This window comes from Manis javanica, chromosome 13, assembly GCF_040802235.1.
Source record: "Manis javanica isolate MJ-LG chromosome 13, MJ_LKY, whole genome shotgun sequence".
Classification (NCBI taxonomy): Eukaryota; Metazoa; Chordata; class Mammalia; order Pholidota; family Manidae; genus Manis; species Manis javanica.
In genome coordinates this window covers 39,071,831-39,212,251 of record NC_133168.1, presented here as the reverse complement: position 1 = coordinate 39,212,251, position 140,421 = coordinate 39,071,831, and the positions used below count along the sequence as shown (strand labels likewise).

Here is a 140,421-nt window from a genome sequence, read left to right as displayed (position 1 = left end):
TGGAGAAAAAGGAGGTCAGCTGCACCTGAAGAATCATGTGCGATCCTGTAGAACCAATGTGTAGGGCTAGAGAAGATGGCATAATAAGAGAGCAGCCATTTCTTGAGCTCCTACCTTGTATTAGACACTATGGATTTAACACTTTTAACCCTTCAAAAATAACTCAGATGAAGAACCTGAAAACACAATCACACAACTAGTAAGGATTAAAACCTGTGATCTGCCCATTATGCTACAAAGGGCCTGTAATGCTTAGTATGAAATTCAACTTGACCCTCTAGAATTTGGGGCAGGTAATAAATAGCATGATTAGACTTTTTTTTATAGTTAGATCACCATATTGGCTGCAATTTGTTCAGAAGAGATGGGGACCTGACTAACAGCGAGACCAGTTCAAGACTTATTGAATTGGTTCAGATGAGGACTGAACCAAAACAGTGCTAATGGGAATGCAGATGAGAGACTAGAGTGAAAACAGAATTGGTGGGAATTGGTGAGAAATATGTGGAACATGAATGAAAATGAAGCATTGGCAAAAGATAAAGTGTGATTTCAGATATGTTGAAATCAAAATTAAAGTTTCTCTGGAATAATTAACAGGCAGTTAAGGATATGGAAGCAAGCAACAAGCAATGGGATTGTTGATAGAACTTTGGAGGACAGGACACCAACATTTAAGGGGCAGGCAGGGCATATATAAAAAACAGAGTTACAGATCTAAAGAAGCATGATCTTATGGAAGAATTTCATAGAACAGCCAAGCAACCATGTCAGGTGCTGTAGAGATCAGGAAGGGGAAATAATGTAAGTGTCCATTGTCTTTGATAACTCGAAAGTGATCTTAGCAAAAACAGGTTCAGGGTAATAGTGGCAGCAAAAGCATATAAATGGTTAGTTAACATTGTGATTGAAGAAAAAAGTTTTAGCAAAACATTTATTTTGATAGAAAAGCAGCATCAAATCCTAGAATCTTAGGATTAGGAAAGACCTTAAAATCCACCTCTTCTAATCTCCCACAGGTGCTTGAATCTCCTGTGTAACATTCCTGACTGTTTAATATTTCAGTGATAGGAAACTTGCTGACTCTGAGGCTCCCTAGTACTGGTTTTATCACCAAAAAGTATCTTAACCTCAGTGACTCCATCTCCAGGGCTGTGTAATAAAACATTCTAACCTACTTTCCTGTAAAGATAATATGCAATAGTTTGTGAAAGGTATAAATTATTTAGGATAATATAAATTAAAGTGAGTAAATAGTTATCTTGAAAGGTAAAAAGCAAATTTGTAAAGAATTGTAAAAGGATTTTCAGCCAAGGACTGAGGTCAGAGTCTACATATTTTACTGAAACCCATCAGCATGACTGTACTTATTGGCCATCTTCAGCTGCTTGGATACAGATTTATAAAAATGGATAGTTTTACATAACCAGGATTAGGATGTTGTTAGATAAGTACAAAAGGAGGAGGACAGAGGATCAAAAGTGTTTGTAGAGAAATGGTAATGATAGAAATGCTATTTTTAAACACCCCTTTGTTTAAAAAAAAAAGCTAGGATTTTAGAAGCAAAACCATAGTGGACAAATACTATCAACTGCCTTACTAATGAGTCTGATCACCAATTTCTAAAGTGCATCGGGTGGTAGAAGAAAGGGGTCCCCACACATCTAAATAACTCCAACAATTCAACTCAATTTTGACTCTATCCTCTTGGAGGTAGCATCAGATCCCACAAGTTAAGGGCTCAGACCTACAAGACTGCCTTCCACTTCAGATGCCTATTATAAGCCCACTTTGTTACTTACGCTTCTGCCCCACTAGCTGTAAATGAGAGGTTCCCATGACCCCCTCCTTGGGCTTGATTTATTTCCTAGAGCAGCTAACAGAACTCAGGAAACCAAATAATTCACTAGGTAGTCAGTTTAAAACTGTGATTCCCACTCATCTGACATGAAATGCAAGGTGTATTTGATCCCTACATATATGTATAACAATAACAATATCATATCCACCTGTAATAGTATAACTTCATTCGGGTTCCCGGACCAGATTCCAATGTGTGTGAGTATGCAGAAGGGGATCTTCCCACACATACTTCCACCAAGCAATTCTTGAACACCGGGAGGGTGTTGGGGAACTCGATTCTGATGCTATCTGCCTGGAGACAGCACCAGGTTCCCAGGTTAAGGGCTCCATCCTACAAGACTGTCCTCCACCCCCAACTCCAGACTCCAGTCACAAGCCCCAGGCAGTTTACCTGTGCTTCTGACCTACTAGCCGGCTACAGATTGAAGGTTCCCACAACTATCTTAGGTTCGATTAATTTGCTAGAGCGGCTCACAGAACTCAGGAAACAGATTTACCAGTTTAGTAAAGGATACAAGTTAACAGCCAGATGAAGAGAGACACCGGGCAAAGTCCTGAATAAAGGAACTTCTAGCCTTGTGGAGCTTGGGACCTGGCTCAGTAGCACATGGAAGCATTCTGGTTCCCCAAGCATAGAAGCTCTCTCCAACAAAGAAGCAGGATCCAAATGAGCAGAGCAGAGAGAGCAAAAAGCTCATCATGGGATTTTGTGAGGGCTTCACTGCATAGCCCTAATTGACTAAATTATTGGCCATTGGGTGATTTGGCCTCCAGCCCCGCCCTTGGATGGGCATCCAAAAGTCTCTCATTGACATAGTAAAACACCTGTTCCACCTTTAAGACTGCAGTGTTCTCAGGAACTGTGGATGAAGACCAAATAAACCTGGGAAATATGTATTTGGTCATTAATATGACCAAATACATATTGCTTATGACTCATTTTATCACAATTACAGAGGATATCAAAGTATACAAATCAATAGCCAGATGAGAAGATTCATGGGTGAGGTACCAAACAAAGGAGCCTTGCAGCTCAGAGAGTTTGGGACCTGGAATGGTGGACAGAGGTGTTCTGGTTCCTCAACCCAGAGATTCTCTGAATCCAACCGTTTTAGGTTTTTATGCAGACCTCATTACATGGAACTGATTCATTAAATTCATTGGCCGTTGGTGACTGAAAATCTCCTGCCCCTCCCCCTTCCCTGGAGGCCTAGGCAATCCAATATTCTAATCACAGGGTGGAGCTCTTTGGCAACCAGCCCCCATCCTTAGGTGGGGTTCAAAAATCACCTCATTAACATAACAAAACCATATTTTCCCCTCTCATCACTTAGGGAATCCCAATAGTTTTAGGAGCTCTGTGCCAGAAATGGGGGATAAAGATCAAATACATATTTATTATAAATCATAATATCACTCTTACCTTAGAAGATGTAAAACTGATTTTTACATAGAGGTAAAGATGCTTAGTTACTTCTTTCTGTTACCACCTTCATAACCAAAGATAGGTAGTTGACTAAACTCTCTTGTTTTTGTTCTTCACACTGTATCTTAAAATATTTACTTAAGACTTTTCATCATTATTAAACAGTGTTTCTAAACTTGTAGCTTTTCACCAAAAACTTTGATTTTAAATCTGCAGTGAAGAGATAAGTCCTAAAGGGAGAATCATAAGGAGTATTTTCTTTGCTATATGACACTGTACTAGAACTAGAGCAGAAAAAGTGCTTCTTAAACAGCTGAACCATGATTGGTGTGTTTGCTGTGTCATCATGTAGAGTATTAATGTGGCTTAGGGGGTAGAGAAGGAAACATACATAACATGGTTGGAAATGCTTCATTCGTGCCCATAAAAACCATATATGCAAAAGTTTGTCAAAAAGCAATACTAATTAGAGGACTCTGGGAAGATAGCAGAATAGGAAGTCACTGTATTAACTTCTTCCCATGTTCACACTGAGGCAGCAACTACATATGACAACTAATTCTAAAAATGACCTGAGGACCAGTAGAACACACCTACATCTAACAAAAAAACTGGAGGCCAAATTGAGAAGATTAAAAAAGCAGAGCCACAATTGATGGGGATCCAAGCTCTTCTCCACCCAAGCAGTAAGCAGGATGTAGTGAGGAAGAAACATAAGGGGGAAAAGAAACACCTTTGGAACCCAGCACACCTGGCCCTGAGGATCTGCTCTGGGAAGATGAGTCCTCATAGTGTTGGTCTTTGAAAATCAATAGGGCTAAGTGCCAGGGACAGATAGAAGGCTGTGGGTGATCGAGACACTGCTCATGGAGTAGTGACGTGCTGTGTCTATTGGTCTTAGGCCCAATACAGAAGCAGCAGTTTGAAAGGAGGTGTGCCAAGTGGAGGGGCCTGAGGGAGCTCTGTCCAGGCTGGAAAGGGCTGGCAGACATCACTTTTCTATCCCTCCTTCAGCCTATCTGATCAGATGCAGGACTCAGGGATGAAACTATATAACCCACTTGTTCTGCCCCAGCATTCTCCTACAGACTTGTGCCACACAGCACATCCAGCCCAGTGGTGGTCTCCTAGGCTACTTATGACACCCAGGTTGAGTGCTGGCCATGTAGAGTGTGCCTGCCCATAGGGCATAGGCAGTGGAGAAGCCTGGTCTTTAAGCTGCATGGCATACCAGCAACACTATGGCCCAGGCTTTGAGTTTCACTGCCCAGTCACACACAACAAAGCAGTAGCCACTGGTCATTGCTGACAGCCAGGCTGTGCTGACCCCACCCTATGGCACACCAGCAAAGGAGCTACATCATCTTTAAATTGCTCCAGCCAGTTGCACACTAAGGCCAAAGAGCCATTGCTAGCAGCCAGGCTGGGGGCTGGCCTAACCCACAGCCCACCCAGAGCACTTGTGGCTCAGCCCATACATGGAACACTGGAGCACTGAGCTCTGGTGAGCAGGGGCTTTATACTGCTGCCACCACAGGATACCTACTTCATAAAGCCACGGCTCTCAAGATCAGAAGACATGGTAGATTTAGCTAATCATAGAAATAAACAGAACCAGAAAAAATGAGACAGAGGAATATGTTCCAAATAGACAAAAAAAAAGTGCTTAATGAAATGGAGATAAACAATCTACTCAATAAAGAATTCAAAGTAATAGTCATGAAAATGCTCACTGGGCTTGAAAGAAAAAAACTCAGGGAGGACTTCAACAAAGAGGTAGAAATATTTTTTAAAAAGAATAACAGAGGGGGAGGGGCGGAGCCAAGATGGCGGCGTGAGTAGAGCAGTGGAAATCTCCTCCCAAAAACACATAGAGCTATGAAAATATAACAAAGAAAAATCTTCCTAAAATAGAGACCACAGGACACAGGACAACATCCAGACCACATCCACACCTGCAAGAACCCAGCGCCTTGTGAAGGGGGGCTCCACCATTTTGGAGGAACAGCCCCAGCCAGGCCAAGCCCACAGCAACAGCGGAGATAAACCCCAAAGCAACTGGGCAGGAAGCAGAAGCCCTGTCTGCGCACAGCTGCCCAGCACAAGCCACTAGAGGTCGCTATTCTCCCAGGAAAAGGCTACAAACCAACAAGAAGGGAAGCTCTTCCAGCGGTCACTTGTACCAGCTCTGCAAACTATCTCTATCACCATGAAAAGGCAAAACTACAGGCAGACAAAGATCACAGAGACAACACCTGAGAAGGAGACAGACCTAACTAGTCCTCCTGAAAAAGAATTCAAAATAAAAATCATGAACATGCTGACAGAGATGCAGAAAAAAATGCAAGAGCAATGGGATGAGATGCAGAGAAAAATGCAAGAGCAGTGGGATGAAGTCCGGAAGGAGATCACAGATGTCAGGAAAGAGATCACAGAAGTGAAACAATCCCTGGAAGGATTTATAAGCAGAATGGATAAGATGCAAGAGGCCATTGAAGGAATAGAAGCCAGAGAACAGGAACGTATAGAAGCTGACATAGAGAGAGATAAAAGGATCTCCAGGAATGAAACAACACTAAGAGAAATATGTGACCAATACAAAAGGAAAAACATTCGTATTATAGGGATACCAGAAGAGGAAGAAAGAGTAAAAGGGATAGAAAGTGTCTTTGAAGAAATAATTGCTGAAAACTTCCCCAAACTGGGGGAGGAAATAATCGAACAGACCATGGAATTATACAGAACCCCCAACAGAAAGGATCCAAGGAGGACAACACCAAGACACATAATAATTAAAATGGCAAGGATCAAGGACAAGGAAAGAGTTTTAAAGGCAGCTAGAGAGAAAAAGGTCACCTATAAAGGAAAACCAATCAGGCTAACATCAGACTTCTCAACAGAAACCCTACAGGCCAGAAGAGAATGGCATGATATACTTAATGCAATGAAACAGAAGGGCCTTGAACCAAGGATACTGTATCCAGCACGACTATCATTTAAATATGATGGTGGGATCAAACAATTCCCAGACAAGCAAAAGCTGAGGGAATTTGCTTCCCACAAACCACCTCTACAGGGCATCCTACAGGGACAGCTCAAGATGGGAGCACCCCTAAAAAGAGCACAGAACAAAACACACAACATATGAAGAATGGAGGAGGAGGAATAAGAAGGGAGAGAAGAAAAGACTCTCCAGACAGTGTATATAACAGCTCAATAAGCGAGCTAAGTTAGGCAGTAAGATACTAAAGAAGCTAACCTTGAACCTTTGGTAACCACGAATCTAAAGCCTGCAATGGCAATAAGTACATATCTTTCAATAGTCACCCTAAATGTAAATGGACTTAATGCACCAATCAAAAGACATAGAGTAATAGAATGGATAAAAAAGCAAGACCCATCTATATGCTGCTTACAAGAAACTCACCTTAAACCCAAAGATAAGCATAGACTAAAAGTCAAGGGATGGAAAAACATATTTCAGGCAAACAACAGTGAGAAGAAAGCAGGGGTTGCAGTACTAATATCAGACAAAATAGACTTCAAAACAAAGAAAGTAACAAGAGATAAAGAAGGCCACTACATAATGATAAAGGGCTTAGTCCAACAAGAGGATATAACCATTCTAAATATATATGCACACAATACAGGAGCACCAGCATATGTGAAGCAAATACTAACAGAACTAAAGAGGTAAATAGACTGCAATGCATTCATTGTAGGAGACTTCAACACACCACTCACCCCAAAGGATAGATCCACCGGGCAGAAAATAAGTAAAGACACACAGGCACTGAACAACACACTAGAACAGATGGACCTAATAGACATCTATAGAACTTTACATCCAAAAGCAACAGGATATACATTCTTCTCAAGTGCACATGGAACATTCTCCAGAATAGACCACATACTAGCTCACAAAAAGAGCCTCAGTAAATTCCACAATATTGAAATTCTACCAACCAATTTTTCAGACCACAAAGGTATGAAAGTAGAAATAAATTCTACAAAGAAAACAAAAAGGCTCACAAACACATGGAGGCTTAACAACATGCTACTAAATAATCAATGGATCAATGAACAAATCAAAATAGAGATCAAGGAATATATAGAAACAAATGACAACAACAACACTAAGCCCCAACTTCTGTGGGATGCAGCGAAAGCAGTCTTAAGAGGAAAGTATATAGCAATCCAGGCACACTTGAAGAAGGAAGAACAATCCCAAATGAATAGTCTAACATCACAATTATTAAAACTGGAAAAAGAAGAACAAATGAGGCCTAAAGTCAGCAGAAGGAGGGACATAATAAAGATCAGAGAAGAAATAAACAAAATTGAGAAGAATAAAACAATAGCAAAAATCAACGAAACCAAGAGCTGGTTCTTTGAGAAAATAAACAAAATAGATAAGCCTCTAGCCCAACTTATTAAGAGAAAAAGAGAGTCAACACAAATCAACATAATCAGAAATGAGAATGGAAAAATCACGACAGACTCCACAGAAATACAAAGAATTATTAAAGACTACTATGAAAACCTATATGCCAACAAGCTGGAAAACCTAGAAGAAATGGAAAACTTCCTAGAAAAATACAACCTCCCAAGACTGACCAAGGAAGAAACACAAAAGTTAAACAAACCAATTACAAGCAAAGAAATTGAAACAGTAATCAAAAAACTACCCAAGAACAAAACCCCGGGGCCAGACGGATTTACCTCGGAATTTTATCAGACACACAGAGAAGACATAATACCCATTGTCCTTAAAGTGTTCCACAAAATAGAAGAAGAGGGAATACTCCCAAACTCATTCTATGAAGCCAACATCACCCTAATACCAAAACCAGGAAAAGACCCCACCAAAAAAGAAAATTACAGACCAATATCCCTGATGAATGTAGATGCAAAAATACTCAATAAAATATTAGCAAACAGAATTCAACAGTATATCAAAAGGATCATACACCATGACCAAGTGGGGTTCATCCCAGGGATGCAAGGATGGTACAACATTCGAAAATCCATCAACATCATCCACCACATCAACAAAAAGAAAGACAAAAACCACATGATCATCTCCATAGATGCTGAAAAAGCATTTGACAAAATTCAACATCCATTCATGATAAAAACTCTCAGCAAAATGGGAATAGAGGGCAAGTACCTCAACATAATAAAGGCCATATATGATAAACCCACAGCCAGCATTATACTGAACAGCGAGAAGCTGAAAGCATTTCCACTGAGATCGGGAACCAGACAGGGATGCCCACTCTCCCCACTGTTATTTAACATAGTACTGGAGGTCCTAGCCACGGCAATCAGACAAAACAAAGAAATACAAGGAATCCAGATTGGTAAAGAAGAAGTTAAACTGTCACTATTTGCAGATGATATGATACTGTACATAAAAAACCCTAAAGACTCCACTCCAAAACTACTAGAACTGATATCGGAATACAGCAAAGTTGCAGGATACAAAATCAACACACAGAAATCTGTAGCTTTCCTATACACTAACAACGAATCAATAGAAAGAGAAATCAGGAAAACAATTCCATTCACCATTGCATCAAAAAGAATAAAATACCTAGGAATAAACCTAACCAAGGAAGTGAAAGACTTATACTCTGAAAACTACAAGTCACTCTTAAGAGAAATTAAAGGGGACACTAATAAATGGAAACTCATCCCATGCTCATGGCTAGGAAGAATTAATATCATCAAAATGGCCATCCTGCCGAAAGCAATATACAAATTTGATGCAATCCCTCTCAAATTACCAGCAACATTCTTCAATGAATTGGAACAAATAATTCAAAAATTCATATGGAAACACCAAAGACCCCGAATAGCCAAAGCAATCCTGAAAAAGAAGAATAAAGTAGGGGGGATCTCACTCCCCAACTTCAGGCTCTACTACAAAGCCATAGTAATCAAGACAATTTGGTTCTGGCACAAGAACAGAGCCACAGACCAGTGGAACAGATTAGAGACCCCAGAAATTAACCCAAACATATATGGTCAATTAATATTTGATAAAGGAGCCATGGACATACAATGGCAAAATGACAGTCTCTTCAACAGATGGTGCTGGCAAAACTGGACAGCTACATGTAGGAGAATGAAACTGGACCATTGTCTAACCCCATATACAAAGGTAAACTCAAAATGGATCAAAGACCTGAATGTAAGTCACGAAACCATTAAACTCTTAGAAAAAAACATAGGCAAAAACCTCTTAGACATAAACATGAGTGATCTCTTCTTGAACATATCTCCCCAGGCAAGGAAAACAACAGCAAAAATGAGCAAGTGGGACTACATTAAGCTGAAAAGCTTCTGTACAGCGAAAGACACCATCAATAGAACAAAAAGGAACCCTACAGTATGGGAGAATATATTTGAAAATGACAGATCTGATAAAGGCTTGACGTCCAGAATATATAAAGAGCTCACACGCCTCAACAAACAAAAAACAAATAACCCAATTAAAAAATGGGCAGAGGAACTGAACAGACAGTTCTCCAAAAAAGAAATACAGATGGCCAAGAGACACATGAAAAGATGCTCCACATCGCTAATTATCAGAGAAATGCAAATTAAAACTACAATGAGGTATCACCTCACACCAGTAAGGATAGCTGCCATCCAAAAGACAAACAACAACAAATGTTGGCGAGGCTGTGGAGAAAGGGGAACCCTCCTACACTGCTGGTGGGAATGTAAATTAGTTCAACCATTGTGGAAAGCAGTATGGAGGTGCATCAAAATGCTCAAAACAGACCTACCATTTGACCCAGGAATTCCACTCCTAGGAATTTACCCTAAGAACGCAGCAATCAAGTTTGAGAAAGACAGATGCACTCCTATGTTTATCGCAGCACTATTTACAATAGCCAAGAATTGGAAGCAACCTAAATGTCCATCTGTAGATGAATGGATAAAGAAGATGTGGTACATATACACAATGGAATACTACTCAGCCATAAGAAGTGGAAAAATCCAACCATTTGCAGCAACATGGATGGAGCTGGAGAGTATTATGCTCAGTGAAATAAGCCAAGTGGAGAAAGAGAAATACCAAATGATTTCACTCATCTGAGGAGTATAGGAACAAAGGAAAAACTGAAGGAACAAAACAGCAGCAGAATTACAGAACCCAAAAATGGACTAACAGGTACCAAAGGGAAAGGAACTGGGGAGGATGGGTGGGCAGGGAGGGATAAGGGGGGGGAAGAAGAAGGGGGGTATTAAGATTAGCATGCATGGGGGGGAGGGAGAAAGGGGAGGGTGGGCTGCACAACACAGAGAGGACAAGTAGTGACTCTACCACATTTTGCTAAGCTGATGGAAAGTAACCGTAATGTGGTTGTTAGGGGGGACCTGATATAGGGGAGAGCATAGTAAACATAGTATTCTTCAGGTAAGTGTAGATTAAAAATTTAAAAAAAAAAAAGAAAGAAAGAAAGAAAAGGGGGATTACTCCTTAACAGGATAAAACTATTGGTAAATCAAAGATCAACGCATGCTTTAAATATCCTTAATGTTGATCACTTAAAGGGTGTCAGATGATCAGCTATGGAGGTACTCTTTTCTGATAATATTCCTTTCTCTTAATTAAAAAAAAAAAAAAAAAAAAGCAGTTACTGTGTGCTGACCTCCAATGAGTTCTGCACAGTGGTATAGAGGGCATGTCAAAGTGTGGGCAAAGGGTCTGTTTGTTTCTACGCAGAAGATCAAGGCCTAGCTTGGATACCCAGAAAATGAACTAAGATACGATATGAGGAGGAGCTTCCGGCATCAGCACTCTCTGGAGGACTCGTGCCGGGGGATGATCATCAAAAAGCCTCCACAGGGATCCGGACGATGCTGCGGTTGTGGCTGCATCCAGCCCACCGTCTCCTGGACTTGCCATAAGAAGGAGGAGGGAGATGTCTAGGCTGGCATGTGCATACAGTGAGACAACGAATTTGACTGGATCTGTACTGTTGGAACTCAACCAGGAGTTGGGAGGGGTGCAAGTTGTAGCACCCCAAAATCTCATGACTATAGACTATCTATGGTTAAAAGAACATATGGGATGTGAACAGATCCCAGAAATGGGCTGCTTTAATTTGTCTGATGGTTCAAGTACAGTTGGAAAATATCCATCATATCATAGATAAATTTTCACAAATGCCTAGGGTGCCTAAATGGTTTTCTTGGCTTCACTGGAGATGGCTGGTAATTATAGATTTGCTTTGTTTATGTCACCGTATTCCTATTATGTTAATATGTGTGTGCAAATTAGTTAGTAGTTTAAAACCTATACATACTTAAGGTACTATACAAGAAGATATGTCAAAGAAATAATCAATCCTCCCAAGTTTCCTTCATATGCTACATCTATAGCTTTTCTTCTTCCTTCCTAATTACAAGCCTTAAATAGAATTCGTGCCTCATATAGAATTTACCGAGTATCATAATTCCTCCAGGTGGTAAAGATACCTCGAGACAAATGCTGGGCATAGAAGCCACAGGGCATAAATCTGCAAAGAAGTAAAAAGCTAACCTTTGCAAACAATATGGCTTCTCTCTCACTTACCAACTTTACATTTCCCTGTATGGCCCCGGAAGATGACTGGTTAGCCAGAGACGGGTAAGATTCCTCAAGGGAGGAACAACCTAAGACAGGCACAGTTGCAGGGGGGCCATCAGGTGAGAATTTGGGGATCAACAGAGGTGAGGCTCAGAACCTCACCCCCCCTGCTTTGAGAGAAATCTTCTGCATCCGTGGATATCTTGCTGCCCTTGTCTAGCCTGGATTAATACTTAGTCCATAGGCACACACCTGATCATCTGATCATATACATTTGCCTTCTTACAGCACTAAACTATGTTTTCTACCTTTATCTTGCATCTACCTACCACTTCAACATTTTATTAAAAATAAAAATAATAATAATAATAGGAGAAATGTGGGATCAACATATAAATCAAGTACAAAAATCAAATGAATATTCATATTTGACCTGATGGTTTATAGGTCATATTGCATGATCAAAACCGAAAGTTTCTGTGATGAATGCCCTTGTACTGTTCACCATGTAAGAATTTATTCACTCTGTAAGAATTCGTTCACCATGTAAGAACTTGTTCGTTATGCTTCAGAAGATTGGAGACTGACGAGAATTAGGCTTGAGATGGATTAATGATTGTACATTGAGCATTGACCCCCCTATACTGAATTTTATTGTTGTTAACAACCATTTGATCAATAAATATGAGAGATGCCCTCTCAAAAAAAAAAAAAAAAAAAAACTGTTAGTAAAGTTCAAGTGAAGATCAATCTTTAGAATACAGATGATCATCTCCAGTGAAAAATTTTGTTTAATTCAAGACATTTTGCCTGTTATATAATGCCTCACCCAAGGTGCGGGCAGGAGCGTGTAGAGGGAACTCATATTTATTAAGATTCTACTACATGTGGTAAATGTTATGTATCTTACTTTAATACTCACAAGAACTCCATGAGATTCATTCATTCCTTCAATCAATTTAGTGAGCAGCCTATGTATATCAATAACTGCTAGGCATGTAGCATACAATGGTGTATGAAAACAAGTGCTTATTGTGTTTACAGCCTAGTGGGGGAGACAGACTTAATTAAATAAACACTCATTTATAAGTGTAAAAAAAAAAAAAAAAAAAAAAAGAATAACAGAGGGGGGCAGAGCCAAGATGGCGGTGTGAGTAGAGCAGCAGAAATCTCCCAAAACCATATATATTTTTGAGAATACAACTATCCCTAAAAGAGAGACCAGAAGATACAGGACAACAGCCAGGCTACATCTACACCCGCCAGAACCCAGCGCCTCGCAAAGGGGTAAGATACAAGCCACAGCCTGGCGGGACCCGAGCGCCCCTTACCCCAGCTCCCGGTGGGAGGAGAGGAGTCAGAGTGGGGAGGGAGAGGGAGCCCAGGACTGCTAAACACCCAGCCCTAGCCATCCACACCAGAGCACAGACACAATGCGTGGGGTGCTGGATACTAGGGAAACAGGACAATAAAACCGCAAGTGGGTCCCCGCAGCCGGCGCCCCTAGGACAAAGAAAAGCAAGTGCTTTTTGAAAGACTTAAAAGGACAGGGACCCCACAGATGGACGGAAATGTCACGGGACACTTAGCCCAGCAGCTGGGAATTCCGGGGAACTCCAGGTGTCCTAACCCCCCGGGGGGGCAGTGCACCTCAGAGGCCCTTCATGGAGATAAACAGCCTCCCTCCTGTTTCCCCTCTGATGCCACTCCTCCATAGTGGAGCAGCAGCCTGAGGCCAGCCATGCCCACAGCAACCGTGGAGCCTAACTCCACAGCGGCCGGGCAAGAATCAGAGACCCTGTCTGTGTGCATCTGCCCAGCACAAGCCACTAGGGGTCACCGTTGTCCCAGGAGAGGAAGGCTACAAACCAGCAAGAAGGGACATTCTCCCAGGCAACACACGTGCCAGCTCCCCACAACTACCTTTATCACCATGAAAAGGCAGAAGAATTTGATATAGACCAGACTAATCCAGACATCCTCCCCTGAGAAGGAATCTGGGAAGATAGACCTAACCAATCTCCCTGAAAAAGAATTCAAAATAAAGGTCATAAACATGCTGATGGAGCTGCAGAGAAATATGCAAGTTAGGGATGAAGTCCAGAAGGAGATTACAGAAATGAAACAATCTCTGGAAGGATTTATAAGCAGAGTGGATAAGATGCAAGAGGACATTCATGGAATAGAAACCAGAGAACAGGAATGCATAGAAGCTGACGCAGAGAGATAAAAGGATTCCAGGAATGAAGCAATATTAAGAGAACTGTGTGACCAATCCAAAAGGAACAATATCCGCATTATAGGGGTACCAGAAAAAGAGGAGAGAGAAAAAGGGATAGAAAGTGTCTTTGAAGAAATAACTGCTGAAAACTTCCCTAAACTGGAGGAGGAAATAATCGTTCAGACCACGGAAGTACACAGAACTCCCAACACATGGGACCCAAGAAGGACAGCACCAAGAAACATAATAATTAAAATGGCAAAGATCAAGGACAAGGACAGAGTTTTAAAGGCAGCTAGAGACAGGAAAAAGGTCACCTACAAAGGAAAACCCATCAGGCTATCATCAGACTTCTCAACAGAAACCTTACAGGCCAGAAGAGAATGAATGGCATGATATATTTAATGGAATGAAACAGAAGGGCCTTGAACCAAGAATACTGTATCCAGCACGACTATCATTTAAATATGAAGGAGGGATTAAACAATTCCCAGACAAGCAAAAGTTGAGGGAATTTGCCTCACACAAACCACCTCTACAGGGTATTTTAGAGGGACTGCACTAGTTGGGAGCACTCCTAAGGCTAAACAGATGTCACCAAAGAAAATAAAATCACAGCAAAGAAAGCAGACCAACCAAATACTACCTAAAGGCAAAAAATAAAATCAAGTACCCACAAGCAGTTAAAGGAAACACAAAAGAGCACAAGAATAAAAGACCCAACATATAAAGAATGGAGGAAGAGGAATAAGAAGGGAGAGAAATAAAGAATCACCAGACAGTGTCTATAATAGCTCAATAAGTGAGTTGTTAGGCAGTAAGATACCAAAGAAATTAATGTTGAACCTTTGGTAACCACAAATCTAAAGCCTACAAATCACAATTAGTACATATCTTTCAATAATCACCCAAATGTAAATGGACTGAATGCACCAATCAAAAGACACACAGTAATAGAATGGATAAAAAAGCAAGACCCATCTATATGCTGCTTACAAGAATCACCTCAAACCCAAAGACATACACAGACTAAAAGCCAAGGGATGGAAAAAGATATTCCATGCAAACAACAGGGAGAAAAAAGGAGGTGTTGCAGTACTAGTATCAGACAAAATAGACTTCAAAACAAAGAAAGTAACAAGAGATAAAGTAGGACATTACAAAATGATAAACAGCTCAGTCCAACAAGAGGATATAACCATTATAAATATATATGCACCCAACACAGGAGCACCTACATATGTGAAACAAATACAGAACTAAATGAGGAAATAGAAGTAAATGCATTCATTTTACGAGACTTCAACACACCACTCACTCCAAAGGATAGATCCACCAGACAGAAAATAAGTAAGGACACAGAGGCACTGAACAACACACTAGAACAGATGGACCTAATAGACATCTACAGAACTCTACCTCCAAAAGCAACAGGATACACATTCTTCTCAAGTGCACATGAAACATTCTCCAGAATAGACCATATACAAGGCCACAAAAAAAAGCCTCAGTAAATTCAAAAAGATTGAAATTCTACCAACCAACTTTTCAGACCACAAAGGAATAAATCTACAACTGAATTGTACGAAGAAAGCAAAAAGGCCCACAAACACAGGGAGGCTTAACAACATGCTCCTAAATAAACAATGGATCAATGACCAAATTAAAATAGAGATCAAGCAATATCTGGAAACAAATGATAACAACACAAAGCCCCAACTTCTGTGGGATGCAGCAAAAGCAGTCTTAAGAGGAAAGTATATAGCAATCCAGGCATATTAAAAGAAGAAAGAACAATCCCAAATGAATAGTCTAATGTCACTATTATCGAAATTGGGAAAAGAAGAACAAATGAGGCCTAAAGCAGAAGGAGGGACATAATAAAGTTCAGAGAAGTAGTAAATAAAATTGAGAAGAATAAAACAATAGAAAAAAATCAATGAAACCAAGAGCTGGTTCTTTGAGAAAATAAACAAAATAGATAAGCCTCTAGCCAGACTTATTAAGAGAAAAAGAGAATCAACACACATCAACAGAATCAGAAATGAGAAAGGAAAAATCATGACGGACCCCATAGAAATACAAATAATTATTAGAGAATACTGTGAAAACCTATATGCTAACAAGCTGGAACACCTAGAAGAAATGGACAACTTCTTAGAAAAATACAACCTTCCAAGACTGACCAAGGAAGAAACACAGAATCTAAACAAACCAATTACCAACAAACAAATTGATGTGGTAATCAAAAATCTACCCAGGAATAAAACCTCTGGGCCACATGGATTTACCTCAGAATTTTATCAGACATACAGAGAAGACATAATACCCATTCTCCTTAAAGTTTTCCAAAAAAATAGAAGAGGAGGAAGTACTCCCAAACTCATTCTATGAAGCCAACATTTCCCTAATACCAAAATTTGGCAAAGACCCCACCAAAAAAGAAAATTACATACCAATATCCCTAATGAATGTAGATGCAAAAATACTCAGCAAAATATTAGCAAACCGAATTCAAAAATACATCAAAAGAATCATACACCATGACCAAGTGGGATTCATCCCAGAGATGCAAGGATGGCACAACATTCGAAAATCCATCACATCATCTACCACATAAACAAAAAGAAAGACAAAAACCACATGATCATCTCCATAGATGCTGAAAAAACATTCGACAAAATTCAATGTCCATTCATGATAAAAACTCTCAGCAAAATAGGTATAGAGGGCAAGTACCTCAACATAATAAAGGCCATATATGACAAGCCCACAGCCAACAGCCGCAAAAAACTCAAAATAGACTTACCATTTGAGCCAGGAATTCCACTTCTAGGAATTTGCCCTAAGAATGCAGCAGCCCAGTTTGAAAAAGACGGATGCACCCCTATGTTTATCACAGCACTATTTACAATAGCCAAAAAATGGAAGCAACCTAAGTGTCCATCAGTAGATAAGTGGATAAAGAAGATGTGGTACATATATACAATGGAATACTATTCAGCAATAAGAAGAACACAGATCCTACCATTTGCAACAACATGGATGGATCTAGAGGGTATTATGCTCAGTGAAATAAGCCAGGCAGAGAAAGACAAGTATCAAGTGATTTCACTCATATGTGGAGTATAAGGACAAAGAAAAAGTGAAGGAACAAAACAACAGCAGAATCACAGAACCCAAGAATGGACTAACAGTTACCAAAGGGAAAGGGACTGGGGAGGATGGGTGGGAAGGGAGGGATAAGGGCGGGGAAAAAGAAAGGGGGCATTACTATTAGCATGTATAGTATGGGGGGGCATGGGGAGCGCTGTGCAACACAGTGAAGACAAGTAGTGATTCTACATCATCTTACTATGCTGATGAACAGTGTCTATAATGGGGTTTGTTGGGGGTACTTGGTGAAGCAGGGAGCCTAGTAAACATAATATTCTTCATGTAATTGTAGATTAATGATAACAAAAAGAAGAATAACAGAGCCAAAGAATACAGTAACTGAAATGAAAATTACAATTTGGGATTCAATAGCACGCAGAGAATACAGAAGAACAGATCAGTGAGCTGGAAGACAGGGTAGTGGAAAGTAAACTGAACAACAGAATTTTAAAAATGAAAAGATACTGTGAGAGCTCTGCAACAACTTCAAATGAAACAACATTCACTTACTAGGCATCCTAGAAGAGAGAGAGAGAGAAAAGGGGCCGGAAGCCTATTTGAAGAAATAGTAGTTGAAGACATCCCCAACCTGGAGAAGGAAACACATCCAGCTCCTGAAAGCACAGAAAGCCCCTAACAAGGAAATCAAAAGTTCCACACAAAGACACATAGTAATTAAAATATTAAAGATTGAGTGAATTTTCTAAGCAGCAAGAGAAAGGCAGACAGTTACCTACGAGAGAAACCCCATAAGGCTAGCATTAGATTTTTCAGCAGAAACTTTACAGGCACCAAGGGAATGGTATGACATATTCAAAGTGCTGAAAGGGGAAAAAAAAAAAAAAAAAAAAAAAAAAACCCACAACCAAGAATACTCTATCCAGCATGGTTATCATTCAAAGTTGAAGGAGACGTAATTTTCCAGGTAAACAAATGTTAAAGGCACTCATCACCACTAAACTGGCCCTACAAAATATGTTAAAGGGACTTCTTCAAATGAAAAAAATAATGTTTTTTCATGACTGGAAACAAACCTACAGTAAAGGTAGCAGATCAATCAATCACAAAGTGAGTATGAATCTCAAAAGACAAAAGTAGTAAAATGGATTCTACACAAAAATCAAGGAACACACAAAATAAAAATATGTAAATTAAAAATATCCATAAAATGGGGAGGGGGAACTAATAATAAGAAAGCAATGCTTTTAAAATCTGTTCAAATAAGTGTCTGTCAACCAATAATAGACTGTTGTATAATGAAATGTGTTCTTTCATATACAACAGCAATAATACTATCATACACAGCAGTAATAGTAATATAACTCCGTTTGGGTTCCCAGCCCCAATTCCAACGTGTGGGAGGGGGTCTTCCCATGCATAACACCAAGCAATTCTCAAAACACTAGCAGGCTGTCTGAGAACTCAGTTCTGACCCTGTCTGCCCAGAGACAGTTCCAAAGTCCCCGACTAAGGACTCCGTCATGCAAGACTGCCCTCCACCGACCCCACCCCACTCCAAACACTGGTCACAAGCCCCAGGCTGTTACCTGTGCTTCTGGCCTGCCAACTAGAGTGGAGATTCCAGTGACCTCCCCCTTAGTTTTGATTTGCTAGAGCAGCTCACAGAACTCAGGAAAACACATTACCAGTTCAATAAAAGATACAAGCCAGCAGACAGGTGAAGAGGTACATAGGGCAAGGGTACCATATAAAGGAGCTAATATCCTCTTGGAGCCTGGGGCCTGGTTCAGTGGCACATGGAGGCATTCTGGTTCCCCAAGCATAGAAGCTCTCTCCAATGGAGAATCAGGGTCCAAGAAAGCAATAAGCTGTTCTCAGGGGATTTGTGATGGTTTCATTGCATAGTCATGATTGACTAAATTATTGGCCTCTGGCTGATTCAACCTCCAGCCTCTGCTCTTGGGTGGGGTCCAAAAGTCTCATTTACATGACAAAAAAACCATTTCACCTTTAAGATTCTGCAGTGCTTTCAGGAACTATGGATGAAGTCCTAATATACCTTATGACTCCTTATATCACATATATATAGGATGCTACATACAAACTTAATGGTAGCCACAAACCAAAAGCCTATAATGGATACACAAAAAATAAAGAGAAAGGAATCCAAGCATAACGGTAAAAGTTATCAAATCACACAGGGGAAAGAGCAAGAGAAGAAGAGAACAGAGAAGAACAACAACCAGAAAGCAAGAACAAAGTGACAGTAAGTACATGCCTATCAATAATTACTTTAAACATAAATGGACTAAATAGTCAAAAACATAGGGTGACTAAATTGATAAATAAACAAGACCATCTATAAAACTACAAGAGATTCAATTCAGACCTAAAGACTTATGTAGACTGAAAGTGAAAAGGGATGGAAAAGATATTCCATTCAAATACAAGTGAGAAAAAAGCAGTGGTAGCAATAATTGTATCAGACAAAATAGACTTCAAAATGAAGTAAGAAAAGATAAAGGCATTGCATAATGATTAAGGATTAGTCCAACAAGAGGATTTGACAGTTGTAAATATCTATACTCCCAACATAGGAGCATCTTAATATATTAAGCAAATACTATTAAACATAAAGGGAGAAATTGACAGTGACACAATAGTACAAGCCTTTAATACCACACTTAATCAACAGATAGATCTCCATCAGATGATCAATAAGGCAACAGTGGCATTGAATGACATATTACACAAGATGTATGTAACAGTTATATATACAACATCCCATCCAAAGTCAGAATATCTATTCTTCTCAAGTGCATATAGAATGTTCTCCAGGATAGAACACATATTAGTAACAAAACAAGTCTCAATAAATTTAAGAAAATTTAAAACAAATCTAGTATCATTTCCTAACACAACACTATGAAACTAGAAATTACAAGGAAAAAATGGGCATAAATACAAAATATGTGGAGGTAAAAATATCCTACTAAATGACCATAGATAAATGAAAAGAACAAAGCAGAAATAAAAAATTACAAGGAGGCAAATGAAAACAGAAACACAATGATTCAAAATCTTGGGAGGCAGGAAAAGTGGTTCTAAGGGAGAAGTACAAAGTGACACATGCCCACCTCAAGAAAAAAGAAAAACTCAATCCAACCTCACATTGAAAGGAATAGAAAAAGAAGAACAAAGCAAGCCCAAAGTTAGTAGGAGGGGCATGATAAAGATCGGAGTAGAAATAAGTGAAATAAAGACTAAGAAAATCTGACTAAAAAATAAATGAAATAGGACTTAAAAACAGGGGAAAAACTTAGTGAAACTAAGAGCTGTTTCTTTGAAAAGATATAATTCTCAAACCTTTATCCATACTTACAAGGAAAAAAAAGAGGACTCAAACAAAATCACAAATGCAAGAGAAGTTACAACTGACAGCAAAGAAATTCAAAGGATTATAAGACAATTCTATGGAAAAAATTAAATGCCAATAAATTGGACAATCTAGAAGAAATAAATTCCTAGAAACATACAGTCTTCTAAGACAGATCCTGGAAAAAAAAAAAAAGAAAATCTGAACAAACTAATTACTAGTAACAAAATTGAAATGGTAATCAAAAAACTTGCAACAAACAAAAGTCCACTACCAAATGGCTCCATGGGTGTATTCTACCAAACATTTAAAAAAGAGTTAATACCTATCCTTAAAGTATTCCAAAAATACAAGAAGGAACACTTCCAAACTCATTCTTTCAAACAACATTACCCTAATACAAAAGCCAAAGACACTACAAAAAAAAGAACATTACAGACTAATATCTCTAATGAGCAAGATGCAAAATTCTAAACAAAATATTAGCAAGCCAAATTAAAAACTACATCAAAAGGATCATTCACCAAGACTAAATGGGATTTATTCCAGGGATGCAAGGATGGTTCAATACCCACAAATCAATCAATGGGATACACATTAACACGAAGGAAAAAACATGATCCTCTCACTAGATGCAGAAAAAGAATTTGACAAAATTCAATATCCATTCATGATATAAACTGTGAATAGAGTGGGTATAAAGGGAACATATCTCAACATAGTAAAGGTTATATGTGACAGACCCCAGCTAACATCATAATCAATGGTGAAAAGCTGAAAGCCTTTCCTCTAAGATCAGCAAAAAGGCAAAGATGCTCACAGTTACTACTTTTATTCAACATAGTACTGAAGTCGTAGCCATAGCAATCAGACAAAACAAAAAATGGCATCCATTTGGCAGGGAAGAAGTAAAACTCACTATTTCCAGATGACATGATACTATATGTAGAAAACCCTAAAGACTCCATGAAAAAAAAAATAGAATAAAATAATTCAGTAAAGTCACAGGATATAAATCCAATATACAGAAGTCTGTTGCATTTCTATATACTATTAACCAAAGCAGAAAAAGAAATCAAGAAAATCCACTAAGATCAAGAACAGGGCAAGGCTGCCTCCTCTCATCACTACTTTTCAACATTATACTGGATGTCCTAGCTAATGCAGTAAGAAAGGGAAGTAAAAATCATACAGTTTGGGAAGGGAAAAAAACTGTCTTTACTTGCAGATGACACAATCATCTATGTAGAAAATCTGAAAGAATGTACAAAAAACTTCTAGAACTAATAAGTGATGCAGGATACAAAGTTAATATATAAAGTCAAATTGCTTTCTTATATACCAGCAATGAACAAGTGGAATTGAAATTAAAAACACATTACCTTTTACATAGCACTCCACCCCAAAAGGAATAATCTAACAAAATATATACAAGACTCATATGCAGAAAACTATAAAATTCTGATAAAAGATATAAAAGAGATAGAGATATAGATATTGCATGTTCATTGACAGACTCAATATTGTCAAAATGTCAGTTCTTCCCAATTTGATCTACAGATTCATCCCATCCAAATCAAAATTCCAATGAGCTATTTTGTGTATGTTGACAAAAGGATTGTAGAATTTATAAGGAGAAGCAAAAGACCCAGAATAGCTAACTCAATATGAAAGAACAAGGTTGGAGGAGTGACACTACCTGACTTCAAAACCCACTATAAAGCTACACTAATCCAGACAGTGTGATATTTGTAAAATAACAGACAAATAGATCAAAAGAACAAAATATAGAACCAGCAAATCAATCCACATAAATATAGTCATCTCATTTTTGACAAAGGATCAAAGGCAATACAGATCTTTGACAAAGTGAGCAAAGAGAGTCCTTTCAACAAACAGCACTGGAATAACTGGACATTCACATGCACACACACACATACACACACACAAATCTAGACACAGATCTGACACCCTTCACAAAAGTTAATTCAAAGTGAATCACAGACCTAAGTGTAAAACACAAAACTGTAATAATCCTAAAACACAGAGAAAACTTAGATGAGCTTGGGTATGGTGGTGACTTTTAATTTCTCTCAAGAGTGTCTTGTAGTTTTCAGGGTATGGGTCTTTCGCTTCCTTGGTTAGGTTTATTCCTAGGGATTTTATTATTTTTGATGCACTTGTGAATGGAATTGTTTTCCTTATTTTCTGCTAGTTCATCATTAGTATATAGAAATGCATCAGATTTTTGTGTATTAATTTTGCATCCTATAACTTAGCTGAATTCAGATATTAGTTCTAGTAGTTTTGCAGTGGATTCTTAAGGGATTTTTATGTATGATATCATATCATCTGCAAACAGTGACAGTTTAACTTCTTCCTTACCAATCTGGATATCTTTTATTTCTTTGTGTTGTCTGATTGCCATGGCTAGGACTGCCAGTACTATGTTGATTAAAAGTAGGAAAGTGGGCATCCTTGTCTTGTTCCCAGTCTTAGAGGAAAAGCTTTCAGCTTCTCTCTGTTAAGTATGATGTTGACTGTGGGTTTGTCATGTATGGCTTTATTATGTTGAGGTACTTGCCCCCTATACCCATTTTTTTAAGAGTTTTTATCATGAATGGGAGTTGAAGTTTGTCAAATGATTTTTCAGCATCTATGGAGATGATCATGTCATTTTTGTCCTTTTTATTGATATAGTAGATGATGTTGATGGATTTTCAAATGTTGTACCATCCTTGCAGCCCTGGGATAAATCCCACTTGATTATGATATATGATCCTTTGATGTGTTTTTGAATTCAGTTTGCTAATATTTTGTTGAGTATTTTTGTATCTATGTTTATCAAGGATATTGATCTGTAGTTTTCTTTTTTTGTGGTGTCTTTGCCCGGATTTGGTATTACAGTGATGCTGGCTTCATACAATGAGTTTAGAAGTATTCCCTCCTCTTCTATTTTTTGGAAAACCTTATGGAGAATGGGTATTATGTCTTCTATAAATGTCTGATAAACTTCAGCAGTGAAACAAACCATCTGCTCTAGGAGTTTTCTTCTTGGGTAGTTTTTGATTACCAACTCAATTTTATTGCTGGTAATTAGTTTGTTCAGATTTTGTGTTTCTTCCTGGGTTAGTCTTGGAAGGTTGTATTTTTTAGAAAGTTTTCCATTTTTCTAGGTTATTCAGTTTGTTAGCATATAATTTTTCATAGGATTCTCTAATCTTGTATTTCAGTGGTGTCCATAGTGATTTTTCCTTTCTAATTTCTGATTCTGTTTATGTGTGTGGACTCTCTTTTTTCCTTGATAAGTCTGGCTATGGGTTTATCTATTTTGTTTATTTTCTCAAAAACCAGCTCTTGGTTTCATTAATTTTTTTCTATTGTTTTATTCTTCTCAATTGTATTTATTTCTTCCCTAATCTTTATTATGTCCCTCCTTCTACTGACTTTGGGCTTCACTTGTTCTTCTTTTTCCTGTCTCAATAATTGTGAGTTTAGACTGCTCATTTGAGATTGTTCTTCCCTCTTTAAATAGGCCTGGATTGCTATATACTTTCCTCTTAGAACTGCCTTCTCTGTGTCCCACAGAAGTTGGGGCATTGAGCTTTTGTTTGCATTTGTCTCCATGTGTTACTTGATCTCTGTTTTAATTTGGTCATTGATCCATTGATTATTTAGGAGCATGGTGTTAAGCCTCCATGTGTTTGTGAGCCTTTTTGTTTTCTTTGTACATTTTCTTTCTAGTTTTATACCTTTGTGATCTGAGAAGTTGGTTGGTACAATTTCAATCTTTTTGAATTTGCTGAGGCTCTTTTTGTGGCCTAGTATGTGGTCTATTCTGCAAAATGTTCCATGTGCACTTGAGAAGAATGTGTATCCTGCTGCTTTTGCATAGAGTGTTCTGTAGATGCCTGTTAGGTCCATCTGTTCTAGTGTGTTGTTCAGTGCCTGTGTGTCCTTACTTATTTTCTGTCTGGTTGATCTATCCTTTGGAGTGAGTGGTATGTTGAAGTCTCCTGGAATGAATGCATTGAATTCTATTTCCTCCTTTAATTCTGTTAGTATTTGTTTCACATATGTTGGTGCTCTTGTGTTGGGTGCATAGATATTTATAATGGCTACATCCTCTTGTTGGGCAGACCCCTTTATCATTATGTAATGTCCTTCTTTGTCTGTTGTTACTGTTTTTGTTTTTAAGTCTATTTTGTCTGATACAAGTACTGCAACACCTGTTTTTTTCTCCCTATTCTTTGCATGAAATATCTTTTTCCATCCCTTCCCTTTTAGTCTTTGGGTTCGAAGGGAGTCTCTTCTAAGCAGCATGTAGATGGGTTTTGCTTTTTTCATCCATTCTGTAACTCTGTGTGTTTTGATTGGTACATTCAGTCCATTTACAATTAGGGTGATTATTGATAGATATGTACTTATGTCATTGCAGGCTTTGGGCTCATGGTTACCAAAGGTTTAAGGGCAGTTTCTTTACTATCTAACAGTCTACCTTAACTCAGTTATTATGCTATTATAAACACAGTCTGAAGATTATTTTTCTCTCCCTTCTTTTTCTTCCTCCTCCACTCTTTATATGTTAGGTGTCATATTCTCTACTCTTTGTGTATCCCTTTACTGACTTTGTGGGTAGCTGATTTAATTTTGCATTTGGTTAGTATTTAGGTGGTCTACTTCCTTTGCTATGGTTTTATTTTCTCTAGTGATAGCCATTTAGCCTGAGGCATACTTCCATCTAGAGCAGTCCCTTTAAAATACACTGTAGAGATGGTTTGTGGGAGGCAAATTCCCTCAACTTTTGCTTATCTGGAAATTGTTTAATCCCTCCTTCAAATTTAAATGATAATCTTGCTGGGTAGAGTATTCTTGGTTTGAGTCCCTTCTGTTTCATTGCATTGAAAATATTATGCCACTCCCTTCTGGCCTGTAAGATTTCTGCTGAGAAGTGTGATGATAGCCTGATGGGCTTTCCTTTGTTGGTGATCTTTTTTTTCTCTCTGGCTGCTTTTAATACTCTGTCCTTGTCTTTGATCTTTGCCATTTTACTTATTATATGTCTTGGTGTTGTGTTCCTTGGGTCCATTGTGTTGGGACATCTGTGGACTTCCATTGCCTGGGAGACTATTTCCTTCCCCAAATTGGGGAAGTTTTCAGCCATTATTTCTTCAGACACTTTCTATCCCTTTTTCTCTCTTTTTCTTCTGATATCCCTATAATTTGAATATTGTTCCATTTGGATTGGTTACCCAGTTCTCTTAATATTCTTTCATTCCTAGAGAACCTTTTTTTCTCTCTCTGCCTCAACTTCTCTGTATTCCTGTTCCATTTACTGTATCCTCTACCTCATCTAATCTGCTTTTAAATCCCTCCATTGTTTGTTTCATTTCCATTATCTCCCTCCTGAATTCATCCCTTACCTCTTGAATATTTTTCTGTAGCTCCATTAGCATGCTTATGACTTTTATTTTGAATTCTTCTTCAGGAAGATTGTTGCTTTCAGTATCACCGAGCCCTCTTTCTGGTGTTTGAGGGATTTTGGATTTAACAATGTTCTTCTGCCTTTTCATAGTCGTGGAACAATGGGAGTGGGTGCAGGTGAGTGGTGTGTGTGTAAGCTGTGAGGGAAAAGTCCCTTCCTGCTTGCTGTTCACAGTGCCTGTCTCTGCTGTCAGTGACAGTTAACTGCCTGCAGGGAGCGGCCTCTGGGTTAATCCCTTAAACTTCCAGGGGCAGGGTTATCCTCGGGGTGGCCTAGGGCGATGGTCGGGGTCACTGGCATGCCACATGGGTTCTTGCAGGGACGGCAAAGCCCTTTTGTGCTTTCCGGTCACCACACCTGTCTCTACTGTCTGGGCCAGTTAGCCACATGCAGGGAGAAGCCTTTGCATTAAGCTGTGTAGTTGCTGTAGGCGGGGCTGCTCTCCAGCTGGTCTGCAGCAATGGCGGGGACAGTGGGTTTGTGTGCAGTTGCCAGTGGGGAGGAAGGAGTGGCAGGCTGCTTATCACAGTGAGGGGCCTCAGGGCTGTATTGCCAACCAAGGGGATAGGGTGCCTGAAGCTCCTCAAAGTTCGCAACCTGCTGAGCTGAGTGTGCCAGGATGATTTTGTCCACCTTTTCCTTCTCCTAAACCCTTCCCCCTTTAGCAGCCTTCTCACTGTTGAGAAGTCTTTTAATGTGCTTGCTTTTCTTTTGTCCAAGGGCAGCCAGTTGTGGGAACCTGCTCGCAGTCTCAGTCTCTGACTTTGGTTTTCAGCCCCTCTAATTTCCAGAGCACCATGCAGTGTGGGTCTGTGCTCCCAGAGTAAATTTCTAGGGCTGGGTATTTAGCAGTCCTGTGCTTCTACTTCCTGCCCACTCTGATTCTCTTCCTTCTTCCAGTAAGCTGGGGTAGGGGGAGTGCTCATGTCCTGCTAGGTCACAGCTTTTTACTTTATCCTTTTCCATGAGATGTTCACTTCTCCCATGGCTGGTGTACTGTTACTTCTGGTCACCCTTTTAGGAATAGTTGTATTTGCTGTGTTTTCAAAATATATGTGGTTTTGGGAGGTGTTTTCCACCACACTTCTCATGCCACCATCTTTTCTTTGCATAGTTATTTTTAATAGACAGAATTAGGCCTTTACAATACTGAAAAATATCTTCTTTATCAACTGTGGGTCTAAGGAGACAGAGGCCAAGTGCACCGGACATCCTCTATCTCAAAAGGTGAGAGTCTGAGTTAACAAAGGAAGAGGATCTCAGCTTTAGGACTATTGGCAATGCTTTGGGCTTAGAGGTAGTTGGAGGGACTCTACAAATTTTTCCAATTGGGTCTTAATCATGCCTGAGTGCTTATGACTAACCCTGAGGATTGAGGATGTTATGCACAATCAAAGTTTGTAAAACCAGCAAGGCAGCACAGATGAGCCAAAGCACCTGATCAGTAAACGGGTTCCCTGATCATTATGAAGTTTGAGAGGGGATCCTCAGGTAGGGATAATCTTTCCTAACAGGAATTTTATCTACAGAAGTATTTGCCTATTGTGGGGAAAATAGAAGTTCCTATGGCCAGGATCCTCACATTCCCCTAAACTACTTAATGATATAATTGGCCTGCTGCTAGGCTACTGCTTCCACAGCCTAGGCAATTAGCTATTATTGACTGAGTCACTGTATAAAGAGCCTGCTCAGTGCTTTGGGCGGAGGCAGAATCAGAAAAGGATTACAGACCTGCTGCAGACTGTTGGATGCAGATGTGATTCTAGTGCTGGACCTATCACCAGAAGAATAAATCTGGGTATAAACCCTTTCATCCCAAGAGCATTCCATTGTCATTCCTCAGTCTCACTGAATCCATATGAGGGCAGAAACCCTTAGGCAAGACACCTGTCTACAAGGGAAAATTGTCATCTAGTAAGAAAACATACATACCATGACTAAAACATATTTATCCATGAGATGGGAAAGCAGTAGGAACTTCATTTGACAAATGTCAGATAGCCCACTGGGCAATTAAAAACACCCAGGGGCTGTGTACACAGGTTTTCCAGGATTGTACTTTGGACAGGTGGACAGGCAAGATAGGCACTATTTGCTGCCTTATTAATATTTCCCCACCAGCACTGGTTCATGAACACTCTGATTCTGTCAGTAGATCAATAGTTTGATGCATGTACAGTGGTAAGTAGTAGGAATTTTAGAATTTCTGGTAGGGCTGGATTGTTATTTGGTCCAAATGAGAGTTCTCTCTTTTTATCCAACCAACAATTAGATATCCAATATTGTTTTTCCCTCTCTAGGGCCAACTGGTGGGTATCTCACCAATTTTTGCAAATTATCATTTAGGAGAACATCCATTTGTAACACGACTGAGGTTTGGCCGTTTGTTTCCTAGAGAGCAGTGTTTTTGATGAGAAATGTCAACAGAGTGGCTTCCTTTGGCCTCCAGTGAGTTGAACTACGAATGCTCAAGAACCTTAATAGCCAGAGCCACAAGAAAAGGTATGACATCTAATAAATTTTGGACATAGGAACCATTTTCAATTTTATCCCCATTGGAAGTAAGGAAACCTCATTGTTTCCATAATATTCCAAAGTCATGAGATACCCAAAGGCATATCAACTGTCAGTATACATGTTTGTAGTTTTACCGTTGGCTTAAGGTTCAAGCTCAAGTAAGGACATATAACTCAGCTTGTTGGGTCAAAGCAGCCAAAAGGTAGAGCTGCTGCCTCAGTGACCACAAGTAGTTGCACTAGCACACCCTGCACAATATTTACCATTTTCATTCTTTAAATAAGAACCATCAGTAAATCATGAAACGTCTGTATTGGTTAGGGGAGTTTTCCTATAAGTTGTCATGGAGAATCAAAAGGTGATCTGTTAGTGTTAGGCAGTTCTGAGGCATTTCATCTGGATTCAAATGTAGTCCTATTCTGAGATCAGATGCCCTGAGTATGGAATGTGAGTTTGAGCAAACTTCAATTTTTCTTTGGAGACTTTATGTCCCTTTAAGGCCAAAAGTTTTAAATGTGGATGCGGTCTGCCTCTGAAGAGATCTGAGAGGGGAGCAGAGAAACAAATCATCTAGGTATTGCAACAAAGTAGAGTCTACAGAAAGCTTTATCTTATCCAAATCAGATCTTAAGGTTTGTGAAAACTAAGGACTCTCTGAAACCCTAGAGCATTACCGTCCATTTGTATTTCCTTTCTTCTGAAGTGACAGCAAAAAATATTGGCTATCTTTATCAACTGGAATACTCAAGTGTACCATATAGATCACCTACAGTGAAAAATTTGTTTTCAGTGGGAATGGATGTCAGCAGCTTATGGGGGTTAGGAACAGGAAGGGATAACAATGTTATTTATATATTTAACAATGTTATTTATTGCTCTGAGGTCCTAGACAACCTCCACCCTCAGCTATTGGGTTTTTTCATAGGTGAAATAGGGGTACTACAGGGACTAGTGCAAGGGATGTGGCCCTGAGCCTTGTAATCTTCTATTATGGGCTTGATACCTTGCAGGGTTTATTTATAGGGTACTGATTAATTTGGGGGAGAGATTTTGAGGGATCTACTTGAATCTTGATGGCGAGTGCACTGTGGATTCTGCCAATGTCAGCTGAAATTCTGCCAATAGTGTTATGTGTTGGGACCTTTTACCTCTTTTAGGCCTGTGACTGCCGCAGACTGGAGGTTTCCATCCTCCCTCGTTACTTCCGCGTTCGTGGCCTAACTAGCTTCCCGCGCGCGCGCTCTTGGCCCTAACTCCGCCTCCCCACCTAACCCGAAACCTGCCTAAAGACCCTAGTGACAGATGAGATGACCAATTCCCATTGGTTTCTGTTACTTCTTTATCTTCCCCTATATAACTAAGCCTCTGATGGAATAAAGCTGAGTTTTGCTGCGCCCTTGAGGCTGACACGTCTCCTGGCTTGGTGTGGTTTTGTTTTTCCCCGGATCTCAGAGGAGGGTGTCCAAGCCGCGGACACTTGCCCTCTCGCTCAGCCCCGGGGATAACAGGCTGGTCCTGCTTGTCCCCCCGCCTTCTTGTTGCTGAAGAGCAACAACATGTGATCCAATAGGAACAAATGATCAGCGTCCCTAGACTCAGCTATAGTGCTGTCAGAGACACAGCCGATAAAAGATGTTGAAGTGTCACTTAATCACCCTGGTTGGCTGTTTTGATTACTACTGTCAAACTTTAGAATTATGTCCCCCATTTGGGAGAAATTCTTGCATGTTATCAAAAAAAATTTTTTTTGAAATCTTGGCCCAATAAATATGGGTGGAAGAACTATGAAGAGAAGGGTGTGCATCACTCAAACGGCCTAAACAAAAAGAAACAGGTTCAGAGATAGGAAGCTGTTGAGGTTTATGACAGAGTCCCACTATCTGTACTCCGAGGCAGGGACTGCTTTGTAGCAGTGTGGCTGAGCATGGAAATGTAGCTCCAGTGTCAGCAAGGACAGAGAGTGATGAATTCCCAATCTGGAGAGTTGTTTCTGACTCATTTAAGAGGGAGGATTGAAAAGAGCACTTGTAGTTCCTTGGAGCTCTTGTCACTGGGAAATAGGAGGACAATGGAAAGGCTGGCTAGAGGGCTGAAGATACCTGACATGCTTAAATACGTTACGATGCTTTTTCCAGTGTCTGGGCTCTTCCCCAAACTAGCAAAAACTAGGAGGTTTTTGGTCTTGTTTAGGGGCCTTCATTTCCCCATTTGCCACTCATCTAGGATGCAAGCAAGCTGGATTGCCAAATTGACTGAATTTAGAGTGGATGTAGTTTCCCATTCCATCCTGGTCCTTTTAGCTAAGAGTAAGAGCTCAGTACAGCTCATTAATAAACATAGTTAAGTGTTAAGTGTTACCTGGATGGATTCAACATTTAAAGGAAGACCAGAAATTTCTTTGAAAATAATCCAAAGTTTATTCTAATAGTTATGAACATATTCATCAGGTTTTTGTGTGCAAGCCTGAATTTTATTCTAATCAACAAGCTTTGGAAAAGCCACTGTAATTGTTTGTGGAGATTTTTAGTGAGTGTTAGCATTTTGCCAGAAGATGGGTGTCTGTTTCTCTACATCCCTTTCAGCATGTTCCCACTGGACTAGTTTCATCCAATTCTTGGCCTGGTCCTCACCAACAAACATGTGGACTAATTGATACAAATCTGAGAAACCAATCTGGTTAAGTTTGAATATCTATGTTAAATTCTTCAGCAAACCTATGGGGTTCCTCAGTCACTTTAGGAAACTTTAACTATGGTTCACAATTTGGCCTTAGTCAAAGTACAGGGAACATAAGAAACTCAGCATTTATTTGGATTCTCAGAAGACTTAGGTTTAGTGAGACAGGTTTTAATAGGTCCAGGAGAGGGGGGAGAGGGGATAGATTCATACAAAAAGGGAAGTTTGGCAAAAGGATTAGAATGAGGGAGTGTAGGGTGTGGGAGAGGAGATGGGGGACAGTCCAGAGGGAACAGAGGAAATTGGTGCCAGAGGCAGGCCTGAGAAGAAGGTGGCTGCCAGGTGTCTAGTGACAAAGATGATGGAGGGAAAAAGAGGCCTCAGAAGCCATTTTGGCTTCTTTCAATTGTTTGTCTCAGTTACTTTAGAAATAGTATTTTGCAAAGAGGGAAATTTAGAATCCTAAAAACATTAGGAAACCTCAATGTTTATTCAAATAGGCATCCCATCCAGCTTTTGTTGTTGTTTTTGAGCTGAAACTTTCTAATTTAATTTTGAGAAAAACAAGTTTGGGGAGATTGAAAGTTCCCCATAATGGCCTTCGGTGTTCTAAATTACTTTGGTTAAGTTGGTCTATTTAGTTAGATAGGCACATAAGGAAGAACCACAGTTTTTAAACGTAAAACCAGAAGGGGTCCCAGAATGGGGGGTTGCCCACAAAGCATTTTGGTGACTGAGATCCCATTTCTTAGAAGTTTTTCTCTAGAGCAAAAAGAAAAATTTGTAAACAGCACAGTTTTAACAGTAACAGTCTAATTCCGAAAGGAATTGGAACAAAGGCCAGCACAGTTGCAACAGGCACAGTCAAACAGGAGTCAGGCCAAAGGCTAACACAGTTCCAACAGGCACAATGTGATCCCTGGAAGATGGGGACCAAAGGCCAGCACAGTTCCTGTAGGAACAGTCCAGTTCCAAAAAGGAATTGGACTGTAGGCCAAACAAGCACTCTCCGAAAGGATAAGGCCTTAAAATGAATTCCCCATTAAAGCCTGGAGAGATAAAAAATGCAAATATGTTGGAGCTCGAAATCCAGGAAAAATCTTTCTGACAAACTCCAGAGTGAGCAAGAAAGCAGTGAGTTCAATGAGCTCTGTGAGTACTGGCCCCCGTTCGCTCACCAACCAGAGTTGTTCAGGGTCGTCTCTGGCTCTCACTCTAATCACCAACTAATGTTAACCTTAAAAATAAAAGTTATTTTACGAGTAAAAATGGATTGATTCAGGAAAAGCAGAAAACTGCAATTCAAGACAAACTATGGCAAAACCATACGCAAGTCCAACAGCCAAAGAAGAGGAACATTATGGAGAAGAAATAAGAAATTGGGAGGGGTTGCTTTGAATAGAAGTCCATTGCAGAAGAGCAAAAGTTCAGGGTGATAGGGGTTTCTCACTGACTGAGTTGGGCTGTGAATTTCCCAAAGGAGGTGCAGTGTACGTCTTTCCCTTTTGGGGCCTATACTTGATTCCTTTCTGTTGATGATTCTTTTATTGGGGTGTGTAATTGACAATTCTCCCTGTGACTGACGTGGAGTGGTAAGGCTCTCCCTTCTCGTTTCTTGAGTTCATGAGGTTTCTTTTCATTAACTTTCACAATTTCAGGGATAAAGATGAATTAGAAATAGATTTGACAAAAGAGCAAACATTGTTGAGAGAAATTATGTAACACCTAAATAATGTTGAGGTTTACTTTGTTAAAAGGATGATATGACTCCATATTATGAAGATATAAATTCTTTCCATATGACATATAGATTCCATGTTAGAGCCTATGGAGCTGCAATGAAAATTCCAGCTTTTAAAAATGACACACTTGTTTTGAAATTCATACGGAAACACACAAGCCCAAACAACTTTGAAAGAACAAATTTGGGGGCCAACCACAATCTGATTTCGAGAGTCATTTATAAAGCTACAGTAATGAAGACAATGTGGGATATATATTTTGCAAAATAGACAAATACATATGGCAACAAAATAGAAAGTATTAGACCCAAACATTTAAGGTCCACTGATGTTTGACATAAGCGCAAAGGCTATTCAGGGGGAAAAGGATAGCTCTTTCAACAAATGGTGCTAGATATATGTATGTAAAAAAAGTTACCTAAGATCCATTTCTCACGACATACTGTGCTACCTCAAAATGGATCACAGACCTTAACATAAAACCATTCTAAAACCTCCAGAAGAAAACAGAGGAGAAAAATCTTTGCGGCCTTGGGTTTGGCAAAACTCTTAGACCAAAAGCACCATCTGGACAAATCCCTGAGCCAGCGCACGGCCTCTTTGACCCCGTGCACCTGGGCCTGCGGCACCCTCCGGGCCGGCCTAGCCTCCTCCAGCCCTGCCCCGCAGCCCGGCCCACTTTGCCCCGCCTCCGCGCGCGCGCCCGCCTCTCCACCCGGAAGAGCCCTCTGAGCCGCGGAGCTGGGGTGGCGCGCGGCCGGCGTTCTTCGGGAGCGCGGGCCGCCGGAGCAAACGCCGGGCGCCTAATTCAACCAGGCGCGAGGCGGGCCCTTCGGAGCTGCGCGCCCCCGCGGCCGGCGGCGCTGCGAGCAGCCCGTGCACGCACCCCGCCTCGCCGGCCTCCTCGCGCGCCCGAGGCCGTGGCTCTACCCCACCGCCAGGCCTGGGTCTCCGCGCCTCCCGGCCTCGGGAGCAGCGCGGCCCCGGCGACTTCTGACACTGCGTATCCACGAGTAAGTGCCAGCCGCTGCCTTGTTCCACCGTTACTTATATTTTTCTCCTGCAGTTTGTCCCAACTCTCGCTCGCATCTGGTTAGTTCCAAAAAACTATTCAACTCTGGAACTGGCCCCACGACGAAGCTACCGGGAGCCGGGCCGGGAAGTGTCAGGATAGGTGGTGCTAGGCAGGGGCTGCAGACAGAGTCGAAAGTGTGGGAAGCAGCCCCCCAGGCACCACCCGCCCCCACGCTTGCCGACCGCCCACTGGGAGCCGGGTGGGTGGGAAGGAGGCGCCAAGAAGCCGCGGACGAACGGCGTGCGGACGGGTCTTACGACTCGGTGCGCCCTGCCCGGGCCAGGGGCGTGGCTCGTGGTGGGCGTGGCTCGGCGGCGGGGCGGGGCGGGGCCGGGCCGCGGGCCCAGGGATCCAGCGGGAGATCGCGGCTTGCTCAGCCTCCTGGTTCTGCCTGCTGATGCTTCGCTTTTGTCAACCGGGCAAAGTAGCACAACAGGATTTCATATCGACTCCAAATAGTAAGTTTTAAAACAATGGGAGTGGGCATGTTTATAGGGTTAGCTAACTGCTTGGCAACGATGATTTTTGGTCGGGTATTGCAAGTGAATGCTCTTTAAGAAATGCTTTTTGAGAAAGATGGTGTTTCATAAATAAAAGACTGGCGAAATTTAATCTGACGTTAATTTGAACCATGAATTCTGCAGCTGCCCCTTTCTGCCTTATGCGGAGCTTTTAAATTGCTAAACGTGTGGCTTCAAATTTAATATGCATTTATAGAATCTTAGAGACTCCATTGTACCACCTGGGAGTTCAGTTTTTGTTTTGTTTTTGTTTTAACCAAGGCCACATCGTGGAAATACTGTACGATTAATTCCTTCCCAGGTGCTTTCTGCTGTACACTTAATTGGCTCAATTTAAATTACCTAACCAAAAAAATTACTTATCAATGTATGGCCCTAATTTACTTTAATTGTCTTGGATATACTGCTGTCTCTTAACCTCACACTATCATCCTGCAGTTGTCAGAATTCTTGGCCCAACTGTGGTATACCCTGCTTACTCGTTCCAAAATAGTAGGTTTCCAGAGATAGCAAAATATTTTTAATAATTAGCATGTTAACAATTTAAGATGCTAAACTGTGAATTTTATAACATTCTGGTTTAATCATCTATTTGTGGAGCCCCATGCAAGAAATGTTGGTTGAATGAAATAAGTCAAATTAAAGTACATTTGTTCTCCAGTGCTGTTTCCAAACCAAATGAGTTTCTTACATGATCAACTTGGACAATTTATTTGTAACTGCCCATTTGCACCTCTGGGATTATTACCCCATTTAAATGTAGTTCCCCTTTGTGCTTCTATTTGTATTGCATTTTTACCACTGTTAGAGCACTGTTACATTTGATCTGTCCTTTGGTTCTCTGAGGGCATAGAGAGCCTTTTATTGTGCTTTTCATTTCCCAGCATATTATCTTGTCTGTAACAAGGATTGTGTGTATACATGAAAGTAGAATTGGGTTATGTCCTTTTAAGCTGTAAATACAAATTTTAAAAAATGTTGCCAGGAGAATGAGATAGGTGAAGAAATGTAATATACTGTATTTATTTTCAATCCTAGTTATTTATCATTTAAAGATGAAATTTCCTGTCTTGCTTTCATTTAATTATCTAGTTTTTTACTCTTGACAACTATTTTTGCCAAAGCAATAGTTTTCCTATGTTAGGAAGAGGAAATAGAAGACAAATTCACCTCCAAATGTAAATTTCTAAAGCCAGTCTAGTCTGTTAACTATTCAAGTCAGAATTAGCTGTCAATCTGAATAGGAGTATGTGTTTCATTTATGTAGCACAGTACATGTAAATATGTGTGTGTGGGTAAGGAGAGATAGAATGAATGAGGAGGAGGATACATTGTTCATATGAATAAAACCTAGAACCAGGGCCCTTGCAAAGAATTCTGCCAAGAGTAACTTTAGCAAAAATTAGTATTTAAGATTTTATACTTGAGAGCAAATGTGTGTGAGGAATGTGGTTAAAGAGAATGCAAGAGTCTTTTACATATCATAGGGTTAATGAGAAGGAAGTTTTGGAAAAAAGATATAGGAAGGGCCTTGAACCATTTTGGATTTCAATAATCAGCCCCAATATAATTCTTTAACTTAATTTTAATTTTACTTACTTAAAAAATAGATTCATAAAGTGACTGTAACAGATAATTCAGATATAATTAAGACTTGTATTCATAAAACATTTTGAGATTATAGTGTTACCCAAAGTCAGGATAATTTACAACCAGTCTTTTTTGTTAACTTTTATCTAAGTTGACAATATCAAAGATATAAAATGGTTCTTTCTTTTTCTTTAGTTGCCTAGATTCAAGATGAATAGCGATCAGGTTGTGCTGGTTGGTCAAGTGTTTGAATCGTATGTGTCGGAATACCATAAGAACGATATTCTTCTAATCTTGAAGGAAGGAGATGAAGATGCTCATTACCCAGTTGTGGTTAATGCAATGACTCTTTTTGAGACCAACATGGAAATTGGGGAATATTTCAACGCATTCCCCAATGAAGTACTAACTGTTTTTGATAGTGCTCTGCAAAGATCAGCCTTGACAATTCTCCAGTCCCTTTCCCAGCCAGAGGGTGTCTCTATGAAGCAGAATCTTCATGCCAGGATATCAGGTGAATCACTTAAGGATTTTACTGCCTTGTTATTCTTTAGGAATATTTTGAGAAATTCTAACACACTAAATTCAGAGCATTAAGAAGTAATTGATATTTATATTTAAAAATATATCCATTGTGTAGTTGATGGTCGCTTTCAGAGCAGAATAATGTTATTTTACCGTTTTCTACTAACCATGTCAACTGTGTGGAGATAACAGTGTATTTGTATATACATATCTATGTATTTACATGAATGCATAAAATTGTAATGCAGAGCAGCTTTCTGAGTTTTGTCGGCTAACAATAAAAATTCATAAAGGATTAGGTGGTAGATGCTACTCAGTGATCTTCAAAACTTTTTTAGGAAAATCATTATTTTTATATAACAATTTAGCTGGCCACCTATTAGGCACTCAGTTACCTTTTGTTGAATGAATGACAGATTATGCATCTTAATTTTTAATAAACTGCCATCAACTTGTGGTGGCAGAGCTGTGCCTAAATGCTTGCTTGCAGTCTGGTGAAGTTGGAGAACACACATAACATTTTGTTCAAAAAATTTATATTACAGTTCAGAAAGGTGGGGATTTATAACAGAAACACTTGCTATGATTCCAAAAAGATTAGGAGTCATTATAGCAGAATTCCTTGGAGACAAATTAAGATTCCAAAAAAGACTATATACTTGACTTAAGTCAAAAATAGTATCTACAATTACACTTGCTGAAATAAAACTATGAAGATTATAAATCTTTATGCATCAGGATACTAGATAATCTCTTGCAGGAACAAGAAGATATATTCTCATAAATAAGGTGGTAAAAGGATTGTTAATGGGGGCTTTAGCTAATGTTGAAATGGTGTTTAGGAAATGGGTTTACGTTGTCCTTAGGTTTACTTTTCTGTACTCAGTTTAAACATTAAAATTTTGTTTCCCTGAGTGATTCTATTGGTTTCAGATCAGTTTACCTGTTTTTTTTTTCAATTCTCTGAAAAAGTAAATTGCAAATTATGTTTCTACCATGGTAGCATTCATTCTACAAATGTATTGTGTATAGGTATTTACTAGGTTCTTGGGAAACCAAAAAGAATATGGTATATTACCTCATCTAAAGGAACTCAAGGCTGTTGGTGGAGACAGCTTTATAGTCAGATATTTACCAAATGGTGTATGTATGCCCCAAAATACATGGATATGTGTGTATTAAACATAATTGTAAAGGAATTTAATGACAGTTTTTGTGTTATGTGATGCATGCCTCACTGAACGTATGTGCAAGACACGTTAGCTCACAGAACAAGGAGTGGATTCTCCTAGAGGGTTCACTGGAGAGTTCAAGAAGAGAAGGTAAGGACAGGGGTTGGAGGTGTCACAAGCAGAATGAACCAAGGAAAGAAATAATCTGGTTTTAGGCAATTGCACCTCCGTCTTGAAACCAGGCAACACATTTAATTATTAAAACCCCAGCTGAATCTGTCATTCAGCCTTCAGTTTACTTTTCTAAGATATGCATTGCTCTTTGTCTTCTGGGATTTTTGTTAGCCTGAAGTTCACTTGCTATTCCTAGTGGTTTTGATGAAAGATATTCAAATGCACAGTAAGCATCAAAGTAAATGGGAGAGAAAAAATAGCATGCATGTGTTATTTAAAGTAGTTCTCAAACATTAATGGCAATCAGAATCACCTGAAGAGCTTGGAAGGCACTGCTTGCTGGGCGCCATCTGCCGCGTTTCTCATGAGGAGATCCATCGTGGGGCCCAAGAGTTTGTGTTTCTAACAGCTCCCAGGTGGCTCTTATGCTGTCGTTCCAGGGAAAACACGCAGAAAAAAATGGGCCCCAAGAAACTGATACGGACATATCGCTATTTTAAAAATAACTTTTGTTTTTGTTCTTTTATCAGTGAATAAGTCAGAGAATGATGAAGGTTTTTGTGTTCAGTGCTAATGGTGGTTTAGTACCTGATGTATATCCACCTGTACCCCCTGCCACTTCACTGGGGTAGTTGAAGAGCATACTGAGTAAATACATATATAGTAAGAGGAATATTAAGATAAACTGACATTTCTGTCAAAGCACTGCCTCTTAGCCTTTTTTAGTACTAAGATTATGATTGTGTATGGTCAGTTTTGATTAACATTATGTTGCTGTGGATAAAATGAGAGTTCCTGTGGCCAGGATTCTCACCTGGCCCTGGTTGACCAGCTCACTGCACACCTGTGGACAATACATGGCTGTTGACTCTATAAAAAGAGCTCCGCTCAATGCTCTGAGTGCTACACGGTGGCAGGACTGCAAAGCTGCAGGAGAGCAGAGCAGAGGCTGGAGTGGTGGCAGCACCGAAGACAGAGGCCCAGAGGACGGCTGTGCAGGACAATTGTGCAGAGAGGCCCAGAGGATGACTGTGCGGGACGGCTGTGCAGAGAAGCCCAGAGGACGGCTGTGTGGATAGAGAGGCCCAGAAGCAGAGACTGGCTTGCTGCATACAGACTCACTCTGAGTGAATGGGATTCTAATGACTGACCTGCCACCTGGCAATAAAGTTGGGTATAACCCTTTCACCCTAAAGAATGTTTTGCTGTTAATTTCTTTGGTCACACTGAATCCATAGTGAACTTGCCCGGGGCTGAAACCCATTGTCAAGACAATTGGCATAGTCAGCAGGGTTCATTGTTGACCAAGGAAAAAGACAGGCTGCCCTTATGGGAGAGGCGCTTCAGCCATTTTTCTTTAGAGATACTGTAAGAGGCCCTTATGGGAGAGGGGCCTGCCATTCACTGGAGCCCCCTGTGAATGGGGAGACAGTGGATTGTCCCCCAATGAATATGGGGTCTGAGGTGGCTTGCCTCCTAGAGGACTGGGCCCCACCCCAGGACTGGATGCAAGTGGAGGTGACACCTGAGGCAGTAGGGGTGGCCCTTGACATAGTAAGCAGATCCTTTGAGAAGCAGAGTGCCCGGGGGAGGCAGCGGGGACTGTGGGTTGGCTGCTTCTCACAGTCTTAAAAAGGTCTACAAAGGAGACCCAAGAAATGGTGGCATGAGAACGTGAGCTGCGAACTTCAGTAGATTCCCTGAGGAGGGAAGTGGCATTGTTGCAAGAGGCGGCATGAGAATATGAGCTGCAGAATTCTGTGGATGCCCTGAGGAGGGAAATGGTATTGATGCGGGAGTAGGCAGCATGAGAACGTGAGCTGCAAACCTCTGTGGCTTCCCTGAGGAAGGAGATGGCCTTGATGCCAGAGGAGGCAGCACGAGAGTGCCGGCAGCAAGGAGCCATTGGAGACGAGATGGCAGCACTGCCAGGTGTTCTGAAGGAAGAGGCCATCAAGGAAAAAGACGAACTCCTGAGGGAAGCACAGGCGGAGGTGGCATGAGAACACCAGCTGCGAAGCATTGAGGTGAAGGTAAGAGTCCTTCTGAAGACTGAGCTAGCATTGCTGTGAGGCACCGTAGAAAGGGCAAATGTTGTAGCAGAGGAGGCACTTGGGGGAGGGGAGAGAAAGGTGCCATCAGCCCCGAAATGGAGGAGCTGGGGAAGGATGAAGGGGTGGTGCTGGAAGCACTGGAGCCTCCTGTATTGAAAGCACGTCCAGTGGTTGTAAAGAAAATAAAGACCCAGCAGCTGAAAGTTCCCCAAGGAGAGGAGCAGCCCCCTCCCCAGGTCGTGGAGCACTCTATGGTCTGTCCCTATAGTCAGGCTGAGCTGGTGGATTTGGGCTCCTGGTTTAGGCAGAAGCCCTCGGAGTCAGTATCAGCTTGGCTCCTGTGTCTGTGGGACTTAGGGGTGGATGGAATTGTTCTGTTGGGATCAGAGATGGGAAAGCTGTCTTCCCTGACAGTGCAGCCCACCTTGAGGCAGCAATTACAAAATGTGAGGTGACACGTACAGTAGTTGAAGCAATGAGAACCCGAAAAGAAATGACCTGTTACAGAGGGAATTTGAGGGGCCTTATGAGGGTTACGAGGACCCAGATGTGGGTTGATTTGATACGGGCAGGAGCAGATAGAAGGAAATTAGACAGGAAGCCAAATAGGACCTTACTGGAGCTATGGCAACAACTGAAACCAGAGCAGTGGTTCCAGCCCTTAAGACCAAAGAGGCAGAGGTCAGAGACAGAGCCACGAGTCCTGCCTGTGTGTCTGCAAGACTTTTTGCTGGAGACACTGGAGAACAATGTTCAAGCTTCCTTGCACAGGGACCATTGCAGAGGACTGAGGGCACATAGATTGAGAGGAGAGAATCCTGGAGGGGTGGACTGTGGATAAAATGAGAGTTCCTGTGGCCAGGATTCTCACTTGGCCCTGGTTGACTAGCTCACTGCACACCTGTGGGCAATACATGGCTGTTAACTCTAAAAAAGAGCTCTGCCCAGTGCTCTGGGTGCTACACAGTGGCAGGACTGCAAGGCTGCAGGAGAGCAGAGCAGAGGCTGGAGTGGTGGCAGCACCGAGGACAGAGGCCCAGAGGGCAGCTGTGTGGGACAACTGCAGAGAGGCCCAGAGGACAGCTATGCGGACAGTGGGGCCCAGAAGCAGAGACTGGCTTGCTGCATACAGACTCGCTCTGAGTGAATGGGATTTTAATGATTGACCTGCCACCTGGAAATAAAATTGGATATAACCCTTTCACCCCAAAGAACATTTTGCTGTTAATTTCTTTGGTCACACTGAACCCATAGCAAACTTGCCCAGGGCTGAAAACCCATTGGCAAGACAGTTAGTGATTTTATCTTTGTCTTTATAGTATGTTTATTTTAAAATCACAATATTCTGAAAATCCAGAAATGTACTCACTTCTGTTATCCTCTTAAGATATTGTTTCTGTACTATGCAAAATAAACCACTTAATTTGTCATGTTTTAGACTAATTTTCTCTATTCTAAAGAATTTATCCTAACAGGTTCCATCTACATGATTCAGCAAGATGTACATGACTCTTTTGTTTCTAACTTAAGAACAGTAAGAATGATATATTGCCCGTATTGTAAAGGTACAGAAAATAAAAGCTAATTTTCTTAGAAAAATTGGTTGTAATTGTTTACAAGTTTTTTCTTTAGAGATACTGTAATTGCATTAGACACGACCCTCGCTACAGGTGAGCAGCAAGAATTCACTCATCTAGGCCACACTTCTAGAGAAACCTGGGGTTGGTGAATATATATGAGGGACCCTGGGAACTGAGCCCTGCCTCCACTTCCCACCTGCCTTCTTCCCAAGTGTGTAGTGTCTTCCGAGCGCATCTCCTTGTGCTGACCGAAGTAAAACCAGTTTTGTATAGACTTGTCATGACAGCGTGCACCGGCCTGGGTCATAATTTGAAAGGAAAGGAAGATGTCTCTAGAACCAGGGAGTATCTTCCTGGCAGAAGATTCCTCCAGACATAGAAGGCATTGTTTATGCAATAGCGCATTCATATGACCACTCTGCTATCTATTCCATTTGTGTTACGTGTGCAGGTGCTAGCCTGGGCTTAAGAGTTTTCTTGCAGAGGGAAAACAAGTGCATTCATTTTGACTGAGTGAACTGGATAGAGTTCTCAAGATTAAGCAGAGTACCTAAGGAAAGGTGAGGAGCCAGAATTCAAGCATTTTGTTTTGGAATGAAAGATTTGAGGCCAGATGTGGTAAAGGCAAGAGAGGGAAAGCCCCTCCCCCTTCTCTTTTATTCTCTATCTTATTTAGTGCTTATTGCAGTACTGGGCTGGACACAGAGGGGCATGAAAAAATCTCAAGAAGTGACTCTAGCCTCCAGATAGAAAATGGTTAAGTATCAATGCAAAGCAATATGTAATTAAGGCCCTAAATGAGTGGTGCAGTCAGTGATTATTAATGTCACTGTCACATTACAGCATTTGGGGGAGGACTTGTAGGATGTGATCTAAGACCAGAGGCATGAGTAGGAGATGAGAGGTTAGGGCATTACTGTTAAATGAAAGGAGGGGAGGGAGATTTAGTGACTGTTCCCACAATTGTTTTGCCATATTACAGAAGGGAAATCTTAAATGGTTATAATTTGGCTAAGGTCACACAGCTAGTAAGTGATAGAACTGTGACTCGCACCCAGGAATTCTGGCTCAGTCTGTATTCTTAACCCCCATATTGCATCTTAGTGCGGGCATTTTTGAGGGGCAAAGTGGCAAAGAGTAGAGGCTACCATCTATTATTTTTGTAGGAAATCTTGTGCAAGCCAATAGAACTATGGGACTGATGATTTAAATGAGTGGTTCTCCTGGGTTTTATGTTGAGAAAGTTATGGATCCTTCCCAGATAATGCACATATGTGTATATACATAAAATTTTACCTCAGTTTCAAGAGGTTTAGATCTTTCTCAAAGCCCAGCCATGTCCTCTAATCTAGAACCTTGATTTAAGTGAGACATTAACCTGCATCCTGGGTCAGTGATGGGCGAGGGGGTAAGTGCTCAGGATAGGGAGATGGGCAAACCAGGTGCTGCAAAATTTGCCACCTGGTGAAGCCAAAACCCTGCGAGGCTTGGAGCCTATGAGGGTGTGGTAGTTGGTGGCACAGATGACCATGAATCCTTTCTGGTACTTAATCTGAATTTTCTTTTTCAGGTATCTCCCATTTTATAAAAGGAGAAAGATCCATTTTTCAACTCTGGGTCCCCTTTTCCTCCATCCAGTTTCTTTTTTTATAGCCAAGTATTTTATAGAATACATTCCTTCTTCAGTATCACCTTCTCCCATCCATCCTTTCACCTCCATCATACAGAAACTCCTCCCACCAGTGTTATCAGTGACTGCCTAATGGCTAAACTGAGGGACACTTTTCACTCTTTCCTGCTGGGTTTGATACTACTGACTCTTCCTGCTTTATGAAACAACAGCCTTGGCCCCATTGACAGCACTCTCTGGCCCTTTCCTCCCTTTCTGGCTGTGGCTTCTCTGCTTCCACTGTAGGAGCCTCTCCCCTTACCTGTCCTGAAGGTGTTAGGTCCTCAGGGTTTAGATGTGGCCGTCTCCTGGATCCTGCGTTCTCTGCCTGATGGGGTGGCCTCCATTCTGAACTGAGGCTTCAGCTGCCACCTGTACAGAAACAAGTGCTAATTCTATTTTTTAAAGCCAGAATTTGTCTCTTAAGCTCTGTATCCACATACCCTCTTGTCTATCAGATGCTTCAAACTAGATACCTTCTTACAAACTCAGTGTATCAAAAAGTGTGGTTATGCATCAAGAGATTCTGGAAGCATAATTTTTGGGTACTCAGGCAGCTGGTGATCATTGGTCCTGGTGCCCCTGCAAAAAAAGTAAAAAAAAAGTGTAGTCATGATTTCCCTCTATTCTTTGTGCCCCCACTCCATCTGAAAATGGCATTTCCTTATTTATTCTTTTAATATACATTTGCTGATTAACTACCATGTGCCTTGAAGAATTCCTTGACTCAGTGGAGGCAGAGAACTGGGAGTCACTCTAAATGTCACCCTCTTTCTTATACTTGATCTCTAATAGGTCTCAAAGCTAACATAGTATTGTTAACATCTTTCATATCTATTTTTCACCTTTCATCTTTCAAATATTTTTTGAATACTTATCATTTATTAAGCATGATGCTTGCTCAGATAATATAGTAGTGAATAAAATCTACCTCAATCCTGGCCCCATGGAATTTATATTCTAGTGTGGAAGCATAATAATTGATTAATTACTTTATTTAAACTGCAGTAAATGGTATGAAAGAGAACAGTTTATTATGGCACATTAAAGAGGGAATTTACCCTGAAGTGGGTTAAGGAAAGATTTCATTTAAAAAATTGTATTTAAGCTGACATGCTGGCAAAAATGATAATTATAAGAACTAACATTTAAAAAGTGTTTGCTATATATGCAAGGTACTGTTCTAAGAAGTATTACATATATGAATTCTTTGAATCTTCTTATGACCCTTTGAGGTAGGTTTTGTGGTTATTGCCATTTTACAGAAGGGAAATCTAAGTGGTTATAATTTGGCCAAAGTCACACAGCCAGTAAGTGATAGAGCTGTGACTCACACCCAAGAATTCTGGCTCAGAGTCTATAGCCTCTTAGTGTGGGCATTTTTGAGGGGCGAAGTGGGGAGGAGAGTGTTGAGGCAGAGGGAAAATGATGTGAGGGTATTTGAGTGAGTGCTCAGAGGGCTCAGTATAAGAGGAAGCTTATCACAAAAGGTCCTTTGGTCCACTACAAATTTGGTTCTTTATTCTTAGATCAAAGGACAGTTAGGGAAGGGTGGTAAGTGGAAGAGGCTTGGATTCAGCCTTGCGTTATCTCTTGCCTGGATTACTGTGAGGCAATGGGGATATGGCATTTCATTCCTCTATTCTCATATTTTATCACAGTGAGACTCACCATCAAATTAAAAATAGCTTTCTAGGAAAAAGTGATAATAAAATTACACTAAGCTTTATTTTTAAGCTAGAAATAGCAATCATCTATCTAGATAATAATATAAGATTTCATCAATTACATGTAAGACTCCATCACACTGAAAAATCCGAAGAGTCTACTAAATTATACTGGGTAGCTTGTAGTTTTACTTGGTATTCTGCAGTCATGCAAGGCATCAAGGTAACATGAACTTTCCATAACCTGGTTCTTGTGATCTTAGTTTTTAGTATGTTGATAATATAACTTAAAGTGAAGAATCAGTTTACATCTGAAGCAGAACTAGAATGGCAGGGGTAGAAATGGGATGTGAAAATGATACTTTAGGGGCCAAGGAAGAGAGAATGGATGTTTAAAAAAGCCCAAAGAAATTGCTAAAATAAGTTCTGGGTTATGACCCACTTTTTTTTTCTATTCTCTTCTTTACCTTGCCCATCTTTCTTAGAAGTAACTGTTGGTAGATTTCTTTAGACTTTAAAAAACAGAATCAATTAATCCTATTTCCCACTCGAATAATTCTATTTTCCTATCCTTATATATACTTACATTAGAGAACACTTAGTGATTCTTTGCAAAAACAAAAATGAAATTATTAAAAAAATATATTCCACCATATGACCTAGGAATTCCACTCTTATGTATATGCCAAAGATAATTGAAAACAGGTATTCAAATAAAAACTTGCACACAAATGTTTGTAGCACCATTATTCATAATAGCTAAAAAGTATACACAACCCAAATGTCTATCAACTGCTGAATGGATAAACAAGATGTGGTATATCCATACAATGGAATATTCAGCCATAAAAAGGAATGAAATACTGATACATGTTACAACATGGATGAATCTTGAAAACATTCTGCTAAGTGAAAGAAGCCAGTAACAAAAGACCACATAGTATATGATTTCATTTATACAAAACATCCAGAATAGATTTACCATAGTGACAGAAAGTTGCTTAGTGTTTGCCAGAGATGAGGGGTAAAAGGGAATGAGGAATGACTGCTCCTGGGTTCATGGTTTTTTAAAGCCCTGAAAATATTCTGAATTAGATAGCAGTGATGGTTATATAATCTTGTGCATATACTAATAACCACTGAAGGATATACTTTAACAGAGTACATTTATGGTATATCTCAATTTTTAAAAAAGTATTCATGTGGGAAGCAAACAAAAGGTAATTGAGAAAATACAAGCAGTACTAAGATGTGCCATGATAGCCAGTCAGTAGAGGCCAAGTAAGAACAGAGGTCTTCACTTGGTGGTTTCTTGTTTCTTAACATTTTAGGGTATGAACTACAGGGAATATTGTACCCCTGAAACATAAGCAATGTGGACAAGAGACCACAACCTGTTTTTAATGAAAAGCTTTTGGTTATTGGTATGGCCTTTACTTGGTTGTAACTGGAAATATTGATATGTTCTTGGTAGCTCAACATTAGCTACACACAGCTGAATTAACAGATGCCTTAGATCAACAGTGAGAAATTAATGGAGTGGGTATTTTTTAGGATAAGATATCTGCTTTAATCCTCCCCCAACTTCTGCATCTATTCCTGCACATGTGATATAGCACTTGTCAGCCCCAGAGTGATTTAATGAAGCATTCCCCAGGAATTTGGAAATAAGTTTTGTTTTCTGAGAGTTAAATGGTCAAGTCAATAATGTATAAGGCATAGATATACAAACACCATCCTAAACAAAAGTATGGCTACCTTACTTGAAAATATGCAATAAAAGTAAAGAGTAGTCCATTGAAAGTGGACAGCTCAATCTTGGACACATAGAAAAAGAGTAAGAGTAGATGTTGGCAGTGCCCACTTTGTTTGCACAGTATCGAGTATATGGAGAGAATCTCAGCCAGTAACAGAAAATTCAAGTCTGTCTGTAGACTTGTAACCTGTAACACCAGATTAACACAACCTGGTGCCTTAAGCATTCAGTTCATCTAACTGGTTTGCCTTTTTAAAAATTCCATGCTTCCCAAACTACCTTATGATGATGATGATGATGATGATTGTTTGGCTTTCAGAGCATGTCTGTCCAAAGGGAGAAAATGCACTGACTATAGAAACTTAAGTAAAATCATACTTGTTATGTGACTGTAATGGGGTATGTGGTGGGGACTTAATAAATGGGGGGAGTCTAGTAACCACAATGTTGCTCATGTACTTGTATATTAATGATATAAAAAAAATACTACTGTCACCACACTCTCCACATTAAGACCTAAACTCTTCAGTAAAATTAAATAGAAAAACTTTCATTTTTTTAAAATGAAAGTTAAAAAAAAATCATACCTGTTACGGTTATTTCTCATGAGCTTGGCCAACCTGATGGACTTGTCTTCAGTGTGTACGCATACCAGGTTTCAGAGCTACTAAATTCTGAGGACAAAGCAATGGGCCGTGGGATGTAACCATGTAACAAATGCAACCTTGATAAACCTGTTATGAGGCAGCCTTTGACCATCTTAGCCAACATCCCTACTCCAATGTTCATTGTAGCCAAACATGAGAAAGAGGACATTTCTGCTAAGAATTTTCTTTGATTTTGCACCCTTTCAGTTGCCTGTTTATTAAATGGTGAAAAACAAGGTTTTTAAAGGATGAAGTTATGCTGTGGGATAACCTCTAGGTAATTCAAGGCTTGGAAACACTGTCAGATTTATGTATTAATAAATACTGAACCTAACTAAAAAAAGCAATAACCTTCTAGCTCTGTGGGACTCTGGTCGTTATGCTACCATATCTTTATCACTCAGCTTTGTTGTTTACTCAAAAAGTCATCATTTGATTTTATATGTGGCACGTGGCAGTATGTTCTTCATTGAATATGGTTACAATTACATACTGTACTTAGATCCTACTAAGATAGCCCTCTTATAAAAATCCTATTTGTATCCTGGTTATTATATCTTTTAGATATGTGCATTTAAAAAGAGTCCATTGATGACTGTTATTTGAAATATTTCTTTTCTGTTAATTGAGTTGATTTTTTTCTTAAGTAAAACACAAATTTTTTTTCTGACATTATGCCTTCTCTCCTAGGAAATATGAGACGAATATAGTCCATGGATTCAAATTCCAAAGTATAAATTGATGTGATTTTTTTGTTTCGTTTTGTTTTTCTTTATCAGGATTGCCCGTTTGTCCTGAGCTGGTAAGGGAGCACATCCCTAAAACCAAGGATGTGGGACACTTTTTATCTGTCACTGGGACAGTGATTCGAACAAGTCTGGTGAAGATCCTGGAGTTTGAGCGGGAATACATGTGTAACAAATGCAAGCATGCATTTGTGGTAAAGGCTGACTTTGAGCAGTATTATGTTTTTTGCCGTCCATCTTCATGTCCCAGCTCAGAGAACTGTGATTCTTCAAAATTTACTTGCCTCTCAGGCTCAGCTTCATCTCCAGTCAGGTGTAGAGATTATCAGGAAATCAAAATTCAGGAACAGGTAAATGATCAAATAAATGGGAAAAATAACACATTTGAAGAAGTGTTTTTCAGCAGTGGGCAAATTCCTTGGACTAGGGAACACTGTGGATTACAAATGGAATTTTTGTCATCATTTTGTGGAAGATCAAGTGTGAAACTCTTGAACATATGTCAGGACATAGTCTGTATAGGCCATGAAATAATCATCTTTTCATGTAGAGCATTGGCAAGAGGGTTGTGGAATGACTTATTAATGACATTAAAATTAAAGAGTGAATGTTTAAGAAGTTCAAACTTGCTTTACTTAACTAAAGGGCAGGAAAAAATTAAATGAGTTTAATTGGTTGTTAAACATTGGAATGGGTAGGATTTGGTTTTAGGCCCAATTTATTTGCTGTGCCAACTGAGGTATACATAAACACTCTTGTAACACATGAGATTGAGCTTCATTTTCCTTTACTTGCAACTTAAGCACAGAGGCTAATTCAGTGTGGAGGACACACACTTGTCTTTCTATGTCATTCTTAACACATGGCTTCTATTCCTAGAGCTGCCTATGGCCCAGGATGGTAGCTACATTTCCGTCACAGCTGTATCCTAGCCAGAGTACAGGAAAAAGGAGGGATAGGCAAAAGCATCTGCCATTTCACCCAAGTTCCATTTAAGTCATCTCCCTTGAAGTTTCCTGCAACATATCTGCTTATGTGTCTTGGCCAGAACTTAGTCATATGACCACACCTACATGCAAGGGAGCTTGGGAAATATTAGTGTGGTCACATGTCCATGTATTATAAAACCAGGGTTCTGTTACTAAGGAATAATCAAAGGAACTGAGAGATTTGTCCCAGGTCTTATAACTAGAGATCAGGAAAAAACTGCCTCTCTTTTTTTGTAGTTAAGTAACTTTATTATTTGTTAAGTTGTTGGAGCATGTGTTTATTTTGACCATCCACAAGGTAGATTATATTTTGAGACATTTTCTATATTGATGTTTTTATTTCACTCTAGTTTTAGTGAATTCTTAAACTAATAAGCACAATTTTCAAGAAAATTACATAAATCCCCATCATAATTGTACAAAAAATACCAGAGAAATAGAAACAGCAATTTTAAGAACTGCTAGGCTCCTGAATACTTAGCATGTATTTAAGCATACTCAGTATGTTTTCTTTTCCTTGTTAGGTTCAAAGGCTATCTGTTGGCAGTATTCCACGATCTATGAAGGTTATCCTGGAAGACGACTTAGTTGACAGTTGCAAATCTGGTAAGAATTAACTTTTGTTAACTTATATAGGAAGGACCTAAATTATTGATTACCAAAAGCCATTTTTATTTTCCCAGGATAACTAGTAAGTGGGTATGGAGACTTGATTGCTCACCTTGAGAACAAAGACTGGAGCAGTGGTGAGAGGTGATGGCAGGAAGGAAGCAGAGCTGTAGCTTTGTGGTTTAGTCCAGCTCCTTGTTTTATAAAGAATCTGACTTTCCCATGGTCACTTGGAGGGTTAAGTGGCAGAATTGGAACATGAATCCAGATCCACTAACTTCTAGTCCAGGACTCTCTTTAGTGCACCATAGCTTAATAGCAGCAACTGTTAAAAAATGTGGTGGTTTTAGTGGATAGTTATATAAGATGAATCAGAGAATGTGACTCTCAAGTGTTACTGGACTCTTCCTGGTGTCTAGAAGAAAGGAGGTGATTGGTCTTCTCTGTTCTGTGCTGGTGACACACTACAGAAGTCACATTGATGAGAACCCTTGTCCTCTGAGGGTTCTCAGTGTTTCCACTGGGCAATTTCCTGAACTGGGAGGAAACACAAAACATACTGAAAGAACAACTGTGGGTGTTGAGCATGAACAAGCCTCAGGAAGGACATGACAGCCAACTTTCATTAGTTGGAAGATTGTCATATAGAAATGGAAATGTGATTACAATAGTATCTACCCAATTAGATAATACTGAGTTTCAGTAGGAGGAAGCTATAGGAAGTAAATTTTGACTCAGTATCTAATAATCAGAGATGTCCAACATGGGCTTCAGGTGATGATGAGTTTTTCTCAAGAGGCAGTCAAATGGGTGTGCAGCATCTTCTTAGTGATGTAAGCCTCATGATGTCAGTTATCTGGGTGATCTACCGTGTTCCAGGCAAATCAGTCTCTCTGGGCTTTGGAGCTGTTCTTGAAATCCAGGAGCTTCAGAGCCTGATTGTTGCAATGTCATTCTGAGTTCTGCATTGATCTTTAAGCCCACCAGCTCTCCTTTGCCCCACTCAACTTGTCTTTTCTCCTCTTACTCTTCTCATTAGGGAGCCTGGGAAAAGTCAAATTTGGAAGTATTTGTGGAAGGGTGGGGATTAGTATTGGCCCACATCTGTATAATGGAAATATTCCATACTGCATTTTAAAGTTAATGTTTTTATTTTAAAAAATAGGTAAAAGTTTTATTTGGAAAGTTAATATATTAGGAGGTTTTGTAAATTAGCACTATTGTTCACTAGGGTAAATACTGTTCTCTTTTCTGCAGTAGCCATATTTAAGTATCATAAGAGATTCTTATAAAATTTGGTACGTTTTTCAAATGGATGTATTGGTGATATTTTGTATATATAATGCAAAAAGAAAGAATAAAGGGTGCTTTCTTCAGTGCTTAGTAGGGAGTAGGGCTATAAAATATACTTGGCACTGGCCAGCTAAGGGTGAAGATCTCAGACAGAAGCACACTGTCTTCAAAGTGATAATCTAAATGTTTTAATCAAAAATGTTTTTTCCTAACCAAAACACTTGATGATTTCCATATTTCAACACAGGTATCTTCATCTCTCTTTATTTAGTCTCACTGTCTGCTTAACAGAACTGACAATCACTGTAGACTCTAATATAAAGCTTGAAAGTCTTGAGTCTACAGACTTTTAGTGCCAAACAAGGTTGTCTTCTCAGCAGCAAGGCTTTCATCAGCTTCTCTTAGGCTACTATTTGCAGCTCTAGAAAAGGCGAATGAAAACTTGTTCCCCTACAGTCCACATCTTCTGTTTCCTACACATATTCCCTGGCCTTAACCAGACCTTTGTCTGTGGAGAGGATATAAGAGCTATCCTTTCTCCTCCCTCCTCTTATTCCAAATAACTAAAAAACTTGCTTTTACTGTTTACCTAATAATTTGCACTTGCTCTTTAACATTTAACTTAAATTGGAGGTGGGTCAGAAAATGGAAATGATTACTAAACCTTAACTAAATGTCAAGAGTTGCTTTCAATTTACAGCATTCCCTGCTTTAGGTATTTACCATTCTCAGATTTCCCACTCAAACACTCTTAATTTTAATGAAAAACAAATAGTATATGACATCTGGGCAGTAGCAGGTTTGATCTCTTAGTCCACATCCAAGTTGTCTCTTACTAGATAGATTGAAAATGCTTCATTTCTCCAAATTCTATCATTTCCCTTTTATTAACCCTAGACTTCTCCAAATCCCTCATTTATAAAATATTTACTGAGCTGACATTTCATTAAAATGGTGAGGCAAACCCTCTGTGGAAATAAAAGATTCGAGTATTTGGAGTCAAGAATAATTGTTTATAAAAAAAATCCCCCCACCCACCCAAGAGTCACCAACCCACAGTTTAAAATTTCTTAACAGCTTATAGTTGTCTAGACAGTACATTAAGGAAAGAACAGTTTAGATCTTGGATTACCTACTAAATAGACAAGGCTGTGTCAAGTACCCTTTTCATATAAGACATGAGATTTAACCAAAATACAGTATCTGGATCAGCAAAGTTTTGCTTAGCTTGAACATGAAAATATCCTTTCATGTACATTAAGATGTTTTCATGCAGTTCACCTAAACTGAATTCTTTCTTCACTGAAAAAAATCTTAAGCTACTCTTTCATGTCACTAATAATAAAAAAATGGATGGAAGCAGTCAGTTAACAGCTATTTTTTCATGTATCTGTAGTTATAAACCTCTGTGGGAATCAAAAGACATAAATGATGTAGTTTTTGCCCTTGAGAATTTATAGTCTAATTAGGAATGCCAATCTGACACATGTAGAGCAATAAAGTTGGAGGCTGTGTGCTGGTACTGCTGGTGTAGCAGGATATCAGAGATGGGTCTGACTGAGGATAGCTGCAGGGGTAAATATACTGTAGCAGATAGACTGACACAAAGAAATTGGATTCTATAAGAGGAAGAATTTTAGCTTCCTGAAAATATTTAACACTGTTTATAATTAGTTTGATTATAGAAAAGTTTAAAATACATATTGTGGCCTTGGTCAATCATCTGTACTTCACGGTTGTTCTGATGGTCATTTCAATCTGCCAGTCAGTAAATATTTGAGTAAATTAAAACATGTCTATATGAAAAGCTTTTCTAAAGGTATTAGTTGTTCCACAAATGTAAGGTAGGTTCAGTATTATTATGATAGTTAATATTCACTGATCACTATGTTCTAGATATTAAGTAATTTATAAACTTTATCTGATTTAATTCCCACTGTAGTCCCATGATATAAAATAATTATTCCCACTTTGTAGGTCAAAACATAGGCTCATCAAAGTTAGGTTAACTTGCCCAAGCTCACGTAGCCAGTACTGAGTGGTGGCGTTGGGATTTGAATCCAAATCTGATGAAACTTCAGTACTATGTTTTCTGCATTATCACTGCCAATTGAAGTCAGATAGTTACAAGTGGGTGCTATATGTAGAAGTTAAGTTCCTCATTTACTCATTTAGAAACAACCTAAATATAAACCATGATAGTGGCCATAAGTAGACTATTCCAAGTGCTCGTGTGAAGTTGCCCCAATCATTTTCATCTAAAAATTTGTGACACACAATATAGTAAATGATCATTATTCTTGTTTGGGCTTGAAAACCATTGAAGCAGTGGTTTAGGAAGATCTTGAAAACATATGCAAAGCAACTATTTAATGTGTTTAATGTAAGGCATTTATTTAATAAGCACCTATTAAATGGTTTGTCACTATTTACAAGAAGTTGCCTTTGGCTGGAAATATGCTTTCTATTCTGTGAATTGCTCTCACCAATTTCATGCATTTAGCATTTACAAAACACTTCTCTTTAGAAAATCAAAAGACCTGCAGATTATGCATTACATGTTGAAATTTAGAGAGTGAGAGGCATTTTGCATCAGCTAATGACATATATTTGACACAGGCTTAGAAATGAAGAGTTGCCTGTAAGTTCAGAGATGATATTTGCTGTGCAAAATATAAATACCAGGATTGTTTTTAGGATATATTCACATTCTGTGTTTAACAAGATTGGAATATTTGGGGTGAAGATTATGTCTTTCCTTTTTTGTGATCCCCTTTTCTCCAATACTAATATATTGAAAGCCATTCATTCATATATACTTATTAATTGATGCATTGAATTGTATATAGTACTAATAAGCACAGATGTCAGTGTTTGGAAAATCTATCTTTACACTACCTAAGTCCTCTTAGGAAAATCTGTAATAGCTGTAATAATTCTGCTCACTAGGAATGGGAGTTTCCTCAGGTGGAAAGGAACCAACCAAGAGGGAACACGCAGAAGTGTATCTTGTATTTCACAGTTTATGGAAAGGAGCTTTGAAGTACAACAGGTGTTTATTCATTAGTTTATTCATTCTTTTCTTCATTAAAAAAAAAGGCAGTGATTAAAATGTTAACAAATGTGGTAAGTAAAAATGAATATATAAAAAGCTAAAACTAGTATCAATCTTCACAAGATTGTCTCCTTTCCTGACACTGGATTGATTATAGTTTACCTGCTGGCTGAAATTCTCACCTCTTTAAGTGAGAACTATATGATTAGAGATTGTGAGGAGGAACATTTCACCCAATATAACAACAATGAATAAATCATCCAGTAAACTATTTTCCTAGTGAAGGGTAGTAATTAGGCATGATTTCATGAGGCAGATTAAAAAAAAGTAAAAATGCTGACTTTCGCTTTCAGCTGTGCAGTTACTAGTGTTTCCTTGAAAAAAAAAACAAAAAAAGTGGGAATCTTTTGTCTCCAGATTGTTTTCCAGATGAGTGTATACCACTCTAAACCCTGGTGGGGGAGTGGTTTATTTCCTATTTGTCATGATTTTGAAATTGAATTTCATATAATCCCTTGTCATGCAAGTCTGTGCCCAGCGAACAGGATGGTTCTGCTGGACGCACATGGTGCTCTCTCCTAGGCGATGATCTCACTATTTACGGAGTTGTAATGCAACGATGGAAGCCCTTTCAGCCAGATGTACGTTGTGAAGTGGAGATAGTCCTAAAAGCCAATTATGTCCAAGTAAATAATGAGCAGTCTGCGGGGATCATCATGGATGAGGAGGTCCAGAAAGAATTTGAAGATTTCTGGGAATACTACAAGAGCAATCCCTTTGCAGGTTTGTTGTTAAGGGTATAAACTTGATAATTATTAGTGGCATTTTATTCAGTTGTTAAACATGATGTCTGATTAGAAGGAAGTCTTATATGCTGCATTACTCAGTGGCTGAGTTTAAAAGGTACTAGCATCACCAGTACCTCTAGCCATATGTAGTCTCCTTTTGAAGCTCTTTTCTGGTATAGTCTTTTCAATTTCTGAGATCCTCTGGAAAATCAAGGTTGAATTCCAAGAGATTTCCCAATTCTATTATCTTAAACATGTCTTGTACAGCCAAAATAGTTTCAGAGATTTCTACTTTCTTTACCAATCAAATACACAGCTCCTCAGATAAGGAAAACTCAACCAATTAAGAAATTTCATTCTATTAAATGTTCCTTAGATATTAATGTTCCTTAAATAATAAAGATGACTTCATATTAGTTTAGCTATAGATTTTAAAAATATGGAATACATAGAAAAGAAATGATGGAATATAGAAAGATGCAAAAAGTAAGCTTTATCATCATAGCAAAAATTTTTGACTATAACACTAAGATACAATTATATGAACTAAAACATCATAGCCTTTGGGTACATAGAGTATTTTTCATTTAAAAATCCCAGATGTATAAAATACCATTTAAATCTTCAAATGTCTGTTTTCATTCTTCCTTAGAAGCATCTTCTAAGAAAAGTAAACTGAAGCCAGTAATAGACTATTTCTAATAAACATCATCTCAAATCTAATACATATTATTTTTAAATCACATGCTGAGCTGTACAGATATCATGTCACAAAATAAGGCTCTTATTTGCCTAAATGTAGGCAGTTTGCTTTTATTTTGTGGGGTAAATTTTTTTTTTTTGCCAATGTATGTAGCATATATGTAGTGGTTCCTGGTCATTCTTTTATCCAATCTATAAATAACCAATGTCCTCTACATTGTGGCTTTATTAAGCAAACCCTTTAAGAAAAATACATATTTTTTAATGATTTTTACTTAAAATTGCTTCTTCAGATCAGGTCCTTAAAAAATCTGAAACTTTTCCTTGGACCATGGTCATTCCTTATTAATTGCAGGGCTACAGCTCAATACCTAGTAACAGTAGAGAAAGAGCATCGTACTGTGTTCTAACTAGACCACCAGAAGTGCTTTCTGCTGGTGATTAGAAAGGGTATCTTGTTTTAGTTAGAGGGCTATAGCTGTACAACTCATTTACTGGATAAAAAGAAGTAAATACAAGCTGTGAGAGATTTAGGTAGGAGGACAGGGAGAAAACGTGGCAACATTTGTCTTTTAGTACAGATTTTGCTTTCTTAGTTTCCTAAGTACCCAGTACCAGCACACTGTATTTCACCATTTCAAAGTGCATGTGTGTGTGTGTTGGGGGTGGGGTAGGGTGGGAGAAAGTGTGGAGCTGTATCCAGTTGGATGTCTTCATTGTGTTAGTCTAAAGCTAGAGAAAATGTCCCAGCTCAGCTCTTGGAGACTGACTTGCTTCATTAAGACCTGATGCTGTGGGTACCACTAGAAGCCAGAGGCTCTATGCTGATGTATAGTGAGCTCAGGGGTCCCTTGACTGGTGCTTAAGATGCTGGCTAGAAACCCAGAGGAGTAGGGGTTGGGGTCTGTTGGGCTATCCCAGTTATCTTAGATCTAAGTTCTCTTCACTGGCGTTAGCTTGAGGGCCATGCCAGAAGAGTGGATTACTAGGCCATTATGGACTCTAGCCACACTATTAACATGGCCTAAAACCAGGAATTCGGGAAGGAGGGAGTGATGGGGTAGTGTTCATTCTGATGCATTGTCTTCCATAATACAGCCTTGGGAGCTGCTATTGCCACAGTCCGAGGAACTTGAGACAAGCAATTTAGGGGAAGAGCTCCTCCCCTTAGCTTTTCTCTGGTGCTTCAGACCTACCTTCATAGTTTATCTTCTTTGCTGACTACAGTGTCAGAAAATCTTGAGATCAGCATTAAGCACAGAAACACAGGCACTTTAACACTTAACAGTAAAGTAGCTCCTACTATGTGCCAGGTGTTGTTTTGTGCACTGTCCATGTATTAACTCCTTTGATCCTTAATAATTCTGTGACCCCATTATCATCTCCATTTTACAGATAAGGAGATAAAGGCAGAGAGGTTAGGAAATTTGGCGAAGGTCAGCCAGGTAGTAATAGCCCTGGGATTTGAGGCCAGGCGTCTGACAGCAGAGCCTATGCTCTCCACCACTGGGGTATGCTTCCTGCCAGCTCGTCAGTCACTGAATGCACCTTCGCTCAACAAAGCTGGCTTTTAAGTTTTGGCTTGGAGGTCTCTCAGGTCAGTTTGCCTATTCTTAAACCTGCTTGTTGGGACTATTCCTTCTTTCTTTGTATGTGTTGCCTCCAGATTCTGGGCAGAGTTCACCCACCTGCTGTCAGGCCTTCTTACCTGCTTAGATCCCACACCTTTGTTCATCTTTTTTCTGTGGGCTTTCTACTTCAGGAAAGAGAGGGCTCTTCCTGGCAGTTAATGAACTTCCTTCTAGGATTTACAAATTCCTCTTTCTGGTCCCCTTTTTACTAAAAGATTTTCTTTCTTCACCATTTCTGCCATCCTGTGTTACATCACCATAGCTTAGTTGCCACTGAGCCAATTTTGATTCATTACTAAAAGTAGCCTTTGTACATAGGGCCATGCATGTGGAGGAAGGCTCTTTTCTTTCCCATGATGTTTGGCAGTAAAGCTTCTGGAATTGGAATCGTTAGCTAAAAGAGTATTTGTATGATTATTTTTCTCTTCAAAAGAGTTATCACTGAAACATGAACACAAATTCAGAGATAAATATAAAAGTTCTGAAACATGAAAATTAGTTACCAGCATGTGGACATTAACTTCTGGTAATATGAATGTGGACCTACCGTGTATCAAAATAGTAGTGAATTCCATGGAAGTTAAGACAGGCTCAGGAAAGGCTTATTCAAATGTAATAGGTTCTAAGAGCCTCTACTGGTTGATTAGGTCAGTGCTGGAATAAAATACTTCATTCATGGATGAGATAGGCAGATTCTCAGATTTAGTGTTTTGACATTTCTGAAAACAACCCAAAACAATGATATTTTCTTACTTAAACCACCCTATCAGAAGAATCAGATATTTATAAAGCACTTATAAAGTCCTGAACACTTAAAAATGCTTCAATGAAAAGACCTCCAGCTTGGATTACTAGTAGTTTATAATGCTCTTTTTAATATCCTGATATCCTGGTGACTTATTCTAGATAAAACGATTAACCAAAGTTCTCTGAGCAAATGCTGAATTGTCTTATAGGATAGGCTGATTTTACTTGTCTTACACCCTTAGAGAAGCTCCAGGAGCTTCAAGTATCTTACAGTTAAAACGTACGGGCTTCTGTACTCCAACTCATTGTTTCTGAGGTCAAGCACCTTCATTTTATGTAGGCAGTGGAGTAATTTTACTGGAATTACTGCACAGAGAGTGCAGCCAGTATTATTATGGGGTAATATTGGCTTAATGAGGGAGAAAAGGTGCCTTTCTGTCCCTTCTAAAGTATGATACATTTTTAGAAACTTCAACAGGTAGCACCCTGGAATAAAAAGCAGACTTTATAATCTCATGGCATTAATAAGAAAAGGGTTTTTGGACCAAAACAAAGCTATTCACTCCTTTTAGTCATTTGGAAATGGTCCTCTTGATCATTTTAGATGGTAGTGTGTATTTATAGGAAGATAGGAGGGGAAATTTCAGTTAGGATTTCTTGAAAGCTGTTGGTAATTTCTGATCTTTGTGCCTGTCCTAGGAAGAAATGAAATATTGGCAAGCTTATGCCCTCAAGTTTTTGGGATGTATCTGGTAAAGCTTGCTGTGGCCATGGTGCTGGCTGGTGGGATTCAGAGGACCGATGCCACAGGAACACGGGTCAGAGGTTAGTACCTACTTAAACATTTTTGAGAAATATTAACACATACAAGGAAAGAAGCTAGAATTTTCCCTCCTGAATAAACATTGCTTGTGAGCTTTACTTCCCAAGATACTTTTTAAATGCTGACAGTTGTCTAATACTAGTCCAGCATGTATATATCATGAGCTACTTTCTAGAATCCCAAAGGCTAATAAAAGAGATCATCAGTTTTTCTCTAAGTATTTATTTTTACTTGTACCTATAAGGGTGCCACACCTTTATATTTCTATTACTATTTCATTGGATTTCCAATCTTTCTTTAAAAAATTAGAAATAGTGCTTTTTTAAATGTCTAAATCAGTGTCCCTCATGACTCAGTGTGTGTCTCAGACTGCTGTGCTCAGTCATCTGCCTGCTGATTTTCCTTTTGCTAGTAGGTAGCAGAAGAGCCATCTGCCATGAGGTCCTGTTGTAGGTCACACATTCAAGCAATTACTCTAAATGTGTAATTATGTCCAAATGGCAGAAAGCTCTTGTGGCTAACACACTTACTGACCTGAATCTGGCATAGAGTAGGTTTATTATGGCCCTCATATAGGCCAAATGAGGGCCATAGTAACCAAAGACTAAAATCAAAAGGCTAAAAGGACATTATAATAAATTAGGCTGTTAGTGGGGATTCTAATAAAACCATATAGAACAATATAGAATAGTAAGTATAATAAGGTTTATATATATTGAATGTTTTGATCACCTGTTTGTAAGGTACTCTGCTAAATGTTAAGCCTAAGCAGGAATTTCCTATTAATATATTTTAGGAAATACTTGAATATTACCAAATAAATGTGATCAGTGAGATAATATATCCCACAGTATATTCGTATGTTCTCATTGTTACATTTGAAAAATAAGGGTAAAGATAGATATTTCATTAAACTACTAAATTTTCATAAAAAGGTTTCCCTTTAACTGTTGGAATCATTAAGTGGTCTGATATTTATAAAGCACTTATAAAGTCCTGAACACTTAAACTGCTTAAATAAAAATAGAATACTTGTATGGCTAGATTTAGTAACAGTAGTTGGTATTTAAAAATAGGTTAAATAAAATCAGAAACTTTAGAAGCCAAAAATTTTTAAAATGTTAAACATAGGCTTAACCATCTAGAAGTAACACAAAATCTAGTAAAAGAATTTAGATTTTAAATGTTAGACTCAAAAATCACTTAAAGATTATTATGACAGATTTTCTAGTCCAAGTCTCCTCTAATGACCTTAAGAAAAAGCATGCAGCAAAAGCACTATATAAAATATAAACTGTGTTGGCATTCCATGTGGACCATTTCCTTTTTGATTACTTATTCATGGGTCTTTTCACAGAAGTTTAAAACTTTGCATTAATTTTTTTCTAGGTGAATCTCACCTTTTATTGGTCGGGGATCCTGGTACAGGGAAATCTCAGTTCCTCAAATATGCAGCAAAGATTACACCAAGATCTGTGCTCACCACAGGAATTGGATCTACTAGCGCAGGTATCTTACATTGCAATTTTGATTAATTTAACGTTACTCCAAAAGCACAATGGTTTTTCCTTATGAAAAATTAGTTATAGTAGGATACATTTCAAGTTAATTTTGAGGGTTGCTGCCCAAATCGGAAGTATGTAGCATTACTTTTTTAGCTCCAAGGAAATGTTTTAAAAGCTCCATCTTCACTTAGTTATTTTCCAAAAACGTATCCCATGTATCTTTTTGCATCTTAGTTTTGAACAATCCTTCTCATTCTCTAGTGATTACCTTCATGAATACTTACACAGGAAAAAGTATGCATCATCTAGCATTTTATGAGGACCCAGCAAACACAATGTTAAATGGGGAAATCTCACTTTACAAAAGTAGATAGATGGTGTAGAGCTTAAGGCATTTTCATGCTCATAGATCTGAGAGGCAACAGTAACTCCTACTGAAGATTTTCAGGTAGAAAATTTGTCTTAATATGTGGAAAGCATACTGCTAACATGGCAATGTGGAGCTTTATTCATACATTGTAATGATCTTCCAAGTACATTTAAAAGCCTTTGCAGATAATGTCACGTTTGATTAAAGTGGTTTTAGGAAAAAATTATTTTTAACATGCTTTGATGCCATTTTGTATTTTTACACTGTTTTGATTGGGGAAATATTTCTACTGTTCTGTAATAGGCTTTTGGTTTCACACATTTTTTTTTTTTTTTTTTTTTTTTTTTTGAGAGGGCATCTCTCATATTTATTGATCAAATGGTTGTTAACAACAATAAAATTCAGTATAGGGGGGTCAATGCTCAATGTACAATCATTAATCCATCTCAAGCCTAATTCTCGTCAGTCTCCAATCTTCTGAAGCATAACGAACAAGTTCTTACATGGTGAACGAATTCTTACAGAGTGAATAAATTCTTACATGGTGAACAGTACAAGGGCATTCATCACAGAAACTTTCGGTTTTGATCATGCAATATGACCTATAAACCATCAGGTCAAATATGAATATTCATTTGATTTTTGTACTTGATTTATATGTTGATCCCACATTTCTCCTATTATTATTATTATTTTTATTTTTAATAAAATGCTGAAGTGGTAGGTAGATGCAAGATAAAGGTAGAAAACATAGTTTAGTGCTGTAAGAAGGCAAATGTAGATGATCAGATGATCAGGTGTGTGCCTATGGACTAAGTATTAATCCAGGCTAGACAAGGGCAGCAAGACATCCACGGATGCAGAAGATTTCTCTCAAAGCAGGGGGGGTGAGGTTCTGAGCCTCACCTCTGTTGATCCCCAAATTCTCACCTGATGGCCCCCCTGCGACTGTGCCTGTCTTAGGTTGTTCCTCCCTTGAGGAATCTTACCCGTCTCTGGCTAACCAGTCATCTTCCGGGGCCATACAGGGAAATGTAAAGTTGGTAAGTGAGAGAGAAGCCATATTGTTTGCAAAGGTTAGCTTTTTACTTCTTTGCAGATTTATGCCCTGTGGCTTCTATGCCCAGCACTTGTCTCGAGGTATCTTTACCACCTGGAGGAATTATGATACTCGGTAAATTCGATATGAGGCACGAATTCTATTTAAGGTTTGTAATTAGGAAGGAAGAAGAAAAGCTATAGATGTAGCATATGAAGGAAACTTGGGAGGATTGATTATTTCTTTGACATATCTTCTTGTATAGTACCTTAAGTATGTATAGGTTTTAAACTACTAACTAATTTGCACACACATATTAACATAATAGGAATACGGTGACATAAACAAAGCAAATCTATAATTACCAGCCATCTCCAGTGAAGCCAAGAAAACCATTTAGGCACCCTAGGCATTTGTGAAAATTTATCTATAATATGATGGATATTTTCCAACTGTACTTGAACCATCAGACAAATTAAAGCAGCCCATTTCTGGGATCTGTTCACATCCCATATGTTCTTTTAACCATAGATAGTCTATAGTCATGAGATTTTGGGGTGCTACAACTTGCACCCCTCCCAACTCCTGGTTGAGTTCCAACAGTACAGATCCAGTCAAATTCGTTGTCTCACTGTATGCACATGCCAGCCTAGACATCTCCCTCCTCATTCTTATGGCAAGTCCAGGAGACGGTGGGCTGGATGCAGCCACAACCGCAGCATCGTCCGGATCCCTGGGGAGGCTTTTTGATGATCATCCCCCGGCACGAGTCCTCCAGAGAGTGCTGATGCCGGAAGCTCCTCCTCATATCGTATCTTATTTCATTTTCTGGGTATCCAAGCTAGGCCTTGATCTTCTGCGTAGAAACAAACAGACCCTTTGCCCACACTTTGACATGCCCTCTATACCACTGTGCAGAACTCATTGGAGGTCAGCACACAGTAACTGCTTTTTTTTTTTTTTTTTTTTTTTTAATTAAGAGAAAGGAATATTATCAGAAAAGAGTACCTCCATAGCTGATCATCTGACACCCTTTAAGTGATCAACATTAAGGATATTTAAAGCATGCGTTGATCTTTGATTTACCAATAGTTTTATCCTGTTAACGAGTAATCCCCCTTTTCTTTCTTTCTTTCTTTCTTTTTTTTTTTTTTTTTTTAAATTTTTAATCTACCCTTTCATGAAGAATACTATGTTTACTATGCTCTCCCCTATATCAGGTCCCCCCTAACAACCCCATTACGGTTACTGTCCATCAGCTTAGCAAAATGTGGTAGAGTCACTACTTGTCCTCTCTGTGTTCTGCAGCCCACCCTCCCCTTTCTCCCTCCCCCCCATGCATGCTAATCTTAATACCCCCCTTCTTCTTCCCCCCCTTATCCCTCCCTGCCCACCCATCCTCCCCAGTTCCTTTCCCTTTGGTACCTGTTAGTCCATTTTTGGGTTCTGTAATTCTGCTGCTGCTTTGTTCCTTCAGTTTTTCCTTTGTTCCTATACTCCTCAGATGAGTGAAATCATTTGGTATTTCTCTTTCTCCGCTTGGCTTATTTCACTGAGCATAATACTCTCCAGCTCCATCCATGTTGCTGCAAATGGTTGGATTTTTCCACTTCTTATGGCTGAGTAGTATTCCATTGTGTATATGTACCACATCTTCTTTATCCATTCATCTACAGATGGACATTTAGGTTGCTTCCAATTCTTGGCTATTGTAAATAGTGCTGCGATAAACATAGGAGTGCATCTGTCTTTCTCAAACTTGATTGCTGCGTTCTTAGGGTAAATTCCTAGGAGTGGAATTCCTGGGTCAAATGGTAGGTCTGTTTTGAGCATTTTGATGCACCTCCATACTGCTTTCCACAATGGTTGAACTAATTTACATTCCCACCAGCAGTGTAGGAGGGTTCCCCTTTCTCCACAGCCTCGCCAACATTTGTTGTTGTTTGTCTTTTGGATGGCAGCTATCCTTACTGGTGTGAGGTGATACCTCATTGTAGTTTTAATTTGCATTTCTCTGATAATTAGCGATGTGGAGCATCTTTTCATGTGTCTTTTGGCCATCTGTATTTCTTTTTTGGAGAACTGTCTGTTCAGTTCCTCTGCCCATTTTTTAATTGGGTTATTTGTTTTTTGTTTGTTGAGGCGTGTGAGCTCTTTATATATTCTGGACGTCAAGCCTTTATCAGATCTGTCATTTTCAAATATATTCTCCCATACTGTAGGGTTCCTTTTTGTTCTATTGATGGTGTCTTTCGCTGTACAGAAGCTTTTCAGCTTAATGTAGTCCCACTTGCTCATTTTTGCTGTTGTTTTCCTTGCCCGGGGAGATATGTTCAAGAAGAGATCACTCATGTTTATGTCTAAGAGGTTTTTGCCTATGTTTTTTTCCAAGAGTTTAATGGTTTCGTGACTTACATTCAGGTCTTTGATCCATTTTGAGTTTACCTTTGTATATGGGGTTAGACAATGGTCCAGTTTCATTCTCCTACATGTAGCTGTCCAGTTTTGCCAGCTCCATCTGTTGAAGAGACTGTCATTTTGCCATTGTATGTCTGGTTTCACACATTTTATGTTATCTACTTTTTGTTAGGGGAGCCCAACACCCATGGCCTGTGCTCAGATTTCTTAAGAGAAGCTTACACTTTAAAACTTATCATAAAGCAGCAAATGTTCCATTAATGCTCCTACATAAAGAGAGCTCCATTCTAAGGGGCTCTTGGTTTTGAAATAAGTGGACATTACATTAAGCATTGATGGGAAGGGATTTGTGGATTGAGAAGCGGACAAGCTTCAGGATAATGGAAGGGAAGTAGGCAAGAACATATAAAGAACACTTCATGTACATTTAAAAATTCAAGACCCAGTATTCTAGAGTTCTGTATAAAAATATATCAGCAACAAATAGAGGTGTTTCCAATTATGTGGAATGTTTCTTAAAGTTAATAATATGGAGTGCCAAGAAATGGGTCCAAGCTATCTTGTGGGCTACTAATAATTTCTGAATATTCAGGTTTCGATTGAATGGCTGCTGATTCACTGTTTTAGCACTTTTCCCTCTTTTTTCTAAATGGCACGACCATAATCCAAATATAACACAGAAAGGACAGGTAAAGTAAATATAAATTTTAGAACCTTAGAAAAGGTATTGTTACTTCTTGTCTTCTCTGAGGGCCAGACTAGCTTTTCTTCAAACTATGTATTGCAGCCCATTAGTCATAAATGCCAATTCAGTGGATCAAAATGAGCACTTTCAAAATGAAATACAAGATACCAGAATATACTGCAGAGAGTAAAGATGCACTGTAAGGGTACATTTTCATGAAAATTGTTCATCTATATATGTAGTTATGGGGTCATTAGTTTACTTAAATTTTTCTTTTTTTTACCATGGATTATAGTAAAAAATTTTGGGAACTGCTGCCATAGACTTTCTTGGTAAAAATAGAAATCCCAAATCTTAAAACAAGAGGGAAAGACCACATGTCAGCCCAAGATTAAATGAATGTATGCACGCTTCTCAGACTTCCTGAATGTCTTCTCAGCTCAAATGATATTCTCATTCCCTCTGTCCTACTCACCTATCTCTTCTGTGGCTTAAGTCACTTGCTCTTTTTTATCTTCTCAGGACACAGCTACTTACTATGATCAAAAAGGGCAAAAATAGTTCTAAACCTTCTAGCTATAATTCAGATAGTGTCTATACAGGAGGCTAATCAGGAGAAAAACAACCGACCTATGTGCTAGTTTCTTAGTTCATAATGTTTTAATTCTAAATCTTACAGAATCATAAAAATTGAAGAGATAATAGTTTCTAAGTCTCAACCTTCTGTGAAAATTGGCTTTTTACAAATTGACATAAAAACCTAATTCTTCGATGTCAATACAAACCAATCATAATTAATCAATAAAAACTCAGCAGTGAATTGTTTTATTTGGTAATTTGGCTTCTTTATGCTTTATTTCTGACAAGCACATATCTTGTCTCTGATATATTAATCACTGAGCTCTGTTGGAAAGTTTTATTTTCATTTTAATATTTTAACATTTTCTTTTAATTGCAATTAGACAAAAATGAAATTTTCTTCATATAGTTTTAACAGTCGGACGTATTTTACTTTTGCAGTCTATGAACTAGTTAGTGGACAGTATTTTAATAATCTGGTATATTAAATTTCAAAGTTTAACATTTAGCAAAAATTTTGCTTCACAAATTCACTTTTTTAGAATGACATGAAATATATACAACTTAGAATCCATACTCAGACAAATGCCCTTTTCCCTTCCTCAAAATAAAAGCTTTAAAAAGTGCAGTATAAAAGTTTTAGATATGAAGGCACTGCATAACTCTGCATCATATGGCTAATAATGTCTTGCTCAGCAGCAAGAGTAATGAGAATATTCTACACTTAATTTAATGGAGCATAAGAAACTTTGAGGAAGGACCTAGCTCTCACCAAAGAAAAAGAACCTTTTGGCCCAGTGTTAATTCCTTTCCAAGATTGCTTTAAAAAAGCTTACCTGGGCTATCTAGAATCTGTCAGCCACAGATAGGTGTAATCTTAGTCTGCATGCGTGTCAGGGGATATGGAGAAGAGTACTACATGTGTGAAAATATATGTATTTCCAAAATAGTAACTTATCTATTATGATAAAGCTAAATATACCTCCCCAAATCCACTGTTTTTATATAAATGCTGCCAACAGATGATCAAATCAATTTTAAAGAGTTAAATTCATTGTATTTTTATAAGTCTAATGAACAAATCTAAGTTATTGTAATATCCTATTCTTAAACTTAGAGAGTTTGTGTCTGCTCTTGACATGTTTAACTCACTGGGTAATAATGGTATGTGATTCAGAGAGTGACCTGATGTCCTAAACTGTTATAAAAACAAGAACCATAGCCAGAGGACCTTATAAACATTTAACCACATTTGTTATTATCTTAGAAGCCAAACTGAATGCTGTCTAACAGTACATGAATTGTAATAGTAGCCATAAGAAGCTTCAAGGTGGCCCAGAAAATCAGATCCTGCCATTTTGGGTACCATATAGTTTGACTTCAAATCCCTTCTACAAGGACATGCCAAAAGAGAATGGGAATTTGCCCTTTAAATTAAATCAAACTATATATTATCACAGAAAGGAACATTTTAGTTGAAGTGAACTTTCTTCTTTTGAAGGCCAGTAAAATAGTGGTCCAAAAGTTATCATCCAAGAGTTTAGTTTAAACATCTTTACAACCTGGTCTAATGATTAATATCTGTCTTTATAAGTGCTCTAATTACATATACAGGAGAAGAAAATAATATATATATTTTAATCAGATTAGTTTTAGAATAAAATAACACATTAGAGAAAAAAATTACTTAAAAATAGTTGTATTTATATTCCACAATTTGCTCAAATACTGGTTTTCTTATAAACTTTCTACAGGATATTTTTTAAACAAATTCTTCACATTGCGTCTTGACTATGTACTTATGGAATATTAAGGAAATAGTTCTGTGTGTTTTTATAGCTTAAATTTTACTAAAGGGATGGCAGGTAGTCGGTCACATGCAGTCCATATGGGATTCTAACATGACATTTAGTGAGTTTTCTGACGTGGACCATCCCTTTGATGCTGAAGGTAATGCATCTGTTGAAAGAAGTGATTGTAGATTCGGATTACTGCTCTCTGCATCTTCCAGTTTTTCTGTGTTATCTTCCCAATTAATGTGGAATCTTGTAACTCTGGGATTAGATGCCAAAATGTTCCTTTGAAGCTAAAGGAAGAAAGACATAAATGGTAAACACTAAGAAAATTAGATCATTATATACAAATAGGAGCTTAAGGAATGGTTCTTTATAGAAGAGCTCCTAAAGAGCTAAGTCATACAAAGCTATAATAAGTCAAAGCACCTGCAAAATAACTAATAATCATGGACTAGGGCTACAGCAAAGAAATTATTTTAGCTTAGAGGAAACAAGATATTTTGAAGATATTTTGAAGGTGGATGTTTCAGAGTATTCTTTATCTAACTAACTATGCTCTTTAGATTTATGTGATGTCTCTTCAGTAATAGTCTCAAGAAAAATGAAAAATTTCCCCTGACATAATCTCATTACTAGTGGATTCCTATTTTTTAATTAATTCAGCTCATTCTTAGAAACAGTATTCTAGTTTCTTCTCTTTTTGCCATACTGGTAACTACTAAATTGAATCAGTGGAAGTTCTCACACCAGGATAAAAAACATTCCAGCCTTATTATCAAAAGGAGAAGATTCCCTTCTCCCATGTATTATTTCCTCCATGACCTGGCAGATACAGCTTTGTGTTCAATCTCACAAAAATCACCAGTTACCAAACTGGTACAGTTCCCAATGGAAAATCATAAAGTAGTAAGTATTTTTTGAGAAATCTGAATTACAGATTTCAGCTTCTTAGTCAGAAACTAAGCAGTTTTTCTTCACCAGAAATATATAAGACCTTCAGTTGAAGGCATACAGGTGTTGTAAGATAACAGTGTTAAACAAAAAAACAAACATAAAACCCCCCACCCCCACAATTTTAAGATTTATAAGAAGAATTATTATTGAGTAAATAATCAGTACAACAAACATGAATTTGTATGTCCTAAAGGTTCAAATGAATAGAATCATGATGTAATTGAAAATGTCATACAGAAAGGCATGAACAGAAGCCTGTTTCTTCCAGGAGGCACTTTTAGTTTTCTAAATCATCAGAGCCTCTCAAGGTGCCTGACCAATATTTTTAATTACTGATGACTCCTCTGGAGGTAGGATTTGAGGTCATCCATGGTAATGGAACAATGATTAGTTTGCCCAGTTGGCACAAAGACCTCAAATTTATTATTTCAAAGTCATTTTCATAAGATACTATGAAATGGTAATTGCATAGTAAAAATAATGAAATAAAGAATAGAACATTACCTTAGAAAAATCTGGTTTTACTGGTGGATTTTCCCTTAATTCTGTCTCGGTATATTCATTATTTACATAATAGCCAACTCTAATAAATTCTTGACCTCGATAGGTGCATGTAATTAGCACAACTGTTACACCTACTGCATCTGCATCTGGAATGAGTCCTGGATTAGGTGCATCAGCCTAGAATAATTTAAAAAGAAAAGTACACACATCACAAAAGGCTGTTAACTGAAAGCAAGACTGTGGAATTTTGGTTCCTTTGTGCACCATCAGTTATGGGGACAGCAACAAAAACTTGGAAATCATGCTGGGAAGGCAAATGCTCATTTTGAGACTGACTTATGGCCAGAAAATGTAATTCATATGTTTCTCCACAGTATGCCTAAATACTCTGGGCACTTGAAAGCACCACTGGTTCTAGAGGGAAATAAATCTGGCTACAATGTGTGGTAGTTCACCAGGGATTATGCAGTATTCAATTATAGACACTTTTATAAAATATAGTAAATCAATAGCTTTATTGATTCTAACCTTTTCCAGTCATAATTTTCAGACCTAAATTAGTAAATATTCAATTATCTCCACACAGCCTATTAGCAGCAAATGTTTAATATACCAGTTTCCCTTTTCTACCCAGGACACATTTGTTCACACCCACTCAATCCACCCTTCACAGATATTCTAATAGTAAATTAATATGAAACTAAAAATGGAATGGAAGTAGCTATATAGCAGATTCTCAAAAAATACTGATAATCCTCTATTGTGAATGACTTTTCCAAGCACTGAAGTATAGTGTGCTATTTAAATCATGCATACTATGGAAATTCAAAGAAGGTAAAGATTGTTTTGGACAGATGTTATCAATGACCTTGTTTTGAATCAAGCTGCTGTAAACTGAACCTTGAACGCAGAAGGTTGGGCCAGTGAGCTAGAGGAGGCCAAAAGCACAAGGGAAAGGTTAGGGCCCTGTCTCTGGCAGCAGGCAAGAAGTAAGGGAACTGGCCGGAAGGAGGAACTAGCCTGAGACGGGCAGTGATGGTGAGGCATCTCAGTGTGACCTAAGGCAGCCACTCTGAGCATTAAGTGGATGAAGTCCCAGTAGGTTAGCTTATTCTTGCCAGGACACAAAACATCCCAGAGTCTGGGTGAACACTTCAGTCAGTGCTTCGGCTAATGGACATCCCTGGCTGGCTCACTCATGCCATATTACCAACGACTAATGATGACTGCTCATCTACCACATGCAGATGACATGAAAAGGCATAAAATCCCTACCACAGTCACCCTCTGCTTTCCTACCTCCCACATCTAGTCAGTCTTAACATTTTTCATCTCTGAAGGCTGAATTTGTCTTTATCTCTTATCTGGAATATTGTTAAAACTTTAAAATTGGTCTCCTCCTGCTCTAGCCTGTTGTTTGCACTACTGCTGGCATTACTCATCATCTAAGCATAGATCCATTTCTATCCCTTCAACAGGTTTTAAAACTTCAGATGATCACTCCCCTTTCTAAGAGATAAAAATCTCAGTTCTTTAACTTGGTTTATAAAGATCATCACAATTTGTCTTCAAACAACATCTCCATTCATACTCCCTTTAACTCCACACATCTTTCTCTTGCTGTAGAATTAGACAAGGCCTTTAAAATGTAGTGATAATCTTTCATACCTCTGTGCCTTGCATATACTATTCCCTTGGCTTGAAAGGTCATTCCTTAACAACCTGAAAAATTTATTTTTCAAGTTTGCATCAAATACATCCTTTTTAGTGAAGCCCTTTCTAATTCAGAAGGTAGAATTAACAGTATTCTTTCTTACGCACCTCTATTCCTTGGCACAAATCCTCTAATGTATGTCCAACAATCTAAGTAAGTATGTTTACCCTTCAGTCTTCCCTGGGATTCTAGGATTCATCTTGGGCAGGAGTTCCATCTAGTTCATCTTTATAATCTCATGTCTGGCACAGCTCTGGGCACACAGTATATACTTAGTGTTTTGAAATTCATTCATAACTCAGTTCTTGCCCTGAAGTGGTTTATAACCTCTTTGGAGAGGTACCATAATGGAAACAGACGGCCTGCCCTGAGAATATACTGTTTGTCTTTGAGAACCTATGCACCCATACCCAGAGGGTTTAGGTTAATTCCAGGGTGCCCAGAAGATTCTAATGTCCTGGAAGTAGGTGAAATGGGAAACAAAGGTGATTGAGTACTGCTTTGGGAACTTTCCCCTCACGTTCCTTCTCATCGCCTCAAGCAAATTGGTTCTTCTAGGCATGTTTTTATTTTATAATTTGTTTACCAAAGGATTCAGCTTGACCAAATTTGAGAAGTAAAACCTGCAGGCCTCTCAAGATCATTCTGGATGGAGAAATGATAGGCAAATCTTTGACTTTTACCAGCAATACTAGGCAGATGTTTGGACATCTTCTTGCTAGCCTCTGACACACTTAAGAAAGGCATGTTTATTCTGAGAAGCAAAATCATGGTAGACCAGGAGAATACTATGGCAGTTTCCATAAAGCACAAAAAATGTATTTTAGCCCCTTTCCACTGATAATGACAAATTTACTAAAGTGCATATGCGGACAATATGATCCAAATCACACTGTGCTTCCTCTCTGCTTTTTGGAGTTTCTTAACAACATAAACACACAGAAAAGACTTTTAAGGATTTGTTTCAAGAACAAGGGATTCATTCATAAAATTTTTATAGTAGCAGAAAAGATATATCACTAAATATCAAGTAAAGTTTCTTACTACATCATGAATTATCAGTGAAATACAGATTTTTCAGGCTTATGGATTGAAACAAATACTGTTTTTTATAGAACAATTTCAAGAAGCTATGAGAATAAAAATTTAGTTCTATATGTAGAAATAGGGTACTATTTGTCAGTCATTGTATTTAACTGCTTTATCCTTCATTTAATCCTTGTAACATTTATATGACGTGGGATATTATCCAAATTTTATAGATGACTAGAGTGACTAATGGAGGTTTAGGGAGCCTGTCTAAAGTCACATGTGCCTAATAAGCAGTGGGATGGGATTTGAACCAGGTCTAAATCACCAGTTCTTTGCCCTAGACATGCATTTTCTGGTACCCCCAGTTTCACCAAGGTTATGTACTAACACAACTCAGGTTAACAGCACTTAAAATAGTCGAGCCTTTTAGTTAATATATTTGAACTTTACTTAACCGTTTGTTTAGATACAGTAAATTACTGCTTTTTAGTAATAACCACTAAGGCTAGAACACCAAGATTTTGAATTATTCTATACTTAGGAGAGGGGAGGGAAAGGTAGCAGCTCTAGAGATACCATATGTTTGAGTGATTCTTGGCCCATAGCTGATGGGATTATCTGACCAACAGTCTTCATTTAAATTAGTCCCATCTATGAAATGAGAAAAAGGGGTGATCAGGGATAAGAAGAGTTAATTTTCTTTCTGGATGAAGTCCTTCCAGGCGGAATCTATGTAACTGATGGGACTTTGTTGTGTAGAAGTACTTTTAACAAAATTTATAATAGTTTTTAAAAACCTAATGCTAGTTATTCTTTGGACTATTATAAATATCTCCTAAAAAGCATGGATAATTGGGAAGGTGATTGAATAGTTTTATAGAACAATTTAACATGAATTTAAAAAAGTAACACTTTTGAATATAGAAGACAATGTCTGAAGCCTTGGCACAGACCCAAATACTGTCAGTTGTATCTGAGAGCATGATTTATATTAGAATTTCCCCCTATAAATAATAAAGAGTAGATTTGTAACAATAATCTTCTATAAAATGTATCGATTAGATGCATTAGTAAACCACTGGACTTCAATTCCAGTGACTTAAGACCATGCAGTAGATCTCTAACATACCTGTAACCTAGCTCAATTACTGATAATGCTGAAAGCAAGTTGGTTTTTTCTTATATCATCATCACTCTTAGTGGCTGAAACCATAAACTGAAGATGCATATTATTAATTATATCAGTTAGCAATGTGCACTTTGAATCCATTTTAGGCTGCTGGACAGCAACTAGCCACCCTAGAGGCCTTATACTAAGGGACTACTCACAGGAAAAGCCCCAAATTAACCACCACGTGCCATGACATAGTGGGTGTAAGATTTACTGCATGCTGTGCTAACCCTGAAGTAAATACCACATTAACATCTTACAGCACACAGAATCAAAAGGTGGCATTCCTTTAGGAAGACAGAGACTTCCTAAAACATGATAGAAGCAGATAACAAGTGAATGCAGCAGAACCAGAGTGATTTAACCCAAAAGGAAATAAGGCCATGAGATATAGTCCATCTAGAAGTATATTCACTATAGATATTTATCAAGAATAATCTTACCTGAAATACAAACATATGCCTTCCTGCAGGAACGGGGCCTACTAAAACAGAGTCTAAAACTTGATCGTATTCTTCACTTTCTGCAGAGCCCACATAGATAATTTTCCATTCCAAGTCTAGGGTTAAAAACCAAAACGTTATTTCATATTCAGTAACTATGTTATGAGATGACATCAAAAACCCTTTTAATGTCCACATAATCATTATTGGCTGCTAGAAATGGCTTCTCATAGCAGAAAATAGGAAATGCACAGAACTGCTCCTTACAGAGTTCTTATATTTCATACCAGTTTTTCAAGAATACTCTCTTGTGAAACACTGGTCCCTGGACAGAGCTCCTCACAAAAACATAAAACTTAGGAAATGCTACAACTTTGTCTTGGGGATTCATAAAGCACACTGGCAGAGTAAGTTATGAGACATCCTTCAGTAAAGAACACCAGTAACAATACAGCATTTCCCAAATTTATTTGGCTATGGAATCCCTCCCCACGTTTTTCATATGTCATCTTTTAACAGCCTACAAACACACTTTGGAAGGGCGGCCCCATACGTCATGTTGCACAGATCCAAACCACCAAGCTCCAGAGTGGAGAAATCATCATCATCAGTCTTCCCTTGTGTTTAGAAGTAAGGGGCTTCAGCTCACCAGCTGTTAAAGGTCCACAGGGTTTTTTTTCCCTTGTGGCACTCCTTTGTGTCATATATTTGTTAAATTGGGAAGAGGAATTCAATACCTTTATACTAATTAATACATTAGAGCACATAGTGGGAACAGGCATAAGGAGCAACAGGACACACTAAAGCACAACCCAAGACATTCTGTGTAATTCAGTCATTATATGTAATTAGATTTTGTTGAGCACCTATTACAGTGTGCTCTGTGAGAAGAACCCAGAGATGAGTAAAATCACTGATCTTGAGCCTCCTCTTCAGTAGGGGAAGACAACTGTACAAATACAAATCATCTGCAAGGCCTCTTGGTCCTCTTAGGGGTTAGCATGTTGTGGCCTGTCTCCTGGATTCACCACACTGAGTGTACACCAGCACTCTCAGAGGGGTGTTTCTGGGTCACTCATTGAGAACTAGTTAGTGCCACCATGTGTTGCCATTTTTTGTATAACTGTAGATATTGTTCCCTAAACATTTATTCATACTGTATAAGTACCATTTATTCATACTGTATTATAAACTTAAGTTTATTGAATTAAAAGAACCTCCAAGTTTATTCTCTCTTACTAAGTCAATAGTCATTTTCTGAGGACCTATGTATGTGATGGCTCTGTCCTAGACTCCTTATATTCCAACTTCCAGCACATTTCCAGATGCAGGGTCCTGTATCTAACATCTCATGAGATGATCTTTTCACTGGTGAAAACTAAGAGAGGGAACAAGCAATATGAGTATCTAGTAGAAGGAACGGCAAATACAAAGGCCAGGGGGTATGGGCATGCTTGGCACACTTAAAAAGAAGCAAGGAGGCCAGAGCTGGTGCAGGTTGAGCAAAGGGTGAAACAACTGACCATGAGATTGGGGGTGCAGGGCATGGCCAGATTACACAATGTTTTAAAAGACACTATAGTGACTGTTGGCTTTACAGTGAGTGGCATGGGAAGCCATTTGGTGGGTTCTGAGCAGAGGAGTGACATGATGTAACTTTCATTTTAGAAGGCTTATTTTGGCAGCTATGCTTAGTATAGACTGTTAAGAGGACGAGGGGAGAAATGAGGATATTTTAACAATTGAGGCAAGAAATTATGGTGGAGTGGACCATATTTAGCCATGGGGGTGAGAAGCAGTCACGTTCTGAATAAATCTTGTAGAGGCAGCAAGAGTCACTTTTTCTTTTTTTGCAGGGGGAAGGGGAGGGAAACGATGTAGGTGTCAGTTTTGGTTGTGTTAAGCTTGAGATGTCTACTAAGTATCTAAGTGGAGATAATGAACAGGTCTGGTGAAATTTTGGAAGTTGTCAATTTGTAAAGCCTTAAAAATTTAGGCCAGATTCCTAGGTGAGCCCTGGAGCTCTCCAAAGTTAAGAGGTCAGGGAGATGAGGAATAAATAATAAAGTAGGTTACAAAACTAGTGTCCAGTGAGGTATGTAACCAAAAAGCCAAATGGGGCAACTGATTCAAGAAAGGGCTGTGGAAGCTCCCAAACTAGCTGTGTGAGGGTAAGGCTACGAACTGCCACCTGGATATCTTCATAGTTTGTCCACTTCATGTGTATTTGTACTGCTACATATGTATGGCACTCTTGGTCTCCTAATTGGTTTAAGTTAAGTAGGCATTTGTGGTCTGGCATAGGAACATAGTCATGATTTCCAAACCTGCTCTTATAAAATACATACTTTGGAGAGACTGCACGTTCAATTCCAGACCACTGCAACAAAGCAAGTCAAATTAATTTTTTGGTTTCCCAGTACATATGAAAGTTATGTTTATACTATTCTGTAATGTATTAAGTGTACAGTAATAGCATTATGTTAAAAATTTAAATACCTTAATTAAAAAATATTGCTAAAAAATGCTAACCATCATCTGAGCTTTCAGCAAGCTATTTATTTGTTTGTTTGTTTTTCCCGTTATACACTTTTTTTATTTTTATTTTGGTATCAATCTACAATTACATGAACATCATTTTGTTCACTAGACTCCCCCCATCATCACCCTGTTACACTCTTAAAATCAATTGAAGATCCCAAAGAGCTTCTGGTTTGGTTATATTTATGGATATTTACTGTTTTAGATCAAAACATTTAAAACATTTAATTTACTTAAAAATAATAAAGCATTACATTAACATAACTTTTGAAAAAAACCTACATTTTCCAGAAAACAAAACAAAAAAAATTAGAAAAGCGTCATTGTTTTACATTTTCGCAAATAACTTTGATATCTTTTTAATCTTTAATGCCTGGCTTAACAGAAGACATCTAAATTCCAGGTCTGTTCCTGCACTTGGTTTGTTAAGACATCACAGGTCATCATAGTCTCTGGAAAACTCCACTGTATAGTTCTGAGAGAATGAGAGTGCAAAAAGCAAATAATGTCTTAGTAATACCATGAAAATATTTTAGTCCTCTTGAACCCTCTGAAGGGGCCTTGGGGACCCTCAGGGGTCTCTGGACTACACTTTGAGAACCACTAGTCTAGAAGTTACTTGACTACATAGGTTTTTTTTTAATCATTAATCTACAATTACATGAAGAACATTATGTTTACTCGGCTCTCCCCTTCACCAAGTCCCCCCCACAAACCCCATTACAGTCACTGTCCATCAGCATAGTAAGATGTTGTAGAATCACTACTTGTCTTCTGTGTTGCACAGCCCTCCCCTTTCCCCCATCCCCCACATTATACATGCTAATCATAATACCCCCTTTCTTCTTCCCCACCCTTATCCCTCTCTACCCTCCCATTCTCCCCAGTCCCTTTCCATTTGGTAACTGTTAGTCCCTTCTTGAGTTCTGTGATTCTGCTGCTGTTTTGTTCCTTCACTTTTTCTTTGTTCTTATACTCCACATATGAGTGAAATCATTTGGTATTTGTCTTTCTCCGCTTGGCTTATTTCACTGAGCATAATACCCTCTAGCTCCATCCATGTTGTTGCAAATTGTAGGATTTGTTTTCTTCTTATGGCTGAATAATATTCCATTGTGTATATGTACCACCTCTTCTTTATCCATTTATCTACTGATGGACACTTAGGTTGCTTCCATTTCTTGGCTATTGAAATAGTGCTGCAGTAAACATAGGGGTGCATCTGTCTTTTTCAAACTGGGCTGCTGCATTCTTAGGGTAAATTCCTAGAAGTGGAATTCCTGGGTCAAATGGTAAGTCTATTTTGAGCATTTTGAGGAACCTCCATACTGCTTTCCACAATGGTTGAATTTACATTCCCACCAGCAGTATAGGAGGGTTCCCCTTTCTCCACAACCTCACCAACGTTTGTTGTTGTTTGTCTTTTGGATGGTAGCCGTCCTTACTGGTGTGAGGTGATATCTCATTGTGGTTTTAATTTGCATTTCTCTGATAACTAGTGATGTGGAGCATCTTTTCATGTGTCTGTTGGCCATCTGAATTTCTTCTTTGGAGAACTGTCTGTTCAGCTCCTCTGCCCATTTTTTAATTGGATTATTTGCTTTTTGTTTGTTGAGGTACATGAGCTCTTTATATATTTTGGATGTCTAGCCTTTACCGGATCTGTCATTTATCAGCAAGTTATTTATAATCACTGATCGCAGAGTACCATTAGCAAATATAATAATGAAAAAATTTGAAATATTAACAAGAACTTCCAAAATGTGATACACAGACACAAAGTGAGCAAATGCTGTTAGAAAAATGGTGCTGACTTACTTCCCTGATGCAGGGTTGCCACAAACCTTCATTGTAAAAAGTGCAGTATCTGCACAGTGCAGTAATAATGAGGTATGCCCTTATCTATTGTATGGTAGGCATTGTTTTTGTCACTTCACACCTGTTTTTTAAGCCTCAACAGCTTTATTATATGGATCTAATGATGCCTGAAAGTTGAAGCTCTGAGAGGCTAAGTAATCTACCAAAATTCACACAGCTAATAATTAAAGAATCAGAATTCAGGCTGTATCTTTGCAACTCCAAAGCCTGTGCTCTTTCCAAAACCCTAACTGGGAAGATAAAATTCTTCCCTTTCTAGCTCTCAAATGAATAGTGGAATAAAGGAATTTAATTGCAGGAGGGTTGGGGAAGGGCAGAGGTAATGGAGAGATAATTTAGCTCTAAGGAGTACAGGCTATAACTCAGGAAACACCTGTAGCTTCATTTTTATGCTTATGGGATACTTGTAGCTACTGTTTAAAATGATCAATACTTCTTTATAAATTAGCATTGCTTTATTCTTAACTTTATTTTTTTTTAACATAGGTTCATTCCTCTACTGTATTTGAAGGAGGAAAGGATAGGGTCAGATGCACAGTTTATCAGCTGAAATTTATTCACTTTTTTTAAAAGTTAACTGTTTCATTTAATCATGTTAATCCAGCTTCCAAAGCTTCCAAGTATCTCCATTTGTGGTGGGAGTGAGGGAAGTCACCATGGGAATTTTAGACTCAGTACACTAGTTAGTCTAGTGGAAAGTATGTAAGTTTTGGGAATTAGAACAAGCCTCAGTTTTGAAAGTATGAAGCACCATGTTCAATTCTGGTACATTGTAAATATTCAACTGTCAGTAGTTATTGATATTGATCAACTTAAAAAAATGACTCTTTTCAATACAGAAGCAGAGAATCAGCAGTCCACAGAAGACATAACAAAGATAGCAGAAGGTCAATCAGAACTTGTACAGGCTTGGTGAATATCAGATCAAACACATCCAGGGTCTCCTATCTCCCATACTGACAGGAAAGTCTGTGCATAAATCTGTGGATTGCTGTCCTATTCACTGATATAAGCCTTATATTAGAAATAACTACATTATCTTGAGAGCAAATACCCCCTAAAGACTTTTGTGAAGCAAAGCTACTGGGGCACTTTTAAAGTGAAAATTATATGGGGACTGTTGACAAATTCAAGTATGAAAAATGATGGCCAATCTTTTGGCTTGGGTCTTGAGATAAAATTATAAAAATTTCACTTCTTTATATTCTGTAGTTTCATTTCAAGAACAGATATTTTAAAGAACTGCAATATAAAAGTATAGGACCTATAAGGAGCCCGTACTAACTGAACTCAAGCTCCTTAATCCACACAGCCTCTAGGTGGAGTAAACAAGCATGGCACCTTTTTGAAAGATTCCTTTGCAGCTTTGGCATGATTCACCTTAAACTCTTCCTTAAAATATTAAATAAATACCCTGTAATAGGTGCCCTGGGAAATGTGGTGTACAAGTGGAAGTAGGTGTGTTCTGACATTAGTACTGTAAAAATTCTGATGTTATTCAACTGGGTTCTGAGTAGATCCCAGTTAAAAATGGAAAGTGGTTCTGCTTCCCTGAATGGATTTCAACCATGCAATGTCAAAGCCCTGTAACACCCTGAATCATTTGTCATCCTTACTCAGAACATGCTCCTAAAATGGAAGGCAACACTTGAGAAATGCTTGTAATCTGAAGAACTTCTAATGCCTAAAAAACACTGTAGTATAAATTTGAATGGAGCAATCAATGGTTTCTCCTGCATTCACTCATTTTTTAAATATGCAATTGGCATCAAAAGGAAAAATAACTGACTCTTGGTTTGGAAAATTGGCGTGGTAGCTGAAATGCTTGTTAGTGCTACTGTGGAAAAGTGATCAAAGGGTTTCAGAGTAATAAGAAAAATCCCCTTTTAATTATATGTCTATGGCCTATTAGAAATGTACTAAATAGTCTTCCAAAATGTGCCTGACATATAACATATATATGCACATAAGCTTTATATATGCATTAATATTGTATGGGAAGAGCACAGATTAAAGTGTTATGGTTACTTGCAAGAGGGAGATGGAGAAGACACTGAGTACAGGGGACTGTTACTTTATATATGTCTACTTTTTAAATTTATTACAATGAGCATGTATTGCTTTTATAATTAAAAAAGTTAACACCCTACCTAAAATACATTTTATAGACTAAAAAACTAATTTTTAAAGTGAAAATGCTTCTTTACATGCCATAATGAGCATAATGATTTTAATGCATTTCGTTAAATAAACTTGAGTTCAAAGAAGTATAACCCCTATTGTAAAATTACCATAGATGAAGTTAAACTCTTCTCAAATTTTAAAATGAAGCACTGGATTATTTTAATAAAAATCTAAGAAAAGCAAAGATAAGACCTTGGCAAGTTTTAGCTTTCTAACTATTACTGCAATATTAAAGTTATCTTGTTTAAAACCAAAAGACGAACTCCGAGAAAATTGTAAAAATTTTTGCATTGCCATTAGAATTTTACCAATTTTGCCTTTTATTTCCTAACCCACTTCCGTGTTTTATGTTCAAGGTATTTGGCTGTGGAATTATTTTAACTAGATTTAAACACGTTCTTGAAGAAAGGCTTCTTTCAGACTACTTAGAAGGCAATGTTTAAGTCCTGGAAATTGAAGTATCTGCCCTTGGGTTAAATGTAACTTTCTATCTTAGCAATGTTTTTCTTCCTGAGAGTGAGGTGGTTTCAGTCATTACAGAAAGGAGTCCGGGCCGGTCGGGGCGAGCTCTCTTGCCAGCACCCCCGGGCCCCCGGAGCATCCCGGACGGCGGCCAGGGAGCGCCTGCCGGGGAGCATCCGCGGCCCCGGGAAGCACCCGCGCCCGGCTCGCGGCGCCGAGGGGCCGAGCCTGCGCCCGCCTCCCCTGCTGGTTGGTCGAAGGAGCCAGAAATCAGCGCGCGGCAGCCTCGCTCTCCTCCCTGAAGCGGCCGGGCATGGCCACCCAGGAGAGTAGGGCACCTCCCGCGTAGGCTCTCAGCACGGATTTGCCTTCCGCGGGGGGCAGGAAGGTGGGCAGGCGGGGCGCCGCGTTCGTCACCCGCGGAGAAGAGGCGTCGTGACGCCGGGGTCGGTGGCCCGGTTCTCTCCTCCGGGTAAGATGGCTCCGCTGCTAACCCGCCGGGACGACCACACACATGCCTCTCTCTGCCCAGCCGCCCCGCCGGGGCCGAGAGCCGCGGAGGCTATTTGCGGCACGGGGCCAGCCCGGCGCGACCCCCGGCCGGCGCGACGGTGCGAGTGCGGGTCTCGCGAAGCGCCCGCGCGCCAGACAAAGCTGACAACATGGCTACCTCCGCTCGAACAAGTTCCTCGCAAGTTGAACCGCGGCAGGCGCCCCGGCTGCGGCTGAACGCCGCGCGCGACCCGGCGGCCGCCGTCCATCAACTTCAAGTTTCCCTCCGCAGAGGCGAGCCCGCTGCCCGCCCGGCGCCGAGCCCCCGCCGCCCGCCCGAGGCCGGGCCCGGGAAACTTTCAACGTCTGCCGCCCGCAACTGACAGCCCGGCGGCGGGCGGGCTTCCGACTCACCTTCAGACAGGTCCTCGATGCACTCGAAGGTGATCTCGAACTGGAACGGGTTGTAGAAAGGAGAAGGGTTATCCAGCACCACTACATTGTTCACCTGAACCTTTGCCATATTTTGAAAAAAACACAAACAATGGGAACCGGGGCTTGTTGCGGCACAATAAAGTCCAGCGCGCGGCCGCTTGGGAGAGCGCAGACCCCCGCCCCCGCGCCGGCCCGACGTCGTGCAGCGGCGACTTGAGAAACTTTTTTTTTTCCTCTTTTTATTTACACGGGAGCACTCCACACTGTTTTGCAGCTTTCCTATTTCACTAAACTACAGCCCATTCTGCTCTGATAACTAGCAGTGTTGCCCGCGATTGGCTGCGCCCGAGATCTGGCCCTCCTCCTCTAGCGAGGGCCTCGGCCGCGAGCAAGATGGGCTCCCGCTCCCTGAACGGACTCGCAAACTTTAACTGCGGCTCCACCTGCTGGTGTGGATTAGGACAAAGGCGGAGAACAAAGTGAGTGGAATACGGATTGGGAGGCCCGCGCGGAGGCCGCCGGCGGCAGCGGCGGAGGGAGGAGCGGCGCAGACCCCGCCCCCGGCCCGGCGGCTCCCGCGCCTCACGTCGGGCGTGGCCGGGTTGGGGGCGGGGAGTAGGGGCGGGGCTGCGGCGCGGGAGGCGCGATTCTGGGACACGCCCGCCCTTCGGCTTTGCATCGTGCGGTGTTCTGTTTTTTTTTGGTTTTTTTTTTCTGTTCCTTTTCACGCTCTTTTCACGTCAGTCCAACGGCTGTGCTGGCTTTCTACTGATTTAGCAGATGTGGTTCAATTGTCTGCACTAGTTTAGGTTCAGCTGTCTGTGTCCTAGGTAATATTTGGGTGGAGAGATGGGTTGGTTGCAGTGGAAATAAATTGCATTTTATAGACCCATGCCAGCTCGGAAGGAGCAAAGCCATTTTGGAAATCTCGTTCTTGGCCAGGATCTTCATTTGTGCACCACAGCTCCGTTAGTTAAATAGATGTGAAATGAAGAGCGAGGAGACGATTTTCCACACACAGCTTTGCTTGGAAAATATGAATAGGTAATATTTGGGCTCCTCCTGGTTCTCCCATTCCAATCTGGAAATCCCTAGAATAAAAAAGATTACTAGAGATGTGATCCGTTACTGCCCGAGGTTTCTGCCGTTTGATGGGCATAGCAGGAACGTAAAAAAAGAAAAGGAAGTGGCAGGAGACCAGAGAGCAATAAATATAGTAAGAGAAGGGAAAAGGAGAGTGGAGAGCAACAGCATACCAAGACATGTAATTCTCAAAACATTTGTGTACCACAGCAAACAAGTTCTGAGGACACTGATTCATTGACATTCAGCTTGATTCACTTATGCTGCTTTTAACACATCTGTGAAGTTATTCAACTATTTCTATTGTTTTCGTATGAGTGGTATAAAGGTTTGTTTTATTACCTGCTATTCATAAACCAGCATTTTTTTCCTTAAGTGTTTTGAATGAAACCACTAACTTGGCTACTTACAAGTTCAGAGAAAATTATTTAAGTATCATCTATGCTGGAAGAATTTTTATTCTTAGTGTATCACTCAATTTTGAGTTATCATTCTTTGGGTATTGTTCACACTTAGTAGGTTGCTTTCGATAAGACTTCTTCATCTGATGGTCTTTTGAACGTTAATAAGGGACAGCTAATACCAGGCCTCTGCACATTTAGGAATACTACTTTGAGCAGGAGTCTCATTTTATTGTCAACGGATTAAACAGCCAAGTAGGACCTACCAGGCAAGTTTTCTGCAAGCCCAGTTATTGTATGCATTAGAGTATGAGTCTTACTGTGATAGTAGATGTAGATTACTGACTTCAGCTCTATTCTCTGTTCACTCTTATTAGTGCCAATCCTAACACAAGCTAAGATAAAGCATTAATTACTGTGTGCTGTTAAGATGCACTGGATACATGAAGTAAATGACCAATTAAAGATTAAAACATTACTCCTTTGAGAATGGTGTGTGTGGTTTTCTGATTGTTGCAGGCACTCATAAGAGGAGGTTCTAATTCACTTAATTTGTGAAAATGACATTATAAACTTGGTAAAACGAAATGTATTTTGCAGTCTGACCATAGGTGTGTCATAATAAGGTACGTCTTACCATAACATTTTTTTGGTGGATATGCAGCATCAGAAGTGAGAGGATCTACCTGGATTCCACTGGTTTGGCTTATTTTCTTTAAAATATTTTGCTGAACATGTCACATACAGCAGTATTTAAAGGAAAGAAAAAAAAACCTGTTCTAATAGTTTACTGGAAGCCGCAAGAATTGGCTCCAGGCCTCTCGTATTGCCTCTCCTGTCTAAACTATTTTACCATTCCTCAAAAATATTGAAGAGCCTTTGCGCACTCTCTCCATTAGTTTCTTCACCATTGACAATACTTTGTAGGAAAGACCAAAGGAATTCCCAGATGTACCCTGGGCGTATTTTTTAATTAACTGGTATGCTTGGGGGTGGGGTGGGGGTTGGTTATAAAACTGTCACTCTGGTTTCAGAAACAATTTATAGCATCTGTTGCTTTTTTGTATCAACTTTTTGTTGCCTCTCAAAAAGCTAAACATATTGCAAAAGATGGATCACTGTGAAAATTTTCATTTATTAAGTACCCAAGGGGGGCCGTGAGATGCTTGGAGGGCTACATGGAATGTCATCCCCAAATTGCTTCTCTCTGAAGAGATTACTTAAGGGAAGGATGGCTGAAAGAGATTGTTTGGGCTCCAAGATAAACAAAGCCTAAATTAGTGCCTAGCACAGAGAGAAAAATGAACCTATGTTAGCTATGTCATACCAAACTGTGCCTCCCCCCATTTCGTATGTTGAAGCCCTAACCCCCAGTACCTCAGGATGTGACTGTATTTGGTGATAGGGCCTTTAAAGTGACGGTTAAGTTAAAATGAGCCCCTTAAGGTGGGCCCTAATCCAGTCTAATTGGTGTCCTTATATGAGGAGGAATTTGGACATGAAGAGACATCAAGGACAAGCATGCGCAGAGAAAAGACCTTGTGAAACACAGCAGGAAGGCAGCCATTTGCAAGCCAGCCAGGGTCCTCAAAAGAAACCAACCCTGCTTACACCTTGATCTTGTATTTCTAATCTCCAAATATGTGAGATAATACATGTATGTTGTTTAAGCCATCCAGTTTGGATTTTGTTATGACAGTCATAGCAACTCTACTTTTATCTCTTCAGAATCAGGCTTATTTAGTAATCTAAATTTAGTTAATCCAAGTATTGGTCTGTTAGGGAATAGTTTCTGTGGTGTGAAGTTAGCTTTGCCAGCAGAGTGAGGCGTGGAGAGGTGTGCTGTAGCTGTTCTTCAGAGGAAGTTCCTCCTGTCAGGTATGCAGTTTAAATTCTGATGAGGCAAGATGCAGCTTGCTTCTGTGTTCCAAAACTCCTCTAGAGAGGGCTTCTAAGAATCTTAAATCTGAAGTTAAATTGAGGTCATAATACAAAACAAGATGAAAGAGTGAATTGAAATTTTACTAGACTTAAATTGAATTAAAATATACTAAATTAAAATGTATTAGAACTAGAAATTAAACAAAGTCTCAGACCCTGCCTGCTGAAGAAGTTTTCATAGGAATGGAAGTGCTAACCTCTTGCCTTTGTTCAAATCCTAGATCCCACATTGGGTAATCACATTAGCACTGTGCTGAATTCTTTTTGAGGAGACATTTGCATTATTGTCCCCATTTTTTGAAAAAAGTTCTCATTTAAGGCTTGTTGTAATATGGGTTTTATTTAAAGAGCTCCCTCTTTATTAGTTCCAGGATATCAAAATTTAATGAAAGTTTTAAATAAAATATAATGTACTTTATGATGTTAATTTTAAAATATATAAATGTTAAAATGTATAAATTAAAAAATGTGTAAATGTTAAATGTTGAGATTTTCTGGAGTTCACAGACATTTCTGAAAGGAATGAATCCTACAGTAATGATCCTGATAAAAACTCATTATGTATATATATGAGAGAGCATTTATTATGTGTAATTATATGCTAGGCTCTGTGGAATATTCAAAGGCAAAACATACATGGACAAGACATACATACAACTTTAAAAACCTCATGGTCCAGTAGGAAAGATAACTATGTGATCAAGTCAGTATGATACAGAATAGAAAATAGAAAGTGTTAGTTGTAACTTTAACCAGTTATAGTGCTGTGGGCAGTAAAATACCATATCATATCACAATAAAGATTATGTGTGTGTTTAGAGTGTGTATATATATATATATATATATATATATATATATATATATATATGGTATGTGTATGTGTATATATAGGTGTATTTGTATACATACATACAGAAAATGATGTTTCCTTAGAATTTGTAAAGAACTTTTAGATAACCTGTTTTTGAGCCTCGAAGCATCCTGATGTGGTAGGAGGGTGTAACAGTTGACACTGGTGCTGACATAGTGCTTCTCTACTTCTCCACTGTGTCAGGTAATATTTAAAGTGACCTTTATGTGTAGAAAAAACACTTGGTATCATTTCCTGGAAAAACATACTGGTGGGCAGTGTAGTAATGCCTTGATTAATTAACTCTTGCGGAAAAAAACTGCATGAATGAGGCTGCCCCTGGTGTACACTGGGAGTGCCCCAGCCAAGGCAAAGTCAAGGACTCTCCCCATGAAACGCTAGAGGTGTCGAGACTTCTGATTGCAGAAGGGCTGATTGTGTTGTGTGTGTGCAGGCTGGTGGGGGGTTGGAGGGGGGTGGTGGATGGAGCCACACATCATGGAATGCATCTTTGTACTTTTTATAAGGTTTCTATATTTGTTACATAAAATGTGTCCACTACACCTGTCTCTGCTCTACCTCATTAATAACAGTTTTACTTCATTTCCATTGCTACCCACCATTAGGCCCACAGGTTTGTTGAAGATATAAGCAGTGTCTGATCCCTTAACTAGAGCTGGACTATACTGTTAAACACCATGTGGATAGCTATCAATGTTATCAGTCAGCTTTCTGAAGCACCATGATAGTGTGTTGTTGACAATTTGTTGATGGTAGTATTATGTTGTTTCTGACCAGAAGAATATGAATGAAAGTGCTTAGTAATTATTTTATGTTACTTTTATCTAGGTTTTTTTTTTTACTATGTGTTCTTAGTCCTCTTACAAATGAAGCTCCTAAATTTGTTTTCCTCTTGAATTCAGTCTCCACTTGTGGTCCATCTTCCTCTCTGTTTTACATTCCGTTCTTTTCTTTCTAACCTTCCACCTCTTTCATTTATCAGAGGCTCTCTTCCTTTCCTGATACCAGGAGAAATGTGGTAAGTAGAGAAAGGACTCAAATATCTAAAACACTCCTGGACTAGACCACTGCTTGCACAAAGCCACTTCTAAGCTTAGCAGCTTTCCAGTTGGTTACTATAGAGACAAATGACATTAGATGGAGCCACACTTAACAGAAGCTAGGTAAGTAGGCATTTTGTGATTGGAGGCCTTAATGCAGGATCATTTAGAAAAGGTCAAAAACTAGAAAGGAGGGGAAAGCTTTCACAAATGAGCTAATAGATAATTATTTACTGGTAGATTTTAGTTTGGTAGAATTTGTGCCTGCTAAGACCTTGAATCTAGCATACAGAGAATCCACTGACAAGTACCCCGGTATGATTACACAGTGATTTTTTTTTAAATAACAGCTATGCTGCTATGAACATTTGTATACAAATTTTTGTGTAGGACATATGTTTCCATTTGTCTGGGTATATGCTTAAGAGTGGTATGGCTTGGTCATGTGGTAGCTCCTTTTGAGGAGCAACCAGACCACCAGCAATGTATGAGCATTCCAATTTCTTCACATCCCCACCGACACTTGTTATGTGTTTTTAATTACAGCTATGAGTGGTATGTAGTGGTTTTGACTTACATTTTTCCTGACAGCTAAACATGTTGAATATTTTTTATTTGTTTCTTGACTATCTCTGTATCTTCTATGGAGAAATGTCAGTTCAGATCCCTTGGACATTTTAAAAACTGGGTTATTTGCCTTTTTATTTTTGAGTTGTAAAATTCTTTATATATATTCCAAATACCTGGTTCTTAATAGAGACTTTCAACAAATTGTATTTATCAGGTTTAGAAAATTGTCTTCCATTCTATAAGTTATATTTGTATTTTCTTGGTGGTATCCTTTGGGCCCAAAAGCTTTTAATTTTGATAAAGTCCAATTTATTATCTATTTTTTATTTTTTCACGTGTTCTTTTGTCATAAAATCTTTCCATCTCTCTCATTCATCAGAGGCTGTCTTACTGATGCCAGGAGAAATGTGGTGATAAGTAGAGAAAGGACTCAAATCTTTAAAACATCCCTGGGCTTAGACCATTGTTTGCACAGGCCCCTTCTAAGCAGTGACCTCATCAAGGGTCATGAAGATTTACACCTGCATTTTCTTCTAAGTATACTTTTGTTTTATTTTTGTTTTCTTGTGGTATTTTAATAGTTTATTTTATTATAAACTTTTCAATTTATTTAAACTAAAAAAAAAAAATCAAAAAACAGTTAAGCCATCTACTCCCTGTCTCCCGCAGCCTCTCATCACTGGCAACTAGCAATCTGTTCTATATGTCTGTGAACTTAGGTTTTGCTTGCTTGCTTGTTAGATAGATTCCACATATAAAAGCGATCATTAGGTATTTGTATTTCTTTGTATGACTTACCTCATTTAGCATAATGTCCTTGATTTCTGTCCATGTTTTTACAAATGGCAAGATTTCATTCTTTTTTATGGCTGACTAATATTTCATTGTGTATATATGTGTATATATATATATATATATACACACACACACACCACAGTTTCTTCATCCATTCATCCATTGATAGGCAGGTTGTTTCCATATATTGGCTGTTGTAAATAATATTGCAGTGAACATGGACAGGACGGTGGTGGTGCATATATCTTTGAAGTTAGTGTTTTTGTTTTCTTTGAACACCCAGAAGTGGAATTGATGGAACATACAGTTTTCTTCTAAGAGTTTTATACTTTTAGCACCCTAGGTTTACATCTTTGATCCAGTTTCAGTTACTTTTTGTATATGATGTGAAGGTGGAATCCTAACTCATATTTTTGCATGCAGATGTCCAATTTCTCAGTAGCATCTTTTGAAAAGACTATTGTTTCCCTATTGATTGTCTTGGAATCCTAATAAAAAATGAATTCACCATAAAAATGTATGGGTTTTATTTCTGGACAATCAGCTCTGCCCTCTTTGTCTATATCCTTATGCCATTACCACATTCTCTTGATTATTATAGCTTTGTAGCTTAGAAATCAGAAGTATCAGTTCTCCCTTTGTTCTTTTTCAAGATTGTGTCAGGTATTTGGGATTCCTTGAATTTCTGTATGAATTTTAGGATGACTTTGTCAATTTCTGCAAGAAGACAGCTGAGATTTTTTTGTTTTTTGACAGCTGAGATTTTGATAGGGATTGCATTTAATCTGTAGATCCCTTTGGAGAATAGTGCCATCTTAACAATATTAAATCTTCTAATCAGTTAACATGGAATGTCTCTCTTTTATTCAAGTCATCTTTAATTTCTCTCATCAATGTTTTATAGTTTTCAGAGTATAAGTTTTGCTTAGTTACTTTGAGGAAAAGTTGTTTACTATGTAAGGTAGCCCATTCTGTTTTAAACAGCTGAAGTTTTTCATCAATTCCCTCTAAAATTCTACATGTTGGTCTAATTATTTCTTTTGAAGCTGCACCAAATTTAGTCTAATTGCTCTTCCATAGGATACTTCTCTAAATACAAAAATATTACTTTCTCTTCTCTAAATCTTTCTTCCAGGCTAATCATACCACATGCTATAAACTACTCTTTAAGTGACATTTCCATGTCCTTCATTATATGTTTACCCTTCTCTTTTTATTAATATTTCTTTTCAAATTTGATGTCTCAAAGTAGACATTTAATGCTGTAGATTAGGTGCTGGCAACTTTTTTCTGTAACAGCCCAGATAGAAGTATTTTAGATTTTGAGGGCCATACAGTGTTTGTCCCAACTACTTAACTCTGCCATTGTAGTGTGAAAAAAGCCACAGACAATATGTAAATGATGAGCATGACTGTATTCTAAAAAAAACATTTTTAGAAAAACAGGTGGTTGGGCCAGATTATGCCCACAGATCATAGTTTCCTGACTGCTGCTCTTGATCGTATCTTACCAGTGCAGAATATAGTGTGATTATATTTTCACTTGTAAATGCTACTCTTGCATTAACATATTTAAGGTGGTATTAAAATATTTTGTCTGGCATAGTAATCTTTTGATTACTGTTTGCATGGAATTTTTTTTCCATCCTTTTACTTTCAAACTACTTGTGCATTGAAGTCTAAAATGTAGACAGGATATGTTTGGATCATGTTTTTGTATCCATTCTACAAACTGCTGTCTTTTGACTAAAGGGTTTACTCTATTTACATTTCATGTAATTACCAACAAGGTAGGATTTCTTTATGCCATTTCCTCTCTGTTTTCTACATGACTTCTACCTTTGTTCCTATATTCCTCCATTATTGCTTTCTTTTGTGCTACATATGATTGCTGATATATCATCTTAATATCCTTTTTGTTTCTGTTACTGTATTTTTAAGTTATTTTCTTAGTGACTGCTTTGGGGGCTATCACCAACATATTAGTATAAAGCAACCTAACTCAGTTTTAATAGTATACAAAAAGTTGTTTCAATATAATTCTTTTCCTCTACATTCATTTGTGCTATTATTGTCATACAAATTTTATCCTCATACATTAGATACTTTTATTATTATTTGCTTTCTGCAATTTTTATTTAAATAAGATAGAAGAAAAGAATTACAAGCACAACTACATTTTTTACTGTCTTTTGTCATTATCTGTGTAGTTAACTTTAGTGGTAGTTTTTAGTTCTTCACATGGATTTGAGTTAGTGTCTTAGTTTTCTTTCATTTCAGCCTGAAAGCATTCCCTTCATATTTTTTGTAGGTCCAGTCTGTTAGCACTAATTTGGTTCTTGCCCATTTTTTTTTACATTACATTAATGAAAAGGTAGAGTATTTTTTTTTGCTCGGTGTTATGTTTTACTATTTCATCTATGTTGTGCTTAGCTCTACTTCATTTTTTATTTGCAATATGTTATTCCACAGTATGAATATACCACAATTTTTTTTTCTGTCCTACTGTTAAGGGATTTGGGGGCTTCTTGTGTAATTTTCTTTATTTAGTCTGTTGATGTGATAGATAATATTAAGTGATCTCTGTTGAACCAGCTTTGCATACCTGGAATAAATCCTCCTGGGTCATGGTATAAAATTCTTCTCATATATTGTTGGATTAAATTTGCTAATACTTTATTGAGGATTTTTCCATCTACATTCATGAAAGATATGGTCTGTAGTTTTCTTTTCTTCTAATGTGTTTGGTTTTGGTAATAATGTAATGCTGGCATCATAGAATGAGTTAGAAAATATTCCTTCCTTCTGCTTCTGTCATCTGCAGGCCTTTGTAGAGAATGGTATAATTTCTCCCTTAAATGTTTGGTAGAATTCACCAGTAAATTCATCTAGACATAGTACTTTCTGTTTTAGAAAGTTATTAATTATTGATTCAATTTCTTTAATACTATAGGCCTGTTCAGATTGTTTCTTCTTCTGTGAGTTGGCAAATTGTGTCTTTCAAGGAACTGATCCATTTCATCTAGGTTATTAAATTTATGGGTATAAAGTTTTTGGTAATAATTTTTATTATTATGTTTAAGGTCAATAGGATTAATAATGATGTATCCTTTTTCTGATAGTAATTTGTTATTCTCTCTTTTTCTCAGTTCGCTTGGCTAGAGGCTTATCAATTTTATTTATGATTTCTATTCTGAATTTGTTAAGGTGTGTTTTATGGTCCAGAATGTGATCTCTCTTGGTGAATATTCCATGGGATCTTGAGAAGAATATGTGTTCTGCTGTCTTTGGATGAAGGTGTCTATAGATATACATTATGTTCAGTTGATTGATGGTGCTGTTGAATTCAACTATAGACTTACTGACTTTATGCCTGCTGGATATGTCCATTTCTGTCAGAGGGGTGTTGGAGTCTTCAGCTAAAATGTAGGTTGATCTCTTTGTTCTTTGAGTTTCACTAGTTTTTGCTTCACATATTCTGAGGCCCATATATATTATGGGTTGTTATGTCTTCTTGAACTTTTGATCTCTTTATCATTATGTAATGCTCCTCTTTGTCCTGATAATTTTCCTTGCTTTGAAGTCTGCTCTGTCTGAAATTAATACAATTATTCCCACTTTTTAAAAAATTAATGTTAGTATGGTGTATCTTTCTCCATCTCTACTTTCAATCTATATGTGTTTATATTTAAAGTGAGTTTCTTATAGATAACATGTAGTTGGGTCTTGATTTTGATCAAGTCTGATAATCTTTCAATTGGTGTATTTAGACTATGGATGTTCACAGTGATTATTGATATTGTTTGATTATATCTGCCATATTTGGTAGCATTTTATATTTATTGCCCTTGTTCCTTATTCCTGTTTTTCATCTTTCACTCTTTTTCTGCCTTTTGTGATTTTAAATGAGCATTTTATATGATTCCATTTTCTTTCCTTTCATAACAAATCAATTATGCTTTGTTTTATTTTGCTTTTTTATTGGTTGTCCTAGATTTTGCAATATGTACTTACAACTAATCCAAGTTCACTTTCAAATAATACTATACCACTTCACAGTAGTGCAAGTACATTATAATAGTAAAATATTTTTTAATTGGAATATAGTTGATATAGAATATTATATTAATAGCAAAATATTTCTAATTTCTTCCTTCCATCCCTTGTGTTATTGCTTTCATTCATTTCATTTGTACATAAACATTTAAGGCATGCATAATCAAATACATTATTTATTTTATTATTTTATTTTTAACAAACTACTATCAGGTCAATTAAGAATAAAAAAATTAAAGTTTTTATTTTACCGTGACCTAGTTCTTCTTTGATGCTCTCCCTTTATGTAGATCTTTCTGACCTATATCATTTTTCTTCTTGCTAAAGAACTTCTTTTAACATTTCTTGCAACAAATTCCCTCAATTTTTGTTTTTCTGAAAAAGTCTTTATTTCTCCTTCAGTTTTGAAGATAATTTCACAAGGTACATAATTCTGGTTGGCAGGTTTTTCTGTCAATACTTTGAATATTCCATTCTACTCTCTTCTTGATTGCATGGTGGTTTTTGAGGGAAGTTGAATATAATTCTCATCTTTGCTCTTCTGTAGGTAAGGTGTGTTTTCCTCTGGTTTCTTTCAAGATTTTTCCTTACTTTTGATATTCTGATGTTTAAATGTGATATGTCTATGTGAGGCTTTTGTAATGCACCTGCTCAGTGTTCTCTGAACTTTCTGGTTTTGAGGTTTGTTGTCTTACATTATTAATTTGGGGAATTTTTCATAGTTTCAAATATTGTTTCCTTTCTCTCATTCTTCTCATTCTGATTTCCCATTACATGTATGTTATATCTTTTGTCATTGTCCCCCAGTTCTTGAATAGTCTGTTCTGTTATTTTCATCACTTTTCTTGTTGCTTTTTTGGTTTGGAAATTTCTGTTGACTATCTTTACACTCAGAGATTCTTTACTTAGCCATGTCCAGTCTACTAATGATCCCATCATAACATTCTTTTTTGTTGCACTGTTCTTGATCTCTAGAATTTCTTTTGGATTCTTTCATAGATATTCTGCCTCTGCTTACAGTACCAGAGAAAAATCTTAGCTATTCAATGTAAGAACCTGGTAGAGCCCATGGAGGTAAAATTCACAAAAGTGTGGGGTTCCCTTTATAAATGTGTTCCTCTGGAGTTTTTTAATTCTCAGAATTGTCAACACTACATCACCAGAAATTCTATTATAATTTAGGTTTTCCTGTCCCAGTATTTATTCCCACAGAGATTTCTGCTCTGGTAAATTGTGATTTTTCTGTCTTGCTTTCCAATGTGGGGGGCATTGGTTTGCCCTGTGATCTCATTTCTCTGATGGATCTTAGATCTTTGAAGAATTGTTGACTTTTCAGTTTGTTCATTTTTTTTGTTTTTGAATAAGTGGCAAGTTGTGGTAATTTCTAAGTTTCTTAAATGCAAGGCTAGAAATTGGGAGAATACATATAGATTTTCTCCTATATTTTCTTTTATGAGTTTTTTTCCCCATAGTTTTGCAATTTTTCATTTAGGTCCTTAAGTAACTGAGTTAATTTTTATTTCATATGTGAGGTGTGGATCAAGACTAATTTTTCTTTTTGCGTAAAGCTATCCAATTATTCTAGCACTATTTGTGGAACAGAATATCCTTTCTCCATGGAATTGTTTTTTTCAGCTTTATCAAAATTCACTTGAACATATATATGTGGGCCTATTTTTGGACTCTATTCCATTGTTCTGTCCATCCTGTCTCAAATACCACACTGACCTGATTATTGAAGCTTTGTAGTAAATGTGGAAATCAGGTCATCTGAGACCTCCTGCTTTGTTTTTAGTTTTGGCTCTTCTATTCCTTCTTCTTCTCCATATAAATTTTAGAATCTCCTTGTCAATCTCTATAAAAACAAAAATCTTGCCAGAATATCATTTGGAAATGCACTGAATCTGTAGAGCAGTTGGGGAAGATTATAGAGCTATTTGAGGAAATCTTAAAAATAATTGAGTTTTTCAGTTCATATCATGAACATGGAATATCTCTCAGTTTGGTTAGGTTATCTTTGATTTCCTTAATCATTGTTTTATAGTTTTTGCATACAGATCTTACATATATTTTTTAAGGTTTATACCCAAGTATTTTATATTTACAGGTGTTATTATAAATTGTATTATTTTCTAGTTATAATTTTTTTTTCTACTATATAGAAATATGGTTGAGTTTGGTGTATTAACGTGTATCCTACAACCTTGCTTCACTCACTTATTCTAATATCTTTTTGGTAGATTATTTGGGATTTTCTGCATAATTATATTGTCTGAAAATATACAGTTTTATCTTTTCCTTTTTGATCTATATGTTCTTAATTTCTTTCCTTGCTCTATTTCCCTGGCTGGAACCTTCAGCATGATTTTGAATAAGAGTGATGAGAGCAGATCTTGCCATGTTCTGATCTTAGGAGTAAGGGTTGGCGGGGGGGTGGTAAGCATTCAATTTTTTATCATGAAGTATGTTAGCTGTAGGATTTTCATAAGTATCCCTTATAAGATTGAAGAATTTCCCTCTATTTGTAGGTTTCTGAAAAATTTCTTTTTATCATAAATGATTGTTGAGTTTTAAGGGTTTATTTTTCTTCTGTATCTATTCATGTAGTCATTTGCTTTTTCTTTCTTAGTTCGCTTTTTCTTCCTTAGTTTGTTAATAGAGTGAATTATACTGATTAATTTTTGAATGTTGAATTAGTCTTGCATTCCCAAGACAAGCCCCACTGTTGTAATCATTTATCATTTTATGTATTGTTTGATTAGTTTGTATTTTTTGAGGTTTTTTGCATCTATGTTTATGAGGGATACTGGTCTGTTGTTTTCTTTTAATCTTTCTTTATCTGTTTTTGGTATCTTGATAATACTGAATTAAATTAATTGGGAAATGTTCCTTGTTTTTCTACATTTTTGAAAATTTTGTGTAGAATTGGTATTCTCTCTTCCATAAATGTTTGGTAGAATTCTCCACAAAGTCATCTCAGCCTGTAAATTTCTGTGTTGCAAGGTTTTCAACTGCATAGTCAGTTTTCAAAGTAGATGTAGGATTGAGCAAGTTATCTATTCTTTTATAGATAAACTTTATATATTTCCTTTATATTCCTTTTTAGATAAACAGTTTATATATTTCAAAGAATTTGACCATTTCATCTAAGTTATCAGACTTAGGACATTGAGTTGTTCATTGTATTTTCTTATTCAATGTCTGTAGGGTTAATAGTGATGTCCTCTCTTTTATTCCTCATATTTGTAACTTGTGTCTCCTCTTTTTTCCTTTCTTAGTCTGACTAGAGGTTTATCAATTTTTATGAACAATATTTATTATGTATCATATGCCTTTAAAGGGTTTTATTTCTATAGTACCTGAATATCCAAGAATCTGTAAGCTATGTTCTGTTGTTATCTCCTTTTATAGATAAATAAACTGAGGCCTGGATATATTAGTAAATTTGCCTACTATGTGACAAGCATCATGACAGATGCAGGGTTCATATCCAGGTCTAGGTTATTCCAGATCCTTTACTTTTGACCACTTTGCTTTATTGACTGATATAAAAGGATGAATCAAAATTAGATAAGACATATGAAGAGAATCTTCTCCTTCATACTGCGGCTGGGAGCAAACTTTTCATTTTCATCACTGGACTGTAATATCTGCTGTTCTCTGTCTTTGGACCCTTCTCTGTAAATAGCATATTGTACAGAACCTCTTGTCATAAGATCTCTTGAGATCTGTTAGCTCCTTCTAAAATTTAGACCACTCAGTTGAAGGTACCTACAAAGGAGAGACAAAAAATATGAGGACTTCTGGTTGCCACAAAATACTCAATAACACATATTAGATTTTCAGGACATAGGACCTTCTGGGGCCTTCTAGTGACTGGATACCTGAAGTAGTTGTCCTGACACCATCCATTCTTTTTTTTTTTTAACTGAAGTGTAGTTGACATACAATATTATATTAGTTTCAGGTGCATAGCATAGTCATTAGACATTTGTATACATTATGAAATGATCCCCATAATAAGTGTAATTACCATCTGTCACCATACAAAATTATTACAGTATTATTGACTATATTCCCTGTGCTATACTTTATATCTGCATGACTTATTTACTTTATAACTGGAATTTTGTACCTCTTTATCTCCTTCATCTACATTTCCCATTACTCCAGCCCCCTCTCCTCTAGAAACCACCAGTTTGTTTTCTGATGCCATCCATTCTTGATAGACTAGAAGTAAAAGCCTTGATTCTATGCCCTTTCCTTTAAAGAAATACTTTAGGTGTTTCTTCCTCTTCATGGGTATAAGATATGCTTTTGAAAATAAAAGCTGAGATGCTTAACTTGTTTCCTTAGGTCTGACGGTAACTGCTGTGAAAGACTCAGGAGAGTGGAATTTGGAGGCTGGGGCCCTGGTACTGGCAGATGCAGGCCTTTGCTGTATCGACGAGTTTAATAGCCTCAAAGAGCATGATAGAACCAGTATCCACGAAGCAATGGAGCAACAGACCATAAGTGTTGCTAAAGCTGGGTAAGAGTTTGTTTTATTTAAAGTCTCTGGGAATAGTACAATTAATTTATATATGATTGTGGAAAAACATGAACCCTGTTTAACTGTAAGGTATATTTGGTACTCTCAGAGATTATCAGTTACCATTCATCAAGACACACATTAATGTTCTCATGGAGTTATATAAGGAAGCAAAAACGAGTTGTTGGGAAAAAGAAATGGAAGAACTAAGGTAAAAATATAAGTTTACTTAATTCCTGAGGGGAAATTATGAAGAGCTTTCAATGCAGGATTCAAGTCATTTTCCCATTCAATAATGTATTGAATTCACTTTGGGAATATTACAGAATTAGGAATTTTGAAAGAAATCACAAAAACACAAAATTTCTGCTTTTCAGTGGCATTCTTCTTCTATATTCTAATGGAAGATCAACCGCAACGTGTGGAAAACTAAATAATGAAATATATTAACATATGATGAAGTACCAGTTGTGACTCAGGGAGGCTTAGTCGTGAGGTATAAGAGTCCCTAGCTACACATGACCAATATGGAGGAAGAATAGTCAGGTTCAGATAGAAGTCCATTCACTCAGGCTTTGAGATAGTTATAGGAAACTTACCTGGCTGCAATAGCTGACCACCATGCAGACTGTCAGGGCATCTAAACAAAGGACAGAGCCAGAACCATCTCATCCCAAATGCTACTATTACCGGTGTGAGGCCAGCTGACCAGGTGGATAGAGCTCCTAGCAGAGTCTTCAAACAGTAGTAGTACGTGGGAGTCAGGTAGACACTGGTATGTATGGATTATCTGAGCTCCATTTATATGCACTCACAAAAATAGAAAAGGGAAAAGTAAGAGGATATAATTCATCGGAAAAAATACACAAGAAAAAAGTAAGCAGAGCCATTATCAGATCTATTCATTTTACCCAGTATATATTCTTTCAATACGTAATCATTAAGAGCCTGCTGTATGCCAAACACTGTGCTGGACATTGAGAAGTACAGAGATAATTATAGCACTGTCTTTGAGATATTGGCTATTTTGTTGGAAAAGATAGACAAAAGAATAGCAGAGTGATAAATCCATAATAAAAGGGTTATGAGGGAACATACTGTAAAATAATTATTGCTTCTAAACTCTTTATTGGGGAAATAAGAGATATAATTTCCAAAGTGTCTTCAAGGCTACTTTCTCTTCTCATTTGTCTCCATTAGGTAGCACCTTTGCTGGTTGGTAGAATGTATGATTTATGTTTTATTTTTTATTTTTTTATTAAGGTATAATTGATAAACACTCTTGTAAAGGTTTCACAAGAAAAACATTATGGTTACTACAGTCACCCATATTATCAAGTCCCCCCACAACCCATTGCTCTTACTGTCCATCAGCTTAGTAAGATGCCACAGAATCACTACTTGTCTTCTCTGTGCTACACTGCCTTCCTGGTGAACCCACACACACCATGTGTACTAAACAAAATACCTCTAAATCCCCTTCTCCCTCCCTCCCTACCCGCTCTCCCACAACCCTCCCCTTTGGAAACCTCTAGTCCCTCCTTGGAGTCTGTGAGTCTGCTGCTGTTTTGGTCCTTCAGTTTTGCATTGTTGTTATACTCCACAATGAGAGAAATCATTTGGCACTTGTCTTTCTCCGGCTGGCTTATTTCACTGAGCATAATACCCTCTAGCTCCAATCATGTTGTTGCAAACGGTACGATTTGTTCTCTTCTTATGGCTGAATAATATTCCATTGTGTATATGTACCACCTCTTCTTTATCCATTCATCTACTGATGGACACTTAGGTTGCTTCCATATCTTGGCTATTGTAAATAGTGCTGTGATAAACATAAGGGTGCATATGTCTTTTTGAATATGAGAAATTATATTCTTCGGGTCAATTCCTAGGAGTGGGATTCCCAGTTCAAATGGTATTTCTATTTTTAGTTTTTTTGAGGAACCTCCATATTGCTTTCCACAATGGTTCAACTAATTTACATTCCCACTAGCAGTGTAGGAGGGTTCCCTTTTCTCCACATCCTCGCCAGCATTTGTTGTTTGTCTTTTGGATGGTGGCCATCCTAACTTGTGTGAGATGATATCTCATTGTGGTTTTATTTTGCATTTCCCTGATAATTAGTGATGCCGACCATCTTTTCATTTGTCTATTGGCCATCTGAATTTCTTCTTTGAAGAACTGTCTGTTCATATACTCCGCCCATTTTTTGATTGGGGTTATTTGCTTTTTGGGTGTTGAGGCATGTGAGCTCTTTATATATTTTGAATGTTAACTCCCTGTTGGATGTGTCATTTACAAACATATTCCCCCATACTGTAGGATGCCTTTTTGTTCACTGATGCTGTCCTTTGCTGTACAGAAGCTTTTTAGTTTGATGTAGTCCCATTTGTACATTTTTGCTTTTGTTTCCCTTGCCCGAGGAGATGTGTTCAGGAGAAAGTTGCTCATGTTTATATTCAAGAGATTTTTGCCTATGTTTTAAGAGTTTTATGGTTTCATGACTTACATTTAGGTCTCTGATCCATTTTGAGTTTACTTTTGTGTATGGAGTTAAACAATAATCCAGTTTCATTATCTTACATGTAGCTGTCCAGTTTTGCCAACACCAGTTGTTGAAGAGGCTGTCATTTTCCCATTGTATATCCATGGCTCCTTTATCATATATTAATTGGCCATATATGTTATTTCAATATGTATTCATTAAGAGCCTGCTGTATGCCAAGCACTGTGCTGGACACTGAGAAGCACAGAGATGACTATCTGGGTCCTCTACTCTGTTCCATTGATCTATGACTCTGTTCTTGTGCCAGTACCAAATTGACTTGATTATTGTGGCTTTGTAGTAGAGCTGGAAGTCAGGGAGTGTAATCCCCCCAGCTTTATTCTTCCTTCTCAGGATTGCTTTGGCTATTTGGGGTCTTTTATGATTCCATATGAATTTTAGAACTATTTGCTCTAGTTCATTGAAGAATGCTGTTGGTATTTTGATAGGGATTGCCTTGAATCTGTAGATTGCTTTAGGCAGGATGGCTGTTTTGACAATATTAATTCTTCCTATCCATGAGCACGGGATGTATTTCCATTTATTGGTTTCTTCTTTAATTTCTCTCATAAGTGTCTTGTAGTTTTCAGGATTATAGGTCTTTGACCTCCTCGGTTAGGTTTATTCCTAGGTATTTTATTCTTTTTGATGCAATTGTGAATGGAATTGTTTTCCTGATTTCTCTTTCTGCTAGTTCATCATTAGTATATAGGAAGGCAAAAGATTTCTTTGTATTGATTTTGTGTCCTGCAACTCTGTTGAATTCAGTTATTAGAGCTAGTAGTTTTGGGGTGGATTCTTGAGAGTTTTTTTATGTACAATATCATTTCATCTGCAAAGAGTGACAATTTAACTTCTTCCTTACCAATCTGGATGCCTTTTATTTCTTTGTGTTGTCTCATTGCTGTGGCTAGGACTTTGAGTACTATGTTGAATAAAAGTAGGGAGTGTAGGCATCCTTGTCTTGTTCTCAACTTAAAGGAAAAGTTTTCACCTTTTCTCTGTTAAGTATGATGTTGGCTGTGGGTTTGTCATATATGGCCTTTATTATGTTGAGGTACTTGCCCTCTTTACCCATTTTGTTGTGAGTTTTTGTCATGAATGGATGTTGAATTTTGTGAAATGCTTTTCCAGCATCTATGGAGATGATCATGTGGTTTTTGTCCTTTTTGTTTATGTGGTGGATGATATTGATGGATTTTAGAGTATTGTACCATCCTTGCATGCTTGGAATAAATCCCACTTGATCATGATCAATCTTTTTGATATATTTTTAAATTTGGTTTGCTAATATTTTGTTGAGTATTTTTTCATCTGTGCTCGCTCATCAGAGATATTGGTCTGTAATTTTCTTTTTGTGTGGTGTCTTTGCCTGGTTTTAGTATTAGAGTGATGCTGGCCTCATAGAATGAGTTTGGGAGTATTCCCTCCTCTTCTACTTTTTGGAAAACTTTAAGGAGGATGTGCATTAGGTCTTCACTAAATGCTTGATAAATTTCAGTGGTGAAGCCATCTGGTCCAGGAGTTTTATACTTAGGTAGTTTTTTGATTACCAACTCAATTTTGTTGCTGGTAAATTGGTCTGTTCCGATTTTCTGTTTCTTTCTGGGACAGCCTTGGAAGGTTGTATTTCTCTAGAAAGTTGTCCTTTTCTTCTAGATTGTCCAGTTTTTTAGCAAATAATTTTTCATAGTATGCTCTAATAATTCTTTGTATTTCTGTGGTATCTGTAGTGATTTTTCCTTTCTCACTTCTGATTCTGCTGATGTATATAGACTCTCTTTTTTTCTTGATAAGTCTGGCTAGGGGTTTATCTATTTTGTTAATTTTCTCAAAGAACCAGCTCCTGGTTTCATTGATTCTTTCTCTTGTTTTATCCTTCTCGATTTTATTTATTTCTGCTCTGATCTTTATTATGTCCCTCCTTCTACTGATTTTGGGACTCATTTGTTCTTCTTTTTTTGTAGTTTCATTAATTGTGAGTTTAGACTGTTCATATGGTATTGTTCTTTCCTGAGGTAAGTCTGTATTGCAATATACTTCCTTTTTAGCCCAGCCTTTGTTGCATAACAGAGATTTTGCAGTGTTGAGTTATTGTTGTAATTTGTCTCCATATATTGCTTGATCTCTGTTTTTATTTGGTCATTGATCCGTTGATTATTCAGGCTCATGTGAAGCCTCCATGTGTTTTTGGCCTTTTTGTTTTCTTTTCATAGTTTATTTCTAGTTTCATACTTTGTCGTCTGAGAAGCTGGTTGGTACAATTTAAATCCTTCTGAATTTACTGAAGCTCTTTTTTTGCCTTGTATATGATCTATTCTTAAAATTTTTCTATTTGTACTTGAGAAAATGTGTATCCTGCTGCTTTTGGGTGGAGTTTCTTTAGATATCTGTTAGGTCCATCTGTTCCAAGATGTTGTTCAGTGCCTCTGTCTCGTTACTTATTTTCTGTCTGGTTGATCTGTCCTTTGGAGTGAGTGGTGTGTTGAAGTCTCCTAAAATGAAAACATTGTATTCTGTTTCCCCCTTTAATTCTATTAGTATTTGTTTCACATATGTAGGTGTTTCTATGTTGGGTGCATAGATATTTATAACACCTCTTCTTGGACTGACCCCTTATCATTATGTAAAGTCCCTATTTGTCTCTTGTTACTTTGTTTTGAAGTCAGTTTTGTCTGATACAAGTACTGCAACTTCTGTTTTTTTCTCCCTATGAGTTGCATGAAATATCTTTTTCCATCTCTTCACTTTTAGTCTGTGTATGTCTTTGGGTTTGAAGAGAGTCTCTTTTAGGCAGCATATAGATGGGTCTTGTTTTTTTAACCATTCATTGACTCTATGTCTTTTGATTGGTGCATTTAGACCATTTACATTTAGGGTGATTATTGATAGGTCTGTACTTATTTCCATTGCAGGCTTTAGATTCATGGTTACCAAAGGTTCAAGGGTAACTTCCTTACTCTCTAAGAGTCTAACTTAACCCACTTAGTATGCTATTACAAACACAATCTAAAGGTTCTTTTTTTTCTGCTCCTTTTCTTCCACCTCCATTCTTTGTATATTAGGTATCATATTCTGTCCTCTTTGTCTATCCCTCTTTATTACCTCTGGTGACAGCTATTTAACCTTAGGAACATTTCCATCTATAGCAGTCCCTCCAAAATACCCTGTAGAGATGGTTTGTGGGAGGTAAATTCTCTCAACTTTTGCTTATCTGGAAATTACTTAATCCCTCCTTCAAATTTAAGTGATAATCTTGCCAGATAAAGTATTCTTGGTTCAAGTCCCTTCTGCTTCATTGCATTAACTATATCATGCCACTCCCTTCTGACCTGTAAGGTTTCTGCTGAGAAGTCTGATGATAGCCTGATGTGCTTTCCTTTGTATGTGATCTTTTTTCTTTCTCTGGTTGCTTTTAATACTCTGTCCTTATCCTTGATCTCTGCCATTTAAATTATTATATGTCTTGGTGTTGTCCTCTCTGGGTCTGTTGTGTTGGGAGATCTGTGCACCTCCATGGCCTGAGAGACTATGTCCTTCCCCAGATTGAGGAAGTTTTCAGCAATTACCTCCTCAGTGACACTTTTTATCCCTTTTTCTCTCTCTTCTTCTTCTGTTACCTCTATAATGCAAATATTGTTCCATTTGGATTGATCATCCTGTTCTCTCAATATTCTCTCATTCTTAGAGATCCTCTTTTCTCTCTGTGCTTCAACTTCTTTGTATTTCTCTTCTCTAATTTCTGTTTCATTTATTGTCTCCTCCACTGTATCTAATCTGCCTCTAATACCCTCAGTGATTGAATCTCTGTCCTAAATTCATTCCTGAGTTCTTGAATATTTATTTGTCTGTACCTCCATGAGCATGTTTATGATTTTTATTTTGAAATCTCTTTCAGGAAGATTTATTAGTCTCACTCAACCCTTTTTCTGTTGTTTAGATTTTGCTTTGAACCAGGTTCCTTTGGCGTTTCATATTTGTATATGGTACCCTCTAGTGCCCAGAAGCTCTACTCTCTGGAGCTGCTCGGCCCCTGGAGCAATGTCAGGGGTCACAGGGGAGTGGTGCTGGTGCCTGGGGGAAGGAAAGAGCTGTTTTCTGCTTTCCGGCTGCTATGCCTGTCTCCACTGCCAGGCCCAGTGGGCTGAATGCACAGGTGTAAGCCTCTATACTTTACGTTTTTAGCTGCTTTCTACGGGGCTTCCCTCTAGCTGGCCTGTCACCAGGGTAAGGTTTGACGGTTTGCGAGCCAGGTGAGGGCTGTCCAGAAGGAAGGCGCAATAGGCTGTGTATCATGGTGGGGGGCCTTGGAGTTGTGTAACCAGCCATGGGGATGGAGTACCCCAAGATCATGAAAGTTCCCAACCTTCTGGGCAGACTGCACCTGGACAATTTGGTCTACCTGTGCTTTCTTCTGAGCAGTAAGCTCTATGCAATCCTTGCCCCTTTAGCAGTCATCTGGGTTTTAGGAAGTCTCTCAGACTGCCCACCAAGATCAGCCGGATATGGATCCCTGTTTTCCACAAGCAGCTGGAATCTCCATCTCTCCAGGTTTTCTGCCTGCCTTAGCTTTCTAACTCCACTAGTCATCAGAGCACCATGCAGTGTAGGTTCGTGCTTCCAGAGCAGATCTCCAGGTATAGGTGCTCATCAGTCCCAGGCCTCCATTCCCTCCCCTGTTTCTCTTCCTCCTGCTGGTGAGCTGGGGTTGGAGAAGGGCTTGAGTCCTGCCGGGCCATGGCTTTGGTACGTTACCCTGTTTTATGAGGTCTGTTCTTTCCTCCAGGTGTATGCCGTCTGGCTCAGCCTTCTTTCCTGTTGCTCTTTCAGGATTAGTTGTATTAATTATATTTTCATATTATATGTGGTCTAGGAGGAGGTCTCTGTCTCACCACTTACGCCACTGTCTTTAATCCCATGATGTCTTATTTTCTATCCATTCAGTGACTCTTTGACTTTTGATTGGTGCATTCAGACCATTTATATTTAGGGTGATTATTGATAGGTATGTACTTATTGCCATTGCAGGCTTTAGATTCATGGTTACCAAGGTTCAAAGTTAGCTTCTTTACTATCTAACAGTCTAACTTAATTCACTTAGTAAGCTATTGCAAGCGCAATTTAAAGGTTCTTTTTTTATTCTCCCTTTTCTTCCTCCTCCATTCTTCATATATTAGGTGTCATATTCTATACTCTGTGTATGCCTTGACTAACTTTTGGAGTAGTTGATAAAATTTTGCATTTGCTTAGGAATTAATTGGTCTACTTCCTTTACTGTGGTTTTGTTTTCTCAGATAACAGCTATTTAGCCTTGGGAACACTTCCATCTATAGCAGTCCCTCTGTAATACACTATAGAGATACTTTGTGAGAGATAAATTCTCTCAACTTTTGCTTATCTGGAAATTGTTTAGTCCCTCCTTCAAATTTAAATGATAATCTTGCCGGATAAGTATTCTTGGTTCAAGACCCTTCTACTTAATTGCATTAAATATATCATGCCACTTCCTTCTGGCCTGTAAGGTTTCTGTTGAGAAGTCTGATGATAGTCTGATGAGTTTTCCTTTGTATGTGATCTTTTTTCTCTCTCTGGCTGCTTTTAATGCTCTGTCTTTATCCTTGAGTTTTGCCATTTTAATTATTGTATGCCTTGGTGTTGGCTTCCTTTGGTCCCTTGTATTGGGAGATCTGTGCACCTCTATGACCTACCTGAGAGACTATCTCTTTCCCCAGATTGGGGAAGTTTTCAGCAATTACCTCCTCAGTGACACTTTCTATCCCTTTTTCTCTCTCTTCTTCTTCTGGTACCCCTATAATGCAAATATTGTTCCATTTGGATTGATCACCCTTTTCTCTCAATATTCTTTCATTCTTAGAGGTCCTTTTTGCTCTCTGTGCTTCAGCTTCTTTGTATTCCTGTTTTCTAATTTCTATTCCATTTATCATCTCATCTACTTCATCTAATCTGCTTTTAAATTTCTCTATTATATGTTTCATTTCCAATACTGTATTTTTCAAAATTTCTATCTCTTGAATTCCTCCCTCAGTTCTTGAATATTTTTCTGTAGCTTCATGAACATGTTTATGATTTATATTTTAAAATCTTTTTCAGGAAAATTGGTGAGTTCAATTTTACTTGGCTCTCTTTCTGGGTTTGTAGGATTTTAGTTTATACCAAGTTCTTTTGACCTTCCACATTTTTAGTAAATACTTGGTGTATGCAGCACCTTCTAATGCCCAGAATCTCTACTCTCTGGAGCTGCTCAGCCCCTGGAGCGATGGTGGGGGTCACAGGTGTGTGAGTGGTGCTTGTGTCTGCCAGGAGGAGAGAGCTCTTTCCTGCTTCCCAGCTGCAGTGCCTGCCTCCACTCTCAGATCAGTGAGGTTTGCATGCAGGGAGCATCCTGTTGGATACACCCCTGTAGCTGCCATAGGTAGGGCCTTCCTCTGGCTGGCCTGTCACAGTGGTGGGGGCAGCAGGTTGTATGGTTCATTTTGATATTCCTTTTCCAGAGGAAATGTGGGACATTTAAAAAAATTCATAAATAATCCTTATATCAGGGTTAATTGCAGCAAATGCTATAAATCTGTTTTAGAGAAGGAAAAAATTAGTAATGCTGTATGATAGACTATGGAATAAGTGTTTGGTAATGAAAATATTTTATTAACTGCTCCTAGTTCCTTGCTCTCTGCTAAATGTGAATTAGTATTATTGTGCTATCCATAAGTATGTCATAAGTTCCAGAAGAAATGTTCTGTAACTCTACAGTTCATTCATGAAACCTGAAGTTTGGATAATCTTGTCATAACTGCTTTATGCAGTGGAAAATTGCTTTTTGTACTATTTGTCATGAGGGACCAGTTTTTTTTTGTTTCTGTCAGTCTATCACAGAGTGATATTTTTACAAATACAATAAAAATGAACTACTTAAAAAGATGAAATAAAAAAGTAAATGACAAACAAAACATACACCTAAGTTCTTCTTGTACTTAAGATGAAGAAAGCTGTAAGAATGTGTCACTCTCATCTTAGTGAGAAAAGTCAGTATAGCCCTCAAAAATCATAACTTTGCTTGAACTTATCATAGAACTAAGTTTACAAGGAAATCAAGGGAACTTAATTCCAAAGTGGGACAACTTCCTCCAAGGAGAAGTGAGGCACACCAACTTTTCACCTTTGACAGCGCGTGAGAGGGAGGTCGCTGCCACAGGAGCAAATGAGAAGAAATATCTAAAATATTTTAAATCTCCTAATGTCTAAGTGTGGGCTAGCATATCACTTTAGAGCAGCCAGGAGCTCCAACCACAGGGGGGCTGTCTTTTGCAGTCCTTTGTCTTGGGTCTCTGCCAGATGCTCACAAGAGAAACTGGGCAAGGCGGAAGAGTGGGAGACCGCTTACCTTGCCAGTCATGAGGGCTGAGAAGCAGTTGGTGCCAGGAAAAGGCTTGAAACTGTTACTTCCTCAGGCACATCCCTCATAGGAAGTGAAGAAGCCTTCAGTCCCTGGAGGCAAGGCAGCAACCCCTCATCCACAGAGTCTCTGGGGGAAGGGTCAAAACAGAACAACTTTTGCTATTGCTAGAGTTTAGAGAACCATCCCTCCTTTGTGCAGGAGTCAGGCAAAAAGGTCCTGCTTCTGGGAGAAGCAAAGAAGCAAAAGCCACCTTCCCCTGAGGGAAAGCAGGTTGTCAGGTCCAGGAATCTAAACAAATACAAAGCCATGGTATATACCATCAGGAAAGGGACAGAAAAACCCCACCTGCCAAAGAGCCACCACAGAAACATTGCAGGGTTCAGCTGCCAAGGTTGGAGGGACAGAAAGTCTCCCAACTCACCAGCTCATCTCCAACAGCAGGCACATGGACCCTGCCTAAGACCAGGGGACCAATTACCAGCCTGGCCCCTAAATAAGCCTAACACCAAGTAACAAGCAACAGCAGTCTACCACTGGGATGTAGGAGTGTGGACAGACACCTCCCTTGTGGTATAAGTATGTTGCAGCTGCTGAAAGCTGTGGACAGAGCAGGAATACTACAAATAACCTTCTACCACTGCACTACCCCCCACACTAGGCACAGGTCACAGCAGCTCAACACTGAAAGAATTTGAAATCCTAGGAGCACTGAGGGGAAAGACAGCAGTAGTGCTGGTCCCTCATCAGCTGTGATGGCCTCTTAGACACTGAAGGCCTCACACTGTGCATGAAGTGGTGTAATATTATTTGAAGGTAGACTGTATTTACTGTATTTATTTAAATATATAAACTGCAGAACAGCCACTAAAAAATAAAAGAGACATAACTAATAAGCTAGTTGTAGAGATAAAATGGAATCATTAAAAATAATCCAAAAGAAAAAAGGAAGAGAAGAGAAAGGCAACAAAGAATAGTTAGGAGAAATGAGAAATAGAATAGATGATAGATTTAAATTCAACCATATCAGTAATTATATTAATAATGAATCATGTAAACAAAGGCAGAGGTCATCAGGTTGGATAGAAAAACAAGACCCAACTAAGTGCTGCCTTCAAAAAACTGACTTTAAATTCAAGCACACAGGTAAGTTAAGAGGATGGGGGGAAAATTCCATGAAGACACCAAAACTTTACCAAGACATTACAGGAAAATAAAACTACAGAAAAATGTCATCTGTGAGCATAGACATGAAAATTCTTAATACTTTTGTAAATTAAATCCAGTAGAATATTGATTATATAGTATAGCCTAGTGGGGCTCATCCAGGAATGCAAAGCTGATGAAAAATCAATGTAATTCCAGTGTTAACAGAATAAAAAAATATATGTCATCCCAAAAGATGGAGAAAAGTACTAGACAGAATTAAATACCCATTAATGATAAAAGTTCATAACAAAGCCAAAGAGAAGTCCCTCTTCCTGTTTAAATGATATCCATGAAAAACTACAAGAAACTTTTCATATTTACTGGTAAAAGACTAAATGTTTTCCATTGAAAATTGGGAGTAACTCAAGGATATCTAGTCTTACCATTTCTGAGCAGTATTGTATTGGAAGTCCTAGTCAAAGGAAAAAGGATAGTCCTTTTGAAAAATAATGGTGCTGGAACACTTTTGATATCCATTTACAAAAGATGATCTGTACATAAAATGCTTAAGAGCGGTTTTATTCATAATCATCCAACATTGGAAAAAACCCAGAAACCCATCAACTGGTGAATGGATAACCACAGTTTGATGCACCCATAAAATGGTACTTCTAAGCAATATAAGGGAACCAACCATTGATACATGTAACAACATGGTTAAATCTTAAAAGCACTGTGTGAAGTGAGAGATACCAGCCACAAAAGACTATGAAGTTTATGATTCCATTTATATGAAATTCTAGAAAAAGCAAAGTTTAAAGGAGAGAAGTCAGGTCAGTGGTTACCAAGGATTCTGTGTCAGGAAAGGGAACTGACTACAAGGGGGGATTGACCTTGAAAAGTTAAATTTTATTGTATGTAAATTATACTCTAAAAATTCTTAATTTACAAGATATATAAACCTATGTATTTTGTTTTTAGATTCAACAGACATAAAATCCCTCTGTCAAATTGCTATTGAAGTGTTTAAACACTTTTTCCTTCTACACTCATCTCTTCCCTGACTGGTAACAATGTACGAACAGGTTCAAGTTCACAACCCTTGCAAGCTTTGCACTCTGCTGGTAGACTTGCATAGTAAGAAGCCACAGAAGGATAGACAGGAAGGGGATGGAAAAGAGTAATAATGCCAGGGAAGATGATTCATTTATTATCAGCAAAACGCTTTTTTAAATTGTAGTGACATCATCTAAAGGAAATAATTTAGCAAATAATTTTCAGATTGGATTTCTTTTGTCTGTTGATATAGAAGACTTAACACCTAGCAGACAAGAGATGATAGAAGACTTAATGCCTAGCAGACGAGAGATTTGAACTTTACTTTCCTACTCATATTTAGAGTTGATTTTTCCTTGTTTCTCTTTTAAATCATTTGTCACGCATATAATATGGGTCGAAAGGAGTTTTACCTGAGAAGCACTTTGAATGATTTGATTTAGTGAGCTTTTCTCAAGGGCTTAGTTTTTAGACCATTACCCCATGGTAGGCATTGATATGGTTATTATTATGGTAAACATTTGTGTGATTATCTTTTCAAGATAAAATTCTTCAAATGTTTCTCTTTCATCTTGGCTACTATCCAGAGTTTAATACCTCTTTGAACTTGGCATGGATCATGACCAATATTTTATCCTTCCAACTACTTTACACTGATGTAAAAATTTTTACTTTTGAAAGCATTTTAGCATATATGTTTCATTTAAAGATTACTATAATTTATTGCACTCCAGGAATTAAAGGATCTTTGTTCTCTTCTAGTTAGTATCATTAAATTAGGTCTTGTTTGTTGAATTTCAGTGTGAATGTTGGTGACATTCCAATTTGTTCCTCCTTACACATAACTATTTATGCATTCATAAGGACATTTAAATTATTTTATTTTTATCATGCATTTTTAAAGACATACTCCTGAATATTATGTAACTATTATTATGTAATGAAATTCAGTGGTTTGCTCCTTTTATTTCTCCATCTTGAAAGGGTTTCTTTATCAATTCAGTGAAGATATTTTTAATTACCTTGTAATAACAGAGCTTGGGTTCCTGTAGTCTCTGACCTTACTGAATAGTCAACTTCCAACCCATCCCCAGGAGTGCAGGACCAGCACATGCTGACAAGCATCTAGTAGTAGCTGCTTTTGCTTCTGAACATGTTGCTAGTGTGTGTTGCCTGAAAATGTATTTCAAACAGACTTAACATTTCTTAATTTAAACTTAAATGTTCAGAAATTTAAATTTTATTTAAAAACAGAACAGACATACAACTTGAATTTGGATCTCTTCCACCTTGAGTTTTAGGCTCCATGTTTTCCACACAGAGGATGTGACCTGAAACAAGAACCCTCAGGAAGGTCAGATGTTGGCATCCAAGAGACTAAATAATTTTCCTCTGGAATTACTGTCTTCTTTGTGAATTCTTGGTAAAATAACTTAAAACTGCTACTATCACTACTCAGTAACAATAAATAATGCATCAATAGCAAAATCAGGGAATGCCCCATCATTTAAAATACAGCAAAAGTAAATTGTTAATATTCTTGTTGAAAAGGAAATATGGTTATAGTAGAAGGAGCATAAGCTTTGGGGACTGAGAAACCTAGAGTCAATTCCAGCCTCTGCTATTACTTTCTGATGTTGTGGGAGGTAATTGCCATCTTGAAGCCACAGTTCACTCATCTGTGAAAGGAAAATAACAGCACCCTTCTTCCAGGGATATACTCAGCTTAGAGTTGATCTGTGTCACTTCCTGGCTCAGTGCCTACAGTGTGGTAAAATACACGTGGCATGAAACTTACCATTTTAACCGTTTTTAAGCACACAGTTCAGTAGTGTTAAGTATATTAACATTGTTGTGCAACCATTTATGTATTTTTTAAAAGACTATTTTCTAGTCGATATCCTCTTAGGCCATGGTGAGAAGATGCTTATGACTCTTCAAAATTATTTATTTCATACACATATGAAAGTGTTCACAGGACTCCTTATGTTTCTGTACTCACTTCAGTTTCCAAAATGTTACACCAACACCATTGCAATAATAACCACCATAAAAAAGTTATATGCAAGCCTTCTTTGGATTTCTTTTTATGTTCAGAATATATTCTAGTATATTCCAATATAAGGCTATCTATGGTCAGAGTGCATATTCAGAGGTGATTTAAATTCTTTTCTTTGTGTGGTCATTATTGACTTGATATGCACTTATAAAATAGATTTTTAATCTTATGTTTGTGTTCACTTTTGGATTTTGTTTTTTTCCATCTTTTTTATTTTTTATTTTCTGAATTTGTAAAACATGTTTCAAAAGTCAAAACAATATAAAAAATATCAAAGAAATCACACTCATAGTTCTACCCCTTCTATTCTGTTTTCTTCTAAACTGTACAGATACCTTTTTATTGGTTCCTGGGCTATCCTTCCTATATTTCTTTTTTTTTTCCCCCAAAAAAAATAAAAAAAAAAAAAAATAAGCAAAACGATATAGGAGGAAAAAGGAAAAATGAGCAGAAAATTAGAAATGAAAAGAAAGAAAAATCATTATCACCAACCACCAACAAAAAAATATCACAGCAGTCTGGCTTGGATGACATGTTGCATGTGGTTCCCCCACTCAAAACCCTGGTTCTAGTGTCACTGTCCAGAGTAAGCAGCTATAATTCCCTACCATGTGTTTGCATTTTTGTGCTGTTGGCTTTTGAATTTTAAAACTCCACATGCGCCTCTCCTGGGGAAGGTTATGAAGCACTTACTGAGGCTCTTGTCACTGTTTCTGCTGCTGGCTTTGGTGAGGGGCTCCAGGATGCTGCCCAGCACCGAGTCTTTAGCTGCAGGGAAGTGTGGCTGGGGAACTGGTACACCAGGCACATGTTCTGCTGGCTGACAATGAGGGCCCAGACCAAATCTTCTTGGCTCACATAGATTTCATTCTCCTTTGGTGAAGAGTAATTTTTTATCACGGTCCTCGACCAAGGTTACTTTGCAGCCTCCCAGGCCACTCTGCTTGCTGGCCTCAAACTTGTCCCCAGGCTGGTAGTAGTGAAACCCTTGGAAGTAGATATCTACAGGAATGGCAGAGACAGGTTATAGTTGGAGCCCTTTGGGAGTTTCTGTCTTCCTTTGGGAGACAGGGGAGTGGGGCCAGAGCTGGCTTAAGGAATGTGAGCAGGCTGAGACCTCACCGCAACTGTGCTCCTTTCTTTCCACGGATACTCAGTGGGTGACTGTAGTGCATTTAAGAAGTCTTGCTGTGTTGCTAAGACATATTGATGTCCTACACGCAGCCTTGCTGAATGTGAGTGTTGGCAGTTTATAGAATGACCTGCTGAGAAGTCTCCCTGTTCATGAGCACAGACTTACAGGGGTCCTTGTCCATATTCTCCAGGACTAAGTAATTCATCTTGATGTTCCTTTTAAAGTTGCCCAGGGTGATGAATCCCTTCCTAAGTTGCTCACTAAAGATGATAATTTGCTTAAAGAGGAGCATGTGCCTCTCCTTGACCTAGGACTGCATGCCTGCATTCAGCTCGATCTCATAGAACATGTCCTGCTGCAATAGTATCTTGAAAAGGTAGCCAAGAAAATGGAAGAAAATAGTTGCCAACCATGTATTAGGTAAGTGGTTAATATCCAAAATACATAAAGAAACTCCTATAGCTCTTAGCAAACAATCTGATGAAAAAATGGGCAGAGAAGCTAAGTAGACATTTTTCCAAAGAAAACATCCAAATAGCCAATAGGTACATGAAAAGGTTCTCAACATCACTAAATATCAGGGAAATGCAAATCAAAATCACAATGAGGTATCACCACACACCTGTTAGAATGGCTCTCACCAAGAAGACAAGAGATAACAAGTGCTAGTTAGGATGTGAAGAAAAGGGAGCTCTTGTACACTGTTGGTAAGTATGTAAATTGGTGTAGCCACTGTGGACAGCAGTATGGAGATTCCTCAAAAACTTAAAAGTAGAACTACTTAATGATCCAGCAATTCCACTTCAGCATATACACCAGAGGAAATGAAACAGGATGTCAGAGGAATATATGCATTCCCATGTTTATTATGACATTATTCATAGTAGCCAAGATATGGAAACAACCAAACTTCCTGTGTGTGGATAAAAGATGTGGTCTATACAATGGAATAGTATTCAGCCATGAGAAAGAAGAAAGTTCTACCATTTACAACAATAAGGGTGCACTTTGAAGACATTATGCTAGGTGAGGTAAGTTAGACAAAGAAAAGCAAATCCTGTACTGTATGCTGTCACTTATATGTAGCATCTCAAAAAGCCAAATTCATAAAAATAGAGAGTAAAATGGTGGTTGCCAAGGGCTGGGGGTGTGGAGGATGGCAGAGGATGGGAAATATTTCTTAAGGGTACGACCTTGCAACTAATACACAAAAAGTCCTGGAGATCTAATACACAGTGTAATGAATATACACAATAATATTATAATCATCAAACTTGCTAAGAAACTAGGTCTTCATTACTTCCACCACAAGAAAGAAATAATTATGTGATGTGATAGGTCTATCACTACAATATTAATCATATTACAATATGTAAATGTATTAAATCAACATGTCATACCCCTTAAACTTAAACAATGTTCTATGTCAAATATGTTTCAATTAAAAAAAAGGTTGGTTTATTCTCACATGTAAATCACATAGCATAGTTTCTGGCACATGTTGAGAAGCTTGACTATAATAAGTAGCACAAGTATCTCTCTATAGCCAAACCTCTTTGGTTCTTGAATTTGGATAGCAAGGAATTTATCAAAAAATTTACCTCAATTATTCCATTTTCAAAAAGCAGGAGTTTAGATAATAAGTGGTTATCTGTATTTATCTAGTATTTATTAGGTGCTAGGCTCAAAGTATTGCATATGTAACAACCCATTTATTTTTCACAATAGTTCTATGATATCAGGCAACCTTTATTATACTTTTATTATACTTTATCCCACTTTTACAGAGGAGGAAACTGAGAAACAGAAATAATTTGGGGGATAGGAATTTGTTTGGTCAAAGTAGATACAAAATAGCGCTGTATTGTCTTACTGCCTCCTTAACATCAGAAGTGTATTCATCTTTCAGCCTGTTCTGCCATTATTGTGACTCAGATACTTCGTGACTGATTTTTTTTTTATTCATTTGTGTATCTTTCCACTGGATAGGGTTCAGCTCTCTTTAGTAGTTTAGTTCTCCCTCTTGTGTCCATTTCAACTGCCCTCAAGAGGCCCAGTTGGAAACTGTTGTTCCTATTAGAAGACTAATGCAAGAGCAACTGAGATCTCTGGCCAGTTTGTGGATTGATTGCTTTTAGGTCGGGTCCCAATCTCTGGTGCAGTCTGTTTTTCCTGTGTGGCAGCTTACACAGAAGGTATGTGGGGTTATGTGGTTGGTTGGCATTCCAGTGGTTGGCCTGTACAGACCTATCATGAGGGCAAAAGAGACTAATAACTGGATTCAGCAAAGTTGCAGGATATAAAATTAATACACAAAAATCTGTTGTGTTCCTATATACTAACAATAGACTAGCAAAAAGAGAAATCAAGAAAACAGCTCCATTTACAATTGCATTAAAAATAATAAAATACCTAGGAATAAACCTAACCAAGGAGGTGAAAGACTTGTACTCTGAAAACTCAGGCACTCATAAGAAAAATTAAAGAAGACACAAATAAATGGAAATCTATCCTGTACTCATAGATAGGAAGAACTAATATTTTCAAAATGGCTACCTTGCCCAAAGCAATTTACAGATTCATTGCAATCCCTATCAAAATACCAGTGGCATTTTTCAATGAACTAGAACAAATAATCCTAAAATTCACATGGAACCACAAAAGACTCTGAACAGCCAAAGCAACCTGAAAAAGAAGAGCAAAGCTGGGTTATTTCACTCCCTGAATTCAAGCTATACTACAAAGCTACAGTAATCAAAACAGTATAGTACTGGCACAAGAACAGACCCATAGATCAATGGAACAAAATAGAGAGCCCAGAAGTAAACCCACACATATATAGTCAATTAATATATGATAAAAGAGCCATGAATATGCAATGGGGAAAGACAGCCTCTCTAATAACTGGTGGTGGGAAAACTGGAGAGCTACATGCAACAGAATGAACAGGATTACTGTCTGACTGCATACACAAAAGTAAACTCAAAATGGATCAAAGACCTAAATGTAAGTCATGAAACCCTAAAAGTCTCAAGAGAAAACATAGGCAAAAATCTCTTGAACATAAGCATGAGCAATTTTTTCCTGGACATATCTCCTGGGGCAAGGAAAACAAAATAAAAAATCAACAAGTGGGACTACATCATACTAAAAAAAGTCTGTATAGCAAAGGACACTATCAGCAGAACAAAAGGCAAAAAGTATTGGAGAATATATTTGTAAACAATTTATCTGAAAAGGGGTTAACATCTAAAATATGTAAAGAACTCATATGCCTCAACACCAAGAAAACAAATAACCTGATTAAAAAATAGGAAGAAGACCTGGACATTTTTCCAAAGAAGAAATACAGATGGCCAACAGGCACATGAAAAGATGCTCCACATTGCTAATCATCAGAGAAATGCAAATCAAAACCACCATGAGATACTATCTCACACCAGTTAGAATGGCCACTATCCAAAACATAAGAAATAAATGCTGGCAAGGATGTGGAGAAAAGACAACCCTCCTACACTGTTGATGGAAATGTAAATTGGTGCAGCCACTGTGGAAAGCAGCATGGAGTTTCCTCAGAAAACTAAAAATAGAAATACCATACAATCCACTTCTAGGAATTTACGCAAAGGAAACAAGATCCCTGATTCAAAAAGACAAGTGCACCCCTATGTTTATCGCAGCACTATTTACAATAGCCAAGAAATGGAAGCAACCTAAGTGCCCATCAGTAGATGAGTGGATAAAGAAGAAGTGGCACACAGACAAAATGGAATATTATTCAGCCATTAAGAAAGAAAGAAAGCCTGAAATTTGCAACAACATGGATGGACCTAGAGGGTATTATGGTCAGTGAAATAAGCCAGGTGGAGAAAGACAAATACCATATGATTTCACTTATTTGTGGAGTACAAGTACAAAACAAAAAACAAAATGAACAAAATAGCAGCAGACTCAGACACTGAAAAATGACTGGCAGCTACCATTGGGGAGGTGTTGGGGTGGATGGGTTGGAAGAGTGAGTGGGATAAAAGGGCACAAAAATTCTCAATCATTATATAAGTCGGTCAAGGGGATGGTAATACATGGAGAATATAGCCACTGATTCTGTAACATCTTTCTGTGTTGACAGAGAGTACTGTACTTAGTGGGGTGAGGTTTTAATAATATGGGTAACTTGAACCACTGTGTTATATATTTGAAACCAACATAAGATTGCGTATTAATGATACTTCAAAAAAAAGAATCATGTAAGAAATATACCAAAGAACAAGTCATACAATAATTGTCATACTTGTAGATTTGTCAGTGCTGGGAAACAATAATTTAGACAGACAGAAGATCCTGGTCAATCTAAATTGGAGGTGGCTCCCTATGAGAAAAGTTGAGCTCAGTGGGTTTCAAAGAGAGATAACAAGGATGGCAGAGCTTTCCAAGACAGTGCTTAGTTGCATTACCTAATAAGATATAGACTCTTGGTCAAACTCTAGTAGTTTTTACAATTTCTCCCCAGATCATAGCTACTACCAATTATGTGATCTTGTTTCTCCATCCAATTGTCCATTTAATTATTTTTTTACTTTTTTACTTTTATTTTTATATAGTATCACTTACAAAAACGTTCGAGAATATGAAATGTTGGTTTTGCTCTTGCACTGGCTACTCAGTGTGCTTCAGTCCACAGAGCACATCTATCATCTGCGTGGTAGTGGGACATAAGAACCCTCTTCAAGTTCCATTTTAGCTCACGTGTTCCCTTTTCATAGTACTTACTCTGTGTTGTCACTCTACAATTTAAGGAAAAGTTGGATCTCCCTCCAACAGTTGCTCATCTAATTTTTTCACTAATAATTATCAGAATCTTGAGTTCATTCTGAAGCCAGTTCATCTTCCTGCTGAAAAATACACAGATAGTTGCCAAGTGCAAAATTTGAGACAGTATCTGTAGAGACATAAGGTATATCAAGTCATCAGTTAGTAAGCAGATAAGGTATGAATACCTTGGTGAAAAGGGAATACTTAATCATGTATTCTGCCAAAATAAAATAAAGGTACTCTGAATTTTACACTTTAAACACATTACCTACACCTCATACCCAAGTTCAAAAACTTTTCTTCCTTTTGCCAGCAATGCAAAAGCATCTGTACCCTAGAAGAGGTCTTTCATTGAGCCATCACCATACAGATGCTTGGGGCCCTTTCTATAGGACTCCTTCAGGTTGTTCTTTGAGGTGTTTGATACTGTACAATATCATTTTTAGGAACTCTTGAATATGTCTGCTTTTGTTTTCTCTCTTTCTCTCATGTCTCAAGTGACTGAAGTCTGATTGATATGTGTTTTTATTTGACTTATAAACTGCCATAATGATAGTAGTGTAAACTACTGGATCAGAATATCTGGTTGGCTTGCAAAGCTGCTGGGAAATTTCTCATATTTTTTTTAATGTGTCACTTACTATACACTGCATAGAGCTCTTTTAGAAAATAGGAACCACACACTTAATTGTTCCATATAACTCTGCCAATTCCATAAGCTTGAGTTGAGGTTAAGCTTTATCTGTGTGGTGGGCATATACCTGCAAGGGCATATCAAAAGCCAGACACCCACCATTCAAATGTGCCAGTGCCTGGGAGGGAACTAGTCATTAAGATTTCTGCAGTGTGAAAGCTTTCATGGGTAGTCAGAATAGAAAAAACTGCTTAAACACTCAGGATGCCTTGAGTCTATTATAATGCAACTTAGTGTAAGATACCAAAACATATGTCTTATTGAATTGATACATGTTTGATAAGACCAATAATCTGGTTATTCTTTACTTATATCAATTAAATATGAGAACTTTTTAAAGTTTGGGGGTTTTAATAACTTTTATTTTGTCCTGCTTGCTTAATGAAATAGAAGAGGAAGCCAAGAAACAAATGATGCAATATGGGCTTAAAAACAGATATCTGTATTTGAACTCATCTGTCTTTTTAAACTGTACAAATCAGTCCCTGCACCTGGTAAATAACACACAGTGCCACCTGAGACTGAGAAGCCACTTGAGAGGGCTTTATGTGATAATGATTTTAACACTGTAGAATACTAAACTAAGTAATGATTTGGGAAAGAGAATGCTTCATTATTTTCGAGGTTCTTCCCAAATATAAGTAGGATAGCATCTCTTCAAGGGAAAGGTATCAGTAGGTTTTTAATAATAGAGGATAAGTCGATTCTTAAAAGATAGGGTATACTATTTGCTGAGGACATATTTTAGGAGAAAAGTTTTGATGTTACAATTACATATTTGGTGCTACTAAATTATACTCAAGTTATTATGTAAAAAGTATAGTCTAAATTTTAAAAAGTGAGATGTCAATTTATTGTTTTGCTCAAAACATGTCCTGAGCACTAAGTAATGTCATGCTCTCTGCTAGCTACTAATACCATAAAGATGAAAAGACAAGGCCTTTGTTCTTAAGATGCTCACAACCTTGTAGCAAGACAGACAAACATTTACTAGATGCTGATTCTAACAGTCATAGAAGAGCCATGGCATCAATCCCCACCTGGCTGATCCGCAGCATTGTAACCCACACCAGGCTTGCCAGTCAGAAGCTCGGAGATAGGAACTGAGAATCTGTATTGTTGAACCACCCCCCTCAGTTGTTACTGACAGGCCAGCCTTTGGAGTCACTTCCCCAAGGCAAGATTGCTCCACACCCAGACACCCTGTTTGTCTCTTCTTACCAGAATCTTCTGAAGCTGTGTCTATGGGGGCATCCTTCACAGACGACCCTTAGGTTAACGAAGGAAGACAGGGAGATGAGGAAACAAGTGCTCTACCTCACCACACTGAGAGGGCTTTGACCCCCGTGGGGCTAAAGGGACTGTGGGTTGACAAATGTTCCTTAGAGACATCCAAGCATGCCACCAAGATGTGCAAATGTAAGTTCAAATCAAGCACTTTTAGAGTTTTCTATTCTTTCTTAGATGCTATACATGAGCAGTACTTCACTCTCTCTTTCCTATCCCCACTGCCTGTGAATCTCTTGTTCCCACTCCTGGAGTCAATGTAAATGTGAAAGGTAATTTGTCAACTTTATTAACCTTGTTAAAATGCAGGGGAGCATGTGTGTACCTAACGTTTATGATTACCAGAAATACATGATGGATTGTGAGAATATCACTGTGTTTTTATTTTGTATGGTTCTATGGGGCTTTTTACCCCATTTTGGGGAGGTGCTAAACAGTTTTATTTTAAATTGAGGCCCTTTTAATCTAGAAATGTTGGATAATCTAGAAACTGGTATGTGAGTGTTGCATCAGAGGCTGATTGTTTTGGTGAGGAGACCACTTAGCATTGGGATGGTTTTTTTCCCCAGCCAAAGAATCTGGAGCTCGCCAGAGATTTGCTATGTATCAGTCAGTGCAGGCTAACTGCACTACCAAGCAGTGGACAATCTAAGGTGGTTTCTTGCTCATGTATGTGTACAAGAGGAGTTGTTCTAGCCCACAGAATCATTCAGAGATCCTGACTCCTATCACAGAGCTTTTCAGCCTTATGGACCGGTCCTCCTTTACATGGGGAGGGAGAGAAAAGTAGAGGATTGCACATAAAAGATTTCAGGGGCCAGGCAGAAGTGGTGTACATTCCTGTTGGCCCCTTTCTGTTGGCCAGGGCTCAGTCACATGGGCTCACCTTACTGCAAAGGAGGCTGGGAAATATGGCTTAGCTTTGTCTGGAAGAAAGGAATTAAGAATGGGTGAACACATTTCAGTCTCTACCACAATGTGCTATTTCACTCTCCTTTCTACACATGGAACACAACCTGTTCCTAAGAAATACAACCCAAGGTCCTTTCTGTTTGCTGCATTCCACTCAGTGATCAGGACCTGCAGGAAATTTGCACATCTAGTTATGGCTCCTTATAATCCAGTGATCCACAATAACCAAAGATTGCGATGCCTTCCTTATGCCCCTTCTGAGTTTGCCTGCAACTGTCATATTCCCATTTCTGGGACCACTGTGCCCATATGCCCAAGGGCATTCTCTGGTACTGCAGGAGCTTGTTCAACCCTTACTTGGGCAACCTAGAAGTGTGGGGATTTTAATACCCCAGAATTAATCCTCAACTACTGGGGGATCATTTAGTCAATACCTCTTTTTTTCTATCCCTGGGTGGGATAATTTTGGTATAATTTCAAGATTCCCTGGCTGGTTTGAGCCCCAATTTCCTACAGTAGTAACTTGCTCATCATTGTCTTTATTGGCTTTTCTCTTTTCTGTTCTGACTTTCTCTACGTTAAGGTTTACCTCCCAAATTAACTACCAGTAAGTGTTTATCTCGAAAGTCAGCTATTGAGGGACCCAACTAAGACACCTTTAAACTGAGACAGAGAAGCATGTCCCCACCCTCCCATTCCCACCGCACAGTGTATATCACAGTGGCCAGAGACTGGCTGGTCACAGTAACTACCTCCACTTAGAACAGAGGAAGGTGGGAAATACATGGCAGACACAGCATTGTAGAAATCTGGGAGTCCTGCTAGGTGGGCATTGTTAAGAGTTTCGTGATTAGGCCCTGGTTCTAATTTCTAAGATAACTCCTTTTTCTGTTCTCGACTGAGCTCAGCTCAGCACTCTGTTGGGTTGGAAAAATGACCATTATTTTGAACTAATTTGTAAGTTTATTCATTCAACAGTTATTTAGTCAGCCGTTATTATGCACAAAGTACTTAGGATTTAGACTCTGATGTATCTGTGTTTTCTAAAGCCCCATTCAGTTTTTAATGCAGTAATGTTTCTGTCATTGTCTGCAACCACCAAGCTATGTGCTGTCTCCCCGTCTTTCAAATGACCAGGACCACACTGTCTCCATCTTTGCTACAGACAGCTGCCTGACTTATAATTGCAAACAATCTCCTCTCCCCTTGCCCACCCCTCTATGTTTCAGGCTGCCCCTTAGGCAGCTTTTTCCCTTCCGATTTACATATTCCTTAGACCCCTTCCTTCTGCTTGTTCTTTTCATTCGTTTTCTGGTTACCTCAGAAATAACTCACCACCTTGTTTCTGTCCTTGCTGGTTCATTTTCCTTCTCACATCATGGATGGCTTTAAGGCTGTTTATCTTCTGGCTACCCAGGAGTCTCTGCAGGGCTTTGTCTCTGCTGCTCCCTCCTCCGCTGCCTGTGTACTGTTGGGCAGATGCTGGGTTGAGTCTCTCCACCCTCCAGTGGTTTTACTGTAAACTAATTGAAGGCAGGGGCCAGCTGTATATTTTTCTGAACTCTCAGTGCAGTCCTTTGCACAAAGGAAGTGGCTTATATATATTTGTTGATCAGAGAGAGGAGGAACAATCAATTAATTTACCTCGCATTGAAAATAATTTTTAAAAAATTAGTTCATAAGCAGGTGTATTTTGTTTCATTGCCAGTATTACAGCAATTTTCTTCTCTCTGATAAATGCGAACAGCCTCACCTCAGTGTGAATTAAATATGCTTCTCTGGGACTAGCTAGGGACCATTTATTACATTGCTTTTGTGACAGAGTGGGTTCTAAGTTCTGAACAACTGCCTCTGCAAAGCCATTTTGACACATAAGTTATAAGATGTGGACTGTTCAGAATTGTTCCCTGTCAGTACTTATTTAAAAGGGGGATTTAGTTTTCAGTGAAAGTGCCTTGTCTCTCTCTTCCCTTGTCTTCCTATACTATTTTCCTCAAGAAAAAATTCTCAAATTTTTCAGCCTTAAGGGCATGAGGTAATTGCTAGTGCCAACTGGACATACGTAGGTCAGGGATCAGCAAACATAGCACGTTTGCTGAAGTCTCAGCGCTGGGACTGCTGACAGGCAAACGTGCCACTAAAACTGAAAGCGTTCATCAGGTGGAGAGCCTACAAATTTAGAAAAAAATGTGCATTTGTTATCTATCAATATGGCATCATTATTAAATATAAAAACAATACCTAAGTGATACCATACCCACACCTGTCCTGCTTCTGCTGGGTGAGGCCTTGTGTGCCTCTTGCTGGGCCAGGGCCCTCGTTGCTCCTGGGCGCCGGCCGGTCCTTCCTGGTCCAGCCGCCCACCGTGCCCAGACCTCTTCAGCCTTCCCTCACTGTTCCTCAAAAACAGGGTGCTCATCAGTCCTTATTTCCCCTGACTTCCTTCCCTTTCTCTTCCTCCCTCCCTTCCCCTTTCTCTCTCTTTTTTTTTGTTTCTATCACTTAGAAAAATCAAAACAAAATCAGTGAACAGAAAGTTTTTGCTTCAACCACTCATCATTCTTCAGCAGTGCCCTCACCCCCAACCTTCATGTGCCACACGCACAAGCCTATATATATCCCTCCGCGCCCAGAAGAGCCCCGCTGTCATGAAGGGCGCAGCTCAGAGGTACTTTGTCACGTGTCTCTGGGCAGCTCTTCTCCACATAAATGAACACACATCCCCTTGCTTCTCCTGGAACTTTATACCTTTAGAAGTCACTGTATTCTGCTCTGTCTTTCCATCATAGCCAGTGGGTTGCAAGTTCCTTAAGAGCAGAATGCACGTTTGGCTTATTTTGTATACCTCTTAGCATCCAGCAGAGGAGTTTGCTCATAGTAGGGGCATGAGAAGTGTTTATTCAACAGTTATTTCTCTTCAGGATAGGCTGATGTAAATGTAGACTATGACTTCATTTGAACTTGGTGTGTGATACCTCCTCAAATTCCACACTCTCTTTCAAACAAGTTTCTCTAGACTTTCAAGGTTCAAGAGAAGCCCTTTTTATAAACAAGTTTAATCTTGCTTTTTGTTTGAATCTCAATAGTCAGTGAGCTGTCCCCTTTCTTTGGGTAGCCTCGTGTGCAAGCTGAACACAAGGGCCACCATCCTGGCAGCAACTAACCCGAAAGGCCAGTACGACCCCTGTGAGTCCGTGTCTGTGAACATCGCCCTTGGCAGCCCGCTTCTAAGTCGATTTGACCTGATCCTGGTATTGCTTGATACCAGGAATGAAGACTGGGATCGTATAATTTCCTCCTTTATCTTAGAAAACAAAGGTACGTGAAGACAAATGTTTGAATTGACAGAGAAAGAGTAGACATAACTAAATAAAATTCTCTTTGAAGAAAATTAAGTAAATATCCAAGGTACCCTACCTAATGGGCACAGAGGGAAAACAGGGAGGGGAGCAAGTCAGTGAGCCCACAGTAACAAGCAAAAGGAAAAGGGCTTCTCTCTGTCTGCCATTGGTGACATTACAGTTGGTAAATCCGTCCTTCTTGGTGAAAGGGTGCAACCGTATGATATATAATTGCCACTCACCTCTTGAGTGCAAAGAAAACTCAACTGAATTATGAAACAAATCTCTAAATATTAGGCATCTTTTTAAATTAAGTTTTCTGAAATGTTGTTTATTACTATAGGGCAGACCAGAGTTATTCTGATAATTGTAGCCCCTGTAGGGAGCCTATCTTATTAAGCGTAGATCCTTAGACTGCCTATATTCAAGCTATATGCTGCATGGTCACTTCTAGATTTCAATGGCTGCAAAACTCGAAGGTGATCTCTTTAAGAATGAGTACAAGAACTTCATTAACCCTTAAAATGAGATGCTTGCCTGTTCGTACAGGTTACCCAAGCAAATCAGAGAAGCTCTGGAGCATGGAAAAGATGAAAACCTACTTCTGCCTTATTAGGAATCTCCAGCCCACACTGTCTGATGTGGGTAATCAAGTCCTTCTCCGCTACTACCAGATGCAAAGGCAGAGTGATTCCCGGAATGCTGCTCGGACAACCATCCGCCTATTGGAAAGCTTGATTCGATTAGCAGAAGGTTTATTTTATTCAACAAATAATACTTTTTTTGGGTGCCCAGTATGTGTAAGGCATGGGGCTAGACACCATGAATTCAGAGATGAGCAAGAATAATCTCTCCTCCAGGGAGCTCACAGTTGTTTAAAAAGTAGAGGCTCTGAACTATGAAACCTCTATTGTGTGTGGGACAGCTTCTGCATATTAAGTGGAAAAGCAGCATCATTAAGAAACAGGAATCTTTGTGACATCTCAAAACCTTGTATAACTTAAGACATCATGTAGGAAGTCTTATTTACTGATGTTTTGTTTCTCATTCGCAGTCGGTAACATTTTGGGTGGGAATACTCCTTTAGAATTGTTTCCTGTATAGCATCTCCAACTGTTTCTCACTAGTCATTATTCACAGCCCACCACTAACATACTAACACCAAATTAACAGGGCCATGTCTTGTCCCATCTCTAAGTTGTCAGAATTACATGCATACGTACAGCTAACAGGCATCTCAAGACTGCTGTTAGTTCTAATATTAGCCATTGTTTAAATAATTCTAAAAAAAAATATTCATAAGAACTGACTTTATCATATGAAGATATAATTAATATGTGCTCAATAGAAAGTTTTATAAAAAATGCTCTTCACTTTTTCAAGGATCTATAGTTAATATTAAGGCAAGAAATAACCAAAATTCAGGCTTGTGAGTCAGTAGTTTGGAAACTCTCAGATAAACAGAAGTGCCAGGATGAGAAATGAGTTTTAATTTTATGTATTTCTCTAATAGTCTAGAAAGTGAGGATAAGAAGATGTTGAATACCAAATATATGCTTACATAGTCCCTTTCTTTGCTGGAGCCCAGAGTACTTTGCAGATAAACACACTGAATTGCCATGGCTATGCTGAAGGATTAGGTCCGTTATTAAAGAAACAACCTTGAAGCTTGTTGAACTTCGATTTTTGTGCTTGTTCTAGTAAAATTAATTTGTTATTAGTAGCTCATTCATAAATTACAGTTGGTGGGCGAGATCCTGTAGAGTAATACATTAGTCACCTCAGATACTCATTAAAAAATCTTCTTAACTTCCAATGCATTTTACGTTCCTAGCTCATGCTCGCCTGATGTTCCGCCGCACCGTGACTCTGGAAGACGCTGTGACAGTGGTGTCGGTCATGGAGTCCTCCATGCAGGTAACGATACTTTGTATGTAAGGTCAGAACCCTCATTACAAACATTCTTTTAAGAAAAGACAATTTATAGCACATCAGGAGTTATAAAAATGCTATTTTAGAACTAATATTCCTAGAAATACAGCCAAAGAACCCCCTTTAAAAGCAAGGGAGAGATTCCCACAGGTACTTCCTCTGCATCAGCAGCACTGCTTCTGCCTATTGGTGTGAAGAGTGGGTCTCAGCACTTTTTCTCCTTGACATACTAGTGACAGCATGGCTCCCTAGAATGATGTGGCCATCAGGAATTGGGGTAGAGGACTACTGGAATTTGCAAAAGGCCCCCAGGTGAATCTGATAGTCAAGATGGGGCTGGAGAGTGCCTTAGCCACCTGGGATCAGTGGTCCTTAGTGGGTACTTGCTCTGCGCAGGTGTCCTGGTGACTTTCCCTGGTATTTTCCATTTTCTCACCCCTTCAGGGAGGTTCACTGCTAGGAGGTGTAAATGCACTGCATACTTCCTTTCCTGAAAACCCTCTGGAGCAGTACCAGAGGCAGTGTGAACTTATTCTGGAAAAGCTGGAACTATACGACCTCTTGAATGAAGAGCTAAGAAGACTTGAAAGGTGAGAAAAGAAAACCCAGAAAGTCATACAGTGGAAAAGCCTTGCTTGACATTTAGTAAAACAAAGGAAGTATAAATTAAGTGGAAAATATGTACTATCTGTAGGGGATTGTTTAAGTCATCTGTTGTTGTATAATCAGCTACCCCAAGGCTTAGTGGCCTAAAAAAGCACTATTTTAATGTTCACTTTTCTGAGAGCCATAAATTCAGGAGGGCTCAGTGAGAATGCTTGTTTCTACTCCTAATAGTGTGTGGGCTGGGGTCCCTCATATGCCTGCACTGAGCTGGGAGCCCAGCTGGTACTGGAACGTGCAGGGTCACCTCCATCGTGTGTGTGGTGCTTTACCTGGGGTGGCTTCTGTGGCTGGCTGCTGGCTGGGCTCTTCCTACTATGGGGTTGTCAGAGTTCTGACATGGTAGCTTAGGACTCCAATAGAGCAAAAGTGGAAGCTGCCAGGCCTCTTGCAGGCTGGGCCAGAACTGGTACAGCATCACTTCTGCCACATTTTGTAGGTCAGAGAAGTCACAAGGTCAGCCCACCTATGAAGTAAAGGGAAACAGACACCACTTCTTGATGGGAGGAGTGCCATAGACATACAGGAATGGGGGAATTGATGGCTGTTACCTTTGGAGACCACCTTCCACTGCATTTCCTCGGTTTGCTGGTTTGATGAGCCTCATGGAGAACACTGTCTGGTCTTTCACCATGTATAGCAAACTATGTATGCCACTGGGTCCCGACTACATGAGAGGCACCAAGGCAGGCTACCCACGGCTCACACCCAAGACACAGAGTTTCCATGGAATCAAGGAATCCTGGTGAAGGGGCCTTATCTTGTTTACCACTACCACTTCTTGCTCTTCTCTTTCTTTGGCTTAATATAAGAAGTATAGCAGTGCTATTCAAAGAGGTGGCTGGGACTGCCGGTAAGAAAGAGGAAGTTGGAGTCCAGGAGAGAGATCTGTCCCAGGCCAGACCCAAACACAAAATAGATTAATAACTTGACTTTATTATTTTATCTTGCCAGGAGAGGACATTTGCAAGGGAGTTTACATACATAATCTTAATATTTGTGTTAATTAATATTTAAATTTTATTCTTACTGTTTTAAAAACTTTCTTCCAAGCATAATAAATATTTGATCATTAGTCTTTTTACGCTGGTGAAAGAAAATCACAGAATGAAGTCTAAGGCCCAGACTGCTCCCAAGCCAGCCTAAGCTAGTGCACTGGGGAAATTACAGAGGTAGAGATAACCAGTACTGATTCACCTGGAAAAGGCCCTCCTGGTTCATTAGCAGCAGCTCTGACCCTCCCTTCAGCAGCATGATTTTCCCTCCCTACATGCCCAATTTCATGACTTCTAAAATTTTACATATCCAGTAGATTTTAAAAATCCCAGTGAAAATTATGTATTTTATGTTGAAGGGGAAACTGCTTTTCATCCTACCAGTAACAGCTCAGGAATGACAAAAGCAGTGTTTTAAAGCTCCGTTTTCTGACTTGCTGACAGCATGGCCATATAGGAAGGAACATGTCACATGCATTGCCTAAAGTATTTTCGCCTGACCTTTATTGTTTGCATGTTCCTTAAATGCATGAGCTTCTATGAAGCTAGACTTTGAGTTTGTACCTGTGAAACAGGAGTGAGAAATGAAATGGCAAGTGTATTCATTTGGATATTTTCATCATCAGAAAGTAGCTTAATCATTGGCCTGAGCCTGGTTATTGGTGTTGATCTCAAAGCTCAGGTCTGGTGAGTGAGTGCATGTGGAAGTGGAGCAGCAGCGGGAGACATTGGGCACCACATTAAGGTTGGTGACTTTATTACATAAAACCTGGAGAATTCTTTTCCAGGCTTTCTCGTCTACTTGTGCACTCCCTTCATCCTGCAGCACTCTTTTTCTAATTTAGAGAATCCCAGCCCAGTCTTCTGGAGGAAGTGTGGGGACTGGCTTTGTCCTGCTAATAATACCCAGGTGCCAACCTGTAGTAACCGTGCACTTTTATAAAATCAAACCCCTTTTCTTTTGGTCTTCTGGCTTTTTAATGATCCAGAGCCTAGTATTTAGATCAAAGTTATTCCTTCAGTTCTTTTATGGTTTGATGTGGCTGGTGCATTTCAGGCCTGCCCTGGGGCAGCTTTGCTTTTGGAGAGGCTGCTCATTTTGACTGACTAGCAATCGGTCATTTTGACTACCAAGAGCTCACATGTGCTGGATTCAGGAAGGGAAGAAACGTGAGGCTCAGAATCAGTGCTGTGTGATAGGAAAATAGTATTTGTACTTACCAAATTTAAAATGACCTTCCTGGAGAGAAATAAGGAAAAAGTAAGTAGATAATGATCTAAAAAATAGGATTCTGCCTTAAAATATTCTTTTCTTCTGGTATTTCTGTGTAGTGCAAGGACACGTTCCAGTGTTTATCTTCAAATCAACAAAAAGCCAGGTGCCCTGTGAATGAAAATAAATTACCTCCAAGACATAATAATCTAAAGCTAATCTTATCAACTGAGAAAACCCCAAGTAGCATATGGGTTTATCCCCTGAAAAGAGTTCTCTGTTCCTTAAGGAGATTGTGTTAGTAATAAGACTATTTGTATTTTTATCACACTTTTCTTCTGGAAAATGCTTTACTAGTGACAGCCTGCCTCAAATTGTGGCCATTCTGCTCACCTCAAAAGAGTGCAAAGAGGCTGGCTTTTAGGAAGATGTAGTGAAACTGCAGACATTTTATATAGGGGAGAATTTAATTCCCATGGTCAGAATTAGACTAAAATAGTCTAAATTATTCTATCCCTTAAAATTTCCATCTTTTAGGACACTTTTCTGGAGCTTTAACAGTTAAGAGTATCTCTAACCTCAGTTTGATGAAGAGGGTATTCTAGATTGTAGTAGTTTGGAATGCTATTTGAAATTTTTTCATTTGATTCTGACTACAGTGAACATAGATTTTGTGGTATTGATGTTTCCAAGTCTACTGTGAGTGAAGATAGCTCAATATTTTTAAGAACGTTTTTCCAGTTTTTCTTTCCTAATTGTAAGAGGTTATATATATTCTTTATTATTTTGAAAGGTAACAGTAATTAATTAATAAGAATACAAAAATCACATATAATCTTAATTCTCAGCTCTACCATTGATATTTTAATGTATTTAAATTCATTTAAATTTAATATATTTTTAAAAATTCCTTTTTCTATGATTACACATGATTTTTAGAATAATTTACTCAGTATGCTTTCTAGTATATTTCCTTTTCAGATCTGAGTGTTTGGAAGTGGGGTCACATTACCCCCTCATAGAAAAGGCATTTACTTCTAGGTTGCTAGCAAAGGCTTCCTAAAGGACCTCCTTTTGAAAAACAACAATCTGTTAGAAATTGTTCCTATGGCATTATTTCAGTTTCTAATATGCCCAAGACTTAAAAATGAGTATAACTGATGAGATCCTTCTTTCTAGGTTTCAGCTTGATGGAGAGTAGCTACCCATCCATCCACATGTAGAAACATGGCTGGACTTGGCATTCGTCACAGTTGTCTGTGTGAGGTCGTGATGAATACGAATGCTGGAGGGCAGTGAGAGCTACAGTCTCTTTTCCTAAGGAGGGTGGCTTTTTAGGTGAACTAAAATTGAGCAACTTCAGTTAGGTAAAGAGATGTGAGAAGATCATAATCTCTAAGATTTGACTTTCTGATCTAAACTGTCTTCAAAACTAGAGCCACTTTTCTTGATCAGCAGTCAGCTACAGTGCAGATAGCTGCAAGTCTGTCTTATAGTTGAACATTAACATGAGAGATAAGACTGAACATTTTCACACTAACCTTCAACAATCTTAATTAAATGAACTTTCTGAGAGATCTAAAATGTAGATAAACCTGCTACTTCATTTCCATTATTTCACTACAGTTTTAGCTTAAATTAGGACTGTGGGAGCACTTAAATTCTATACTGATGAAAGAGGATAATTTTCTCCTGCTGCTCTTCAAGACTGTATTTGATATTAACTTGGAATTTTGTTGGACTTAAGCCTTCAGATGGCATCTCAAGAGACTAAAGAAATGAAAAGGTTAAAGTAAATTCTTTTTGCTTCAATACATGTTTTACTTCTTTTTCTCTGCTACAGGTTACAGAATCAGTGTGTGTCCCAATTCCAGCCACAGGCAACAGAGGCAGAGACTATTCCAGGATCCTCAAGAAATGATCCAGGGGAAGAATCGAAGTTTAGAACATCAACACAGCAGGAAATGAATTGTAGCAAGCATAGGTCCTCTACTGCAGGCATTGCTGAGGCAAGCCCACTTCTCAACCCCCGATCCCATCTGGGGCCTAATGGATCCACAAGTAGAAAACATTCAAACAAGCACAAAAATAGCAGAGATGACAGTTTGGACTGGTTTGACTCCATTGCAGCTCATCAGATTGAACCCACTGTTCCTCTATTTCATAGTCCTAAAACAACTGGAGGGGAAATGGCTTTGAAAATCTCCAACAACAAATCTCAGGGTGAGGAAAAGAATGAGCCAGGCCAGAGGAGCAGATTGGAAACTGGACAGCTTCCAGCACTGGGAGAGGCAGAAGCTCCACTGAGGCCAGACAGTGTTGAGGGTAACAAGGTGAAAAAGGCAGCCGATGTTTCTGAAGGAGCACTGTCTGCCAATGAGGCCAGCCCAGTCCTGACTCATCACGTCCCCAGGAAACTGCACACGCTGTGCAAGCAGAGGGCCCAGGAGTTGTGCAGGAATCTCCCCAGGGCGTCTTCACAGCCCACAAGCCCTTCTCATCCTCTGCCCATTCCTGTGCGTAGCCCAGAAAGGACGCTGGAGACTCCCAAAAGGAAGAGACAGAAACTCCCTGCTCAGGTGGAAGAGCCCGGACTTGAAAGGACTGGGAGTCAGGGTCCCTCAGTGGCCAAACTGGCAAAATTTACTTTCAAACAGAGGTCAAAACTGATGCACCCCCCTGAAGACCACGGCCCTCTGTCCCGTGGCACGCCTGAGACCTCAGTTCAGAGTGCGAGAAATCCCCAACAGGGAGCAGCAAGAGGAGCAGCTCAGTCTGGGGCGGACCCCGAGAAGTTGGCCGGTTCCCTGGGAAACAAGAGCTTGGCTCAGCGGCAGCGGGAGGCAAGGTTGCAGGCATCCCTGCAGCCACCAGGGAAAGCGGGGTCAAGGGACCAGGGGCAACGTGCTCCGGAAAAGAGAACTGTTCAGCCCGAGTTGGAGCTTGGGAATGAGCCTGGGCGTTTTCATCTTACTTGTGAAAGAGACAGAAGGGAAGAGGTTTCATGCAGGAACAAAAGGGGCAAGGTTCACGCTTGCACATTAGCCAAATTGGCCGACTTCTCCTTTACTTCCTCCTCTGAATCCAAATCAGAATCCCCTCCTCCTCCTGACCGTGAGGACCAGAAAGTCCTAAGACCTCCTGCAGCTACAGCTACTGGGCTTGGCAGGAAGAGGGAAACTTTTCAGTTGGAAGGGTCTACTGAGAGACTGACTCTTTCCACAAAATCTCTCTTTACTTTACCAGAATTAGGTGATGAGGCGTTGGATTTTGACTGGGATGAAGAAATGAGAAAAAAGCCATAATCACAAAAAGCCTTGTGGTCTTATTTCACCACACCTCCCCTGCAGCTCAACATAGCACCTTCTTTACAGTGCCAATGTGGTGTTGATGTATGTATAGAACTCGTGGCCATTTGAGCACCAAACCAGCTTCCTATCAGGTTGTATGATTTCAGGTTTATCTTCATAACTTGAAAAGATGTATAATCAATGTAACTCACTGTGATACCAGCACTTAAATTGAATTAATTCACATTGTGCTTAATTTTGCAAACAGAGTACTTATGTTCCCAAAGACTTTGTTTGGGTTTGGTTTGAGTGCTGGGCGGGGCCTGGGGGTGGAGTGAGGTTCCCAAGATCCCTTCTTTCATTCACTCCGGAACAAATGCTGGGAAGATAGGGTTCATAAAGCTTACAAGTTAGGTGGACTCTTTTTCTATTTTTTCCTTTGTTTTTTGTTTTTCTTTCACCCAAGATGTGCTAAATGTGGTGAACAGTTTTGATTTGCCAGAATCATGTGATTTTTCTAATACGATTTGTCTTTATTCTCATGTGTCAGATTTAATGTGACTAGTGCTTTTCTTTCTTTGAGAGGTACCCTCACAATTCCACAGTATCTGAAGATCTGGCAACTGGTCAGATAGTAGCTCTCTGAAGTACTGACTTTTTGAGTTTTCCTTTCTTGAGCCAACATTTGTGCTTCAGATTCTTAGTCTATTTTGGGGACTTACCTTCAACACTACTTCAAGACTGGTGTGAAGTAGCCACAATCATACATGAGGGCATCTATCTAAGCGGTTATTGTGGAAATGTGATTCCTACCAAGTTATGAATCCTTTGTCTTTAAAGCCAGCAAATGACTGTGTTTGGTAGGAATAGACAACTCAAGCTTTGTCTTAAGTCCTTTTAAAATCACTTCTTCACTTGCATTCTAGCAGCGGCTGTTAAGATTCATAATTGGAGACTTTCTCTTCTGAAGTATTAATTTGTAAAATAATAATTAGTAGATTCTTTCATTTTCTGAGGCATTTTAGACATGAATAATATTCAACACTGAAAGTACTAAATACTCAATACTCAATTTATTGAGCACTTCATTAAATTTATGTAGAAAAAAATTGATGAACCCCAATTTTTCTTGAACATTTAAACACTAATTCCAAAATAACCTATTAATTTTCTGAAAATATTAAACTATGAGTGCAAATTCAGTATGGATGATCTTTTGAAACCTTCATACACCTTAAATAGCTGATGAAAGACTTACATAAGCAGTGATTATGAAAATTTATTATTGCACGTTCACTTAAATCTGTTCTTGTACATCAAAACTATGATTTAGGTAATTTCTTCATTATTTCTGTGTATACTTAATAACATTCCAGTGTAATATGATTCTTAATGGGGTACATTCCTCATCTTTTAGTGTTGGTACTTCCCTGAGTTTCAGTATTCTTACTAAAACTAGAAAAAGAAAGAATCTGTGTTATTGACCACTTAAATCTTGGTGTGGACATGGTCTGATTGTGACCAGGGTAATTCAAATCTAAGCCACAGTGTTGAGCTGCCATTTTATAGTCAACTCTTAAGTTCCCTTCTTAATAAATGTTTATCTTTGAAACTTGGTATCTTTTGCAGTAATGGTGTATTAAGCTTTGCATGGCTGACAGTTCTAACCTACTGGCTTGTCCTTAGGATATTTCAATCTGTTCTGTTTCATCATTTGAAATGGTTGTATCCTTTTTGGGAATGTTGATTCTAGAGCTTTCATTTGAGTAATGAAGGATTTAGTTTATGTTTAACTTGTCTCTTCATGACATTGAATAATTCATATTTTAGAATATAGTGTTGAATTGTCTCTTTTCCTTTGTTATTGTTTATGACCACCTGTGTCACCTTCTACCTGGTTATTATTTGTACTCGTCATACATCCTATTATTTGTACTGATAAATCTACCCTATTTTTTATTTTAGTACTTTCTTATGCCAGGATCATTTGACCAAATTACAACTTCCATGTGTTTATTCTATGATCCTTACCCACATAGAAATAACTACATATGTAAATATTATAAGCAGATATAATTATTAAAAGAAATATTCAGAATGAGTGCTCTCCTGCTTATTAATAATTAAACTTCTATCGCAATCTACTTTTGTGTTGTATTACTTCTCTATGCTTGTATTTGATGCTCAGAGTCTCATGACTTGGTCGATAGGATGTCCCTTTATGTTGATGCCAATGTCCTTTTAGGACTCTGACATTTCTAAATGCATCCATGCTATGTGAAAAAAAAAACAGAATGGTCCAGACAATTTTGATTTTTGCCTGCCTTAAGTCATAGAAGCAGCTACCTCTAAGGCATGCTGTGTCCTTGAGAGGCCAGTGGTGTCAGAAGTCAGACTTGGGGCTTCAGGGACGCACAGGGAGGTTGGCATGACTCCTGCTGTTGGCTCAGCAAGAGGTTTGAGGGCTGAAAACCCTTCATGTCCTGAGGTCCCATCTTATCCTGCTGTGACCTACTTTCCCTGCAGTAGGTGATATTTCACAATAAAACTTTCTCTTATATGGTACTTAATATGTGTGCCAAGGAAGCACATAGGTGTCTCAGGGGAAATATGTACAATCTCAAAAATCATATTTCTGTTCAATAAAGGAAAGTGTAAAAATAACTCTAATTCTGAATCAACATGTCAAAGTATATTTCAGGCCACTGAACTCCTTGAAAACATTTTTTAATATTGTAAAATCATTTAAACACAAAAACTATACCTAATTTTCTTTGTGAGACCAAACCATAATTTTAATTCTATTACAATTATGTAAAAGAATATATTATATATATATATATAGACTTTTCTGACACTGTAAAAAGATACACTCTTCACTGTGTATGTGGTACTATAAAATTTATATTAGGGATTTTATTGAAATTTTTAGTGTTTCTTGGAAATAAAGGCAAAACAAGATTATTGTGGTATCTTTAAGTCTTTGGCTTAATTCAACTAAAGTTTAAACATTTTCTGAAAGTACACCAAAACTTTAATAATTGAGATATATTCTTGGTTGACAAATATTAATTGTAACAAACCTACATATGTTTTATACATATATTGTACTTGATTTCTATGCTTTCCCCAAGTGCTAACCCTGCCTATCTGGTGGAATTACTGAACCAATTCTAGAGAAAATCTTATGTCAGCCGCAAGGAGGATCCCTGGAACTCAGTGTTAGCCAATCCACACCATTTGAGAGTCAAAACCAACCTAGCCTGTAATTCTAGGGCACTAGAGACTACCCAGGGCCATGTTAACTTTTCAGAGCCAGCTTGTTGGACAAACTCGTTCCAAATCTAACGAACTCACAGTGTGGAAGTCTAGGCCAGTGCATATTTCTCAGTGCTCAGAATAACATCTTCCATGCCTGCTTTCCATATTGTTAACATTCAGGAAAAATAAAAGAAGGCTCCTGACTTACGTTAGTATGCATTCCAATAGGGATTGTGCTTTCTGTGTCCTATCTTGCAGGTAGTGTAGACGCCAGGTATTCAGGGGGCCATTACACACATCCCCTTCACTGTCACTCAGAGGATATACATGAGAAACTGGTAATTGCTCTGTACAACACACTCTTTTGTTGTATCAGTTCCACTGTCTCCCCTCTTAAAGGCTTAAAAATGCATCTCAAGGTAATATATGTAAAAGTGAACTTGACAGAAGTGTTAAATTAGGCTGAACTAAATTGTGAGACAGTAGTTAAAGAAGGGAAATAGAATTTACAGGCTGGACCTGATCTCACCAAGAAGTAGGGTGTAAGTTATTTGTCTGTGAGCACAAATGGATTTTAGACAACTCTTTATTTTTGGTTGGAACCTTAAGCTTTGGCTGAGTTGAATCACCAGAAAGGAAGCATTTGTATCAGGCACACTTTTATGTGGGGACAAACTTGATTTAATTTTAGGACCTCCATAATAAACTAAGGCAGTATTGAAATATTGCTTACTGTTTCAGGTCTAGCTTTGTTAGTGCCTACTGAGATGTAAAGGAGATCAGGAGGCACAGCAAGATTGGGAAGTCAAGCAAATCGGGTTCTAGAACTGAATGATCACGAGCCAGAAGTGTGACCTCACTGTCTTCAAGGATTTCTTTCATTAAAGCAAAGGATTAAGGCATTTCTTAGGTATTATTGAGTTACAAAAAGTTACAAAAAAGGTGTCTTGCCTGAGGGTTTGAGCCCTGGGCCAGTCCACTATGGATTTGATGAGAACGTTCTTGGGTAAAAGGGTTTATAGCCAGCTTTATTCTCATGGTGTGGGTCAAGCACTAGAATCGCATCTGCATACAACAGTCTGCAGGTTCATAATCCACCCCTGTCGCCTCTGCCCACAGCACTGGGCAGAGCTCTTTATGTAGTGACTCAGTCAATAGTTCATTGCTAGTGGGGGTGGAAGTATTAGCCTAGCAGTAGGCCAATTTCATCATCAACTAGTTTAGGGTCAGGTGAGGATCCTGGCCATAGGAACTTCCATTTTCCCCAGAATAGCTAAACTCAAAACTAGGTTTATTGTAAGGATTACTGCAGCGGGTGCTCATTATCAGCAGGAAACACTCTAACCAGGCTAAATGGCCCTAGAACTGGAAAGCTCCCAGCCTCTCCATGTCCGTAAGGCCTCCCATTGCCTCCTCAGTGAGTATACTCCCATTTACTGCCCCTCTCTGAAACCCTACTTTCAGTGCTAACTCAAGGCTTCTCTGCTCCAGGTATCTGGCAGCTTTTGATCTACTTGGGGCCTGGCTCCAGCTGTACCTTTCTCTGACCTTTCCAGATGATGTACCCACCTTCATCTTACTGATTCCAGCTGTGTTCACCTTGGTTCAAGAGGAAGTAGGGCATGAAGGGGGTGAGTAGCCACTTGGTGCAAACACAGAAGCCAGAGCTGTGGGTGGTGACTGTGTCCAATTCCTGACTGACAGCAAGGTGTTTTTCAGGGATTGCAAGCCACTTTTGACAGTGTTAAAAGTGTAGCTTATTCTACAGGCCACAGAGGGAGCTGTTCATTGTGTCACTGGTTATCAAGCTTTGATTTTTCTGTGGATAAATAGCTCATCATAGCTATATGATAGCTTTTAGAGGTACTTCAATGAAAGTCAAAACAAAGGGGAGTATGTGAAGAATATTACTCTAAAATATACCTTTGGAATAATCTCTGCAGTTCAGATATATTTAATATTTTGCATATTTTCAACTTTATAATTACCAGCAAAGCAAGGACTAGATCCACTATGAGAGGGAAACACTCAGTGTCTTACTTTAATCCCTTTTAGAATTACAGATAGTCCAGAATAATGTTTAATTTAGGATTAATGAGGAGTTGATCTTTAATGATCCTATTTTCATTGTCAGGAAATTAAGCTGCTTTTTAAGTGGGGGAACCCAAAGCTGCCTTCACAGAACTAGCCTGTTGGAGATCTTTATTTGCTGTCTTTGAGTGGATTCACTGTGGATGGGGAATGGCACTGTTGCCTGGAGCACAGGAAGCCCCTGGAGACATTCCCTGCTTGTAGGCCTTGCCCCTAAGAACTAGTAAAGGTGGGCAAAATAAAGTATCTGTACAACATAATCCATCCTTGAATGGGAAGGTATCTGCCAGGCACTGTCCAGATGATTTTCTTTCCAATATAATTGTGTGTTCACAAAGGTTACGAAGCAATGAGATTTTAATTTCATGATAGTTAAATACATGGATATTATAACAGTTCTCCACAAATAGTAAAATAAATTGAGTTTCAAAGAAACTTGGAGCCAAAATTAAATTCACAATAATCAAAATTGGTTTCAAGTACTTATTTAACCCAATGAAATTTTAATTACAACATAATAATATTGACCATCATAATACTAGTATTTAGTTTTCAAAACATTTAATTCATGACCTTTGATTTTCACAACAACGAGTAATATTTATAATTCAGGTGATAGCCCATTTTGTGAGGAAAAACATTTAAATAATTTTTAGAAAATGTCTTTAAAATACTATGAAAGATGAGGTCCTAGAACCTTACCAACTCCTTCCCTTACTTTTTATTGCTTCATTAAAAATAGTTTCTTGATAAAGGGTAAAATTTATCTATTTAGATTGTTTATGTGCTAGTTATTCTTTAAGCGTTTTTCAATACTTAGATGAAAGTATTTGTGGGTAAAATTGTAGTATTTGCAGAATATCTCATCTGGCTTTAGTACATCTGTGTATCAATAGGCATTCAGAGGTGGAAAGAAGTATGGCTTTAGTGCATTTGCATCATTCCTCAGGGGTGGAGAGAAGTTCACTCCATATCAGTGGGTAATTACCTGGGCAACAGAAGGCTTATCTGTACCTGAGAGGGGAGGGGAGGGGCAGTTTTGCTTCTGCTGGAGCAGGAAAGAAAGACAGCCGGGACTGCAGTTTATAAGCAATAAACGGATTTTAAACTTTATTTCTCTCTTTGACTGATTTCAATTTTTAGAGGTATTTTGCCCAGGATTTCCTCTCCCAGGACTTACAGTATTAACTCATTTAGTCCTCCAAACAATCTATAATATTGGTAGTAGTGCTCTTGTTTTACAAATTAAGTAGTTGTTGCTTAGAGATACTAAGTAAATTGACTAAAGTTTCATTACCAGTTGTAGGGAAAAAAAAATGAAAGCACCCATGGCCAGGATCCTCACCTGACCCTAATCTACTTGATGATGTAATTGGCTTACTGTGTAGGTTACTCTGCTTCCACACCTGTAGGCAGTAAGCTATTATTGTCTGTGTTGCTATATAAAGAACTCCACCCAGTGCTCAGCAGAGAACCTGGAGCAGAGGCAGAGACAGAGACAGAGACAGAGTTTCCAGATGCAGACATGACTCTAGCACTAGACCTGTCACCATGAAAAGAAAACTTGATATAATCCCTTTTACCTACCCTGTAGCCCCAATGTTCTGTTGTCATTTTCTGGTCCCACTGAATCCCGAGTGAACTTATCTGGAGCTGGGAACCCCTTTGAGCCTGGAGCTACACCAGAGTCAACCTAAATAAATAGGTAAACTGAGGCAAGCTCAAATGACTAGAAGTTGAGTTTATTTGGGAATAGCGAGGAATTGCAATCCAGGAAACATGCTATAGCAAGATACATGGAAAAATACCACCTATGAGACCCACCTTGCCTTGCCCTGCTCTTGGCCCCCTCACACTATACATTCACTTTTGCCAGGACCACATGCCCTGCCTTCTCGCCATTGCATTGGAGGGACACGCCACACTGCTATGCAGAGAACCCTCCCCCCACCCCACCCCCATGTCTGCACCCACCCCCTCTGCCTACACCAGGACAGACTCCAGACATTCTCCCCTCGCTTCCACCTCACCAGTCTTCCTTTCTCTAATGTTTCTACCAGTATACAAACATCCCTATTTCTTCCATCTTAAAAAAACAGCAAAATAAACAAAAACACCTCTATTTAACCTATGCCCTCTCCATGTTTCTATTCCCCCTTTTAGCAAAGCTGCTTTTAAAAGTTTTCTATTCGTCCATCTCCAGTTCTTATCCCCTCTTTTGGCCCACTCCTGTTAAGTGTCTGCCCTCCTTCTGTCTCTAAGCTCTTAGCAAGATCACCAGTGACCTTCCATGTGCATTCTTGGTCCTTATCTTACTAAATCTGACATAGTTGGTTATTCTCCTCTCCCTGAAATCCTTTGTCACTTGGCCTCCAGAACATCACATGCCTGTGGTTCTCATTACTAACCTCTTCTGACCTCCTCAGGATTTCTCCTTACCTCGGTTCCCCTCACCCAGACCTTTCATATTTGAGTGACGCAGGGCTCTTTTGTATCCCCACCCACTCTCTGTTTTTCTCCTTGAATCTTAGGGCTCTCAAAACCTATCTATTAACTGATGATTCCTTTCCTGAACTCCAGACTCCCATATCCAACTCCTAGTCAATATACCTCCTTGTTGATCTAAAGGACTTCTCGACTTCAATATACTTCAAATTATACTCCTGATCTTGTCCTTGCAAAGTTGCTTCTTTCTCAGATTTAACCATCTTGGTAAATTAAATGGAGACTCCATCCTTCCAATTGCTTATGCCAAAAACTCAACTCATCCTTGATAATTTAGCCTCTCTTGTACCATACCCCATCTGTTAGCAAATACCAAGGAGTCGCTATTTCATTTATATTTAGAATCTGGACACTTCTCATCATATTTGCTGCTCTCATGCCAGTCCAAGCCACTATTCTCTCTTGTCTCGCCACCCTCCCTGCCTTCCTTTAGGCTGTTCTCCATGCAGTGATCAGAGTGATCCTGTTAATAAGTAAAGTCAGATTGCATTATTACTTACCCCAAATCCTCCAGGGGCTTCCCATCTTATTCTGGATAAAAGGCAAAGTCCTTATAATAATGACCTCTAAGGCCCAAGACATCTGGCCACATGCTACCTCTTGGACATCACACATCAACCTTGTTTCTGTAATTCTCCAGATACCAACCAGCCTCAGGGCCTTTGCACTTGCTATTTATCTACAGAGTGCTCTTCCCCTGAGGTGATCACCTCTCACTTTCTTCAAGATTTTACTCAGATGATACCTTAGCAAAGGCTACCCTAACCTGTTCGAAACCACAAAACATTCTCCCCTTACCCCATTATTTCATAGCAATTTCATCATCTAATATACTGAACATTTACTCACAGTCTGTCACAGGAAGGGAAATCTAGAGCAGGCAGTAGCAGGAGAGAGACCATGAGTGTCAGTGGCTGCCTCCCGATCAGCAGCAAGGGCTCTACTAGATCTGCCACAGGAGCAGCAGTCTGCACGGTGGGCATGTGGCTCCTGGGATGCTCTGCTGACGCTGCCAAGACCTGACTGTTGAGGGTCAGGTAGGCGAGCCAAATGGAGGTGTGCCACAGATTGCCACTCTGCTTCCTCTAGGTCTCTAAAGGTGGCACTATTTTCTACATTTCCACATTTCTCCCTCTCTTTCCTTGTTACCAGTGTTTGTCCACTATGTTGACTGTACACAAGAGGCTGCCTCCGCCCTGGAGTCCTGGAAGGAGTTACTCACGGCCTAGGGAAAGTGCCTGGCACAGACAGGATGGATTTATTGTGAAGGTCCATTTTGAGGTGTGTGTGTTGAAAACTATTTTTGGAATTGATTTCATCATCAGATTTAAGAGGTATATGTAGTGTGCATCCTTGTACTGACCACAGCTATTGTTGATGCTGGGGTTCTTGTTTGTGGAGTCGAAGAATGAACTTAGCAAACACCCAAGGTAGGAGAGCCAGGGAGAGGCTTTTATTGAGAGATACAGGGAGAGGATAGAACTCCTGGCTCACAGCAGGAGGGGGCAGGAGAGCCTGAGGTGGTGTGTTGTCTAGGGGATTTATAGGCAGTTGAGGATTTTTGGGAACTGATAAAGGGCTTAGGTTGTGGACTTGTTAAAAGTGGTCTTAGGATGTTTGTCCTTGATGAGACATTAAGTCCCTTTTAGCATGCTGAAGTGAGTCTTACACATGATTACAAACTAGCATAATAAAAACATGGGCTACCTTCCTTGATCTGGGAAATATCAACTGATCTCACTGAAGAATGACTCTGA

At 38.7% G+C, this 140,421-nt stretch overlaps 2 protein-coding genes and 1 long non-coding RNA gene across 10 annotated transcripts; 1 reads left to right on the top strand and 2 right to left on the bottom strand.

Moving 5' to 3' along the window:
- The first annotated feature begins 33,692 nt into the window (after positions 1–33,692).
- MCM9 (minichromosome maintenance 9 homologous recombination repair factor) lies at positions 33,693–132,949 on the top strand. Of its 8 annotated transcripts, none has more exons than XM_017680013.3 (13): positions 33,693–34,023; positions 36,392–36,710; positions 48,220–48,536; positions 49,700–49,781; positions 54,715–54,915; positions 58,700–58,825; positions 60,213–60,332; positions 96,139–96,313; positions 122,489–122,691; positions 123,264–123,467; positions 124,549–124,631; positions 125,091–125,236; positions 129,361–132,949. In XM_017680013.3, the coding sequence occupies exons 2-13, from the start codon at positions 36,407–36,409 to the stop codon at positions 130,820–130,822; spliced, it is 3,423 nt and encodes a 1,140-aa protein (XP_017535502.2). In that variant the 5' UTR covers positions 33,693–34,023; positions 36,392–36,406; the 3' UTR covers positions 130,823–132,949. The 8 variants fall into 8 exon arrangements, 5 of the variants coding, with proteins under 5 accessions (XP_017535502.2, XP_073075552.1, XP_073075553.1 ...); XM_017680012.3 differs by lacking the exon at positions 33,693–34,023 and adding an exon at positions 34,031–34,543; XR_012124182.1 differs by lacking the exon at positions 129,361–132,949 and having other exon boundaries at positions 33,890–34,023; positions 123,331–123,467; positions 125,091–125,145.
- Positions 65,743–81,573, bottom strand: ASF1A (anti-silencing function 1A histone chaperone). The gene is made up of 4 exons (XM_017680014.3): positions 81,005–81,573; positions 73,034–73,149; positions 68,674–68,850; positions 65,743–67,505 (listed from the first exon to the last, which is right to left on the bottom strand). The coding sequence occupies exons 1-4, from the start codon at positions 81,111–81,113 to the stop codon at positions 67,293–67,295; spliced, it is 615 nt and encodes a 204-aa protein (XP_017535503.1). The 5' UTR covers positions 81,114–81,573; the 3' UTR covers positions 65,743–67,292.
- Positions 110,692–122,357, bottom strand: LOC108409435 (uncharacterized). Its single transcript, XR_001856224.3, has 3 exons — positions 120,709–122,357; positions 116,439–116,607; positions 110,692–111,535 (listed from the first exon to the last, which is right to left on the bottom strand). It is a non-coding gene; the product is annotated as an uncharacterized lncRNA (long non-coding RNA).
- Positions 132,950–140,421: the final 7,472 nt, after the last annotated feature.

Coding starts and splice junctions, on each gene's coding strand:
- MCM9 (XM_017680013.3), top strand. CDS start 36,407: ATGAATAGCGATCAGGTTGTGCTGGTTGGTCAAGTGTTTGAATCGTAT. Junction 49,782..54,714: donor AGTTGACAGTTGCAAATCTG/GTAAGAATTAAC, acceptor GCTCTCTCCTAG/GCGATGATCTCACTATTTAC. Junction 123,468..124,548: donor CTTGATTCGATTAGCAGAAG/GTTTATTTTATT, acceptor TTACGTTCCTAG/CTCATGCTCGCCTGATGTTC.
- ASF1A (XM_017680014.3), bottom strand. CDS start 81,113: ATGGCAAAGGTTCAGGTGAACAATGTAGTGGTGCTGGATAACCCTTCT. Junction 73,150..81,004: donor CATCGAGGACCTGTCTGAAG/GTGAGTCGGAAG, acceptor TTTTAACCCTAG/ACTTGGAATGGAAAATTATC. Junction 68,851..73,033: donor GGCATATGTTTGTATTTCAG/GTAAGATTATTC, acceptor AAATTATTCTAG/GCTGATGCACCTAATCCAGG.